Source organism: Pholcus phalangioides, unplaced genomic scaffold (genome assembly GCF_987345545.1).
Source record: "Pholcus phalangioides strain wild (caught in Gottingen) unplaced genomic scaffold, Ppha-v1.0 ptg000015l_1, whole genome shotgun sequence".
Taxonomy (NCBI): Eukaryota; Metazoa; Arthropoda; class Arachnida; order Araneae; family Pholcidae; genus Pholcus; species Pholcus phalangioides.
The window spans coordinates 19685917-19792355 of record NW_028301608.1 but is presented as its reverse complement, the minus strand read 5'-3'; the positions used below and the strand labels follow the sequence as shown (position 1 = coordinate 19792355).

Here is a 106439-nt window from a genome sequence, read left to right as displayed (position 1 = left end):
ACAGAAAGAGATGAAATAAGTAGTTTGTTTATGTGACAGGTCTGGAATTTCAGTCACGCCGAATTATGAAAATAGTTAAAAAAAATTCTAATGGATGGCGCCTCAGTCTCAGTGCGATGTTCTTTAAACAGTGGGTGATATTGTCCTACGCAAACACGTGTCAAATTCCTTTATAATAGATTCTAAATGGTCATTTTGCCTTGCAATGCGTGACAAAAGTAGTGGGGTTTGAAGCAACTTTCCTGAAATGTCTATACTTTCTTTCTTTCAAACCGAGCACAACTCAAGTCTACCGCCATCCATGGGCAATTTACTACCTAGTGAGTTAGGTAAAATAGTCAAAGTACTATAGTCAAAGTCATACTTACCGGAAGTGTAAATATGTACCTAACAGTCTGAGAGCGTATCTAGTGTTGTGTCTGATTTTTCAGTGCTGCCATCTATATTTCAGAAGTGAAGTAAGTGAAGTGTAATGATTGAATTACATTCGTGCCGTTTGTAGGTCGGTTGCTCTCTGTGGCGAGACTTTTTAAAGGAGATATCGGCTCGCATTCACGCCTCGAAGTTGGGAGCCACAGAAAACCAAATTCCTGAAATGTCTGTGTATATACAGGGCTGAAACTAGGGGGGGGGGGGGCAAGGAGGAGAAACTGCCCCAGGTGGCAGACTTTAGGGCGTGGCTAATTTTTGAGCTAACAATTGCACATTGGATAGAGCAGAGAAATCACGTTTGCCCTCTCCTCCTCAAAAAATTCCTAGTTACGGCACTGGCGTATCCGTTGCAAATGAACTACTCAAGCTGATACTAAGGACATACAATAAGTGCTGTCTCGTGGCGCACTGGAGTCGGTACCAGCTCACATCATCATCCTGACAGAATCGGTTACTTGCAATTGGATAAACTAGTATTTCATGGTCACGCTTTAGTTAAAAGTATTAGAGCAGTGACATCACACACCTGATCCGAGACTACGCCCACTGAGCAAAGGCGGCAAAAGCAACTTTAAAGGGATGAGACAGATCTTATTATATAATTCTATAGAAAATGGTTTTCAAATTGCCCCACAAAACGAGATCATGAAATAAAATGGCTGTGTCTCCATTTATTCGTGAAAATTGTGATCAATTTTGCGGACCCAGTGTGCCATGACACCTCGGCTAACGAGCGCGTAGGCTTGCAAATTTTTCGGCCAACGAAGATTTTTTTTCATGATTTCTCTGCTCGGCTGACAAACACGGATTAGGCTAACGAACACTTTCGTTGATATGGATGCACGCGCTAAACATAAAACAGCCACGTCTTGAGCTGAATTTTAGAACAATCGTCACCAGAATTACTTACTGTCATTCAAGCCCGATTAAGTAAATGAGCATCATTGACGAAATATTTAGTCGCTTTAAAAGCCTCTTATTTTAGCGTTGACTAGCCCAGATTTTTCAACGGCCTATACCCCTTAGTTCGCATTTGCTGAAAATTGGAAGGAAGCATACTTCATCGAAAAGGGTATGGCATGGCATTTCAAAAGGGAACTTTGTGATTTCTGTTTTGCCGTTTGAAGGGTTAATTCATGTCTATCTTCGAATCTTTCTTCCGATGTACCTCCACTTTTCTTGCTGAAAGTTTTTGAATCATTTCATGTAAAATGAAAGATTCAGCTAATAGAAAATGCTTTGAAAAAAAATGCAGAGCTTATGTTTTCCGAGTACGCATTCTAACTGAATAGTCTGGGCATTTTGAGAGATTATCTTCTCTGCCTAAATAAGAGACACAGAAATGAGGTGACCAAATCACAAATATGAGGACACCTGCGAACTCGAGTGGGTTGTGTATAGTGCACCAGCTATAGTGCACTAAATCTTGTGTGTGTCTTAACTTAAGCAAAAACTAAAACTGAAGCTCTGATGTGTTAGTTGTGTATATTAGTGTAAAATAAAAAGATCTTCAATATCGCATTATGTTCCTGTAAATTCGCATTTATCCTATTTTGAAACTTCATTTTTGATCAGTGTTTGTATTTTTTGAAGCATTGGTGTTTGGTGGTGGTCTAGATTATTAATTGGTGTTAAAAAAAAACTTATCTTTGAATTTTGGGCAATATCTGGAACGAATTGAACGATTTTCTATGGAAAGCTATGGGAAATCACGTTTGGGCTAAAGAAAATTTCGGTTTACGAACTTGATTCCTAAACGATTTATCTTCGTTAACCGAGGTATCACTGTATTTAAAACTCGAGGACTGCCCATAAAAAGTACCACTTGTTTCATCTTTCAATCTGTCACTGGTTTCCTAGTTATTTTGCTTCGAAGTTGAGGAATTGTATCTGAAAAATATCCCGTTGCATGTCCTACATGTATGCTGATAGTATATATTTAAATATATCAGAATTAATTAACTACGTGTACATTTCCCTTGTAACGTTATGTAAATAAACAGATGTGTAATTTGCTGAATGAACCTTAAAAATAGATTTTTGCTATTTAAATTCATGAAACCTCAGTTTTTAAAGTAAATAATTTACCTGGCTCTGGTTTCCAAAAGGTTAAGAATCACTGCCCCTAAAACATTGCTACTGCTATTTATTGCTATTTACAGCGGAACCGCCTTAGTGATTTGCTCTAGAAGTACGTGAGATACTCAAGCAGTATTAAATTGCCCTATGGCTATGGATCGGAGTACTATGAACCTGTACTCAATCTAGGAAGAGAAGAGAGCCAACACGAATCGAATTCTAATCATTTTGACTAGTATTTATTATCAAATAGCGTTTCCTCCCCGAGCTTATGCTCTTAATCAAACATATGGCAAAGGATTTATTCATCGCAATCTCTGCGCTACACTCGGAATTCTTCATCATATTTTTAGAAAATCATCTTGGAAGACTATCAATGAATAAAATATCATCTTCAAATATGTCAATAAACACAGAATTTCATTCAAAACTTGAAAAGAATTGTAAAAAAAAAAAGCTATCAAATCTATCTATTTTTCCGATGGAAAAAAAACTATCGTTGATTCATTTCATGTTTAAAATTGCATTGAATTTAGTAGGGGAGACCGGGGCTAGTTTGCATAAGGGGCAAGTTAACATACAGGTTCTCTTTTCTACCGCAGTGAGCACTAAGTGCTAGTATTGTTACTGTGAAACCACCTGAGGGTGTTGCATCATCTATTGCAACTTGGCTTCAGTGTGATGGGAGCTTTCAGAGAGGAAAGCCAACAAGTTTCCTGATTTCTTGTCAAGAAATTTTTTTTTTTTAAACTCAGAATTTTTTATTCTGTGAAGCCCATGAACGCGTTGATACGTTTCCAACAGTTGTGATGGATAGAGTTGTCAATAATGTTTTGTATTAAAGTGCTGAAATGCTTCATGAGAATTTTGTGGAAGAGTGAGGCAGCCCTCTTGTGTAACTCACGTTGGGACAAGTTGGTATCCCGCTGAGGGGCACGTTGGCATAGAACCGGAACTTTCTAAATACTACTTCTAGGAGGCTTTGATAGAACGCGTGTATTTTATACCAACTTACCGATTTGATAAAACCGCAGCAAAATTGTGCGAAAGTGCCAACCATCCAGTTCAAGTGAGTGATCAACCTACTTCCTTGGCGGACATGAAGATATGAATGATGACTTCCTTGTTCTCTTTTGGTTTTCTGTAACTTTCTTTTTACATTGGCTTCCTACTTCAAAATATTGAGTGCTTAATATGCACATCTTTTTCTCTTCCCCCCCCCCACCGCCCCAAATTTTCGTATTGAAATAAACGTTTTGTAGTTACTAACTTACGTTTATTCCTCAGATCCTATTAACTACCATGAGATGCCGACTTACTGCAGAGGTTGTGCCTACTTGCCCTACATTTGGCAGAGTTTTTAACAGTTTTCTAAACAGATTTGATAAAATAAGCATAGAATTTTAAGTGACATTTTCATCATTAATTTGTAGCCAGGTAATGCCGCTATCCACAGCATCGGTCACATTTGCTGTAAGTACTGTATTACGGGGGGAAAAAATAGAAAAATCAAAATTAAAAACTCTGCCAACTATCCCCGGTCATCATTATAATTTTAGGTTCGCAATGCATGTATAGCTTTCAACAACACAGCAAAAAAAATATAAAAAATTTCCGTGTACCGTTAATGATTACATGCTTTTATATGTTATTTTGGGTGATTCAAGCACCTTAGGAATACTTCATATTATTGCGCCACTTATGAAAGTTAATTAATTTACATAAAAATTTTCCGTTCGGAATCTCCTATGATAAGAATTTTCTTAAGCCCTTAGATAATATAATTCCTGTATTATTTATTATAAATATTTTAAATAAAATCTGATTTTTCTTTCTCAAAAAATATTTCTTACAATTTCATGTTGTCGCACCGATTTTTTTAAAAAGTATCGTAATTTAGAGAAACTTAATTTTTTTTTCTTTCTCAAAAATATCGGATTATTTTGTATTCTGTTATACAATATAACAAGAGAATCGCGTCTCAAATTTAATTTTTCTCCCCCTAAAAATACGAAGGAAAAGTGTTTTTTTTTTCCTTTCGTTTTGTGAAAATTCGGAATTTCTTTCTCGAAACATTTTCTCGTACCGTTTGATCTGAAGAATCCGAGTCATTTTCAGTGAGAAATAAAAAATATATTTTTTTTTCCTCATGACACATTCAACAAACTTCAAAATTTTACTCACCAATCAAATTGTGTTCAGGTATCATATACTGGAAAAAACGCCGGTTAAATTGCCTTCGAACTTATTTTCGTAATGGCGCGGCTGTCTGAAATTTTATCTGATCCTTATACTGCTTCGTATGCAGTGATTTCCCTGAAGATCATTTTAAATATCTTATTACTTGGTTTCATGCGTACTAGGATATTAAAAAAGCGTACCATTTTTTTAAGCTGTCAATTTATAAATTCTTTCAATAATAGTTATTTGATGAAAAGAAATCTAGAATCCCAACCTTTTGACTCGAAATAAACCGGTGATACCCATCCCTGTGTTTTGTGAGATATTTTAGAAGAAAAAATTCAGGGCAATATAGTAAGGGCTGTTTCATCTCTTTGATGTTGCGCTTGTTTATTTGGCTCAGTGAACGTGGTCTCAGACCAGGTGCGTGCTGTTGTTGAAAGACTTTTTTTTCCGTCGGATTATTTTAAATTTTAGTGGCTTAATTTTTTTACTGTTTTAAGTGAGTGATCTCTCATTTATGGTGTTGCTTTAGTGTCACTGGTATACACGGGTGGTATTTTTATAATTTTTTTGTGGTTTTTTTTTGTGTAAATAAGTGATAAACAAGTATGAGTTCTTGTGAGATTGCAACGAGCAGAGCAAGAAAATTTCTCGGAAAACAAAGATACTTGGGATTCAAGTCACTTATCGTACTTTTCCTAAAGACCGAGAGACTTGCAATGTATGGGTGTGCAAATGTAAGAGACTCAATCGAGGGAACTGTAACTACGCTTATATTTGCAGCAACCATTTTCAACCTAGTGATTACGAAGATGACTTGAAGAATCGTCTTTTCTAGGTTCATTTTAAAAAAGTTCAAAGGATTCAAAGCTCTAAGAATAATTAAAATTGTGTCTTGAGGTAGCTTTTATTGGCATCACCTCAATAAAAGTTAACTTACGCGATTCAACTGAAATTGATCCGAGAAGAATATTCTTAGTGGAAGCAAATATAATTCAGGAGCAAATGCAAAACTCCTGATTTTAAATGTTTAAATGACTGAACGAGGAAAGCCAATAACTAAAGTTATACTATTGAAAAGGAACGAAAAGATAATTTTGGAAAGAATTCAGTAAAATAGTCAGTGTTTAAACTACCGTAATTAACAAGGTAGCAAAGCGGGTGCACTCGGTTCTGCAGGGGAATAACGTCACGCGTGAAATCATCTGGTACCGACTCCAGCGCCTCATGAAACAACCCTTGTTATATGACCCTGGAAAAAATAACGTAAAATACATCCTACTTGTGTATTCATTGCGGCGTATTCGGAGCTGTAAATTTTGCTAGTTTGAAAAAAAAATTGTCATCGTAAAATCCGCATTTGGCAATTTCATTCACCTTGACAATTCATTCATGGTGAAACTCTAACGAATGGAAGAGGAATTACTGGCCACGTTTTTGTAGGGGAAAAAATGGCAATTTTTCCACTTTTATCTATGCCATTTGGAGAACTTTGAAACAGTATAATTTTTTTTTTTAATTTGTTTAAAAAACTGTGGTGGTCGAGTGGTTATAGTGCCGGACTCGTGATGCGAGGATCCGGGTTCGAACCCCACAGTGGTGGTCGGCTGAAGTTGGTTTTCTGTGGTTCCCAACTTCAAGGCGCAAATGCGAGCCGATCTCCCCGTTAAAAAGTCTCGCCACAGAGAGCAACAGTCCTACAACGGTAACTCATTCAACCATAACACTTCACTCATAGTTAGTAAAACTGGGGGCAGATGACAGCACTACACATAACAAGCATTACACAGAAACAAACTTTACGTTAGGTTGCACTACACGTACACGCACATTCCCGCATGTACCGATTCGTTGGGGGGGTTCCGCGGGGGGGGGTTGCATGTGTGGTGTAGCAGTAGTAGGTAGGGGCTCGGGGATCCATGATGTTCTTAAGTCAGCCACCTCGTTGGGCAATTTGCCTGTTGTGGCGTTGTATTTGTATTTGTATTTGTATAAAAAATGATTGTTCCTCTTCCAAGCTCTCAGCGAGAATGGTACAGATGAGACACATCTGTCTGATGTATATCACGAATTACGAAATTTTTTTTAATGTACAATACGTTTCGTAGATCCCTTGAGAAAGTCTCTCGGAAAAAGAAATTTGGATCTGGTCAACTGACCAAGAGAATACAAGGAAAGGACATTTTTGCATTTATTTTGCCTTCACTGTGGCAAGGTCGTTGCAAAAGCAGCTCTACACATACATGGATCACAGTAAATACTACGGACTGATAACGACATGAAGTACAGAAATGTTTGCAACAAGGCAGGGGGAAAAGAACACCTTCTAGTCTCTTACATAGTTTTGCAGCCTGATAACGATAACTTACGGGGGGAATAAGTTTGGTTTAGCCATGGCTTCAGAATGCGCAAAACAAAACTTTCCACTTCAATAAAAATTAATACCATTTGCCGAAGTCCCGAAAACTGTGAAATAATATTTCCTCATGTGATGATATTGGTCTGCTCCGTTCTTTGCAAAAGTGATAACAATTCCCAAGTGATAACATTATTAAGTTATAATCCGTGATTATAATAAGCTGCGTCGAGACTACTTACATAAAAATATTCTAATTCAAAAAGAAATTTAAAAAAATGTAATTCTTATATATACAAGGCTGTTGCGATGACATCAATTCAATCATCATCGATGGATGACCATCTAATAATATAGGTTAGTCTTTTTTGGCTATCGTTTCATTTATGGTTACGACAGTGCCGTCTTAAGGCATGGGCCCACCCGAGCACGGCCCGGGGGCCTCACAAAAATGGAATCTGGTTGAGATTTTCGAAAATTTGCCTGGTAGGGCCTTAGAAAAATCATTTGGCCCGGGGGCCCATGATGCTCTTCAGACGGCCCTGGGTTACGAAATTCGAAAACAGAAAAGTGTGGATACCACGACCTTTTTCCTAACGACCTTTTTCCTAACTTCGACAACAGATGGTACTGCTGTACTAAAAAAATCTCCGGCGCAATAAGTTTTCCCGACTAAAACAGAACCAGTAAACAATAACAAATACCGATCCGTCTGCCATCGCTTGTGATAAACTTATCACACAGTCTGGTCAGTTTTATTACATTGCCTACAGCAAGGCGAGAGATTTTCTTTCTCTATCCTCGGGGTTTTTCCTCTTCTTTAAGGAGCGTTTGCTTTTTTGCCAGAGATTATTTTGCTATAGGAACAGGACTGAAATTAGATGCACAGTCAGCCAAGCGAGTACGCATTTTCGCGTCCCTCGATAATGGTAAATTGAGGTTAAAGGGGGTGGGGGTGGGGGGTGAAATCCTTATCACTTCCGTGTACAAGGCATTAGATGTCGGTATTCTTAAAATGGATGTTACAGTTTTGTTCTTCCAAAGGGGTTTTCGGGCTGTCTTTTTCTTGTTATCCTCTGGGTAAGGGGCCGTTCAAGTATTACGTAAGCAAATTTTTAGAAATTTTTGACCCCTTCCCCCCCCCCTCTGTCAGCAAAATTTCGTCATCAGCTCTGCCCCTCTAAATCCTAACTCATATTTTCATAAGGGGTGGTTGATTACGTAAGCATTATCCAAACCGCCCTCCCCCTTGTCATCAAAAGTCAGCAAATCGGAAACCCCCCCTTCCCCATCGATGATGACGTAATACTTGAACGGCCCCTAAGCAGCAGGGCTGTCCTTAAGAGCATTCTGACACCTCGGGCAAAGTGATTTTTCTGAATCCCCTAAATAGCGAGACTTATTAGTTTCAAAAATTTCAAGCAGATGTCATTTTTGTGAGGCCCCGTAAACCTGAAGTGGGGGACAAAAGGGAGAATTTTCCATAACATAGGAGGACGCTTGAAATGAAATCAAAAAGGAGGACGGTTCGTACTTTGTAACCCGACTTCTAAAGGACTTTTCATTACAACTTTATAAATTACGGGACATATGCTGCCCTCTAGCCACAAAATTATAAGGCTCACGTTTTTCATTTCCATCGATAGATGACACTACATATACAGTCTGATCAGAGAAATACAAGTATAAAATCCTGACTGATTGAAATATGAATAAATTTCGAATTTGTTCTCACTAATTGAGTTTGAAATGATCAAAATTATTTTCATTTCCTCTTCAACGTCCCGTAATGTGCAGGTGATATGGTCAATAAAACTGAAAACCACCGCTTGGATATTTTGGTAATGCGTCATGGCAACATAAATGATCAGGACGACGTGTTTACGTTTCCGCGTATGTTTTTTTGTTCATTTGCAATCAGGCGCGGACGCCGACATGCGTTTTTGACTTCTTCCACTTCGAATTGTCGACGAAAATTCCCGTCAGTCGCAGGTACGTTACGCCGAGTACATCGAACCGCTATTTATTAATTATTTCCCAACTAAAAATAATGATCATTATTAAAATACACGCATCATGTCAAGTTCATGTTTTCATGAAAGCCGGAATTCACTAACAATGTAAATTTGTTAAATTTCACAAAAACAAATATCGCATTGAACCTTAGATGACATTCAAACAGTAACGATTGGATGCTGTCAACTGTGTAGTTAAGTTTTTAAAAAAAGATGACGCGGTACTTTTTGTTTATAATATACGTAACTACAGCAAAACCTCTCTTTTACGGACACCAAGGGGAAAAAAAAATTGTCCGTAAAAGAGGGGTTTGAAATGCATACTTTTGTTATACGAGGGGAAATTATTTGACCGTAAAAGTGGGATGACCGTTAAGAAGGGTTTTTTTTTACTATGGAACTATGTTAACACTATTCTGAGTTGGATCGCTTTTGAAGTTGATGTGTCAATTTGACATTTTGAATTAAATGGTGAGAATGAAAAAATATACAAACTCAACCTTATTAGTTTTATGAGAGCAGGTTTCTTGGAGTTCCAAGACGTTTGACGGTTGGTGACATTTTATCAAGAGTAGTGCCCTCTGGTAAGATTCTGAAAATGATATTCAATAGTAGCGACACCACGAAGATAAAATTATTTTAAGTTATTGCTAGTAAACTGCACATTCCTCGGTGGGAAAGCTGTAAGTCCTAGGACAAGCCCATTAAAGACTTTCTCACCCTCTTGTTATAGTAGACTTAATAGAAGTAGGTATTTCATATTGCTGCTGCGCAGCCCTGTAGGCATCACCATGGACTTACATTGGAGCATCCAGGTTTGAACCCTGGAGATGGCATAGTGGTGGTCGATGTGAATGCAAGCTGACCTCCCCGTTAAAAGTCTTCCCACAGAAAGCAGCAGACCTTTGCAACTCTACAAATATTCAAACATTACATACTCACAAAAACTTTTCAACATTAAACACTCACTTGAAATAAAGATGGCTAACTTCATACACGTGGCTGCACCTAGGGGAATGGCAGGCAGGTCTGATGTCTGACACAGGACCAGTGGATGCCCAAATTTCACCCTTGAATTTCTTCTTCAACATGACAAGGAGGTGCCAAAATGTGTGCTTGCCCCAGCTTACCAAGCATCTAAATGCAGTCCTGAGAACAACTATAGTATAGGCCTAATGCTGTAATAGCTGTAGTATAATTCCTTTTGCGGATGTGTTCACAGTTTTTTCTTTGGCGAGAATGAAGTTTAAAAACATAACGAGAAGTCGCTAAGGTGTTGAAACGGAGCCATGCTTAAGGATGTCTTTCTTGCCAAAGAAAAAATTTCTAACACATCACCAAAAAGGGGAGAAAACTATGGCTGTTAAAATGAGAAAATGACGATAAAAAACTAACAACAAAAACAATAATGTTCTCGGACTAAATAAGGGATCAAGATTAAAAATATAACATCTTAAACCAGTTACCAGATTGAAAGTAAAAAAAACCAGAACTCACACATATGCAACTATTCCTTCTGATATGTAAATACATGTTCTTTGGAATATAAATGTAAACCTGGACTTTATTTTAAATACTCTGTTATTTCGGATAATGTCTCACAAGTCATTGAAATGAGCAGAGGATGAAATAATTTGCAGGACATCACAGATTTATTTACATAGTAGGCTACAGCTTTTTTACATGTATTTACAGACTGAGAGCTGCCCCCCCCCCTCCCGATAAACCATGTTTTAGACAGCCCAAATAACCACTTGGGCAATCATTAATAAAAGATATAAACGCACGGCATCAACATTAAAAAATGCTTTTGTTGCCGCATATGCAGTCATTTTTGAGCCATTTTCAAGCAAGATTATTGAGTTTAAATGGCAGCTGCCCAATAACCACCACATATTGCATATCCAAATCACAGCTGTTTACAATATACAGGGTGATTCAGAAAGTATCATCATCTAGCACAGTCTTTCCCGAAGTGGGCAATATCACCCCTGACTGGGCAATGGAATTGTCTGGGGAGGGGCGATAGAAGCTACGGGTACAACATAGCATCTCATGTGCACGCTTAAGTTGGGGGATGATGAGAGAAAAAAAAAATTCTAAAGAAGGGGACAAAACAAAAAGCTTTGGAAACTCTGATCTATGTCTCCAATCAAATGTTGAGGAAACAACATTAAAGCATCTACACACGTCTCCAAGCAAATGAGGGGGGAGAGGCCCAATCATGTTTGAAAATGTGGTGTCTGTAATGTGTGCTTCCATAATTATGCAATTAACCAGTTGAAGAATATTGAGGCACTTTACACAACCACGACTTTCTTCTACAGAAAAACATGGCTCATACACTGCTGGCCACCCAAATTGCAACACCAAGAAAGACAAGAGATATCGCAACAATATTTATTTTGTAGATAACATGTTGGCCAAGCATCAAATGATTAAATTTATAGACTTCTGTGAAGTGTGGTTCCTGCCAAAATCAGTAGCCAGAGTAGCCGCCATTGTTGGAGATCACCGCTGCCACACGCCTCGGCATTGATTCAAAGAGACTTTGGATGTGTTCTTGGGGTACAGCAGACCAAGCAGCTTCCACGCGTTGCCAAAGTTGATCTGGTATGGCAGCTGGGGATGTAATCTGGGTCAATCGTTGAGCAACCATGTTTTCTATCGGCGAAAGATCCGGAGAGCGAGCTGGCCAGGGAAGCAATTCAATCTGGCGATTGACGAAGAACCTTTGGACAATGCGTGCCACGTATGGTCGTGCATTATCCTGTTGAGATATGGCTGTGGGCAAGCTCTGAAGGTAAGGAAGGAAACTGGCTCCAACACCTTGGAGATGTAGCGCTGGCTTTTTAAAGTACCGGCAATGCGTACTAGAGGAGTGCGAGAGTGATATCCAATACCGCCCCATACCATGATACCCGGTGCAGTACCAGTGTGGCGGTGCATAACGCAGCTGTTCAGCATCCTCTCTTCACGGTGTCTCCAGACTCGAATCCGACCATCGTGGTGTTGCAGACAGAAGCGTGACTCGTCAGTAAAGACAATTTCATTCCATTGTGCAGTCCACATCCTTCTTTCATCGCACCATTGGCGGCGGAGACGTCTGTGGTTCTGCGTCAAGGGTAGACAAAGCAATGGACGTCTTGCGGACAGACCACTCTGCTGTAAACGGCGTCGAATGGTACGCGCAGACACTGGATGATGCAGTACAGACTGAATGTGCTGTGCTATGGTTCGTGATGTGGCTGAGCGATCCGTCACTGCCATACGCACAATACACCTGTCATCACGTGAAGTGGTGCACTGAGGTGGATGCGATCGAACAAGTCGGTCCGTCGTACCCTCCTGCATCCAACGATCACATATCCGCATTACAGCTGTTTGGTTTCGTCCAACACGACTACCGATTTCCCTGAAAGATAATCCACAATCTCGGTAGGCCACTATCCTTCCTCTGTCGAACTCGGATACTTGATCAAAAGATGATCGTTGTTTTCTATGAGGCATAATTGATCGTTTTTTTGAAAAAACCACAAGAAAAGCACAATTGCCGTACTTCAAATCGTCGAAATCTCCAAGCCTTAAATAGCGCTTTGAAGTGACGCCACAGGCGCGCGTGATGTGCTTCTGTGCTGAAATTCTAATCATTTGCATATCTCACCTGCGCTAATGCGTGTTGTAAATTTCATATTATTTGCATGCTTCCTTCAGGGTGTTGCATTTACGGTGGCCAGCAGTGTATATACCAATACCAAGGCTTGATAAAACCTGTCACTAAGGTGCCATGGCAATTGAAAAGTTAACATTGCCACTTGAAACGGGGGGGGGGGGGGGTGTCCCCATAAAGTTTATGAGTACACCATTTCCGACTGATTTTGTTAGGAAAAAAATTATTGTTGCACATGACATTTCATAGGTGCCTTAATTTTTTTTTCCAATTTGTCAAGCCCTGTCGTACACTTGTAGTAAAGAGATTTTGGTTGGTTTAAGGTCTCAACCTGGGCCGCTTGTGTTCAATTAAACGAGAGACATATCCAAGAACATCAAACTCTGAGAACTTTCTAACTTAACATGATTTATTTAAACTTGAACAAAAATTATTAGTTAACCAAACATAATGTTAAAACATACTGCAGTAAAAATATTATAGCATTGATTGAAGTGTGCGGCTTTCTTATATAGTGGATGAGGGCGTGGTAATAGATGACTGGAAACGATCGCATCATCACTTTGCATATGGAATGCAGCGCCGCCACAAGATAGTACCAAGCACATCAACCTTAAAAAAATTGGGGATATGTTGTAAGATATCGTATGATAGTTTGCTGAATCCCGAATTTATATATGTTTTGGTGGTTCATGTAACAGTGAAAAGAAGTCTTATATATTCACACACACTAGAAATAAAATATGTAATGGTATTTTTTGGGATCAACACACACAAAAGATAAACCAAATTTATTATTTGTGGTTCCCGTTTTTTTCCTCTTCTCTTTTTCTAAAATTTTTTAGTGACAAATATATTTTATTTGAGTTAGCATAACCTCATTTCATTGATAAGTTAGTTTCAAAGTTTGAAAATGTATTAAAGGTAAATATTAAATCTCTAAATGTTTTTCTGTATTTTTCTAGGTGTGAATATAGGCCTTTGCTCATTATATTTGGGGTATACAGACAAGACAATTTTATCTAGTCCATTTCCTTTCCGAAGTCAGTGAATGATGGAAAATAACGCCAATTCTAATCCCCAACGTGCAACCTCAGTTGAAGATAGCGGCTCACAGACACTGTACAGTGCCACTTATGCCGATGTATTGAAGAAAGACAAAGAAGATAATATACCAGATGACAACACTACAACACAAGACTCAACTGATATAAACCTGAATAGCGAAGTAGTTTCTGACATTCAGAACGAAAACGTGTCGGATTCTGATGTTCAGGGTTCAAAGCTGAAAAGTCAATCTGAATCAAATAATGATTGCGAGACACATTCATCCACACAGTTTTCTAGTAGAAATGGTGAATCCACGTCATTGGAAGGGTATGACAGCTTGAGTTTAGTCGATGAGATCACAGTGAATTCTCGTGATAGCCTCGAAGAAGAAGTCGTGTCCGAATTAGTTGAAGATGAAGTCTTGAATGAATCTCAGTCTGGAAGTGTGAACACGAAGTTAAGTTTGAGTGGAAGCGAGCAACAGAAAAGGAAATGGATTTCCTCTTCTTCAGGTGAAATTCTTTAGATTGTTTGGATATTGCTAGCAAATATCTCTGTCAAATTTATTTCAAAATATAGTCAGCAGTGAAGTTTTTTAAAAACTCGTGGTGAAAAAATGAATTCAAGTTTCTCCCTCGAGGTAGACAAATCAGACGCCATTTTTGCCTGTTTCAGAACTTAATTTGATATTAATGGTTGACAATCGCTACATGTTTCATCTATTTTGTTAGCTCATTTTCAACTTGGGCAAGCACTGATACTCTGACCAATATTTTATCAATTGCATTTTTATTTTATTTTTTGTGTGTTTCTTACTCCTTTTTGTCAAGTTTAGGAGGTGACAACAGATTTCTAGTTTGCCTCTGTTTTTCTAGAGAGCAAGATACGAATTCTTTATGTAGGTGTAAGAGGAAGGGAGGGGCATTACTGCACCTGGTTGCAACTGAGAAATTCCAATTCTTTTTTATTTCCCCCACCCCAACTTACGATCAAACCTTCAAAGACATTTTTACATACTTTGCAACACTGATAAAAAACTAAACATGTTGAAAACGTGCTCTTCCGAAATAATAGATTTAAAAATAAAATAGATAAAGAAGAATAATAGATTTAAAAATTAAATTAATAGATAGAAAAAAAAAATAGAGAGAGAAGGACATTTAATAAAAGCACTCACCTCTTTATTTCTCCTGAATAAACCTAATTTGTGAATAAATTTACAATTCTAATTGATTTAAAAGAAAATTCAAGTGATGGTTACATTCTTCTCAATACAAAATTAGATAGATGACAACTGGTTTTGTAGGACTTGAACTAATATTTTCCAAATGTGCCACAAATGGGGAAAAAAAAGCTGGGGAAAATTTTCATTTGGCTATAAACTATTTATAAAAAATATTTAAAATTATAAAAAAGGGGAAATATGAAAATATACTTGTGCTAAAAATAAATATATTTGATTTAGCTGTCATTTTAAAAGTGAAAAAATAGGCGGGGGACAGCCAGGAGCAGTAGGTTTCCTTAAATGAAAATTTGTTCAGGAAAATTTAAAAATTCTATTGATGAAAAAATTGAAAACATAGTGACGACTTTTCAGAAGCTGGAATATAAGTACAAAGTGTGGGGAAAAAAATTATAGAGCAAGCAGTGTAAACTGTTGGGGTTGCAATTTAGGCCAATTTCGAAAGAATCAACCATATAGTAAATTTTGTGTATACTGCACCATTTTTGCTATGCATTGCCTTAGGGCTGGACAAATTACAAAAAAAGTCTAAAACAATTTTTGGGTAGCAAAAAAAATTTTGCCCGAGGAACAACGCCCAAAATAATGCTTCTTTTGGCTTTTTCAGGGCATAGTGACCCTTTTTCATGTAGGTAGGTATGCTGCTGAAATTCCAAACATTTTGTGCTGCTCTCAGCCTGCAATTTACTAACTAAACAAAGAAAATTTTAGGTGCCAGTACCAATTTTTTAGTCGTGTGGCGACCTGGTGCCTGACATAGCCTTACATACAGCTCAGGGTTTAAGCTGAATAAAAAAATTCCTTTTGCAATAAAGAGAAAATGGGGGAAAAGCTTTAGCAAAATGCAACAATACTAATGATCGATGGTTGGATGTCTACTCGTTTTGTACCTCCTGTACACAGTTTTGCGAAAGTGCTACTACTTCTTCCGCATTCTAAGATTTTCTTTCATATTTTGTGAAAAATGTGACAATAGCTTAAACCCTGATACAGCTTAGAAGCACCACTGGTCAGGACACTGCATAATTTTTGATGTTATAGCATCAATTTCACTGTTCACAGTGGAAGAGATGAAACCACAACTTAGCCATATGGTTAAACCTATGTAGGTTTGTGCTCAAAACCACCACCTTATCTCTTTCTGGTAAAAAGGTTTTTCAAAAACATTCTAGCGAGTCTTTCTTTTATATCTTGTTTGCTGTTAGACAGGTTTATCATTGCCAGACCTTCACCATAGTTAAAAACAACTTGAATCGAAATCTTCAGTTCACTTCAATGTAGGACTTGCTGGTAAAAAAGCTGATTTCAAGTGCATCTCGACATAGCACTAAAGATGTACGAGGAAATTGTTTGATTTACAAACTTTTGCTTCTGAATAAAACTGACTTTTTTTTCTTTAAAGAAGAAAGCGATAGCTTTGAAGAAGATGATGAAGCCTCAGATGGATTAGCAGATATAACTGATACCTACCCTGGAGATTGTACCAGGTGGAAACTCAGAATTCAGGATCCTGTTCTTCCAGAAACAGTCACAGTATTGAAGACAAGATATGGTGGTAAGGTTTACTTAGTCGGGACAGCACACTTCAGTATGGAGAGTCAAGAAGACGTGGCAAAAGTGAGTGGATAATTTTTCTTCACTTGCGATTTTCTTTTATTGTAGGTGATTTTAAATTCAGTGTTATTTACAGAGAAATCTGGAATTTTTTTATATATCTACAACACAGGAAAATACTATGTAACGTTACCCTCAATAAGGATACCCTCTTAATGATACTAACCTATATAAGTGTTTCTCAAACTTGTGTTATACGCAGCTCCCTTGCACTAGTCAACGATGATCTGCGGCTCCCTGGAAGAACCAAATAGGCACACATTAATATTGCCAGCTAGCCATACCTATATAACAATATTACACTCTGGTCCCTATGCACTTTTCATGGTGTTTATACAGGGCTTGACAAATCCCAAATGTAAAGTCCCCATGGGGACTAAAAAATAGATATCAGAGCCTATGCATAAAATTTTCTTTGTGCTGTTTCTAAATTGGAGTTTAAGAACAGCACAAAATGTTTGGAATTTATATCAGCTTATCTGCCAACAGTGCATTAACCAGAAATTTTTTGAGTTAAGCTGATTTTGCCTCCCTCATCTGTATGAAATTTTCGTAGTTTCCCCCAAAAATTTTTCATCTGAGGCAGTTTTTCCCTTTGCCCCCACCCCCAATTCCGATTCTGTCTGCCAACGGGAAACAGGATCACTACACTGTGGAATAGTCAAAGGAAACATTTTGGACCTATTTTTCTAGGGTAAAACACTTTTTGACTCCTGAAAAACTGTTGTGGCACCTAGATTTTCTTGCAATTTGTCAAATCTTGGTTAATATATTCCTTCAATAATGGTACACCTCTTTGGTCTCTTGAGCAGGCCTGGACTGGACAAATCCTGGTTGCCATGGCAACTAAAAAATTTATGTTGGCACCGAAAATTTTCTTTGTGTAAATACTAAATTGCAGGCTGAGAACAGCGCAAAATGTTTGGAATTTATAGCAGCATATCTGCCAATATGAAAGAGGGTCACTATGCCTTGAAAAATTTAAAAGAAGCATTATTTTGGATCTTTTTCTTTAGGTAAATTTTTTTTTTTTGCACCTAGATTTCTTTGTGATTTGTCTACCCTTGCAGTAGGCCTATTGTTATTATAGGTGTTGTGACCTGTATAAGCAGACAGCGTTAAAATTGAAAGTTCAAAATTAGAGTATAGCGCCTAAAGGCAGGTGTATGCAACACACTTAACTAGAAATTATACAAGTGAAAAATTGGACAAAGACAAAAAGAGATGAATAAAGAAAGTTAATGGATCAATGAGGAGGTCTTTCTTAAGGAGAGGGAACCCCCACAATGTCCCAAAAAGCAAAATATGTTTCATGATTATAAGTCAAAAAGGTATTGTTTTACCATTTTATTATTTTTGGGGGAACGGATGGTAAAATGATGCCCATTTTTGGCTTACCATCATCAGAAACTTTTTTTTTTTTGGGGGCAATGGGGGTGGGGTCCTTGATAAAGACCTCATTGTTCCATTAGCTCTTTCTTTATTAGTCAATGATTTTTGTCCTTGTTCCAATTTTTCACTTGTATATATTACAATTCATTATATACAATGTTTTCTGAACTGAAAAAAAAGAACTTATTAGAATTTATTATTTGCCATTCTTTAGACAATACGTGCGGCTCAACCAGATGTTGTTACTCTGGAGTTGTGTAAAAATCGAATGAACATTCTGTCACTTGATGAAGAGACTATTTTGAGGGAATCAAGAGATATGAACTTGGAGAAAGTTCGAGCTGCTATTCGTCAGGTATATATATATTTTTGGTTTTTTTTATTTCTTCATTAAAGGTAGCTGCAAGTAACATGTTTTCTTTCAATTGGTACAGCACGTGTATCTTGGTTCTATGAAATATGGGAAATCATAGCATTATTATTATTATAAATCTTGCACATAAATTATTTTCGAAAATGACTTTTTTGACAGTTTTAGATTGAGAGCATCAAACCTCACAGCTTTTTTTAAAAAAAAATTGGCAATGATCTGCTCTCTATGAAGAAAAAAATGAACCCTTTGTGTGTTATTCAACAGGATGTCTCCCATCCTGTTTCTTTTTCTTCTGTAAAGTTGGGAATTTGTTATGTATGAGGTTTTCATTATAAGGTGAGAATAATTGAAAGAATCCAATATAAAATTTTATTAATATATTTAAAAAAAATAATAAACGAATGTTTTTTTAAAATATTTTGACTCTGAAAAAAAACAGATTTTGTCAGCTATTGCGAATTTTACATACTTCGTAGTCTTACAAGATACATGTGCGGTTAAGCAGTTGTACATTACTATTTTACTGTTTATTAATTTCTCTATTAATAACAGCAGCACGTTTGAGGTAATTCTTAGAACCAATCATATTCAGAGATCAGCCTCCTGTACTCTTGCAGGCTCATATGATGTATATTAATTTTATTAAAAGGAAGGAAGGGGTGAACTTTATTGCTTTCTGTTATATGGTATCATTGATAAGCATTATAGATTATTTATGCCATTACTGTGTTATAGGTAAATCTTTGTTGTTTATGACTTGTGAAATCTATCTTTTAGAATGGATTTATGCAGGGAGTTTTGTATTTGCTGCTCCTAAACATGTCTGCCAATCTGACAAAGCAGTTAGGTATGGCTCCTGGTGGGGAATTTAGAAGAGCCTTCACTGAGGTATGCAGCTTTTTGTTGTGTAAAATTTAAAAAAAAAATCATTTTGCAGACATGGCTAATGTGTTTGAATAAAACTTATTTTCATTTTTTTTAATTTTGTATTTTTACATGACCCTTCTCATATAAGTTGGTTGAATTAATATTTTGAAAAACAATTAAGTACATCAAGTCTCTCAAACAGTCAAACTTTGTTAATGAGAAACTCAAGGGTTGGTCAAAATATTTCATGTTAACCAATCGGCATGAGAAGTTTTCAAATGAAAATAATTTTTTTTACATCGTCTCTCAGCATTAGTATGAAATTAGACAAATAAATCCCCACACACACATCAGCCAGCATGCTGGAAAACATTGAGGGAGACCAGCGTGCCAGAAAATTTGAGTCACATATTCTTGAAAATTCTTAAATATCTTTATTATAAAAATCCATCATTGAATTGGCTGAATGTATACTGTGATCCATATTAAACCTCACTTTTCCTGGCATGTGGGGAACAGACAAGACCCTGATGTTCAAAAATCTGTCCCTTGAGTTTGGCGGCATGGCCAACTAATGGGGGGAATACAATATAAAGTATTTACTCACTAATTCTTCAGATTAGGGGAAGCTTCATTACTAACCTCTTACTGGTGTGCCCATCTATTGTTCTTAAACCAGTTGAAGCTTGATATCACGGAAGTCTGCTTCTGGTTCATTATGTAATGTTTCTCAGATATTAGTTTTTACATGAGTGATGCTATCTGCTTGAATATCAGCCACCATTTTCATTGACCTTGACATAATGTAAATCTGCTTCATAATACTGTAGTTCCACTGTGCATAAAGTTTTGTAAATATGTTTTATATTTTTTCCCTTGCATTATTAGAATCTTAAGTTTTCAATATTTGATGTTTCCATTTATAGGTGATTGAAAATTTTATAGCGCTCAAAATGAAATTTGGAACAATAAAATGTTCATCTATAAAAATAAATATTTGATCAATTTTATTCTTTTATAGAGGAAGTGAAATGTTTTCTTTAAACCTTTTTCTCACTTTTACTTAGCATCATGGTTTCATATTTTCAGTTTTATAATGAATAGTTTTGGTAAATGATGTGAATCTTTCTATTTTGTTTTATCTAATTTCGACTGTGAGTTCGCTTTCCATATACACAGTATAATGATTTTCTACAGGCAAAAAAAGTTCCTGGGTGTGTTGTCCATTTAGGAGATCGTTCAATTCATATCACACTGAAACGAGCTTTGTCGATTCTTTCACTGTGGCGAAAGCTGAGGATTGCATGGTACATGCTCACGAACAAGGATCCAATCAGGTCTGTACTTCTTTTGGGAGAAAAAAAAACCATTTTTAATGTTAAGTGCTCCTGACCTCCCACATTTTTTTTAGCAAAAAAAATCATGATCAGATTCAAACTTTACTCTTTCAATTTTTTAATATAAGTTTTTAAATCGTATTCCTTCATAAAACATTGATTAAAAAAAAGTGTTGCATGATTTTATTTTCCTTTCATGAGACAATTTTGATGAAAAATATTATGATATTTATAAGTTAATGAATACAATCTTTATAATTTTGATGACATCAATTTTTTTCCTTACCCAATTCTGAATGAAGTAAGGAAGAAGTTGAAAAATGTAAACAGCGAGATCTTTTGGAGAAGACACTTGCAGAAATGACTGGAGAATTTCCTGAGCTGAGTAAAGTTTTTGTTGAAGAACGTGACCTTTACTTGGCACATTCCTTGCAGAAGGCTGCTATACCTACTGAAATGAACGTAACTCCTTCAGGTAAGTTCCAAAATCTTCCTTAACTTTCTCCTCTTTTTCAGTTCATGTTTATCCATTTAAATGACTATTTAGAATAGGGAAGGACTGTCATGACTGTGCAATTTTGCAAAATTTCTATATTTTACTGGTTAACTCAATCGAAAAATGTGAAATTTTGATAAACCTTTAACCTATTTTTGACTGCTCTTCCAATTTGTGACCTAATTGCATTATTTTTTCATATATAAAGACTAGTTACTTAAATAACATATTTGAGAAGTTTCAAAAAATTCTACTTTAATAATAATAATATATCTACTTTAATAACACTGGTCAACAAAAAAAAATTTTTTTTTTGGTGCCTGGGATTTTAGAATGGATTTTAGCTATATTTTGGTTGCTGAATCTAAATATGAAATCAGTTTTTCTCTATCAGCTCTACATTTTTAGATAATTTCACTTATCTATCAATGTTATTTTCTGTTCAATGCTTTCAAGTATGAGTGTCGTAAAATTTATACAAGGATTGGTTCTTGTATATTTGACCCATTGTCAGTCTTATTTTTATAACAATTGAATTAAAATAATATTTATGAAATAATAATAATATATTATTTTATAAATAAATACTATTACTTTAATCCAATTGTTATAAAAAGAAGACTAACGCTATTTCAAGCGGACGGCAGCAATATGTAGGATTTAACTTTCTTATGAACCGTCTGCCATCCAGTTAGTTCCAGAAAAATCCGATAGATGGAATTACCTATCCTGTATCTGAAGTTACCTTCAAAACTTCAACTGCAGTTGAGATTAGTTTGTGAGTTCGCGCAGTGCAGATGGGTCGATGTTGGTGTCGCTTGAAATGTATGTTTAGTAAAGAGTTGTTATAAAGTTAACCTATAACGTAGATTGTTGTTTTTGTGTTGTTGAATAGAAATAAAATGAGTTCAAGTAGAAGAAGCTGTGTACATCATCCTGATGTCTTTTGCTACATATGTGGAGAATACACGTTTCCGGAAAACAGAAAATCTGTTAGTGACTTTGTAAAGAGAGCTTATCTTGGATATTTTGGTGTTAGGCTTGGTGATCAGGATAAAACCTGGGCACCGCATCAGGTCTGTAAAACTTGTACAGAGCATTTACGACAGTGGACTACCGGAAAAAGGAAAAGTCTGAAATTCGGCGTACCAATGATTTGGAGAGAACCCAAAAATCACTTCGATGACTGTTATTTCTGCCTAGTAAATATTACTGGAATCAATCGAAAGAACCGTAACAAGTGGACTTATCCTGATTTAGTCTCTGCAAGGTGCCAGATTTCTCACTCAGAAGAAGTGCCAATTCCAACGTTTCACCAGCTACCAGAGCTCTGTGAAGACGAGTATTGTCCCTCTGATCAGCCTTCTGATACCACTGAAGGTGACAGTGATTATGAGGAGATATCATCAATTCCCCAATGTTTCAACCAAGATGAGCTAAATGACCTCATCAGAGATCTGAACTTGTCAAAAGAAGCTTCTGAAGTACTGGCTTCTAGGTTGAGGGATAAAAATTTACTTGAACCAGAAACCAAAATTACATTTTATCGTACAAGAGAGAAATATCTGCTACCCTTCTTCTCTCAAGAAGAAAATATTGTATTTTCTCACGACATTAGAGGTCTCCTGGGAAAAATGGGTCTTCCAGAATATTTTCCGGATGATTGGCGTCTATTTATTGACAGTTCTAAGCGAAGTTTGAAATGTGTTCTTCTACATAATGGGAACAAATATGGTTCAATACCAATTGCTCACTCAACAAAAATGAAAGAAGAATACGATACCATAGCTTTGGTTTTGAAGAACATAAAGTATCATGAACATCAATGGGTGATTTGTGTAGACTTATAAATGGTAAACTTTCTCCTTGGACAGCAAAGTGGCTACACCAAATATCCTGCTGGTCTTTAAAACGGGATTGTGCCAAAATACATTCAAGAATGTCACGGAAAAGAAGTTTCCGAAGTGTTCAGTGAGTAATTGGCTTAATTGATGACTTTTCTCTTTCTTTAAATACAATAATATTTGTATAATAGAATAAAAATTCCGTATTTAGTTTGTTTGTTTAATCCATGGATTTCATTTAAAATAGTGTAATGTATAGTTCACTAAAATGTTATATCTTCAAAACTCGAGCTGCTATTCAAAAACTAATACTATATTTGAATTCAGGGCATCAAATTCATATGAAATCACCTCAAAAAACCTTGGCACCAAAACCACTGTTGACCAGTGTAATATATAATAATACTAATGTTCTACTTTAATAGGTTTTTCTTTGTAATCAATGTTATCAAATCGTTAATCTACTTAATATCAATCAACTTAATTGAATGAATTAATTAGTAATTATGATTTCAAGAAACCTCGTGTTCCATGTAACAAAAAAAACTTGGGGGGGGGGAACTTATTTTCTTCTGTTTTTAAAAAAATTATTTGTGTTTATATTTAAAAAAAATCGAGATAAACTAAGGATATGATTTTTTTTTTTTTGGAAAGCTATAAATTATTAAATTTCTGCAGAACAAATGTTTTAAAAATACCGTGGCACATTTTTTCATTGGATCTTTTAATTTCCAAAAATGTCTATTTCATACAAAAAGTTGCTTGAAAATTATTTGAGAAAAATTTTAAACAAAGCATTGTGCAAATGCAATCTCAGTTAAAAATGGGGTAATTTATATTTTCTAATCCTTATCTATTACAACAACAAAGTATGACAGTGATAAAAAACAGAAAAAAATTATCTTGTTCTACAACACTGGATGACAAATTTTGACAAAGTTTCTGCCCAGAACAAAAATAGTAATCTTGTATGTAACTCTGTGTGCTTAGAAAGCTGTAACTCTGGATGTTGTATGCCTCTCTGAAAGACCATAAGAAAGCTGTATTTGCTACCATTCCCTCTGAAATTACACATTTAATGCAATTAAACAGGTCTAAGATGGGCATTGTAGGAGATGGAAACCTGTCTGATGGAATCAATACATAGTCTGTTCAATGATTAATGCTTTTGTTTGCACCTTTATAAAACGGAATATTATTTCAGTCTGTTGACGTTCCATTTTGTACAGGTTTCACTGTACATCTATATATACACTATCTACCAATAAGTATTTGGACACCTATGCAAATGATGATATCTGTGGTCCTGAGATGCGTCACGCCCTCCGCCGGTATATATCGTGTAGGAAACAACATCGGCATTAGTCGCATGCAAGATGCCGCGCAGTTCGGAGCTCTCTGATTTCGAGAAAGGTATAATTATCAGGTATCACAAAAATGACAGATTCTTAAGGGACATATCTAGCGAGCTGAAGTACCCAAAATCGACAGTGGCCTATGTGATTAAGAAGTGGAAGGTGAGCTGTGATTGTCGGAATTCGCCCCTAGTCGGCAGACCAACAAAACTGGGAGATGGCGACCGACGGGTGCTGTCCAGAGAAATTTGGAAGAACAGCACCCAACCGATGGCCCTCATCCGCGAGGAGTTTCAACAGGCATCCAGGAGTATTGTTTCAATGAATACCATCCGTAAGGAAGCACATCTGATTGGTTTTCATGGTCGGGCTGCTGCCCATAAGCCTTTGATCACAAAGTCCAACCGCGTTGCTCGGTTAATGTGGTGCAAAGCACATCGAAACTGGACCGTAGATCAGTGGAAACGGGTTCTTTGGAGCAACGAATCAAGGTTCACCCTCTACTGTTCGGATGGCAGGGTCTGGGTCTGGCGTCTGCCTGGAGAACGTCTCCTGCCAGAATGCATTGTGCCAACAGTCAAGTTCGGCGGAGGTGGAATTATGGTCTGGTGGTGTTTCTTCTGGTATGGACTGGGACCCTTGGTCCCCATTCATGGTAAGCTCAACGCCGATGCCTACTGCACTATTTTGGATGACAATGTGCTTCCTACGTTGTGGCAGTTTTACGGGGTGGACCCCTGTTACTTTCAGGACGACAATGCCAGCTATCATACTGCGAGGTTAACCAAGGCTTGGTATGGTGCCAATCGGGTTCATCGAATGGACCGGCCTGCCCAGAGCCCAGACCTGAACCCTATCGAGAACCTCTGGGACGAGTTGGATCGCCGAATTAAGGGGTGCCCTACCCGTCCAAAATCGGTGAAGGAACTGACATGTCTTCTCCAAGCTGAGTGGAAGAAAATACCACTAGCCGTCACACAAGGACTTGTGGAAAGTATGCCCCGGAGGGTTCACACTGTAATTGCCTCTCGTGGAGGCTCTACCAACTATTGATTTTGAATAAAGTTAGTTTTTTTTTTCTATCACAGGTGTCCAAATACTTATTGGTAGATAGTGTATAATTATTGATTTTCTGTCTGTGTGTGTGTGTGTTCTCTATACAAATCTACAATTTTAGATAGATCGTCACCAAATTTTGCATATATACCAAATGAGACCCGACTTGAACGATAGACTACTTTAAAATTTCATCAGAGCAGGGCAAGTGCCCCAAATAAGCAAAAAATTGTCAGGCAACAATGGTTTTTGGGCCTCAACAATCTCTTTCCGAACGTTTACTTTAATTACCGTGGTTCCCTAGCAATGCGTTTCAGACGTGTTTTATGCCTTTACAATGGTTTGTCACTTCTCTAATCCTGTTAGCATGTGTATAATACTGTAGTTTATGCCTTTATAATGGCTGGCCACATTTTCAATACTCCCAGTAATGAGGCATTGTGAATAAATGTCATCATCAGCATCGCTTTGAGGGTCAAGAAAAGGGTGATCTTCATAGAAATCAGTGTTTAAATTGACGATTTTACTGTAGAAATGCAAAAATTTAGCGGTGTTTTCTGTCATATCAATAATTTTAAAAATTGCATTAAATTCTCGATTTTTGAAATATTAAGTTCGCTTAAAGATATACGAATCCCAGGAGATTAAATATGAAGTAATTAGCCGGACCTACTTTTTTGAGTTGGATATTCATACAATAACAATGATTTCAACTTTTTATTTATGTCTTCTGAAGTATGAAAATTAAGGTCTTCGTATTGTCTTTTGATATTCAACTTCATAAATTGATATCGTTTAGGTTGTTTTAAAATCAATTATGGGTCTGTAAAGTACATCAAAGGAATTCCACAGCTTTAACTAAGCATTTTTGGAAGCAGAAACAGGCAGAAATAGATAACTTGAAGTTCGGGAGGAGGATCGAAATACCTAGTGCCCCTTAAAAAAGGGAAAAAAATATTTGTTTCTATGTTTCTTTAGATTTGTTTATTTCATGAAGTCGTGCAGGAAGTCGCCATATTGGTTAACTTAGACACGGTTTGCATGTCTCTCAAAGAAAGAGGGAGATATCACGTGATCCAAACAGCCTCATTGAAGAAAACCCAGGCAGTGCCGGGTATTGTAGCTAGTATATTAATTAAAAAAATACATTGAACATTGAAGGACTGGACACCCTGTTTCCTATCTCAGAGAGATATTGCGGTGTTCCTGAAGGATGGGTTGTGTTCGAAAATTTATTAATTTATGTGAAAATAACATTTTTTGTTGTTTTATTTTCTCATGTGGTGGCTCACTTTCACTTTCCATGAGATTGAATTTTTCTTTTTATCTTATTCTAAAGTTTATTTGCACAATTTTACTTAATTTCTCCATGGGAGAATGGGGCAGATGCAAGTAACTTATTTTGGTGCATTCAGTAAAAAAGTAATGTTAGTTTTGGCCATAATGTAGTAATTGCATAAGTGAAATATGCATACTGAATGCTGTACTGTATTATGTATTTGAATAGTGTTTTTTTTTTTTTCTTTTACGCATTGCAATATTGTAACAGAATGAATTTTTTTTTAAATTTCATCAGTACAATGCACTGCTTTCTGGAGAAGCTGAACTTTATGATTTTATTAAAATGTACAATATAATGTATGTTTTTCTTGGGACGAAGGAGGTGGTTATAGCAAGCGTCAACTGTGTTATAGAAACTTCACCAATGTATAGAGAGACGTTAATCTAAAAGTAAAAACACAACAAAAATACACAGATATACAAATTTATTACAGCTCAATAGTTTATTTATTGGTGTCTGACTTGTAGTTTATTTTGCATTGCACTTGTACTGGACATAAGGAGCATCAAGGTTGACCGTTTTTTTCCTGGAAACTTTGTTCTATGATCCTTACCACCTTTTCACCATACAATAATGCTAGTAAAAAAACTTTTCAACTATTAACAGGGTGATATTTCAAAAATAAAAGACAATAAAACTTTGCATGGCGATATCCATGTTCATCAGATCAAAATCATTGGGAATTGCATATTTTCATGTCGGATGCAATTCCATTGTTGTTCAACGTAATAGTTAAATCTTGGACAGAGTTATATAAAACCTCTCTGAGAAAAGTGGTTCCACCATATGATGTTGTTTGTTGCGTAGCTATTCCACCATTGCATGGATTTTCAAGTAGCCTACATGCCTTTTTAACCTACTAACGATCCTCAGGTCTGATAAAAATCTATTTGAAGACTGTCAAATTTATATAGTGTTTCAAAATTATCTAAAAAGGTTTACTGTCTTTATATAAATTATTTTTCTGTAATATAATGCAAGCAGTGCATCTCTCTCAGTGAAAGCACCATGATCTCAAAAACGCATGTGCTGTAGCGTAACACTTAGTCTAAGAAATACTTTGTTACAATTTTTGATTTCAACAAGACAAAAAAAAAAGCCTTATTATGCAACAACACATAATTCATTTTTATCGAAAATACATACCTTTAAATTAACTGTTGTCAATCGCTTGTAATCACCATACTTGTCTTACATGTTTACCTTTATATCATAAAAAGATTTAATTGTGTGAATAATTATTACTTGTACTTGTGTGTTCAGGTGTCATTGCTCCCGTTGTTGTTGGAGTGGTTGGAATTGGCCATGTTCCTGGAATAGTAGAAAAATGGGAAAAAGTTCAGGATGATGACATACCACCCATTTTATGGTATGTTTTAGCTCATGTTGATCTTATTCTAATTTGAGATTGTTTTTGAATTTTATTCTTTCACTTCTTGGTACATTTATATTCAATACAATTGAACTCCATCAGCGTTCAAAATGGTTGGTAGTTCATTGGTTCATGACCACTTATTAAACGATCAAACCACCAAGAAGAGAATTAAGATGTTCTGCAGAACCTGTAGCTGGAAATTTCCTCCCCCCACCCCATGACACATTGGCCCTGGAACTCCTGAGGGAAAATCACTGATCCTCAGTCATTTTGTTTTCTCAGCCGTTTCAATGTGGAATGATGATAAATGTTTGCTGTTGTAAAAATATTTAATAGAGTTAATTAAAATAGAGTAATAAATATTAATTAAAGTAATAATATTATATAGTATATATTAGAGTAATAATATTATTAATAGAGTAATTAAAATGTTTAATATAAATGGGTATTGTATTCCCTTTGTCTATATAAACATATTCATTGTTTATCTGGTTTCATTCCCAGCCAGATGTAATGCATTAAAAATTAGTTTCTTCTGCAAATTATTCCATCCAATCCATTGGCAGATATTAATTTTTCAAGCACACTTGAATAGTTTGAATTTTATAAATGAAACATTTGTTCAAATTTTTCTTCAATTATTATTCTGGCTAAATAGGCAATTTGCCAAACAAGGGGGGTAGAAAAAATTGACTTTGAGCAATTTGTGTGTTTGAAAAGGCAGTATGGTGAGAGATAACATAGTAAATCATTTTCGTCACCATAATAATAATTAATACAAGTATTTTTCTGTTAGAACGAAAATATCTCACATAATGAACGCAAATTTGATTTAACACCTTGTAAAATAATAATTTTAATTTGATAATTTATTTTTACCATGTTTGGGGGCAGGCAGCACAAAATCATCTCCCCAGCCAGCTGTTGGCCATCCCTTCCATAGGTGTTTGAGAAGATGAGTCTCCCCCTGCATCCTGTCATAATCTGCTGTAATACAGTGGATAAAAGTGGAATAATCATAATTGAATAAAATAATGGAGGATATGATTTTGCCCACGATATATTCAGTTCCACAGATAAAATTGTAAAGACAAACACACATGACAAGCCAGTGAAAAATTTTGTATAACTTTAGCTCATCCTTGAGCAGTACTATAAAATTTTGAAGTCCATTTATCAAACTTGGGTATGGACAGTTAAGAGTATTGTAGGGCTCAAAATATAAATTATGAAGCCTTCAAAATGTATGCTGGATGAATGCCAAGAGTAATTTAATGCTCATAAGGCCTGGAATTTAAAAATATGGTTTTGTGAATTTAGAATATGGCTAATAAAGTGCAGCATTGAATTAACTTGTAAAATCATCACATTCGCAGCTGACACTGTACTACTCTATTCAGTTGATGACAATCATTCACTAGCAGATTTAATAAACATTAATTTATTTATAATTTGTAATTGGTTTTATCAGTAAGGACTTAAATAAATATAATAAAAACTAAGTTTATGTGTATTTCTGCTCTATAACTAACATATACTTTGACAATAATCTGATATTCTGTGATAATAGTTGCCAAATATTTCTACTTGTAACTCCTTGAATCTCAAACAGGTTTCTAAGATCAAATACCTAGGTATCTATATTGATCATAACTTTAGGTCAAAAGTTCATGTAAAATATTTGTGAAACAAACTTCGTGTTACGTAATTTTATCACCTTAAAATGTGTATAGATCAGTCTTTCATATTAATGCTATAGTCGTTATTCCATTCTATACTATTATATTGTTTAGATGTCTGGGGTGGTAGCTTCATTTCAAATCTTACTTCAATAAGAAAACAAAAAAGAGCAATAAGAATTCATAACAAATACAGGGCTCCCACTCGTCTTACTTTTCCTACTTTTTGTTAAAATGTCCTGTTTTCTCAGTTTTGTCATACTTTTCCCACCAAATCCTATCAACAAAATCCTTGTAACTGATTTTAATTGAAAAGGGAAACATTGATACATTCATTGCCAAATATTATAAATGTTGTAGATTGTAATTAATGATTCTGTCAAAGCAGAAATTATATAGTTTTAAAGGGTATTTGGGGGTGGGGTGTATGGGGACAGTTGGTTTATTAATTTTTCACTTTGGCTTGAGTCAATCTTACAGTATACTGAAATAGTGCCATGAAAAAAATAAATAAAAAGTTTATTTTATTTAGATATATGATTACTGGTGGGAGGTACCCTCCTCCATCCTACAGATACCTTTCAATCTGCATAAGTGGAAGCCCTGCAAATGACTTTTCAAGTCTTCCAAGACAACTTTTTAGTCTTTGAATCTTTCTTTCCTCTATGTCAGCTTTACTTCTACAAATCTATTTTGATGCCAATTTGCTATGCCTTTAAACAGTTCTCATTCCTCAAATAAATTAGAAATATATACTCGGTACCACTGATTCACAAAACACATCTGAAGGAAGCATTTTACTTACCTCATCCCAAAATTTTGCAACTTTTTACCACTCATTATTCTTATTATTACTAATTTATCGCCCATAAAAAACACACAAAACAATGTATTTCTATCAGTGAGATTGAGAGTTTCTTATGGTTTGTTCTACATTCCTTATTCAGTTAAATTTTGAATCAATTTGATGTTATAAATTGCAACATTATACTGATTTTCATCATTGGTGTTAATCTAAAAATCATGCAATGCATATTGCCTGTAGTTGCACTCCCTCCTGAACTTTGAAATTTATTTGCATACCGACACTCACAGTAACACAATGCACACAAAATGCAAATATAAATTATTCAACCACATGATTTTAAGGAATTATTATTACTGAAGAGCCAAAAAAACTGGTGCACCGGCCTAATATCGTGTAGGTCCCCCGTGAGCCTGCAGAAGTGCCGCAACACGACGCGACATGGACTAGACTAATGTCTGAAGTAGTGCTGGAGGTAATTGACACCACGAATCCTGCAGGGCTGTCCATAAATCCGTAGGAGTAAGAGGGGGTGAAGATCTCTTCTGAACAGCACATTGCAAAGCATCCCAGATATGTTCAATAATGTTCATGTCTGGGGATTTTGGTGGCCAGCGGAAGTATCTAAAGTCAGAAGAGTGTTCCTGGAGCCACTTTGTAGCAATTCTGGACATGTGGGGTGTCGCAGGGTGCAGGGGATCAGACAGGATGCTTACGTACCTGTCACCTGTCAGAGTTGTACCTAGACGTATCGGGGGTCCCATATCACGCCAACTGCACACGCCCCATACCATCACAGAGCCTCCACCAGCTTGAACAGTCCCCTGTTGACATGTAGGGTCCATGGATTCATGAGGTTGTCTCCATACCCGTACACATCCATCAGCTCGAAGCAATTGGAACCGAGACTTGTCAAGGCATAAAGCTTCGTGTCATGCAGTCATCAAGGATACACGAGTGGGCCTTCTGCTCCGAAAGCCCATATCGATGATGTTTCGTTGAATGGTTCGCATGCTGACACTTGTTGATGGCCCAGCATTGAAGTCTGCAGCAATTTGCGGAAGGGTTGCACATCTGTCACGTTAAATGATTCTCGTCAGTCGTCGTTGGTCCCATTCTTGCATGATCTTTTTCCGGCCGCAGCGATGTCATAGATTTAATTTTTTACCAGATTCCCGATATTCACAGTACACTCGTAAAATGGTCGTACGTGAAAATCCAAATTTCATCGCTACCTCGGAGATGCTATGTCTCATCTCTCGTGTGCCGATTATAACACCACGTTCAAACTCACTTAAATCTCGATAACCTGCCATTGTAGCAGCAGTAACCGATCTAACAACTATGCCAGACACTTGTCGTGTTATATAGGTGCCGACTGCAGCGCCGTACTCTGATTGGTTCCATATCTCTTTATTTGCATACGCATGCCTGCACCAGTTTTTTTGGCTCTTCAGTTTAGTTTTTCCAGGGCAAAATAAAATTTATACATATTGGTATGCACATATACTGGGGGAAGACAACAAATCAACCACTTGTATAATATTGTTCTCAATACATTTAGGCCTATAAAGTGAGAGAAAAGTAAAATAATAAAATTATAAGTATAATCCCTTATTCAATTTTGTTTATTTTGCTGATTAGTAGTTTTTTAAATTTATGTAAGGATATTTTTCTAATTTCATTTCATCATTCAATCTATTATATTTCCTTTTACCAAAAATTACTCTGAATCATGTGAAAGTAATTGTATAGACATTTGATTTTGTTCTCATATTTACCACTACATTAATTTTTTTTTTGTTTTACTTTGTTCACTAATATATATGCCTGCTATTATAAATTTGCAATGTGTCAACCAGTACTGGTCTCTTGACCAATTGACTGATTTTTTTTTTTTTCCTAGTCAAATCTATGTAAGAAATAAAATCACTGAAGTATGTTATGATATTGGAATTAAATTAAAAGATTAGAACTTTACGGGAATGTGTTTCATGTCCAATAAATTAAAAGCATTTCAAACATGTGTTCTGTATTTCCTTCTCTAGCATTCCTGAACCATCCATGTCATCAAAGGTTATCGGCAAGTTGATTCGTTATTCTTTCTATGGTCTCGTAATCTATGGTGGCTATCGAGTTTTGCCAGACTCATTAGTTAGAAAGCCTGTCAGTGTGCTTGGTTCATACGTCACTGGTCTGCTTGATAAGAGGTGAAGATGTGTCTTTCTTTTTTTTTTTCCTGCTAAGCAAGAATAAATGAAAGCAACAGATTTTTGATGTTCAAATACTCATAAATGAAAAGAAAAAAAACCCATCTGTACTGTTTTTTTTATGTCATTGATCTGTTGGCTTGAAGAGGGGAAAATTAGTTTTGTTTTGTGTTTTTATTATTTCTTTTGAACTCTTTCTTAAAAGTTTTTTTTATGGGTTCTGTTTTTTTTTTTTTTTTTGCTATTTTGGGGCTATGAAATTAAGCTTTTACGCATGTCGAGTCAGTGTGTAGAGTAAATTTTCTGCCGTATTTGATTGTGTTCACTCAAAACATTTACATTTGTACTTATCTGTGTTATTTTGTGATACATATGAGTATATATTATACACACGTCAACTATTATATTTAATTCAAAAGCCTGTCACATCTTGATGGCTAAAGGAAATTTCGTTATTATCCTGTCATTCCAAAAGATTATTATAAGAATATTATATATAAGTTTAAATTTTTTCAGGGGAGTGTGCCATAGTGTCAATAATTTTAACGACGTGTGTAGGTAATGCTTGATTGGTGGGAATTTGTAAAATTCAAGTTTCTGGGTTATTGAATGAGATATTTTATTGTGTTTGCTATTTCCTTGCTACTAAATAAAATTAATCAAATGTTAATAGAGTGTTATTTGTGAGCTCTTTGTGCCAAGATTGTTAATAACCAGATGTTTCTGTTGTATGTTCATGCATTTCAGTGATTGCATAATTGTGACAAATATTCATACTGGTAATGTGAATGGTTTGGGGGTACGTTAAATAGTTTATTTTTGGAAACTTTAGTAAACATTAGTCGTCTGAAACAGACCCTATGAGGGATCTCATCTGATACATTTCTTTCTTGCGTGTTTACGTGATCTGCAGTTTGGACCACTTCCAACCTATTAATTATTTTATGTAACCAAAAATAATAAAATCATTAGATGAAGTCATACTTGTGTATTTCTGTATGGAAACTTGAGATAATAACATATCTTCCCTCCTTATGCTAGAAGCTTGAATGTATAAATTTTCACTTTTTTTATCAGTTCGTTGGATACCTTATTTTGCTATCTAAGTTTTGCTTGAAACACAAATGTGCATCCCTATTGAAATGCATGTTACAAAACATTTTAGAAAAATAACTTCTATAGAGTAACATGGGTGAACATTCAAACATCATTTCCCACATTTTTTTTTTCTCGAGGACCCTGCACATTCATACTTCTAGTTTGAGGGGGGACGATATAATCTACCAGAATCTTTCTGTCTGAAAAAGTAAATGAAAGTTGGGAAATTATGTTATTGGGTGTGGTTTTGAATCTCAATTTTAATCAATTTCTTAGCATTTTGAAACAGGAGAAGATTAATGTTATCTTGACATTGTCCAAAAGCAAATATCTCGAATTTCATATAAGTCTTCATTGAAAACATGTAGGAGTGTTGAGGTATAAGTCATAGCAACTTTAAAAGAATGCTGAAAAACTTTAAATTCTAACAATTTATAGGAGTTTTATAATCAAAATTGTTACATGTGTGTGTACTATAGTCATTTAGTTACATTGGCAAAGCAACAATTCAAAAATAAATAAATGCCCATATAATAGTTCTAAGCCCTTGGAACAAGGTCTTCAACGCATGAACAGTCAAGCTCTTTGGTAAAGCTGAGTGGCTATGAACTTCAATAGAATATCAAATGTGGCCCATGCTGTGCTACCTGTTGAAGGCCCTGCCCTAGAGTACATGTAATACTGCAACAATTTTTAAATGTCAAATATTGGTATTTGAATATCATTGCACCCGATTTCCTATCTGAAGATTTGTAGCTATGTTTTGTTGAATGTGAAATTGTCTTTTCTGTAGTGATATATATTAGTATGCCACTGCTCATGTAGGGTATTATTGTTGCTTACAACTTCTATTCACACTTTTCTATCTGTGCTTGATACACTTGACTTCCTGCATTGGTCATACTTTTGAAAATTCTAAACAGTTCTCCAGGGGTCTGTCCGAAGCACGTTAGGCGCTGCACTGGACAAGACTATCCTCTCCAGAGGATGTGAGTTGAGTTCGGGCCAGTGTCAGCCAGTGCCATCTTGTGGAATGCCGCAGCTGCCCCACTACCGGGAGGGTACTCTCTGCAGGGGTCTGTCCAGCCAGAATTTATGGCTGTTTTCTAGACCCTTCACAAAATTAAAATTAATGAAATCATAAATTTGGCATTTCATTTCTTTCGTGATAGATTAATTACATTATTTCGCTTCCCACAAAATTACTTATTTTCACAAAAACATGACCCTACAAAGAAAGTCTGGACTGACCCAACTTCCTTACTCATTTGCTGCCAAAAAGAAATGGTTGCTATGACTTGTGTACTAACCTTCATATGAATAGTTAATACTTCTGGTTTGTAAAAAAAAATTGAATTGCAATTCAAATGGAAATTATCTGAAAATTTAACTATTTGGAAATTTCTCTGTCGTAATTAGCAACCTGTAAATTGTTTCTTCTGAACTGTATTTGCTGTTTCAACAATGTTTTGGTTGACATCTTCCTGCATTATGTCCTTGACATTGAGCTTATATGTGAGTTTGTATTTTATTCCTTAGCAGTTATTAGCCATTGAAAAGAAAGCATTGTGAATGTTGAGTAACTCAATTTCTATGTGATGAAAGAGTTTGAAAAATAAAGATTTTTTTCCAGTTTACCTAATAGTATTTCGATTTGCCATTTGTATCTGCATCAGGCATTGATAAATTGACGTTCATATTGTTTCAGCTACAGTGGGTTCTGCTTATGATGTTCCCATTTAGAACATTTTGTCACTCATTTTCATTTAGGTCCCAACTCTCTCTAATACTCATCAAGATTTCCCGTTTTCAACATTTTGTTACTGGTTTTTTTGAAAAACAAACAGGATCCACTGTATTTGCAGCTGATAAAAGAAGTTACCCCTTTGCTATAGATGTGTCAATGTATTGGCTTCCAATGTTTGAGTTTGAAAATTAAAGGGTTATTATACATAAATTATTCTATCACCTTCACTAACATATCTCAATATTTAACCTTTTAGCACTATTTCATGTACACATTGGAATATAATCTAGATCAATAAAGTGGGATGACCAGGTGTTACAGTATTTTCAAAGTCCTCCTGTACCATACTACATGAATGAGTGATGGACTAAGTTGATTTCAAATGAAATGTATGCTGTGTATAGAGTTAAAAATATTTGGTATACTTATATTCAATCATTACACTTCACTCCTGAAATATAGATGGCAGCATTAAAAAATCAGTCACAACATTTGTATATGGTCATCCCACTTTATATATGCACTCAGACTTAAGTACACACTTCCACCACAACTCGGTAGTAAATTGCTCATGGCGATAGACCAGAGCCGTGCTCGGATTGAAAGAAAGAAAAAAAAAAAGTTAAAAGTATATTAATTTCATCAATTTTCTCATTCATTACTTATGTTTCTTAAATTTCCAGAATGCAATACTAAATACAGACAGATTAAGCTAAAAGGGTAGCAAATTGGCAAGCTGATATCCAGCGTATTGTTTCCAGACATGGTAGAGAAAGATGAATTATATACATTTATGGGAAAATAATGAGTCGTGTCATTGTGTCCACTTTCTGTTTTTGGCAAAACTGTGTGTTTAACCAATGAAGTAAAACAAAAATATAACTTGGTTTTCTTGGTGTGAATGCAAAGTAAAATGTAGGCATTCTGTAAATGCGAGTTGTTACTGTCAAACAAACTGTTTATCAGCTATTTAAAAAAATAGATGTGTTTGGTTTTTCCAGCCAACCCATCACAGTATTCTAGGATTATGTCACTCTCTGCTATCCAGTATCCATACAAAGGTTTTTAACAGGTGGCTGATTCGAAGATGCACCATGCATTTTGATTTAGGAAAGGAAGAAAATTCAACTGCTCTTGCGGGAAAATCAAACAGATGTCTTCTCTTTTGCCAGATGAGCATCTCAGCATCAGCCAGCTGTTAAAAATCTCCCATCACATTACATCTGAAACAGCAATTTAGGAAATGATCTCGTGCTGTGTTCAATTTTGCTGTAACTAGACAAATCGCACCACATTGGTCAATAATGTGTGTGTGTGTGCGACAAATGATCATCTACAGAGCAGATGCAAATCGACACTCTACTAAACCACACATGCACCTCGTAAGCATTCCTCTGAAGTACTAATGAATTGATGCTGAAAAACACACTGCAGTTGGGGTTTGACTAACTGTCACTGCCCAATTGAAACGAGCTGCCAGACCAGGAATGGACAAATCTCCAAAAATGTACATGCCCACAGTTGAGCATATAACTTAAAATAGTAGATGCCCAAATCAATATTTCACATACCCGAAAAATATCACTGGATAATCCAGTCTGAATTTACTTTAAAAAGTTCAAAAACAAATTGATTTATTTGCATAAAAATATTTAGAAAGGTAATATAATTTTTTTAAAATGAAATTCTGAAAGAAATATGAAAATTCAAAAGGAATGTGGTCATCAATTAAAGATCTAAAACTACACAAACCTATAATTTTAATTTTCCACGCTGTTGGCGTCGGAAGAATTCACGTTATAATTCACCTCACTTACATAGAATTATAACCGATTTACGGAACCGGACCTGCCCAGATCCTGATAGAAACTGGGACATAATGCAAATTCACTGATAAAAACCGGAACATTTTGAAAAAAATTTCAGAAGGCATTAATGTATGGTGTTGAATTGTAAGGGAATAGATGAAATTACCTACTGGTACTAGAAGTCTGCCTTTCAGTGTTCTCCACCCTTTTTCACATTTCAGACTGCTGAAATTAAGTGAAAATTTTCGCGAGCAACTTAAATGGGAGAAATAATTTGCAAACCAGTTATAAAAAAGAATTTGTACAAATTTTCCTGACCTATTCTGACGTGTTTCATATTCTTTGCAATCATATGTATGAAACCACTTTAAGCTATATAAGCTATATAGACCTCTGCTACTACTTTACCGCACGCCAACTCCGGTCACATATCGCCATACAGCAATTTCCAACCGGTGGAGTTAGGGGCAAATGAAGGTTCCATCCATCGGTGGTCGCCCCAGGCTCGGTAGGTAAAGAACTTGCTTCTGACGTTCTATGCCCGGTCTCGAACCCATGGGCCTTGATGGTAACCTTCATAGTGGAAGACGAGCATCTTACCACTGCGCCACCTGTTGAATAGAATCAAAACTATCTGCTATAATTCTCAAAATAAAGTGGTGGTTTGATTTAAATCGATGTGCAGTATGAAAATAAACATATATGGTATGAAATTTTTAATTTTATAATTTTCTTATTTTTATTCTACATTTAGGTATGTAAATTTAGTGCTCCAAAATACCAGTTACTGTACTTTTTTATATCTGCAAAGTAATCTACTGGCAATCATAAAAACATCAACCAGTATTTTAGTGCATTGAATTTACACCATTATGCAGCGTTAAAATGAATAATGCAGTCGAATCCCGTTATAACGAAATCCAAGAAACCGAAGAAATCACTTGGTTATAACGAAATTTCGTTATAAAGGAATTTCAGGTTGTTTGCATTGTTCCTATGTAAACTTATTTGAGGGATTAGAAAAGTGTTCGTTAAAACGAGATTTTCGCTATAATGGTATTCGTCAAAACGGGATTCGACTGTATATATAGCGTCATAGCACATTTTGTTCATTTTCATGCTGCATATCCAGTTGAAACTCACAACTAACTTTATTTAAAAATTTACTATAAATAGTTTATTTTTTATTTGATAGGTGGCAGCAGAAGTCCTATACTTTTGTAATGGAAATTTTTTTCCGATAGTTTTATGAAGAAGTGAAATGCGGCATAAACGTTAAAAATTCTAGAATCAATCGCAGAATTTTTATCCCCTTTGGACATTTCATATACTGTATAATACGGCCATGCAAAATATATAATTTTTTTTTGGAAAATATGTTTTTATGCCAAGTAAGAAACCTTTCCTCCGTAAATACCATTAAGAGATATACCTTTATATACGATATATATACGAACTATATACCGATTTCCGCATGCGTAAGTGGAGCATTTGTCAACGGTTCCCCTTAGACTCTGTTGATGGGCTGGAAGAGATATTGTAACGGGATAATGGGTTCCACGGGCTCACAGTCCCCAAAAGGGATAGAGCTGACGGGGCTCCAGCATGGAAGCCCGAGACGATTCTTATCTTTTTTTTGTTTCACGCTTTTAATGTTCTATAATGGGACCCCGTGAAAAATCTGATCGAGGCTCACCAAAGATTCACGCCTGGGGGCTCTGCTGCAGTATGGAGGGGACAGATGTTGCAGAGGTACTAATGTCCGTAAGGGAAATGGGCGATGCAGTCTGGGTTCCTCCTGCCTCCAAAGTTTGGGGGGGACCATGCAGGGCCCATAATTCGGTGAATATATTTCATTTAAATGTTGAAGCCCTCAAAATGATGGGGAAATAAACGGGAAATCTTTGATCATAGTTGCCGGGCACCCGTAATTTACGCTCTGCCCATTGATAGAACCCATAGAATCAAAAGGCGTAAGAAGTGTTTTACACCCGTGGCTCTCAACTTCAGATATGCCGAGGGGGCCACAGAGAGCTATGAGGTAAAACGAAAAAAAAAAAATCGAAATTTCAAAAAAGAATTCAAATTCATTCAAAAATTTGATTTCAAAATTGAAATCTTTACGTGAAATATGGAAGAGCAAAAGCAGTGTGAATATTTTCAGAATCAAGTAGGACTGCCCGTAGAACCAGAGCCATCTACAGGAGCAGGGCCGTATCGGGAGAATATGATGTATCGGGAGCCTGCATTGAATCCCCGACAGGGGGGAGAGCTCACCGAACTTTAGCCTATGTACTCGGAGCATGGCCCCCACATCCTGGAGCGGGGTTCCAAGGCTGGGATCTTTTGTGGGGTCCCCCCCCCCCGGTAAGACTTTTCACTGGCCTCTTCTGTATTTAATTTGTAGCGTGAAAAAAAACAAAAAATGATGAGAACTGTTCCGGGCCCTTTGTGGGGGAGGGGCATGGCTCGGAAATTAATCTCACTGATAAAATTTTTATTCACTTTATAAATTTACTAAAAAAAATTGAATGAATTGAAAGGGTCACACTCCGGTGTGGGCGTTGCCCACGAGACGAAAATATGGTCCAAAGGAGGGCCACGGGTGAAAAGAGGTTGAAGAAATACTGTTTTTTTTTAATGGAAGTTCTAAGCACTTCATACACCACAGCATTATCCAACGTTATTCTCCCGATACGTTCCAGCACTCTTCTGGTCCATTTCGGCTCCCTCCAGATGGCGATAAGAAATGGAAATCCCCCCCACCCCCACCTTTTATAAAACATTCAGAGAGATACACCACCGCTGAAAATATTTCTTCATGGAAGAAAAAAAATAATTAAAGGGAAAAAAAAAACATTTGGCCTCCCCGGCGGGGAATCGAACCCCGGTCTCCCGCGTGACAGGCGGGGATACTTACCACTATACTACCGAGGAACAGGCCATTGCCGAAACCCGGGATCGAACCAGGGACCTTTAGATCTTCAGTCTAACGCTCTCCCAACTGAGCTATTTCGGCACGACTTCCCCAGCCGTAACAGCTCCCACAACTACAAATGGCGAAATGATTTATGACCGCTCACGAGCAAGTGTGCAAGACAACTTCCTCTCTTCAGCTCCTAGGAGGCTGTGTCGTGTCGGAGAGCATCTTATATTTATTCAACAAATGAAAAAATTATATACATTCTATGGAAACAATGAATCAGAGAACATTGAGCACGATACAATCAGGATTAACAAAAGAGAAAAATGAAAAAAATACCATATATATACCAAGAAAACATTAAGCACATGCTAATTTACACTGACCGACCATGCACATTCACATCTGAATGCTATAATTGGAATGTAGAGGGTATCTACGAGGGAGGAAGGGCTGCCTCGATTGATCTTTCTTTACTCCTGAGTCTTGTGATCATGGGATGCTGGCTAGGAATTTTTCGTCTTGGTTCTGAAACGGTACATTCGGAATCGTCGGAATCGTCGTTAATTGGACGTCTGAATTCAGTTTTGCATGTTTCAAGATGTTTCACAAGTTTTATTATGCGTATGTAGTTTATAGAGAGTGATTCCACAATTCCCCTTGCTCCGTTTTACTGGCGATCCATGGGTTTTAGGGGCCGTTCAAGTATTACGTCATCATCGGGGGGGGGGGGCGGTTCCCGATTTGCTGACTTTTGATGACAAGGGAGGGAGGGGGGGGGGGTTTGGATAATGCTTAGGTCATCAACCACCCTTTATGAAAATAGGAGTTAGGATTCAGAGGGGTAGAGCTGATGACGAAATTTTGCTGACGGGGGGGGGGGGGTCAAAAATGGCTAAAATTTTTCTTACGTAATACTTGAACGGCCCCCTAGAGGCAGACTTCCAATTAGAAAAGTATACAAATAACGTGTAGCACTCAGGTACGTTATTTATATTGCAAGGGCATGGTAGGGCATTCTATGGGCGTGGTAGCCCAGATCGGTAAGATACTCGCCTAAAGTACCAAAGGATGTTTAGAGATGTTGCGAGTTTGATACCCGGTTCGTCCTTGTCATAAAACTTTCCTGACACGGGTACAACAGAAACGGCGACATGACCGCAGAAAAAAATTGCTACCGCAAGGAGTCCCCCCATCGAGAGGTTAGCGCACCAACCTCTCGATGAGTATAAAAAACAAGCCTGCCGTTCGGAATCGGCAATAAATTGTAGGTCCGTGTCTAAAATTAGCCCTCGTGTGCAGAAAATGACCGTGGTGCGACAAAAATGATGATGAAGGGGTTGTATAGTTATTGAAATGCAAAATTGGAAGTGTGCCTCAGTTATCTAGGATCAACAGTTCGCCGGTAAAATGCGGCAAGAGGAACCATGGAATCGCCCTGTATCGGGAATGTGTTCGAAAAAAATATATGTTTGGCCGAATTTTTCACATGTCCCGAGCCAAGACTAACTCTGGGGATATGCGGGTCTGGTGCACCGGGCGAGAAAGGGTATAAAAAAATTTCGCCCTTCAACTAATTCTTCAACATTACAAGGAGGGCTCCAAAATGCGTGCTTTCCCCGGTTGGCCATGTAGTGGCAGCCCCGCCCAACATCAACTATAGCATATGCGCGCGTTGCTATAGCTGGTGTTGCCCTGCCTCGGGCAATAGGCGTTGCAACTTTGGGCAATAGGCGTTGCAACTTTGGGCAATAGGCGTTGCAACTTTGGGCAATAGGCGTTGCAACTTTGGGCAATAGGCGTTGCAACTTTGGGCAATAGGCGTTGCAACTTTGGGCAATAGGCGTTGCAACTTTGGGCAATAGGCGTTGCAACTTTGGGTAATAGGCGTTACAAAATGGCGTTGCAACTTTGCTTTAGATGGCGCTCCAAAACAGATGGCACTTCTTGCACCCTTCGAAACGAAGGTGCTTCGGTATGAACGGTTTTATTTTACAACGGGGAAAAAAGTGTCATTTAAAAAATAATAATAAACGTTTTTACGTTTCTCTTCTAGTTTCTCCATAAAATTCTTCTGAAGAGTGTTATTTGATAAGATTCAAAATTTCACAAGCCAGTTTTTAAATAACTTAATGACAACTTGGGCGACAAAAATACATCAGTTAGTTTCAAGGTCAATCGCATCAAGTGCCATCACACGTATGGTAAATGGCTATTATGTAAATCTGACTTGATTAGGCTACCATATATAGATTACTTCGTCACGGAAAATCTCAATGGTAGCCATACAAACAATCCTTAATAATAACGATCGACAGCTGTAATTCGCTCGTGAAGGGAATCCGTTCATTGTTCGAATCCGTGTGAATTGCAGGAAAAAAAAAATATTCATTCAATTTAGGGATAATAGATATTCATTTCTTTGTTCTCTTCTCTTTCATGCGCAACACCTTGATATAATAATAATAATAACAAAGCATATATATATATATACACACACACCTGTAAGATTCGATCCGCTCAAATGCACAGAATTAAATCGAATCAGACAATGCAATAAAAAACACAAAGAAAGGAAAAGTTGAACACCATTAAATTTATATGAATAAGGTCAACGTTTTGAATAAGAGAATGGAGGGAAAAAACCATTTATATAAGGAGTATTCAACTTCCGACAAAATTCTCAAGTTTTCATGATTTTTTTCTTTTTAGGCGTTTTTATGGAAAAAAAAACTCTGAAAAGAAAAATCCTAACAGGAAGCCACTACAGTAATCTCTTAATCCCCTCCTTCGAAATTAAGACATACTTTGGGGTTTTCTTTTCTTTTTCGTGCGCTATATTTATGCCACAAGAAACTAGAAGTTTCACGGCAATATTTAGCTTATAATAAATTGGTGGGGGAAAAACGGCAACCGAATAATCACCATAACTCGAATACCAGTGGATTTAAATATATGAACATTACAGAGAGTAATAATTGCACGTGGAAATAATAATTTTCCGATGAAAATGATAACCTCACTGCTTCAGAAAAAGAATTGTTTAAATTATAGTGAAGGTCAAAACCTGGAAAAAGTATAAGGTCTTAATTGAAAATTATGTGCAAGAAATTTCGTTTTAATCAAGAAAGACACGTTTTTCTTCATAATAACTGTCATAAATAACTATTTATATAACTGTCTTTCAAGCTTATTAGATGACTGAAATAAGATAATGTTTGCTTTCGGGCACTGCGTACCATTTGTATACCTTTTACGAGTCAAAACACAACACAAGAGCTTTACAAGATTAAGAAAAAGACTGCTTAATGACCACTCGAGAGGTTCCACCTGGATTCAAACCAACGCCTTTTAGACTTTGAAATATGTGCAGGAGCAACATCCTGTTGAAACAAGAACTATCTGAAAGTTATGAGAATAGAAATTCTGCTGAAATTGTGTCGATATGGATATATTTCCAAAATATGGCTTTGTCATTGTATAGGTTAGTAATATTTAAAACAATCGAAGCCATCTAAAAGAAAGCATCCACATCCGAAAGATCATGCTGTTTAGTCAATTCACGCCGCTTTTCTCTGTGCTGTTTTATAAGGGAAGGTTGTACTTCTTGGTTTTGCATACTAGGCATTTGATTTCTTTAAAGTATAACGTCACTCTCCGCTATACATACGAAGGTTTTTAACAACTGGGTGTTGCACTGAAAGTGCACCCGGGCTCCAAGCAAAGATTGAGAGAACGTATTTGATTTCTTTTTATCACATTAGGCACATTTTGACGTACGCTAGGCAAGTTGTATTTCTTTTGAATTGTACAGACTTTTTCATTTAAAAATTGTGAATAATCGTCTTTTTTTGACGAACGATAAGAGAAAAAAGAGCATTCTTATATGCACGCTTTCAGTCCATGATTCTCGGGCTAATTTGTGAAACTTTAGCCAACAATCTTCAATCTTTTAATTGTTCTCGAAAGTTTTATGACGAAACATCGCAGTTTCTTTTAGTGCAAGTATTTTGCCTTTTCAATATCCAATAAATACGTTGCCTTTGGCCATCTTCACGCTTTCAGAAAAAAAAACTGACTGCGTCCGCAGCGCATGACTGATCAAAAGTCTCGGCTGTTACTTCAACTTGAGAAAAATGCAAATTTCTCTTGAATGCACAAGCTTACGAAATAAGTTTGTGCAGCGCATAATTAAATTTAATATGGAATGAATATTGTTTTCGGTTGATATCTCCTGAGGAATTTCGAAAATTTATTGAAGTGCAGCACATCTCTAGGATATATAGATTGAATATGCATACATTTGTTTCTTACTTTAATTGATTTCGCTGGTACTATTCGAGTTTATGTTAATGATTTACATTCAAAGTTGTCAGCATTTATGTATTAAACTTGGAAAAAAAAACAACTAATGTTTTAAATAGTCTTTCAATAGGTAGAGATTGAATGTCTCCAAAACAGTGCGGATTTCCGCTCTTTACCGATCAGAGCAACCGTTTATCACTACCATCTATCAAGTGCTCCAAAAGTAACAGAAAAAGTAAAAACTCAATGATTTGTAGAGCATATTCAATGCTTTTCTTTCATAGAAATGCATAGAAAAGCATAATTTTTCTTTTAAATAAGTCGATTTTTTTTAATGTTAGTATAGATACTGTATATTTGTTACTAATTTTATGACTCCCAATTTTTTGACAGTCCGAAAATTGTTTTTCAAATTTATTTTTTGCAGGTCAAAAAGTTATTTCCCATATTTATTTTTCACCGGTCCACAAATTACTTTTCCCATCTATTTATGTTTTGCCAGTCCGCAAAATTCTCTTTCCCCTCTTTATTTATATTTATCGAACAGCTAAAACCATTTTTCCTACTTATTTATTTATTGACGGCCTGCAAATTATTCCTGCTTTTCATTTATCATTTGCCGGATATGGTGGCGTTTTTTTATCTGTAGACCATTATGGTACTAATGCAATTATTTACAGTTAACGTAATTATGTCCAAGAGTATAAATAAGCTCAGCGAAAGCACAAAATTTGGACATTGGCCGGCCCAGTTTATCCGGTCAGTTCAATTTTCCGGTCACTCGACCCGCCCTTCTGCCACATTAGGCCGGATTCTACTGTACGTGCATAAAGAAATTCTAGATTCCGCAGTATAACTTGGTGACCTGCGGGCTTGATGGAGTTTTAATTTTTCCTGCAATGTGTCTGAAAAGTTGGAAACCCCTGAAGCAGAAAGAAACAGCCGCTGTGCGGTCGTGTGGGCATCGTGCTGGACTCCCGTCCAGAGAATCCAGGTTCGAACCCCGTTGACGGCACAGTGGTAGTCGGCTGAAGTTGGTTTTCTGCGGTTTCCCAGCTTCGAGGCGCTAATGCGAACCGGTCTCTCATTTGAAAAAGTCTCGCTCTAGGCAGAGAGCAGACAGACCTAAGACACTGACATATAACATGAAAATTCAAACATTTCAATCTTCACTTCAGAAAATGGAAGCCAGATGGAAGCATGAACACGAAACAAGCTCAACTCGACAACATAAATACGTTAGGGTCACGCATGCACTCAGAACACATATTCCGGCATGTGCTGATTCGTTAGAAATTCCGTAGAGAAATGTGTACGAGGTGCATATACGGTTAAGTATAGTAGTATAAAGAAACATCATCAAGTCCCGTAAAATACGGGTTCAGATATTGACCCATTCTGGTGATGCACGAATGACGCTGTTATTGTGTGATCATGTGTACATTTTGTTGTTAAATATTTTGTGTAGTAATTCGTTTGAAAAGTGTTATATTTTGTAACTCGTTTGTTTTACGGCAATTCTATTCGGTAGCTAATAATGTTTTCCTCATTTTCTTCTCAGTACTTTTTTGCGCAAAAGCTTTCTCTGTGTTGGGTGGAGTCTCTCTCTCTCTCTCTAATAAAGTACCTTAGAACCATCAGAGCAGAAAATTATAATTTTTAAAAATAAAGAAAAAAAATGGAGGAAAACCCCTTTTTTTGCGCAATGTTTTTAGTTTCTCTGGAAATTGTTCCAAAAAAAAATGTAATAACCGTTGTTGTGTCAAACCGTTATCAGTGTGTGTGTGTGTGTGTCTTCTACACAATGAAATAACCTCCACCCATTTCCGACAGCGACTGGCTTCTGAATGTTCCAGAAAATATCCGTCGTAGAACACTTTTAACATTGGCAGAGAAAATAAAACAATAATGAATCAATGTCACACAGATATTATGTAAGACTTCAAGATTTTTCTGGAATTATTGTAGTTTGTTTCTGAAGGTATGTCTTTTGAATTAAGAAAAATGATTTATATAAGAAATATATACAGGGTGCATAGGTAACAGGGCGTATGTGGCGAACCATTGATCCTAGAGGCATACCTCCAGTTGGAAAAAGTATCCAAATAATGTTTAGTACTCAGATATATTCAATTCATGTTGCAAAAGGTTGAATAGTTGTTAGAATTCAAAAAAAAAAAATATTTTTATGCCGTCCCTGTGTTCCCAAATAGAAAGTTGTTGCCCTGTCTCTCCTGGTGCCAACAAAGATAAATGGGTGAAAAGACATGGGTGGGGGGGGGGCAAGTTGGGAGAAAACAGCATTAAATGCGGGTAAAACGGTTTACCCGTATTTAAAGCTCTTTTTGTCTGTGGTTGTCCTGTACAGTACAGGGTGATTATAGTTAAAGTTCCCGTACTCTGAGAAGTTTCCCCATTAAAAAACTGCTTATCCGAATACAGCCAGGCCAGACCAGAATCAGATGTTTAAAGCCCGTGACTGGCTATCCGAATACAGCCAAATTTTTAAAAATGAGACCATGGGAGAGAGATTTATGGCATACAAGGCCGCAACAGGCAAAATGCCCAAAAGATAATAAAAAATATAATTCAATTTTCGACCACCAGGTGAGAAAGTGGAGTTTTTTATTGAATTTTTCTTTTTCCCACGGACCATACAGCGTATAGACAAAGTTTCAATGGAATACGACGTACATAGGTCGGAGTAGTGTCAGTATATAGGCTACTAACGGGTGCTACACTGGTCTGAGCAATGCCAGTATACTGAAACTACTCAGACCTATATAGCGCCCGTTCTGGTCCGGGCCGTCTTAAGAGCGCATCATGGATTATATTATTTATCATAATATAAAGGTTCGTTTAAATTCCTTTAAAACATGGTTGCTATTTCGAGGGTTTCTTAGAACATCGAAGTGGTAGTATTTGTGTATTTCTCAAAAGCAGTTATGTGTGCAGTACTGTGTACATAGTGAAAGATGAAAAGTAATCAATAGAGCCCGGATTATATGCAAATACACATGTGCATATGCATTTGCATATTTTAGCCTTTTTGAGCATTAATGCATATAAATGCATAAAATCAAAGAATTTTCAGTGTAAGTGCATATTTTGGAAGTTTTATTTAAACTCACTCATTTTTATATAATCTTTCAAATATTGTTCATAATATTTTCAAAATATTAGTTTTTTACCCGCAGGTGAAATTTAGTGAATTAATACATATTTATAAAGTATTTTACGAATATTAACCGTTTTACTCTAAGTCTATTTCTAGAGATATATCAAAGTGTTAAATTTCTTTTGTTAAATTTTTTTTTTAAATTGTCGAAATTCTTTTGTTACTGGTATTTTTGTTATTGAGCAGCTACAACAAACTAGCAATTAAAAAATGCCTGAATAAAAAATATGTAGAAGTTATTTGCATATGCGGTATATATATACACTGAAGAGCCAAAAAAACTGGTCCACCTGCCTAATATCGTGTAGGGCCCCCGCGAGCCCGCAGAAGTATCGCAACACGACGTGACATGGACTCGACTAATATCTGAAGTAGTGCTGGAGGTTATTGACACCAAGAATCCTGCAGGGCTGTCCATAAATCCGTAGGAGTAAGAGGGGGTGGAGATCTCTTCTGAACAGCACGTTGCAAGGCATCCCAGATGTGTTCAATAATGTTCATGTCTGGGGATTTAGGTGGCCAGCGGAAGTGTCTAAAGTCAGAAGAGTGTTCCTGGAGCCACTTTGTAGCAATTCTGGACGTGTGGGGTGTCGCATTGTCCTGCTGAAATTGTTCAAGTCCGTCGGAATGCACAATGGACATGAATGGGTGAGGTGGGCAGGTGATCAGACAGGATGCTTACGTACCTGTCAGAGTCGTATCTAGACGTATCAGGGGTCCCATATCACGCCAACTGCACACGCCCCATACCATCACAGAGCCTCCACCAGCTTGAACAGTCTCCTGTTGACATGTAGGGTCCATGGATTCATGAGGTTGTCTCCATGCCGTACACGTCCATCAGCTCGAAGCAATTGGAACCGAGACTCGTCAGACCAGGCAACGTGTTTCCAGTCCAATGTCGGTGTTGTCGGGCCCAGGAGAGGCGTAAAGCTGTGTGTCGTGCCAAGGATACACGAGTGGGCCTTCGGCTCCGAAAGCCCATATCGATGATGTTTCGTTGAATGGTTCGCACGCTGACACTTGTTGATGGCCCAGCATTGAAATCTGCAGCAATTTGCGGAAGGGTTGCACGTCTGTCACGCTTAATGATTCTCGTCAGTTCCGTTCTTGCATGATCTTTTTCCGGCCGCAGCGATGTCGTAGATTTAATTTTTTACCGGATTCCCGATATTCACGGTACACTCGTGAAATGGTCGTACGTGAAAATCCAAATTCCATCGCTACCTCGGAGATGCCATGTCTCATCTCTCGTGTGCCGACTATAATAACACCACGTTCAACCTCACTTAAATCTCGATAACCTGTCATTGTAGCAGCAGTAACCGATCTAACAACTATGCCAGACACTTGTTGTGTTATATAGGCGTTGCCGACCGCAGCGCCGTACTCTGATTGGTTCCATATCTCTTTATTTGCATACGCATGCCTGTACCAGTTTTTTTTTTTGGCTCTTTAGTTCATATACCGCATATGCAAATAACTTCTACATATTTTTTTCTTCTGCATATTTTAACTAACCTCATATATATATATATATGTATATATATATGAGGGGATATTTTTTTGTAAATGAAATACATACGCATGAAGAAATAGAAAAGATGCATTTTCTGGGCACATCTGTGTTTTTTTGTTTTTTTGACATGGTAATTTTTTTATGCGTATTTTATCATTTTTTGTACATATTGCGGAATTTTTAACTTATCAAGATTTTTAGTGAATATTCTGGGGTGTTTAATGCATATTTTGGCATTTTAAGTGCTTAAGTGCACATTTTGGTATTTTAAGTGCTTAAGTGCACATTTTGGTATTTTAAGTGCTTAAGTGCACATTTTGGTATTTTAAGTGCATTATTTGTATTTTAAGTGCTTAAGTGCACATTTTGGTATTTTAAGTGCTTAAGTGCACATTTTGGTATTTTAAGTGCTTAAGTGCACATTTTGGTATTTTAAGTGCATTATTTGTATTTTAAGTGCACTATTTATATTTTAAGTGCACTATTTGTATTTTAAGCGCTTAATTTTGCATTTAAGTGCATATTTGCATATTTTTAGACCATATTTTGCCACTTTTTTAGTGTATATAATTCGGGCTCTAGTTATCAAGTACAGTATCCCCATCATGACTTCCAGAAAAATGAAATTCAAATGCCGATAATTTTCAGAGTGAGAAAGAAGTCAATTCGAATTCGTGAATATAAAAATAAATCCATCGTTTCTTTTGTTCTCAGACGGGAGCCAACCTAGCCACATTTTTCACACACTACAAGGGTGACTCGACACATCCTAACAAACCAATCCGTGATGCCTGTGCACTAATTGAATGCTCCAGAAAATGGATGTAAATTCGCTCAATTACTTATAGAAACGAAAGTGAAAAAAAAACAACCAAAAACTGAAGATATATAGACATTTGGGAGAAGAGAATGTCAATCTACGCTTGACTTGAGCCGACTGACCACTTGACCGACTAAACGTGAGTTAAATTTCCTGAGAATCGGACGCCGTCCTTGAAACAAAAAACAGAAAGGAATCGCATTCTATTCAATCCATGATCGAACGAACGCTTTTCGTTTCCTCTGTTTCGTGAGGAGAAGAAAAACCTCGTTTTTTACCATAAACTAATCCACATGTTTGTTTCTCTGTAGGCCGTTCCGGTCGGCCTAATCCGACCCAAAGCAAGATGGTGGAGAAAAAAATAATAACATGTAGGCCCTCGTTTTTGAGTCTTTTATTTCACTGGACTCTTCCAGTCCCAGGTACAAAAAGGTTTCGGTTTCTTTTTCTCCGGCCGCAAAAGACGTGTTTTCTCATTTCTCTGTCTTCTTTTTTACCCTTTTTTTTCCTTGGAGAAAGTTTTCTTTCCTATTTATTTACTTCCCTCGACGTGAATAAACTTCACAACAGAGTGAACGGTTATAATAGTGATAACACTAGACAGACACACACACACCGCACACTAGACAACAACAACAACAACAAAAGCTATGATGCTGCAACGAAGAAGCAGCCAACGCAAGAGGATAACTTTAGGTGGTAAATGTGACATCACGGGGGCGGTGAGTGAGAGTTTATTTCATAAAAAAATTATCGATTAAACAATGTATATGTTATAGATCCGGTTATTATGCGTAATCGGCCGAGCCTTTTGGTGAGGTTGTAAATTTCCCTAAATTTATCACTTTTACTAGCGATTATGCGTAGGACCCAAGCGTCGTTGGTAAATTTATAAATGCTACAAAAATTATCACTGTTGCCGGTGATTATGCATAATGTCCAAGCGTCGAGTCGTCGTTGGTGAACACGATAAACCGTATTATATGATATATACTATACATGATAATTCATACATGTATTGTATCATTATATCGGGGTGTGATCTTAAAATTTGTTATCATTATATCGGGGTGTGATCTTAAAATTTGTTATCATTATATCGGGGTGTGATCTTAAAATTTGTTATCATTATATCGGGGTGTGATCTTAAAATTTGTTATCATTATATCGGGGTATTTATCAAATTTACCAACACTTGGTTATTATGCGTAATCGCCGGTAAAAGCGATATGTTTTCAGTATTTATCAAATTTACCAACGACGCTTGGGGATTATGCATAATCTCCGGTAAAAGTGACAAATTTGTGAAACTCACCAAGACGATTGGTAAGTATGCATAATAACCAATATAGTAACCGATGTATACAATTTTCCGTAACACATACATATCTTGTTTAATAGAATTGAATGGTTGTCTGGAAGAAGTTGTTAGGATACGTTACAATTTTAAAATTTTACACAAAAATGTCAAAAACTGAAGGCATCATAATCGCAGTGGAAATCACATGCTCTTTTCCGGTATGGCCCCTCCACGCCAGTGGTTCTCAAAGTGTGCGTCGCGACTCCTAGGGGCATCACCAACGTTTGTTAGGAACGTCGTGGCGTACTACCGATATTGATACGTTCCTGTTCTCAGTGCTTGAACGTGGTTCTTTTATGGATGCAGAATATCTACTGGACTTTTTATGGGAAGCCCCGGATGAACTATTACAAGGGTAATGGAACCGCGAGGCCCATGATACACATATTACATTTACACACACATACATTTACACATTACACACATATTAGATAGACGGCTTTTCTTCCTCAGCCCAAATATCAATTAAAGCTGAGATGAACTCAGAAATAAAAGTAATCTGGTCTCCGAACTCCTGACTCACCGGGTCGCGAACCCAGACTCTCTTGCTAACCGGGGCCCCTAGGGGCCATTTGCTGAAGTTAAGAGAGGCTACTAATGTCTCTACTTCAGCGCCTCGCGCTACAGTGCGTGAAATAACGAGAGCAAGGTCGCGTCTCCAGTGGTGTGGATGGAAGCATTCTTGCCCAGGAAAGAGGGCCTTGGTTCGAATCCCGGTGGAGACAAGATGAATTTTCTTTCCGAGTTCACCTCGGCATAATATCTAGGAAATATGTGTTTTCTTGATATTCGTACAAATGTAACTGATAATCTCATTGGGTGCGTATGCTCGAGCGTGCCGTGCTTTCGTGCTACTTAGTAGTATGTGTATCACAAACCTAAGTCCCAAAAGTTTGAGAAGCACTGCCTTAGGCGGTAGTTTTGGACAGTAAAACCTTCACGGCGGACTTTGTCAAATCACATTTTACAATTCTTCCATAAAAAAACAACCGTTTAGGGAAAAAAATGTGGCATATCGTCGGTGTACAAGCAAATGTCTCAAAGTCAAAAAAAGAACAAAAAACTTTTGACACACAGTGGATTACATAACTTCAATTAATTATTTCACGATGTGAACAGTTATGAACCACGAATGAGTTATCTGAACATCAGTAAACTTATTGTAGGGGAGTTAGAGCTCTGTAAAATAATTTTTACTATTTTTCATAATGACTCCAAAGTTTAAATTGACAAAATGTCAAAATTGGGCTTGGTGACTTCTGCTTAAGCACCGACGACACGCCTTTCTTCCGGTTCAAAAGTGAAAGAATACAAAAATGATATAAATAGCTTATATATACAAATATTTAAAGTCAGTGCATTTGCTGTCCCAAATTGTTTGCTCAGCAGATATTTCTGCAATCGTTGACTTTAGAAACGTACTTTCAATTATCAAATAGTTTTCAAGTGACGTACGGCCGGGATTACACTATAAAAGTTTTGCAAAAGTTCATTTACAAGACTTGAAAAACGCAACCAATAAGCACATCGGTTACATTCACTCGCATGTATCCGGTATGATTATTGATTGTTTTTTCCAAGTTTTGTAAAATATCTTTTATCAAACTTTTGTAATGTAATTCCGGCCTTACTCAATATGTCTTAAATTTTCCAAGGGTTCGTATATACATATAAAAATAAAAATAAAAAATTTTTACATAGGCCCTGGGTGCCAAATCTTCCAATTAGTGGAATGGAAATGCGGCTCTGAGAAGTCATTTACAAAAAAAATTCATATTTTTAAATGCAATATTAAATTTATAAATAGAAAATTTTAGATATTTGAATTTGAAGTTTTCAGCATTTTCCGCCAATGATTGAGGGGGGTGTGGTCCATAAGTTGCCAAAACAAAACATAGTGATTTTTATATATTTAATATCTCGCGACGAATATTGCACATTTAAAAATATGAATATTTTTTTGTAAATGATTTTTCTGAGTGGAATCTCTCTCTCTCTCTCTCTCTCTCTCTCTCTCTCTGTGTGTGTGTGTGTGTGTGTAAATTTTGAGATTTTAAGTAACTGCATGTTATTTGAAACCGTTTTTGTAATTAAAAGTATGTTTCTGAAGTCAACGGTTTCAGAGATACCTGTTGTGCAAACAATGTCGGACAGCCATTATAATAACAAAATTTGTTGATCGAGTGCAATGATGTAAAATTATTGATAGAAGCCACCTTACCAAGGATTTTAGAGCATCTCATAATTATCCTCTAGTGCAAAAACGTTATAAACCTTTCGTGTTCTACGGACCCTTCAACCTATGAGATGAGGACCACGGACCCCTTGACGGAAAAATATCAGCTCAGCATATAATTCTGTGGTGTTTGGTCAAAACATGATATCAATGGCCAAAAAATGGCTTTTTGATCTAAAAGTAAGTCTCGCTAATTATAACTAATTGTGCATTAATTGAGATAAATGCACAAATACCGTACGGCTAAACAACATGCTGATGTATGATATTTTCATTTGTATTTGTGTGTGTATGCTTTATATTTTTAATTTGGTGTTATCATGTTCTGACCACACCACAGAATTATGTAAAACTGTCAGTTAAGTGTTTTTTCATCCAAGCTCACGAATTTCCTGCGAACTTTCCAAGGACTCCTGGTTAAGAACAACTGCTCCAGTGAATTTATAGTGTAACAAATTGAAATATAAGGCAGATTTATGATTATTGCACATTAGCATACTTACGATATTTTTTTGCGTATAATAATTTCCTGCGCATTTATTACATTCTACAGACAAATTGTAATAAATGAAGAAAAAAATCTTTAGAGTGTAAAATAATTTTAGTGAAAAAATGAAAAAAATAAATAAATTAGGATCGTACGATCCCTTGGGTTAATATTGGAATGTAATATGTGTTTGTGTATTTGTGTTCTGTGTTTGTCTTGATGTGTTAATTAAATTTCAAAATTATTAAATAGATTTGTTTATTTTATTTTTTCAATTTGGAAAGAAAAACTACTTCAAGATGAAAATATTTCAGAACGGACGGAATTTTTACGGTTTTTAAAAGAAAAGTTTTCTTTAATGTCATATTGAAAATATTTTCAATTAATTTATATTTTAATTTAAAAACAGTGTACTATTAAAATAATTGTTTCAGTACTTTGGGGGGGGGGTGGTAAAGTACACTATAAAATTATTGAATTCAAGTGCAATTCCTAGTGAAAAAAAAATCAATTTAAAAAAAAAATGTAAATGTTGAAATCTCTTGCACGATATATTGTTTGATTCGCAATACCTGAAATTATCCTTCGATTTTTGTCTTATTATACTTTTCTACTGGGTTTTAATCTTTCCACATTTTTAATCATTACCAACCAGATTAGTGGTTCCCAAAGTGTGGGCCGCAGCCCACTGGGTGGGGTAGCGTTAGTGAACCATGAACCTTCACGCGTGTATCGGGGTGCCGTAGATGAGACTTTAACGGCTAATACCCCCGCCATCATCGCTCTGCCAATTGAATGCAGTAGTGCATTGAAGCCGTGGTTGGTATAAGAGAATATACAGTGATGACGCCAATTTAAGTCATCTCACACTATCTCTAAGATGACGAAAAATTTAGAAATGTGACTGGAAGTACATATTCACCCCGGGAATTACACAGCTGCAATCCAGAGAAAAAGGTGTTTCCCCTAATTCAGCGATGACTTTTATTGTGTCTTCTCTAAAGTTTAAACACACACCACATTGACCGTTATCCGGCCGAATCCTTCAACCCTTGATTTGGCAATGTTGCTCTCAAACACAAAATGACTTTCTTGTATTTTTCAAGTGAACGCGTTTTTATATTTTGTGCTCGTTTCGACATTGATGCCTCCAAGCAACTCTTAGCAATTAAGCAACTATTAGCAACTTAGCAACTCAAGCAACTTAGCAACTCAAGCAACTTAGCAACTCAAGCAACTATTCAATTTTTATTTGCGAGCTGTTCGCGGAGCTTCTATAATTACCAGCAGAAAGGCTGAAAGGTACACATTCCTCCTATTTCTTGACAAACGAAGCAAGAACGATTTTTGACACTTGCATTTTAAAGGCATTTATACCATGTGTAGGAGACTTATTGCTGTGCATTCTTCAACAATGATAGAAAAGTGAGTTGGCAAACAGTAAATGACGTTTTTAAACTATTCAAATCTATGTAAATAATATAATTACAGTGAAACTTGAAGTGCAAAATCCCATAATTTTTTAAGTATCGATGACAATTTTTTGTCATGTATTAGCATTCAGGGTAATTCGTTTGCTTAATAGATAACCCCTCAAAATTTTTCTCCCCTGGATATTACAATGCTTGCCAATTAAAGGGTTAATTTTACTCTGTTTGTATGGCCTTTTTCCATGTGTTATGTCGAGTTTTTTGTGATGCAGTTCCACTTGTGAGTGAAATTTAATTTTAAAGAATGTTTTAATTTATTTGAAAAATACTCGACGCCTTGATCGAACCACACCTATTTACGCCAATGGGTTGATTTGTTGTTAATTTTTAAAATGTGTCCACCACGTAGATCAAACCAATGTTTGTTTCTCAACCTTGTTTCAATCAATCCTTGTTTCTTAACTGGAATTCACAATAAAATTCATGTCTATGAGGGGGGGGGGGGGGTAGGGGGAGGTGCCGATGAAATTCATACCGAAGGGGGGGGGGGGATCACGCTTTAATAAAGTTTGGGAACCACTTTGACTTTTGGTGGAAGAAAAAAATCCGTATTTTAATGTGTATAAGAAACACCCGATTTTTTGGGTTTAAAATTAGGAAAAAAGTTGAAAAATATACTTCTATAATACTATTCTGCGTACAAGAAACCCCCCTCCCTCTATTCTCGGGATCCAATTTTTGTCAAAAAGAGGTTTCTTACACCAGAACCGTCTTCAAAACATCATGGGCCCCCAGGCCAAGTGACTTTTCTGAGGCCCTACTTGGAAAATTCTCGAAAATTTCAACCGGTTCCCATTTTTGTGAGGGCCCCCATTCTCTTGAAGCCCCCGGGCCGTGCCCGGGTAGGCCCATGCGTTAAGATGGCACTGCCTTTCACACGTTAAAATACAGTAGTTCTACATCTCGAATCATATTCTTAAAAATAAATTTTCCAATCAAATGTGAAATATGAATTTTAAAAATAAGTCCTTGAAATCGAGAAAATGGTGAATGGAGATTCGAAACATTAAAGGAGTCTCGCACGTTTAAACATGGTAAAAAACTATGCCTAATAGAAATATTAAAAATGCTATTTAACCATTGATTTATTTCAAGTTTTTTACACGTTTTTGATTGCATGGGCTATCCTATGTCAGTATAAATTTTTACACATCTTAAATATTTAAGTTTTTTGCAAATTTTCAAAAAATGAATTAAAAACAACTTACGCGCATGATAAAACACCATTACATCAATGTAATTGAATAAAAATCGATTCAAAATAAAAAAAACTAACTGTTCAGTTCGGGAAATGAAGCAAAAGGTTGAAATTGAATTCACTCACACACACAATCTTATTTAAAATTAAATTTTAATACTTAAATTTTAAATTTCAAATATTTTTAAATTTTAAATTTAATTTTAAATAATATTGAGTCAATGAAATATCAACCTTTTGCTTCATTTCATAAACTGAACAGTATCTTTTCTTTCGAATCAATTTTTATTCAATTACATTGATGTCATGTTATTCCACATAATGCAATAAATCATGCACGCAAGCTGTTTTCAATGTTTTTTTTTTTTAATTTACAAAAACTTAAGTATCCAAAGTATGTGACACTTTACACTGATGTAATGCTATAGGATAGCACATACAATCAATAACACGTGTAAAAAATTTGGAATAAATCAATGATTAAATAGTATTTTTAATGATATTTCTATTAGAGCATAGTTTTCACCACGTTGAAAGGATGAAAACCCTTAAAAAAGTATTTGGTTTAAGGTAAGTTGCAAGAATTTGTTTCTAATCAAATTTTTTCGAATAATAGAAACTAATCAAACTAAAACTATTCTCTATCCCCTCCCTCCAGCTTTCCTCTAGAAATAATATTAATACGTTTTATTTATTTTTGAAATTTTCAAGGAAATATCTCTGGTTATTCTCCATACAAAGTCAAAAAATAGTTAGTCTTGGCTTGTTAGACCAGGTAGAAATCGTATTACACGGATAGTATTGCATAACGATATATTCATTCAGTCAAATTATACAAATGACTTCCGGTCCATGAAACTGAAACGGATGATATACTGTATATCATGGGAGAATTTTTCAAATGTCTATCAGGAAGTACAGGAATGTTAGAGTCTAATTTATATTTATGTATTACGAAATAGATGATTGTGTTTGATAGACACAGAGAGAGAGAGAGAGAGAGAGAAAGAGTAAAAAAGCAAATTGGAAGGACTCGATCCACTTTCACTTGGACTCAATGGCTACGCTACACCAAGCAAAAAAATTATATATTTTTTACTCACGCGATGCCTTATGATATTACATTTTTTCGGGCTCATGATCGTTTCGGCAGTTTTATTGTTCCCTCAACAGCATGTCAACATTCGGTGTGTGTGCCGCAATCATTCTTGTATATACCGTATTTGTTGCGTGTGTATTTCATTTTCAGAGTCAAGGATGTATGTTTTTTTTTTGTTGAAATCTCAACTTGAATACACTAGAGATATTTTGACTTGAACTAACACGAATAGTTTTCTTGTGTGATCATGACCTCATCTAGAAAAGAAATCATAGATTTAAGATAATACATCTGTGGTCCTTATACTGCGTAGAAAGAACGTAAAGGAAATTTTCATGATTTGTGTAATATTTGCATTCAAAGCTTGTGAAATTTCTAACTGTTCCGCATTCGTAGAGGATGCTTGACGCCTCTTTTAAAGGGGGTTTCCCTCGAAAAATGTCCGAAAGGAATGAAAATTTTATGATTAATTCTAAAATTTGAACAATTGTAAAGGTGTAAACATGTCTGAAACGCATTGTTTTGGAAGCACGGTAACCAAAGTTAACATTCCAAAAGTCATTGTTGGGACCTAAGAACCATTGTGTGTGTTGCCCGGCACTTTTTTCGCCCGGAAAATTTTCGGGAATTTTTCCAGCTCTTTCAAAGACGCCTATCGTTCAAGTCGGTCGCTGTTTCGTAGATATATTATACATTTATACATATAAAAGAAAATTTTGTTGTAGATAGAACCGCTCACAACCCCGGACTGATGCAAAGCACCTTACTTCCGTTAAATTTTGTTGTATGTTTCAATTGTTTTGTTGTGTGTTTTCACACAACAAAACTATTGAAACAATTATAGATCAAAAATTTTCTACAATTTTTGACCTATCATCGATTGAAAAATGTGAATTTTGAGACTTGAGTTTCTTAACACGTGAAAAAGGAAAAAAATCAATAATTTCAATTAATGATATCTCGGTGAATTTTTTATCACTAAGGAGTAAATTTCTTTCAAAACAAAATTTTTCTCCAAAAAAAAAGTCGCAAGTTTTATTTAATAATACTGTTTTTTTTTTGTTTTTTTTTGTCGAAAGGACTTATGAAATTGTAATTTTATTTTCTCCAATTATCATTAAATCATTAATACGGATGTACCAATAACACAGTTGAATGTTTTTCTCTTTTAACCATTATATCAGCAAATTTTTATTCAATTTTTAAGGGCTGAATGTTTTTCGGTTTCTATTTTATAACAAAACTTTATAGGAATTTATTTATTTTAGGATAAATAAAGTTTTAAATTATTAATAGAAAACTTCTCACGATTTTTGAATTTGAATTATTCGGAAAATATTTATATATTCCGGAATTTTATATATCTACGAAATGTACGTGTAAAAAAAGGTGTGAAAAGGGTAAATTTTTTTACCATTTTATGGATATGTGTCAGATATTCTATATCCAGTTTATCTTGAAGAAAACAGAACCTGATTATAATATTATCTTTTTTGATAGATGCTGGTGTACTTTCAATATTATGTAAATTTATTGGACAACAGTGGATAAATCTTTTGTTTACCAGAAATATTTTATATACATAGCTTTATACACTGATAATATCAAAATTGATTAGAAATTTGTCCACCTTTAAAAGAAATGAGCATTTATCATTAACTGCGCCAGGTGTGTGCAAATATTTTTCACTTATTCATTAAGGAGCCACACTGCAATATAGCGTTTGTTATTATACCCTTTCATTGAGCGGTTCATTTTAAGAAAAGCACTCCTTTAGAATTTTCAACATGGAATTCTCATTTCAGAGAATTTCATGGGCAAATCAAACACTAGTTTTCATGTCATGAACATTTTTGATAAATTTCGAACTGAGGCGTGAAGCTAAAACGTATCGAAAAGTCCACTCAGACAAAATTTTCAAGGCAAAATCCTATGTTTCGAAAAAAGGTCTGTTTTTCTATCGTCAGTATGACGTAGACCAGGATTTCTTAATCTATGGGTCGCGACCAAAACTTGAGTCACAGGGACTTTCCAGGTGGGCCGTACAACTCCTCTAACAGCCAGGGATTATTAAGCTACGGACCCCGACCACTTGATTCGCTGGGGTTTCCGACATCGGTCGTACAAATCTACTTACAGACAGGGATTCTTGCGGCGATGGGTCACGACCCAAGCTTGATTCGAATCGGCTCCCTAGATGGGCCGTACAACTCTACTAACCACTATGTCTTGAATTATGGGTCAGGACCCGAACTTGATTCACGGGGACTTCCGAGATTCGCAAGGGTTTCTGAAAGGTCTTACGAATCTACTAACAGACACGGATTTTTAAGCTACAGGTCGCGATCCAAACTTGATTCCCAGAGCCTTCTGAGATGGGTCATAGAAATCAACTTACAACTAATGATTCTCGCGCGCGAGCTATTTTTCACAATCCAAACATCATTCGTAGGTGTTTCTGAAATGGGTCGTGAAAATCAACTTGCAGACAGGGATTCTTGGTAGGTGACGACCCAAAATTGATTTGCATCGGCATCCTAGATGAGTCGAACAAATCCACTTACACTCCTGTTATAAATGCAGTTATTGCGTCACTTCATAAATTTCTAAAAACAGTCCCCATGTGTCGCGAAATTGATCTTTTTGTTGATTTTGGGTCGCGACTGACAAAGGTTAAGAACCACTGACTTAGACTTTCAGTATCATATTCTCCCATTAAAAGACTCCCCCCTCTAAATACATTGTTTTTTAGAGTATTTTACATTTGTTGAACACGTTGAGGTTGGTAACAGTTCTCGTCCATATTAATTTGCGCCCAAGTGCTTGAAAGCAGGCATGTTCAATCTTGTGAACGCGAGTATCTCAGTTTCTGCACTCGTGAGGTCTGGATCGTCACTCCAATTAATTCATTGCATTCAAAAATGCATATCATATCATAATTGCAGTCGGAGTACCCATCTTTAACTGACATTTGCGATAAGTGTTCATCAATATAACTAATGTGCTGAATATCTTTTTGCAAATAGTTTTTACCCTATTTGTGAGTAAGTAGCATTCACTTTTGGATTTTTGGGAATAAAAAGGTGGAGAGAGAGACCAAATTGAACACAAGGAATGTGCAATTAGGTAAAAATTGGAAATACGTTTAAGCCTACGTAAGATTTGATATATTTTATATCTTAAGCGCTGGGAATGAGCGCTGCTCACTACAATGCACCGCAAAAATTTAAACACTCATGAAATTCACTCTTAAATTTAAAAGAAGCCGAGCTATTAAATAATAATGATTATCAGAGAGATACTTCTCTCTCTCTCTCTCTATCTATCTATCTCTTTTTCTCTATCTATCTAAAAATATTATTCGAACATTTGAATATTGAATACCAAAAACAGTGCTATAATTCGTAATGAAAATAATTTTTTGTGAAAAGAGTGAAATTCGTGTTTGCAAAGGTTTAGACACAATGAATTAGTTTCGAGATTGATCGTCGAAATATGCATATTTACCACTAGTGACTCATGAGATAGCATCAGTTATTTCAGATGCTGCAAGCTGATTCTGAACGGTGAACAATTCTGAAGAAGTAAACAGAATATGGAAGCTAAATCGGAAGGGTGGACTGTTTCGGAAATTGCAGTCCATTCACATCGTTTTAAAACGTCTATCTATCGCGTATTATCTGGAGATTCTGGAGATGGTATATACAGTGCCCAATACCGATAGGAAGGCAAAGCATTACAAATAAAAGGCGTGACAAAATCCAAAGAATTGGTATTTACGTAATGGATGACTGCGGCAACAATTTTAAAGCTCGTCTGGACTCCCAGTGTGAATGGATGCGATACATACGCGTATACGAGAAATAAGGTACGGTAGTATATCGAAAAATTATGAAAAAAAAAAAAACAGCTTTGTCTCAGTTTTCAATTTGTGCACGAAACACAAAGGTTACAGTGAGCTCTCGAGTGTGGCCAAAATGGCACTCAGTTATTTGCAGCGATGAGAAGAAGTAAAACCTAGATGTCCAGATGTATGAGAATAATATCTGCACGATTTGCACAAGGAACTACGGAATAATTGTAGTCGAAGACAAGGTGGTGGTTCACTGATGGTTTTGGCTGCATTCTGTTGCAATGGACAGGTATTAGTAGCCCATCGTAGAGGTCACCAAAATACTCAGCATCACATACAGACACTAGAGCATGATCTGGCGAACCTCTGGCTGGTCTTCAGGTGGAATTTCAGCAAAATAATGCGGGTAGGTCGTAGTCTTAGGTAGACCATGCATACAGCGTTCATGCAAAAAGCTTAGTGTAATGTGAAAGAAATTGAAGTTTTTGACTGGTCAGCATGTGGCTTGAAACTTCTTTAAGATTTGTGCACTATATGTAATTTTTGACGTTTCAATTAATTTTGGTTTTGACGGAGATGCCTTGTTCTCCCCCGGGGGCCCAAGTGCATACGTGTTTCTTCATGCGACAAAGTAGGTGTCACGCAGTTTCTCCAGTCTTCAGTATGTGGTCTGATCTCAAACCTATTGAGAATCTTTGAGGCATTTTGTCGAGAGGTTAATGAAAATAGCCTATATTATTCGTCCGTAGAAGAACTTAGATCTTTCTTTGAGAGTTATTTTGCATATTTTGAGACGCAAATAAAATGTAAAGCTTAATTTCTTCGGTGGAAATCGGCATAAGCTAACTTATTGAGAAGAAGGGACATCAAATCAGATTTTTCATCATTTTTACTTCGCTGAAAATTTGACTTTGTCGACGAACTTTTGCGACGATTGTTTATATACCATTTTTTTTTCATTTTGTAATTATATTCTCTATAAAGAGTGTGTAATCTAATTTTATTACTTTCAAAATAAACTACATGTTCATCCTAATAATTATAATTAGTTTGGGGTTTTGCAATTAGTAGTTTTGAGATACTGTGTTATTTCAACTAGCGTTTAAACTTTTGAGGTGCACTGTACTTAAAAATTGTAGAAGAGCTGCTTTGGATTACTCTGAAAATGTGGTTCAATTCTTGTTTATTTCCTAACAAAATTAGTTTCAAGAAACCTAACTAACATTCAACAATTCCTTTTGTATACTACGAGACAGTTATATCTCGTAGTATACAAGTTATGGTTAAATACAAAGTTATGATCACCAAATTCTCTATTGCGGAGTGATTAACGGGCACAGTGCATTAATCTCGACTCCTTTCCATCGATTATTTTTCAAGGACATATTTAAGTAATTATCCGAATCCATGGTCATTCGTCTACTACACGATGTTAATAAGGATTAAAGGAGTTGTGAATTTCAATTACTTTCACAAACGTTATTAATCTGCTCCATTAATTATCAATCAATCGGTGGTATCCACGAAGTAAATCGCCATGCTGTCATAATAACCGATCTCGGTTATCTGATGATTGCGATTCAAATGGCGTGACTTCATATAACGGTCAGGAGCACGTTATGCGGCGAATGTGTGTGAGCGTATCTGTTTCTTCTAAAAGACAAGTGAAGCATGTCTGACAAGATACAGATCAGAGAAGAAAAAAAAAAAATGTCGAAATCGCTTTCACTTTCCAATCAATAAATCTCGCCATGTTTCCCACAGGCTTATGGAGCGGAACAGGTAGAGGAAACCCCCCAAACATCGTCGCCGCCGTCATCATGTTCACATAATGGAATCTGTGACATACTTTTTGTTCTAGATTTGATGAAACCCGACTTCTCATTGCTGAAAAATGAACAATTCAATTCTTTAAGAAAAGAAGCGTGGTATTTTGTCTTCGTTTTTGTTGGTTTTTAAGCTCACCTTGAGGGCGTGATGATGGAAAGTTCTAGGCACGACATTGGCAAACACAGACAAAGGAAGCATTGTGGAATAATAGTTGTGACATGAGAAGCCGGTAGCAACAACAAAGAAAAGTATTAATCCGGCGCATGTCTTATATGCTCCGATGACTATTGGAGAAAGATAAACTTCGTTTATTTCACATAACAATCCTGATTGATGTTTTAATATAATACTTTGAGGTATTTGATATCAATCAGAGATAAATCTGAGACTACTGAAAGTGATCCTAATGGCTGTTTCGTCTGTATGAGGATTATATCAGCGTCCAAATGTCCCCAAGACAATTTCAATGAGCAGAGACACTTTCTCTTCCCATATGCATAAAATCTCATTCCACGGGAATAAATTTCGCTTTTGTATGAATTTTTAACAGAATAGAATACGATACAGTGTCTGAGTTGCGTGTTATTATCAATATAAAAGAATTAATCTTGCAATTAAAATCAAAATCGAAACCCATTCTTGAATTGATTCGCTGTATATGAACTTTGAACTTTTACTAGCATATCGGGATGCCGTATATGAGACTTTATATGAACTGTTTTTACTTGATATGAATCGTATATGAACTGTTTCATGAAAGTATCCCAACGATATGGTTTACGCTGAAATTAAAGTAAAATATAAGAAAAGTTTTGCAAATAATATACTTTATAAAATATTTTGTTAGCAAAAAAATAGAGATTTTGGGTGTGTTAGTTTACGTTAAACAGTGATTAGTAATAGTTATTGAAGTTATAATTTTTATGTGATCCCCAATCAAAACAATGTCAACTGGTAAAATTCGCACTTTGCTTTATTATGTCTGGAGTAATTTACCCTGTAAAATTTGAAGGAAATTTGTTTTTATATCCGTCATTGAATTTCTTGTTTTTTGTCTCTCTTTACGTAGTAAAATGACTAAACCGCACTAAGGTAATATGCTGAGTTTCAGTGATTTTTTCCTGTAGCTAGTTTGCGAGATTTAAGAAAACAGTTAATGGCGAAAAATTCCTCAGAACTATGTAAAAAGGAAAGAAAATAATGTAAGATAATAAATAATCTGTCTCAATGGGAAATACCAAATATAATTATTTTCAAAAGTCTTTATTTTCAGCCATATTAAAAATAGTAATTGTTGCATGACCAAATATATATATGCTATGCATTTCTCAGCTTACTTGACTTTCAATTTTCAACGAAAAACTTTTAGATTTTTTTCCTAAAATTTTTTAGTAAAATGAGATAATGGACGAAGCGAAATTCTAGAGAAAATAAACGTCATAAATGTTGTTCCTTAAATGTGAACTGAAATTGAAACATTGAAACAAAAAAATTGATAGATTTTTAATGAGTAGAGAAACAAAAATTCTGTAAAAAATTTTATTCCGGTAATGATAGCATACGGACGGGGAGGATGAGAAACTTTGATACACGATTTTTTTTAGTTTAAAAATCGTGACATCCGAGCATGCGCGGTTAATATAGACTATCTTGGGACAGAGTGGGAGCTATGTTCTGGTTTGGTGGTGGTTAATATAGCCAACATGGCCATAAAACGAACATACGAAAAATTATCAACTAAATCCAAAGAAAGCTGTATTTATCCGAGGATGATATCACTCTCCGCTATCCATACAAAGGTTTTTAACCTTCATTTGGATAGCAGAAAGTGACATCGTCCTCGGATAAGTCACCATTTGGTGGCATTGTCAGCAATTGTGAGCGTTGGCCTGAGTTAGGTCCGACCGTCCATGTATGGTCCCGTTCGGTGCACGCGAGCTACAAGGAAAGATTGAGATATTCGTTACCTCTGTAGTCTAGTGGTCTAGGGCATGGGTACGATTTCCCGCAGGGGCAGTTGAATTTTCTCTATTTCCAAAATATATCTTCGTATCAGCCAGCTGTTAAAAATCTTCGTCAACCTATATTCATCAGTAAACTTAATATCCAGTCAAATTAGATTTATGTGGTGGAAATGGCATAAACTAAGCATAAATTTCGAATTAAAATTACAAAATAGTTTAGCCTGGAAGAAAAAGGACGAAAATAAAACCTTAGTTTATTTTCTGAATTTTGAAACAATATTAGGAGCCAGCGTCATTTCCCACCCAAAACAAATAATTCACGCTCCATATTTTAGCTTGTGAAAAGCGACAAAAGTTAACAATTTCAATTACGGATATCTCGGTAAATTTTTCTTCAAATGCAGTCCTTTCGGTATAATGAAGGTGCATTCATTTTACTAATTTGAAATACAAATGCAAGTGCTTTCTTTCCTAAGAACTGTGTCTCTCGGTTCCTATCACTATCACTATCATAAGAACTGAAATTTGAGCTGTTTTAAAATTTTATTTTGCATTTACATTGTTTAATAAAATTACGGGTATATATTTACTTCATTTTTCTCATTGAATTTATTTTATTTCCTCTTTTTTCGAATATATTTAATTTTATTCCTTTTATAGTTATTTTATTCCTTTTATAGTTATTTTATTCCTTTTATAATTATTTTATTTTATTCTTTTTATAATTATTTTATTTTATTCTTTTTATAAAATTATTTAATTTAACTCCTCTTTTTTTCTTATTTTACTTTATTCTTTCTTCTTTTTCGTATTTTATTTCAGTTTAATTTGAGAATCAACACTAGAATTTTTATTCTTTCAAATATATTCTTCGTCAAAAACTTTAATAGATTTTTTTTTAACGGCAAACTGTGATCATTCAATGGTCGTACTCATCGACATACGATAAAATAAAATTAAAACACAATATAACAAAACATTTCAACCTAAGATAGAACTGGCTTCTACTATTACTTAACCGTATACAGGCACCTCTTGTTAACATTCCTCTAAGGAATTTAAATACTGGCTTCTAATAGACATTGGTTAATACAGCCGCTTATTATAATCACGGATAATGATATCATTCGGATTTTGTTATCACTTTTGCAAGGAAAGGAACGGATCAATACCTTAACAAGGAAGAATGCGGAACTTCGGATAATGTCATCAAATTTTATTCCGCCGAAAGTTTTTTCGCGCATTCTGAAGCTAATGTTTTACCGAACTTAATTTTTTTTCCCCCGTAAGTTATAGTTATCACGCTGCAAGACTATGTAGGGAACTAGAAGGTGTTCTCTCCCTTCTCCCTTGTTAACAAACATTTCCAAACATCTGGTAATCAGTCCATAGCATTCGCTGTCATCCATGTACGTGTGCAGGTCCTTTTTCAATGACCTTTCTATAGTGAAGGCACATGTATGACGAAAAAATATTCTCCTACGGTTCTTGATCAGTTTCTTTCATTTCACCAGATTCAAAATTTTTTTTCGAGACATTTTCTCAAGGGATCTATGAAACGTATAATATTATACATTAAAAAAAATATCGTAATTCGTGATATATACATTAGACCAGTGTATCTCAAAGTGTGAGTCTCGGCTCCCAGGGCCGTCGCGGTGATCTGAAGATTTTGATATTTGTGTGCCTATTTATGTTTCTTGTAGTGTGGTTCTTTTATATGATAAAACATATCCACTGAGCTATTCTGGGGATCCACAGATGAATCATGAATTTTTCAAGGCAGCCGCGGGTGGCAAAAGTTTGAGAAACACTGCATTAGACAATTCCATTCTAATGCCTCACAATGGCTGAATAAAAAATTCAAAATTTTAGCTCAAAGGGAGAAAAGAGATCCCGTTTTAGAACAGAATAACAAAAAAAAAAAAAATGGAACGATTGAACACTTTGCAACCAATTGTGTGGGAAAGGAAAAACAGTTGCCCTGTTTTACCAATACCGTTCACCATACGTCCTGCTTGGTTATACCGGAAGTATGGTCACCTTGCTTGCGAATGGGACTTTTTCCGGATATAGTCATCATTCGGTTAGTGTTACCAAAAACCCGGAGTCCCAATGTGATCACATTAAGCGGCATGGACTGTATTTTAAAAAAAAGTCATTGACCTATGTACGGTGGTCTCAAAAAATATGAAACAAATTTTTCATAACTTTGAGAACTTGAAAAATCTCTCCATGAATCTACAATAATTTGAAGTTCAAATTTTTATATCCTTGTTTTAATTTATACTCTAAAATTTTCGAATTATTTTTTACTTTTACATTGGTGAAATTAGAAAAACCTAAAGAAAAATGTACTATACAGTCGAATCCCGTTTTAACGGATACCGTTATAGCGAAAAAATCTCATTTTAACAAACACTTTTCTAATCCCCAGGATAAATTTAGATAGGAACAATGCGAAAACCTGCAATACCTTTATAACGAAATTTCTTTATAACGAAATTTCTTTATAACGAAGCGATTTCTCCGGTCTCTTGGTAATCGTTATAACGGGATTCGACTGTATAACATTTTATTTTTTTTCCTACTAACATTTAATGAAGGAAAAAGTATCAAGAGGGAAAATTGAGCAAGTGTGTATTTTCCCTTATTTGTCCACATTAATTCTGTTTTCCATTTGCTCTCAAAGAATGCCTGGTCAATAATTGTAGAATTTCTTCGAACCCGTACCCCTAAGGCACTTCAATACACGTAGTTTGATAATAATGGGTGAGGGGAAAATCAGAAACGTCCATCGCACGTGTTCTTTCTGCTAAAATGCAATATTAATAGGCGATAATCGCGGAAGTAAACTGATATCTGACAGATATAGCTTATTTCACCTTAGGGTGATTTCGAGGAGATGCTGAAATAGACGTAATTTGTAGTTTCGCGATGAGAGCAAGGGTAAGACCATTGCATGTTACCGTAATAAAAGATACCGGTTTGTGGCGAAAATGATGTGTTAATGGCTGTAATGATGATGATTTCGTGGATTCGCGAATGTTTCAAACCACATTGTGACATCATTTTGATCTTCAGTGATGTGGAGGCATTAATATAGAGCAGTGGGGTTAATTTACCGCGTCCCGGCAAATTAAACTTCCGTGAGCCGAGGACACGGTTTCGTGAAAGTTTACTTGTCCATAATGCAATATATAATCAATAAACGATCAATTACCGTATTAATTATGCTATTTATATGATTACCAATTAATATAAATAATTAGCCAATTACATTAGTTAATATCCCATGACAGTCATAGACACATTTTCCATCTTTTCTGGGCTATTACGAGCAGAGATCAATATACAGGGTGTCCTGCAAGTGCTAGCACGACCTTTATCTCATCAACCGTTTTTCGTAGAGGTGTGATTTCAATTCAAAAAAATTTTCAACAGCCGTTCAAAAATTACCCTGTACCAGTTTTGAAAGTGAAAATACAATGTGTAGCAAAACAAAAATCTAAATTTTTTTACGGTCCCCTCTGTGATCTAACTTTAAGTTAGAAAGTTGTAGCCCCTGTATGCCGAAAAAAAAAACCATGTTTCCAAGTACAATATTCACAAAAAAACAGCGTTAAATGTGAAAAACCGTTTTATCAGCATTTAACGCTGTTCTTTCACAAATTTCCTCCGTTTTTCGGAGAGACAGGGCAACAACTTTCTAACTGGAAGATAGAGCACAGAGGGGGCCGTATAAAAATTTAGATATTTTTATTTTACTTCACACTGTAGTTTCACTCTCAAAACTGGTACAGGGTAATTTTTGAACGGCTGTTGAGCATTTTTTGAATTGGAACCATACCTCTAAGAAAACGCGGTTGATGTGATAAAGGCCGTGTTAGAACTTACAGGACACCTTGTATAACGGGATGTTTTATCAGTTACTGCAGCAAGCATCCTCATTAGAAAATTTGATTGATCACGTATCAATTGAAAACTCTTATTTAGTGCTGCAGAATATTATCAATGCTCATAGTTTTCATGTACAACACACGCTGATTTTTAAGACTGATGACTAAAACACGCATATCGCTACATACACAATGCTGTAGGTGCACCAAAGTCCGGCACAACTCACCTTTTACAATTAGAACGGTAACGCCCGTGTGGCGTAGTGAAAAGATGCTCGTCTACCACCGTGACAGTTGCCGTCATGTCCGATCCCGGGGAAGAATATAGATAAGATATTTTCCCTAACGAGTTTGGGCTGGCCATCGATAGATGGCACCCTCATTTCAAACTCGTTATGTCAGTAAATTGTGTATAGCGACGTGGCGGGAGTTGGTTAGTGGTGAAGAACTTAGAACGGTAAGTAAATTGCCTGAATAACGATAGACGGGGGTTGTGAATGGTTAAAAGAAAGATTATGCTTTACCTGGTTGAAAATAATTCCGTTGAATGCATTTGCTCATTTCGTCATATCATGGTCATTTTACGTCCTATTCTGATAAGTAAATTAGGCTGGGTTTTTTTTTTTTTCAAATTTAGATTCAGTGCTATTGGTTACAATCAGTAACACAAATTCATCCATGCGTAATTAATAAAACCCATTTCTGTTAACCTGTGTTCGGTTGCGCCAACATTTACTATTTCAGGTGACTTTGAGTTATCTAGATTCAGGATTGTTATAGTTTTAATTTTGGCAACTATTTGTCTCTTGAGAAATGATTAATTGTAAATGCTGTATGAAAATGTGAAGTAATGAATAAAATATTTAAAAAAAATTAATTCATTGCTTCTACTTTGGGATGCAACTGGGGTCACCGATTTGGGAATTCTCATTGATGATCAGCTTAGGTTTTCTGAACATTGTTCAGCCGTTGGTCAAAGAAACTAGTGATCGGTTTCATTCTTAAAAAGGTCCCTTCGCGTTCTCTTAAAGTCATTCCTCCGCTTTTCCGAGGCGTAGTTCGTCCTGGACTGGAGTATGCTGTGAGGTTTTGGAGACCATACCTACAGAGGGACATAGACTTGGTTGAAGGGAGTGCAGAGAAGAGGTACGCGTACTCTTATTGGCACACAAGCTTGAGCTATGGAAAAAGACGAAATGAGTGGCTTTATAATTTTGGAACAGGTTTTGATTCCATTATTCGATCTATATATTTTTTCTGTCATGAGAAATGCAGAAATATGTTATATTATTATAATTTTAACCCTGTGCACAGTTACATTGGAAGAACGCAGGTGCCTGGGGGATATGATCGAAGTGTTTAAATTTTTCAACGGGATGAATACGATGGGCCACATGGATTATTAATACACCTTGAATCAACTGCTTCGACAAGAGGACACCAGCATCGTTTAGTATGGAGAGGAGCAATTCCAGATATTGTGGCGTCGCAGAAAAAAGTTTTTCCTCTAATAAAATAGTTTTCCAAACTTTTTGTTCCATATATCACCCCTCTCCTTCAGAATTTTTTTTCTCTCATCGCCCCCCCCCCCTAACTCAAGTGATAACATAGGATCTTATGTTATACCCGTAGCTTCTATCTTCCCCCCCCCCGGAACCATTCTATCGCCCACTTTGGGAAACACTGCTGTAATAGCATTGTTAATAGCTTATATATACACTGCTCAAAACAATTAGGGGAGCACATGGTTTTAACAAAATTACGCAAACATGTATACCGATAAGTAACATAAAATAAATCATCCGTAATTTAAAGCCTAGCAGGAAACGGAAGAAGAAAACTTCATATGCAAATCAAAGTTCATGACGTCAAAAACAGAAAAAACGTCAAAACGTCCAGAAAAAGGAGATAAGGGCAGAAATCGGGATGTTGCAGAAACGTCTGTTTTACTGCCGTAACTGTGAAATTCGATTGCGCAGTATTTGTTTTTTTGAGACAAGGTGACTTGAGGATGTCTCAACAAGGTGATTTACCGGAGTCCATGGCATGTTTTAGGCAGACTGGAATCCGGGCAAACACAACGTAGTGTCGCGGACGCTGTTGGAGTCGCCAGAAGTGTTGTTGCAAGGCTGTGGAATCGATTCCAAGAAACAGGAAATGTTAGACGTCGACCAGGGCAAGGTCGGCCACGCGCCACTACAGCAACTGATGACCGGTATGTACGGTTAACAGCCCGTCGAAACAGAACAGAGAATGCTACGCAGCTGCAAAGACGGTTGCTCTTGGCAACAGGACGAAGGGTGTCCAGCCAAACAGTACGTAATCGGCTTCATGAGGGAGGGCTCTGTGCACGTAGGCCAATGGTCTGCATTCCGTTGACCCCACGCCACCGTGCGGCCCGAAGAAGATGGGCTGCTGAACATCGAGATTGGGAGAAACATGATTGGAGCCAAGTGCTGTTTACAGACGAGTCCCGATTCAGTCTGGAGTGTGACACCCGACGTGTTCTGGTATGGAGGGACAGGGGCACTCGAAACAACCCCGCATTCGTTCGCGAAAGGTCACAATACAGACGAGCTGGTTGGATGGTATGGTGTGGAATCAGCATAGGCGGACGTACGGACCTGCATATCATTCGGAATGGCACTTTGACGGCCCGAAGGTATGCGGACGAGATACTGCGACCTCATGTCATCCCTTACGCTGGAGCCATTGGAGATTCCTTTGTTTTCCAGGATGATAATGCCCGACCGCATAGAGCTCGTCTGGTGGAGAACATGCTTGAAGCTGAAACAATACAGCGTATGGAATGGCCAGCGTGCTCTCCTGACCTGAATCCAATCGAGCCTGTTTGGGACATGCTCGGACGACGCATTGCTGCGCGACCAACGCCGTCTGTTACTGTCCGAGACTTGCAGATTGCACTTCTTGATGAGTGGAACAGTATTCCCCAAAGTCTGATCGATAACCTCATCGCATCCATGGCAAACAGGTGTGCAGCAGTCTTAGCTGTTCGAGGAGACCACACATCCTATTAAAACTCATGCATCATGTCTAAACAGTACTTTTTTTTATCGTTTACATGTAACCAAATTGTTGCCCTAAATCATCTTTTCATGTTTTTTCCATATTTTCAAAGAATTAAAGCTTAATTCCAAATTTTTTTACGTCTTTTTTCTGTATTGCGCATTGATACGCGTGTACTATCCATTGTATGCCAATACGTGGCTGTCTCGCACGGTTTTCTTCACTTTTTTTGCTTGCTCCCCTAATTGTTTTGAGCAGTGTATATACCTTGAGGTTTCATCGACTCAATCTCTTATTTAAAATTAAATTTTAAATTCAAATTAAATTTTTTGAAGTTTGAAATTTAATTTTAAATAAGATTGAGTCAATGAAAGCTCAATCTTTTGCTTCATTTCATGAACTGCACAGTTTCCTTTATATTTTGAATCAATCTTCATTCAGTTACATTGATCTATTGCTATTTTATCATGCTGTTTTTGTTGCATTTTTTTTAGAAATAATTTATAAAAAATTAAGTATTAGATGTATGTAAAACTTCATACTGACATAGATAGTATATACTATCAAAAATATGTGTAAAAAATTTTAAATAAATCAATCAGTAATTTTATTGACTGTAAATTATATATCCCGATCTAATTAGCCGTCGACTACACTCGTTGCACTGCTATCCTTGGTGTAGATTCATCCGCAAAGTTATAATTCCACTATTTCTTAATGTTGTCAGCCAAAGCGGTTGTGCTTTGTGGATAAGGACAAAAGAATTCCTTTCTTTCTAGAGAATCTCTGTTCGATAGGGATAGAATGTTCATTTAAAAAAAATGAAATAATCTTCTTTAATTGGTTATGAAGGGGATTTCACTAAAGTGGGAACTCGAAATCGCAATTGGTTTACGTTCTTACAGAAAGTAAAAGTGTCTCAAATCATTGCCCTCGACTAACGCTAACGTTGACATCAAATTCCATTTTACCTCGGGGCATGTTTACCAAAAAAATCACAAAAAAATAACATTCAGAAAAAACCAAAAAATAGCTGCAGCAGCTCTATTTTCTTTTCCCCATTACTTTAAACACGTCACATTCTTAATATTGCATCATTAAATACCAGAATTTTTAGCCATTCGAGCATGAAAATACTTCAAAGAAACGATGCAAAAAAAGAAAAACAGTAATAATATTTGAAAAGTAATGTATTTTAATCCAAAAATGACAGCTTCTTAAAAATTTAAAGACAACGAGAAAATAAAGGAAGATCTGAGGTAATCTAATAAGAAATGCAATCTTATTTTTCCTGATCCTATATTCATAGGATTTTCTTAAATTATCTAATCCTTCGAATATAGAAGTCGATCAACATTTTTTTTTTTTGTGAGTAACAGAATGTTCGCAGGCCGGTGCTCTGTTTAAAGACGCACAAACAGAGCACTGGCATAAGAAGAGAGATGACTCTTTCGCCACAACGTCTGAAGCTGACCCTCGCACTTATTTATCCCTTTCAGATCCGAGCATTCTTCTTTTTTTAAATTTTCAAAATGTTTTTACGCATTTGATACTTAAAAAATACATTAAAAACATGAATGTCAGCAAATATTTATTTCTTTTATTCCATTTTTTATTCAAGTTTTGATTTATTTATTTTTGTGAAGAAATAATTCACTTTGTTCAATATTTTTCAGTCAAGATGACGCAGGATATATTTATGTTTACATGCAATGTATTCTAGAATTTTATTGCTAAATTTTATGTAATAAATGACTTTTTCCAGAGGCACTTTCTCCCCTGCAAACAATCTCATTAAAAAAACTCCGAAAGTTCAACTTTATGTGCTGCCCTCTGATGAAATGCCCCAAAGCTTACCATAATTCTAACGCAAAACTTACACAATCCTTCAAGTCAGAGATTAACTCTTTGAGGTCAAAAAAAAAATTCTACTATAAAGAAAAAGCGACCCACACATTTGTGGCACCAAAGGGTAAACTATCTCTACGGTCCTTCACCGAAATCCAGGTCTGAAAGGGATATTCAACGTAAAAAAACTGTGACAATTTTTCTTTGACAAAGGACAACTGGAGTTGAATACGTAACGGGCTCCATCATCTTCAATAGCCCAGGGCCCATCAAACCTAAATACGGCCTTGGGCCACGCATACACTCGGAACATTCATTCCGGTACGTATCAATTTATTAGAAATTCCTCAGAGAAATGTTTACGACATTCGTGTATCGGTTACGTAGTAGTCCTCGTCATCTTTCTGTTTTACCACACCTAATACGTATTTATAATGCCGATTTTTCTGGTTTTAGGCGTTTTTAATGCTGATATTTTTATGCCTGGCATCGAGTTTCGGTCCAGTACATTCGAGTGGATCGCAAGGAACCAGTACGAAGGTCCAAAAGAAACAACTTGATCCAGATACTTTGCGAGTCCTTAGCGGGATCCTGGACTCTCTGGACACGTTCACGAATCATCGTCTTAAAGACTTGGAGAAAATCAGACTTGCGGATAAAAACGCTACGACGATTACAAGGTGAAAATTATCACGATAATGATTGCAATCAATTATCTTATTTTTTGCTGTGTTTGTAACAGAATGAGTGATAAAGAGCTTCATTTTAATTTTGCGTTTTGGCAGGCAATCGAAAGATCTGAAACCTTTCGAAGGAGCAACGAGAACTTCCAACATCACGGACAGTATAAGAGCACTGAAGGAAGGGATAATGTCTCATCGTCCCATGAAGAAGACCTTCGGATACAAGGTCACTGTTTATACGTCTCCTATCGAGAAAGATGGTAAAGGTACGAATCATAAGATCATAACTTTCTTGAAAACAAAAATCACATTATACAAAGCAGTGCTCTGCACTTGACTATAAAGCAGTGATATTCAAACCGTTAATTTGCGAGCACCCCGCTGCTCATTGTAGCACTAAATAATGCTCGGAGTCTCGTAAGATATTAGTCATACACCTCTTTGAAGTGGTATTCAAGAATTAACATTAGAGGTTGTTCGAGTTCGAGCATACGTCCATGTGGCTATATAGGTGCTTTTACTCTTGATCAGATGATAGGCATCAGGGTTTTCGTTGCAAAAGAGAATAACTATAGTTTAACTCGCTTAAAGTATATAAAACTGATCTGTTGCAAGTAAAAAGAATATAAGAAACAAACAGCTGGATCGATAACGAAACGGGATTTTACCGTTGTTTCCAAAAATCGAGAATTTAATGGGGGCTTTAGCTGGACCAGCCTGCATACAAATTTTTGTGGTTCTCTCATGATATCATTGTAAATCAAGATCACTTACTGGGTAGGGCAAAAGTAACGGTAGTTGTCATCTGTATGGAAAGACGAGAAGTTACTTTGCTCCCACTTGTTACTGTATACCTGACTATTTTCAGCATCAATTATCTAAATAAATAGTGTCTTTGAAGAAAGATTTATGGAGTCAGTGGGTACTTGCTTATCCTTCATAGTGGAAATTACGAGATATCTCGCCTGTTTAAAACCCTCCTACTCCGGCAATGGCAAGTCCAGATACTTTGTAACTTCCTTTCTCTTAAGAGAGAGAACATCTTTACCCCTTCCCCCAATCTGCCAAACTAACTGCTACTGGGTCAGCTTTTGCTCACATTCTGATAAGAGGAGATAGACGTTGTTCGTAGGATACCTTTTTCTTTTTCTTTAGGGTACTGAAGTTAGGGTAGGGAATACGCACACAGTATAAAAAAAGACGAGTATTTCTCTTCCTCGATTTATTGTTCCTGGAGATGGATTGGAAAGCACTATCACCTGCACAAAATCGGAAAAAAAATATTTTGCTTTCATGCAAATTCTTCCTTTCTAATAGTAAATAATCCTGCCTGATATAATCACAAAAGGCAACAACGCAGAAGGAAAAGGCGCTGAAAAATACGAAAATCCTAATGCATTTTGGCACACTATGGTTGCCATCTTCAGAAGAAAAAAAACCAATATCAGGCTGACCGGGGTTCCCACTTGAGTTGGTTACCAAATCTTAACACTTGGTTACTCAGTGGGAAAAATACGTCTTTTCAAGTCAGACATCGTGGTCAGAGTACAGACTTTCTTTTAAGAAACTTACAAAAAACACACACTCAACACAATAACTCTCTAGCTCTTGCTTAGAAGACGCTGATTTGCCAAGTGATGCGGAGGATAGACGCGCTTTTCTCTGCGAGTCCGCCCTCGTGTGAGACAAATTGCCTCAAGGCCTCATTTTGCCATGAAAGATCTATAAATGTCCAAAATTCACATCAGAAAACTAACAAAGGACCAAACACGCGCTTTCAAATACTCGCACACATTATTATTAACACTTCATGTGACTACCAAGAAAAAGAAAATGAAACAAATTGCGTTTCTTTCCACGCTCGAGAGCACCACAAGATTGTTTTCTTGCCACGCGACACAGTTTAAAATTTAAACGCTCGGATTTTGCAAATTTCCAGGAAATTTAACTATTATAATTAATCTTACCGAATGAGACGCCCCCTCTCGTCAGATAAGAAACAAATTTTTCTTTCGAGTGTTTAAAAAAAAATGCCCTGGAAAGATAATTGTTTTTTTTTTTATATTTTGAATTGTTTGTATTCTATTATTATGATTATCATTATTATTTCCATTACTCTAGTTACAAACTAAAAGAAATATATCTTCAGGACTTCCTTAAATTCCGTTTTGTTTTTTATTGCATTTTTTTTGTACTTGTATTTGTCATTGACGTATTAAGTTCACGCGAGCGTTAAGCTTGGACGACATTTGAATTCAGCAGTGCGTTCAGCGTTTTATGCCGAGGTAAATATGTGACAGAGATTTCGGATTCAACACCGGAAGGTTTTTAGTTCCATGGCATTCCGACTGTCACGCGCGCCCGAACGATCACTTTTAAGCCCCTTTTCTTTCTTCTTCTGAATGTACAAGGTGATTATAATTAAAGTTACGATTTCAAAATCTCAAATAAGAACGGACAGTTATGGGTTGAAATTTTTGCGTGACTTGGAAAAAATTACAGGGTATCCTATGAATTCGTATAGAGTTTAAAAACTCATAAAAGATGAAGGAAATGGTACTTTTAAATGCGGTAAGCGCGAGAAAGTTATTCTCACGAAAGGGGAATTTTTTTTTTTGGTACAGAAAAAAAAAATGTTCAAATTTTTGTCGACAGAGGGTGCTGTATTAAAGAAAATCAGAGAATTTTGCTCCCGAACCCTTCTCCAATTCCTTCTGAGTCCGAAACGTTCGTAAAGATTCGGCCGACTATTCATGGCTGAGGTAAAACAATTTCAACAGTAGCGCTTTATTCACCTATGTCATCACCAAAATGAAAATCAAGCGCCAGTAATAGTGAAATTCCGAAATGAGCTGTCAATCGTACATCCTGCACTTTATAACGGAGCAGGACGTTTGGACGCAGCTCATTGGACGGGGAACACTAGACTGGTTCCGTTTGGACACCGGACAATTTATTTATTTAATGTGTATTCTTTAAAAATTACTCGCATGAAAAACATAGCTGTAATCGGCCTGGTTCATTAATTGCGTCTTATTTATTTGATGTTCATTCTAAATGTATGAATAACAAAATGGATGTAAAAAAACAATAAAATATGAGTAAAATAAAATATTTCATATCACGTGACCAATACTACTCATCACATTAACATATCAACATCCATCCACAAAAACCTTTACCACGTGACCAATTCAAACCTGAATACTTTTTTGGCCCAAAGATCAAAATCCGATTCCTATCGCCTTCACCGGAATCAGTAATCAAGAATTTTTCAAAGATCTTTGGTGGATGCTCGCAGTCTTGATAATCATCTGGTATTACGATGGAAGCACAATCGGTTTGCTGCACTGGTGCCGTAACTCCAGGTGTTTAACTTGAATGCGAGCACGTGCGACCACAGATAGCTTTTGGAGTGATTCTGACTTGGGAAGTTCTTGAGTATCAACAGAGCTTTTTTTAAAGTTGTTATTGTACGAGCAACCCCACAACCCCTGCAGCATCGCTGTATGTTCGGAAACTATCTGCAAAAGAGAAATTATTACCGGTATCTCTTCCTCTCTCGGCATTTGTTGCCATTCCCAAGCCTTCTAGAACTTTCGTTAGCAAATATATCTATCAAACCAATAGAGATGACCGACATGGGCAAAAATTTGTTTGTTGCGCTTCGATAATACTGTTTCGGTCATGTTTGAATGAGCAATGAAAACACGTGTTACAATGAGCGATTCTTGTAATGCTTCTGCCTTCCTCCTCGCGTCGAAACAGTTCGCGGACTGCTAGCGTTAAAACCACGGCGTCCAAACGGCACAACTCCAAGTGTCTCGCGTCCACGTACCGACTTTACAGGATTCTGATCTACATATTTCCAGTGAATCACTTTCGTACAGTGCCCTCTGTCGACGGAAATTCGAGCTAATATTTTTTTTTCCTGTACCAAAAGGAATTTCCTCCGTGAGAAAAAAAAAAAAACTTTCTCCCAAACCCCGAGAGAACTCAAATATTATACTCAATACTTGTACCTTCAATTTTTATGAATTTTTAAACTGTTTGCAAATTTATGGGAACTCTATTACTTCGAAACCGCTGTGGTGGTCGAGTGGTTATAGTGACGGACTCGCGATGCGAGGATCCGGGTTTGAACCCCACAGTGGCGGTCGGCTGAAGTTGGTTTTCTGTGGTTCCCAACTTCAAGGCGCAAATGCGAGCCGATCTCCCCGTTAAAAAGTCTCGCCACAGAGAGCAACAGTCCTACAACGATAAATCATTCAATCATAACACTTCACTCATAGTTAGAAAAACTCATGGCAGATGGCAGCACTACACATCACAAGCATTACACAGAAACAAAACTTTACGTCAGGTCGCACTACACGTACACGCACAGTCCCGCATGTACCGATTCATTGGGGGTTCGGGGGGGGGATCTATGAGGTTCTTAAGTCAGCCACCTCGTTGGGCAATTTGCCTGTTGTGGCGTTGTACTTGTACTTCGAAAGTAATAGAATTTTATTAGGCGAAGACAAAATAATTAGACTAAAAATTACCGCTGGGAAAGGAACATTTGTGTTTACGGAGTGGAAAGCAACACAAAAATAATAAAAATTTACGATTGTTGCTAACAATATTCAACGTGATTCCCCTAGTGTTCTAATACAGGTAGAAATATCTAAATACCTTCAATTAAATACCATCTTTATCTCCTTCTATCATCATGCAATAACGGCGCACGCAAAGGGAGGGTTTTGGGGTTCTAACCCCCTCCCCCGAGCCAAGATTATAGTGTTATTTTACAGGAAAAACGTAAACCCCCCCTCCCAGAGGGAAAAAAGATCTGAAACCCCCCTCGAGAAAATTCTGCGTACGCCTATGGGCGCGAATGTTTCCGTTCAGATATTTTTGAAATTTTGAAATAGTTATTATTTTTACCGTGATAATATACAGTCGAATCTCGTTTTAACGACCACGTTTCTAATCCCTTCAGATAAGTTTACATAGAAACAATGAAAAAGTCTGGAATATTTTTATAACGAAATTTCGTTATAACGAAGTGATTTTTCCGGTCTCTTGGAGTTCATTAACAACGGGAGATTCGACTATATATATGTCTCTCCCCCCCCCCCCCCCACTAGTGAAGTGATTCTCAAACTTTCGGCTCCGATGACTCTCTCTTGCCTTAGTTAGCTATTTACTCGCGGCTCCTCTGTCCTAATCATCATTAACTACTTGTTTCTTTTGCCCTGTCTATCGCTATCGTTTTTCCAGCTGCCTTACTCAGCCTTCGTTTCCGAATGGTTTTAGCCAGAAAACCGTTTACCATTGGTATTACTAGGTCGTCGTTTACAAGTTGCAAAGCTGTAAAGCTAAACCTTACTGAGCCGGTTTCTAAATGTTCTTACTTGACCATGGTTTACAAGCTGTCTAACTCAATCATCTTTTGTTAATGGCCATACTTAGCCATCGTTTATCAGCTAACTTACTTAGCCATAGCTTATCAATGGCCTAACTTGGCCATTGTCTGTCAAAAAGAATTAATGAATGAAATGGTCGCAGCCATCGTTCACCACTCAGCCATAGTTTATAATTGGTCGTCTATTTAGCCATCATTTACCAGCTGCCTTATTTGCAGCCTTCCACTTCTTCGTGGCATAGTGATTGAATGGATTTTGCAATCACTTAAACCAGTGACTCCCAACGTGGGCGTTAAAGCCCCCTTGGGGGCGATGGAAAGTCCCAGGGGGCGACAGAAGCTACGGGTATAACATAGGATCCTATGGGTTAGATTGCGTTGGGGGCGATGGGAGAAAAAAATTTCTGAAGAAGGGGGCGATGGGACAAAAAAAGGTTGGGAAACTGTGACTTAAACGAACGCATCCATCATTCACCACAGTCGCTTGAATCAAAACGAGCAGGCAGACCTGCAACATGATACTTATATAACATGAAAAAAACCAAGCAGTTAACATTTTCAGTTCAGAATATGGAAGGCAGGTGACAGCACCAACAAGAACACGAAACAAACGCATCTCTGGCAACATACTGTAAATACGTTTGCGGCCACACATAAATTCAGCTCACTCATTCCGGCATGTGCCGATTCGTTAGGAAATTCCGCAGAGGAATGTTTACGAGTCGCATGGACGGTTAAGTCGTAGTAGTATTCACTTGAATCACGCAGTTACTCATCAGACACGGCTTTGAAATCAACTATTTCATTGTGATATTGCAGCTTAATAGCAAAGCGTGCGGATGCAGTACCGCCACCTTTTGGTCAACCCGTCAAACATTGAATTGTCGTCAGTTGCGTGAGTCTTTCGTAAAAACCCATATTATTGACATAATACGCGAAATGAATGCGATATTCCAGTTCTTTTGTTTCCATCAGATGGGAAGCCCGTCTTGGTGACGCAATACGTTGGAGGAGACCTCGTGAAAGACGAACCCAGTTCCAAGGCTCCCGATACAGTTTCGCCGAGGCACGATGACCTGCAGGAATCGGCAAACCACCCCAGAAGGGACATCATCAGAACCAGCGGCAGGTAATGATACTCTATTGATTCCAATTTTATATAATTGTAGATCGGGGTGCAAGTGTCCACGCGACAGATATTCAGTATTTCTTCTGCTGTGCGGGGTGCATAACAAACGAGGAGAGTATGGCATTTTACTGCCTAACCATTGATACTAGAAGCATACTTCCAATTAGAGAAAGTTTTTAAATAACGTGATGTACTCATATGTCATTCATGTTCCAAAGGGTTGTATGCGGTATATGAAAATAAAAATCAACTTTTTATACAGTCCCCGTGCGTCACAAATCCCAGTTGGAAAGTTGTTGCCCCATTTGAAAAACGGAGGAAAGTTGGGGAAGAACAGCGTTAAATGTAGAGAAACCGTTTTAACCGCATTTAACGGTGCTTTTGTTTCCCCCGAATTTAATCCGTTTTTTGAATCGGAATATCTCAGCGAATATTGTACTTAGAAACTCGAAAACCACTTTAGAACCACTTGGAAACGTGGAATTTTTTTTTTGCTGTCATCTGGAGAGACAGGGCAACAACTTTTTAATTGAATTTTCGGACACACAGTGACTGTATAAAAAGTTAACTTTTTTATTTTAACAACTGTACAACTTCTTGAAACATGAATTACATGCCTGATTACAACACGTTATTTGGAAACTTTTTTTAATTTAGAAGTGTGCCTTTAGGATCAACGGTTCGCCAGTAAAATGCCATACCCCTCCCATTAGCCGTGTACCCTGTATATACAGTATTTGGGGTGGCTTATGACCCGTATATTTCGTTGAACCATTTCCATATTTCTAGTCGTTCCAACTTTTATAAAGTTAAGTTACTAGGCTTGTTTGAATTTTTATCTCATACTGAAATCAAGAATCGAGATTACAGTACTTTCATAATTTATAAATTATATTAATTATTGGATAAGTATAAGCAAAATTATATAATTTTGATTATAATCATTATATGCATCTTACATGTTTTTCAAATACATACGGGTTATTTTGGTAAATTTCATTTCAATACCTTGTGACTTTCGTAGCCCTTTATCCTCCACAACTGGCGATTTTTCAGCAATTTTATCGATTGTTGACTACTTACCTTTTTGACAATTTTTTCGGTGATAATATTGGTGACGTCTTACATGGATTACGATTTCATGTAGTTTTATGAAGGAAATATGGTCAGCCTTTTGTTACGGATACTTTTCTACCAGAACAACATTCCGGGCCGGATATAATTACTTGCAGGCCACATTTGGGCCCGCGCAGGAGGTTGTGCACCTCGGCTGTGTCGTACGTATATAGCGGTAGACCATGATAGGTCCAGTATGGATGAAAATTTTCTGCGGTTCCCAACTTCGAGACTCGAATGCTAGCCGATCTCCCCATTAAAAAGTCTCACCGCAGAGAGCAAAAGGCCTACAACGCTACAATTATTCATTCATTACACTTCACTCACTATAAGTTGAGAAAAAACTCATAGTTTAAAAAATTGATTGCAGATGGCAGCACTAAACATAATAAGCATTACACAGAAACAAACTTTATGGAAGGTTCACTACACACACACGTATTCCAACATGTAACAATTCGTTAAGTTCCGCAGATGAATATGGACGAGGTGCATGTCTGGTGTAATTCTTTCAGTACTTTCAACAATGAATTGACCACTTTTGGTGATAATTGCTGATATTCCTCTTTTTCCTCGAGGCAGGGCCGGATTAACCATTAATCAAAATAAACACGTGCTTAGGGCATCAAAAGAAAAGGGGCACCACAAAAAATGATGAAATAGTACTTTTTTTTTAATTTAAAATTTTTCCCCCAGCATCAACTATCCGGTAGAAAGTCCTAAAACCTTTAAGTGCATTCGATTGTAAAGTTGAAGACCTTTATCGAAAGGTTCACCAGGGCTGTAACTAATTGAGTGTGGAGAGGGGGAGGGATCTGGTGCCTAGGGTCTGAACCAAGAAGGGTGCTGAGTTTACTATATTTTCGTTAAAAATTGTGGGGAGGGTACTTCGAGTTCTGGGTGAATCATCATTTTTCTGAGGTGACCATCATCATTTCTGCTCAGGGAGTTTCAGAAAGAACTCATTAAGTTTAAAATGACAACTTGGAAACATTGATCAATGGAAAGATGAAACAAGCAGCGTATATACTCGTGTATGCCGAGTATATACGTATGCCTCCGTATATGCCGAGTTTTTTTTGTTGAAAATGTTGTTCCTTAATTTGGGAAGGGGGTCGGCTTACACACGCGAGTCAGTTTTTAAGGAGGAAAATCCCCTTACTTAAACTTCACCAAATCATATACTAGCTACATACATGGCATCCGCAGAGCTAGCTTGAAGATCCGCAATGTCATTGGACCACTTTAGTAGTGACGCCAACGAGTAGAGTCGTTTTAGAAGCTATAGATATTACTAATGACTAGTGATTTTATTTAGCAATGTTCGAAATCCCCCCCCCCCACACACACACACAGAACTGTTGATTTTACAGCCTTCAGATGTGATCATCAACAAGCATTTTAAAGATTATTTAAGGAATTTATGGAGTGAATGAAGTTGAGTTGCAAAGATGAAGAAAATACAAAAAAGTGGTGCATTAACGAAATCCTTACATTTCCCAGAACATGGCCCAGTCTGTCCCCGAAGAGGATATAAGCGGTAAAGTCCCGCTGAAGAAGCATTTTCCCAGTGTGCCAGTGGGTTCACGAATCACAGAATTCTGTTTCCATCATCAAAATCATCATCATCAAATTGTATCATACAATTGTATAAGTAACGCGATGGTCGGGACTGAAGATGACGTAAATATGCGAATTTTTTTCTTTCTAAAATACCCTGATTTTTGAGGGTCGGCAGTTAATTGATTTTGATGGTCCTGAAGGGGGGGAGGGGGAGTCGTACCGGTAGTTCGTTTAATGGGCAGGCCTGGAATTTTCAAATACGCTAGTTTGTGAACGGAGAATAATACAGGAAAACATCCCTGCATTTTCCCTACTAGCACTAAACCACACACGCACCTCGTCCCCCTCTGCGGAATTTCTAATGAATTGGTACATGTTGTAATGTGCGTGTACATGTTGTGAACCTAACGTGAGGTCTGTTTCACTGAGTAATTCGCAGTGCTACCATCAGCCATCAGTTTTTATAGCTATGAGTGAAGTAGCTTTTTATAGCTATAAGTGCAATGATTGAATAATTGTACCGTTGGTCAATTTGTCGCGGGACAATTCGTCGCATTCAATTTGTCGCAGCGTCAATTCGTCGTGCTACAAACTCGTCGCGGTACAAATTTGTCGCAGACTCATTTCGTCGCGACAAATTTGAATTTCTTTAAAATTCATATGTTTGTTGTGATCTTATAAATAGGGTAGTTGCTTTAGGCGTAAAAAATGGATCTAATTTTTTTTTCTCATTTATTGGAAATGTTCCCCCTTCCCATCTGTTTTAATTTTTAACAAATGAAGGAAAGTATTCATTGAAGTCATCGAGGGACATTGGAACGTACACTAAGATAATAAATTGGGATCCAATAAATTTTGAAAATTTAATTTCCACCGTATAGGCCCCACTTTCTGCAGGGATTTCCTTTTCTTTCATCGAGGAAGTTGGGGAATGCAATGTGCCCACCCCCCCCCCCACCCCCTCCAGCACGATTTCCACAATTCGCTATTAAATGTATCCATGCAGAGAATATATCTTTAAGGAATTTTTTATGACAATGTATCTAAGTTTTATGTGTAACAGCTGCGAAAAGTATTATTTTCAAATTATTTTTTTGCAATGCAGTGTACATTTCAAATCACTTTGTATTATCACATCGAAATAATATTCAAACACTCCGACCATAGCCACCAGAACTGGGGGCTGATGCCATTTGAACCCCCCCCCCCAACTCCAATAACTCATGAATATACAATGCAATGCACCATTTCGCCGCCAGAGTACAGGTTTGAGTCCTTCATAAACGGAATGAATGACGATTTTCAGCCCCCCCCCCCCCCAGTACCTAAAGCTTAGACGCTAATGAAAACTATGTGAAAATATTCAAACAAGCCAGCCAAAGATATGCGACTGATTATAAACATAAGATTAATGGTTATATTACATCTATGCGACTGACCCATAGTCATCTTTCTTATTGGTGATTACATTGCCTTTGTCGGTGCTCATCCTGTGGGCATTATGAAAACTTCATCGAATCGTCATTCATAAGCACTGTACATTTCCACCCTTGATCTGTGCCCAACTCCCTTCGCTGTGAGAAATAAAAATCCCAACAAAAGCGGGAAGTGCGGCTTATACGGTGAAAATTAAATATTAATTTAATTGAATTATTAATTAATTAAATATTTCAGGTTCTCATGGAGATACTGTAATGGTAAATGTTGGTGACTTTCGAAGGGGGGTGGGGAGAAGCTCTCTAGCCCATGGGGCAGATAGAAATTTACCATTAAAGATAGGCTCGCTGTAATTTGGGGAATATCATGCGAACCGAAATTTTTCCACGTGATATTGAAATTTTTTCACAGCAAAAATCAATTATTTAACATTTCAAATTTTTATAACTGAAATTTTCAAATATAATTAAACTTTCATATGCAGTTAAATTTTTAAATGTAATTGATATTGTAATTTTTATTTTGATGACCTTTCTACATTGACAGAAATTAATTATTTTCAGTTAACTGCGTATACACTTTTGTTCATGTGTTTATTTCACGTGTCAGACAAGGTCGCGTGGAACATGTACAGTGAAGAATCGACGGTTCGACGAATTGATTCTGCGCTGTAATATATAAATTGACGTCACGACGAATTGACACGGCGCAAACTTGTACAGCTACGAAGTGGAGCTGCGACAAATTTGTACCGCGACGAATTGACACTGCGACAAACTTGTACCGCGACGAATTGGCACTGCGATGAATTTGTACCGCGACAAATTGAGGCGCGACAAGTTCAGTGCGACAAATTGACCGGCTACGGCAGGTAAGTTGCTCTCTGCGCATTTTCTCTACCGCAATGGATGCATATATCTCAGAAATGAATTGTTCAAGCTAAGAAGGGAGTTTGAGAACTCCTGCTGTAAACAATGGCTAGGAAATTGTTCCCACAGAAGTCGTGAAATAAAATAACTGTGGTGCCATCTATTACCCTAAACTCTGATTAATTTTTCAAACCGTTGTATTTAGATGTCACTTCAAATTTGGATGCCCCCTCCCCCCAGTGTCAACGGTGGAGTCGACTGATCTAATGTATATATGAATTGACATCATCATCATCGTTCCTTTCCCCCCCCCCAGACTTCCAAGTCTAACTCCGCCTATGTGTTGATATTGTTTAGTCATTTGATCCAGAAGTGCTTATTATGGGAATGACCAGATTGACTTAATTTTCTCCTCCTCAGTGCACCATATCCGGTGGTTCACGAAGAAGACGAAGCCGGGGCCGAGCACCTTGAAGATACCATAGAATCGTCTGCCAAGGGCGGCCTAGATCACGAAAGAAAGACTGCGCATCAGCATTCTTCTGAGAAAGGTCACAAGAAGACCCTGAGCGAGAAGTCGAAAATCGAGAAGGGACACGATCGCCAGACCCACAAGGAGAACCAGGGCGAGCACCACAAGGAAACGGATAAAGAATCTCATAGGCAAGACCTCCATACCCATGACAAGGGTGGTGCGACTCAACAGGGCATCAAGGAACGCACCGAGATCGAGTACTACGAGAGAGGCAAGTACACATCATGATGATCACTTGTAAATGTGATAACCGTTGGGATTTATAACTAATATGCATATTTACAGCCCATAAATCTGCCTAGAGAACGATAAACTAGATCAGTGGGTGACCAAATGAGTCTCAGCCGGGGGGACACAGAGAGTGTCTGAGTGACCTAGAGATCAAGTATAGTCCGCCGACCACGAGATGAATTTTCGCTGCGTCATGTCACGTCACGTCGGATGATTTTATTCAATTTTTTTTTTTTGGTAAAACGATTGCACATCGTGAAAAGTTCATCAGTGACTGAGCTTTCATGATTGGCATGTCCTTCTAGGATAAAATAGAATCGTTTGACGTGCCGTAGCCAAATCTTATCTCGTGGTAACTGACTGTCGGTATATTGACCCAGGGTGTGAAACCAGGTCAGTGAGAGCTTTAACTGAAGTAGCTATACGGCAATATTAATCTGTGAAGTATTTCTGATCTTGCTTTACTACACACAAATAACAACTGTTACAATTTCTAAAGAAACTTGATAATTTAACTAATATTAATACTTATAAAATATTATTTAATGTTGTAAAACAAACGTTTGTTTTCATGCAGTGCATTCATCAAAAACCGGTGATCAATTTAAATCGAAGTATTAATAACAGTTTTATTTCATAGGTGGCGGAAGGGATTCTACTTCATTGATACGTGTCATCTGTGATACAGGGTGATTCTAAATTCATGGGACAAACTTTAAGAGGATAGATAGATAGAACAACTCACAACCGCTGATGCGAAGCACCTTACTTCCGTTACCTCAAAAGAGGCAGAGTTGTGTCGGAAAAGTTAGCAAAGATTTATAGAACACTCTTCTGACTTTAGATACTTCCGCTGGCCACCTAAATCCCCAGACATGAACATTATTGAACATATCTGGGATGCCTTGCAACGTGCTGTTCAAAAGAGATCTCCACCCCCTCTTACTCCTACGGATTCATGGTGTCAATTACCTCAAGCACTACTTCAGACATTAGTCGCGTCCATGCCACGTCGTGTTGCGGCACTTCTGCGGGCTCGCGGGGCCCCTACACGATATTAGGCAGATGTATCAGTTTTTTCGGCTCTTCAGTGTACTTTTTTTTTTTCACTCACTCGTATATGCATACATACCGTATTTCGTTTCTGAATGAGTGGCAGCACTTTACATTGAAAAGTCTTAAAAGTGATAAAAGTTTTCCATAGATGGCGGCACCACAAAATGATAGTTAACAAATTGAGGATTTCTCTCTTAAAAACATGAGTTTGGGGACGTTTCCCAAAGATGGCAGCACAATTTTTTAACAATTTAAGCAGGCGAGATATTTGAAAGTTAAGAAGAGGCTGCAACCTCAAGTACTAGGTTTTGTTTAGGGTTATCTGGTTCAGAAACTGAAAAAGGAGGATGGCTGCGTGCGCACCTTCAATGGCGTCACTTTCCTCAATTTTTACAACAGATGGCGATGCTTGTCGTCCCAAAAAAAGAAAAAAAAAAACACCACTGCAATAATTTTACTCTAATTAAAAACAGAACTGGAATATATGTGTGTGTGCTATGGAAATTTGATAAATCCGATTATTATACATAATCACCGGCTATTTTGCATAGTTACGAACCATTTTTGTTAATTTAATCAGTTTTGTTTTTCAAATTTACCGGTGATTATTTGTTGGTAATTATGGTAAATCGTCTCAATAAACTATTTAAATTTACAGGAAATTTGGCTCAAATTTCAGTCTAGGATGATGGATTCGATCTGTTATGTTGCTTATGTTTAAAACTGTCGATAAATGTGCAGAAAGCCAACATTAGAATTAACAACCTTATCGAAACATAGCTGATATCGTTACTGGGAAACAAGTCGTGCACTCTGCTTCCCGGGGCAAGAAGCATTTTGGCACCCACGTGCAATGTAGAAGAAGCAGTTAAAGGGTGCATTCGGCACTTCCTTCCGTCCAGCGCCCGGGACACAAGACCAGCCTGCCCCTTTCCCCTCCCCCCCCCCCCCCCCAGTTGCGGCCCTGAATGATATGCTCACTATAATTTATTATTTCTTTACAGAGCAAATCAAACGTAACAAACATCTTTGGTAATTCAACTAAAAAATCCACTGTTTATCTTTTACGTAAGATCAAACACACAGATATCATAAATCATCATTACATTATTTAAATTTGCAGGAAATTTCTCTCAAATTTCGGTCTAGGATGATCGTCTCGATCTATGATGTTGCTTATAATGAAAAATGTTGATAAATGTGGAGAAGGCTAATATTGCAATGCTGATAATAATTTATACGTTTATTATTCTCATGTACGCTTATTTTCATTCACCGCATTTTAACGTGTATAAGAGACCCTTTTCGCCAAAAATTGGGTCCCAAAAATAGGGTATAGTATTTTAGATATGTTTTAAACATCTTTTAAGTTTTAAGCCAAAAAAAATCGAGAGGGGTTAATCCTTATACACGTTAAAACACGGTAATTTAGCTTTTATGGCAAAAAATATGTGTAGTTTCTCCCGTATTACGTACGGGAGAAATTGATATAAGTGGTTGATATGTTCGCATGATTTCTTCCATAGTTATCACACTTCTTACTCAATCGGGAATTATTCGTAATTAACGGTAAAAGTTACAAATGTAGAAAAATGTATCAAACTTACCGAACCGATTGGCGGCTAAGCTTAATTGAGGTTGTTTAATGTTACCGTCCATTAGTTAATTTTTCCCCTTCAGAATTTCAGACCAGTAGGAAAGTAGAGTAGAATGATGACGGCGGCCATAAATCCATGCAATAGCCTTGGACTTGAAACGTCTCGGAATTTTGATATAAGCCTATATGTCTAGCATAGACATTATGAATTGGAGCATAAAGAAAAAAAGTTTCGCTTTTAATGAATTGTGCCTCCTTCTGATCAGTTTTATTACCTCGCCTGGAGCAAGGAGGAGGTTTTCTTTAAATGCTCTTTACTTTTTTGGAAAAAGTTTTTTTACCCTTTGGGAGTTGCCAGAGGAATCAGCAGCATTGTGTTCGCATCCTATTTCCTTTATTTCTGAATAGAATAGGTACCCGCCTCCCCCACCTCAGTGCACTTCTTCCAGAGCTGTTTTTTTAACTGTCTCTGTCATGTTCTCCTGGGTCAAGCTGAGCCATGGTTAGAATAGCCTCTGCCCTGTTTGGAGGCAACTTGAATTATTCTGGGAATTTCAAGGGCATTGGTCAAAGAGTGTAAAAAGTCTGGGGAGGGAAAACACATGCACATCCAAACACTCGTGCCAATGAAGAGATATATGTTTCAGATGAAAAAAAAAAATCCCCTTAAAAAAAAGAAAGTGATTCCGGAAACCTGAAAAGAAGGACAAAAGGACGAATTTTCTCTGAAACGTCGGAGGACGCTTGAAATGACACCCTAGTTTTGTAAGGTTTACCTCACTCGAAAACTGAGAAAGGATGACGCCTACACTTTCATCCTTATAGTAACCTCACTTTTCACAATAGAGTCACAACCGGCCACAACAATAATTTTTCCCCAACTAAAGTAAAATTCTGGGAATTTCGGCGTCTAATGGTCAATGCGTGCGAGGAAAAACAATACAAAAACACTAATATATCAATGAAGAGGTGTGTATATATATTCCAAAGCGAAAAAAAAACAATTTTCACAAAAAGAAGAAAAAGTAATACTAATAATTCCGGAAACCTGAAAACAGGAAGACAAAAGGGCGAATTTTCCGAAACGCGGGGGGAGGCTTGAAATGACATCAGAAAAGGAGTGCATGCCCTCCTAAAGGTAAACCTATTCTTTGGCTCCCATACTCAACTGGAAGTGTTAGCTTACATGTGTTTGCATGCAAACATCTCCTGGTGTAGGTCTCCTATGGACACTAGGCCCTGGGTTCTAAAAATACTCACATTTTTCCCAAAAAATTTTCCTAAATAACTTGAAACATTTATTACCCACATGTGATTTTTTTTTCCCAAAACTCTCTGCAGCCCCCTTAACCACCTTTTAGGGCTCCCATTCATTCGATTTTTCCCCGTGGTCCCCTTCAGAATATTCCACTACCTCAAGGGAGGGGCATATGACCCCAGGTTGAGGACCACTGGTTTATGCTGTTCTTTTTAAACTTTTCTTCGATTTTTCAATTCAAATATCTCAGCGACTATTGTACTTAAAAACGTGCACTTCTTTTTTTTTCTTTTTTTGTGGGTCTTCCTTTCTTTCTGGAACTGTATTGCAGCTCAGTCGAGTGATCTGGGACACTTATGTGACCTGAAAATCATGGCGCGGGTAACTGAAATGTTCTGAGACTGTACACAAAGTGGTGCCCGAGTGGCATGGTGGTAAGATGTTCGTCTACCATCGTGAATGTTGTTGTCAGGGTTACGGGTTCGAACCCAAGGGAGGTTATAGATAAGATATTTTCCCTAACGTACTCGAGGCGACCACCGATAGACCGGTTCACCGATGACCGCCTTCACTTCCAACCCATCTCACTAATGGCAGTAAATTGCAATATAGCGATATGGCCAGAGTTGGTGTTTGGTGAAGTAGTAGTGTACACAAAGTGATCTGTGAATGGATCACGAATTGCTTTAGTGCTCTGGAACTGTGCCGCGGTGATCTAAAAATGGTATGATGGATACTTCAGTGTGTGGAACTATGCCACGGGTCACTCAAGTGATCTGTAAATATGTCATGGATCACTGAAGTGACCTGAGAATGTGTCGCGGGCCACTTGAGTGATGCGAAACTGCACCGCGGGTATCTTAAGTGATCAGTGGTGCATTTACAGAGGGGGGTCAAGCCCCAGGACGGCAAGTTCGAAGGTGTGGGAAATTGGAGAGGTGAGCAATGAGTGGTTCCAGAATTTTTATACCCACCTCACATGTGTTACCACGAATTCGCCTCCACAGCAAGGAATTAGATCAGAGAATGACCAAACGAGTGACCTATAGAGAGTTTCAAAGAATACGAGTGGATAAAAGAGTGCACAGGCATGTAAGTGATCTAGAGCGTGTATAAGCATGTGGATGACCACAAAAGTGATCTGGAGGTTGTGGACCTAGAGCATGTGTGAGCATGACAGTGATGAAAAGAGTGAACAATTGTGTGTGAATGAATTACCAAAGGAGTAACCTAGAGACTGGGCAAGCATTGGATTGGAATGACCAGAAGAGTGTACAGGAATGCTAGTGCCAAAAACAATTTACAAATACGTGAATGACCAAACGAGTGACCTAACGTTTGCGTGAACATGTGAGTGACAAAAAAAGTAAGAGAGAGAGGTGTATTTGTAATCCCGTATATATATATATATATATAGGGTACATGATAAATCATACTATTACTGTATGATATTCAATACATGATAATTCAAACATGTATCGTATCATTATATCCGGGTACGATTGCAAAATTTATTATCATTATATCGGGTTTCGACTATATTCATCGCACATACTAGACTCAATTCGAATTTTTTTCATATTTATCAAATTCGCCAATTACACTTGGGAAGTGATGAAAAGAGTGATGTGAATTATGTATCATCACAGATAGATAAAGGCGATGAAATTTCAAGTATTAGTATAGAACCGAGCACGCCCATGCTCTGTCGCTTTTGCGATATAAGCTCATTGATCGTGAGATCGTGGGCGTGCCGGAAAAAACTCAAACCGGCAAGCCGGCCGGGACCAACATCCCGTCAACCCCCAAGCAGCACAACCACACTCCCACACCCAAACCCCCAATCCCAGAGCACATCACCGCTCGACAAAATTTCAAGTATTTATTAAACTTACCAAAGACACCTGGTTATTATGTATAATCACCGGTAAAAGGGATAACTTTATAAAGCATTCAACAAATTTACCAACGACACTGGGGTATTATGCACATTCACAGAATTATTACCTCAACAGTATTTTGCAAAAAAATAACAAATAGGAAAGATACCGGGAATACGGAGGGTCAATTGTACATGACAATTCATACATCTATTGTATCTTTATATCGGGGAACGATTTTATTACATCGGGGGTCCTGTATCATCAGTTTTTTTTTCATAATTATCAAATTTACCAAAGACGCTTGTAAATTATGCATATTCGCCGGTAAAAGTGATTATCACGTAACATACATAGTCATACCCATTGTAACACCCCCGATTTAGCGCCAACCCCGATTAGCACTAAAATTATTCAGTGAACAAATCTTTCGTACTTATACATAGGGGAGAACTACACGTTAATTTGTGGTTCGATATAACGCCAAATTCATTATGGCGCCCGAAATCTGCGAGACAAACGGTGGCGTTACATCGGGGTTCTACTGTACTTGGGAATTAATCATTCCATTTCCAAACGCAATTCTTACGTTCAACGACAAGCATCAAAATGAAGAAATCAAAATCTTAATTTTATTCGACTCGACAAATCATCTGAAATCAACTTCAATAATGGCGGACGTATGTTATTAATTACTACGAGATCAGTCTCAACGGGAAATTTCCACAAACTAATTTGGTACAAATTTTTCTCCACAACTAAATCGTGTTTTTGTCCGATCGAAAACAGGCGTAGGGGGAGGGGGGCGCAGGAGATCCAATCACATGGCCGGTACGGCGGGCTTCTTCTTCTTGGCGGCCGTCTTCTTCTTCTTGCTGGCTTTCTTCTTGGCATAGACTTAAGATATAAATAGACCGCGCACGCTATTCATAAAACTTGTCGAACGTGAAGAAAAGATGAGCAGTATTGTCGGGGAAAGAACAGGTTCTGCGCTATTACATTTGGCGCGTTTTCGCAGAAGCTAGGATGTTGCTGTAACGAAATTTGACTCAATTCGATCAAGTTGATGAAAACTTTCCTTCATTTTTTCAATGAATTTCACTCATTTTTATGTGAAATATTTAGGGAGTATCAGATTTGAAAAAATAAATTCTATAAAATAAACAAATATTGGAAAACGGAATTTTTTTATTTTCCATTAAGGGATAATTCTTAGTAATTTCTTAACACATGGGTTTTTAAATTTTAATTGAATATATAATATTTGAAGGAAGTGAATATAAACAGTATAAATTTCATGAAATAAATTTTTTTGGCACAGTTTTTAATAGCTTTCTAAATATCTATACACACACAGGAAACAAAATATTGTATACAACAAATATATAATGTTTATGTTACTGTAAATTTGATAAATCCGTAGTGCGCGTTATCTTCAGAAATTATGCATAATAGTTGGTAAATATATGCATAATTACCAATATTTTTAGTAAGTTTGATGAATTTCGTAGCATTTATCACTTTTTACGAATGAATCGAATAATTCTCAAAATGAAGTTACTAAGTTTAATGAATATGGAAAAAATTCATGCTGAAATATCACTTTACTTCAACAACTTAGTTCTGTCCGTATGAGATGCGTGCACTACACATATTTCGCCATAAAAATTAAATTAATAATAAATGCGAAGATAGAGAGAGATTTTTTTTCATCGGCTTAGTTGATGTTGGCTTTTGCTGTATTTATCAGCATATGCAAACATAACCGTTACGAAGAGGGGTAAAAATACTATTATTTTTAGAGGTTGTTATGCATTTTTATGCGAAAAAGCAATTGTCTAGAGGGGGGGGGGGAAGTTTTCCTCACATTCTATTTAAATAGAATATTTTTCATAAATTTCTCCTTCTGAAAAGCATATTTTCTTCCAAGTTGAGCAAAACTCGAATGAACTCACTAGCTCGCCAAATCTCGCCAAATCTTGCGGAGACGTATATTTCAGTTAAAACTTCATAAAACTCACAATTTCAATCATTTATTGCCAAAAATTCTATTAAAACATTTAATAATGATTCATGACATTTGAATTTTACCAAAACTTGGAACTTTAATTGAATTAAATCCAAAATGGAGTCGTTAAAAACTGAGACTACGTCAGAAATCCATTGCATCGTCAATTTAATATTCCAATTTTTAATTTATAAGAAGAGGAATAAGCAAAAAAGTATTCCCTTGTGAAAGGATATTGGTCCCCCTTTCCTAAACCGCTCAGAACATCCGAAAGCTGCGCAAGTGTTGGCCATTCTAATCAAAAATAAGGCAGCGCGTGTAGATCGTCATACGAGTAGCCATAAGGAAAGCATTGGCAGCGAGATTCCCTGACCAGCCTTTCGACCGGAGTCACGTGACTCCGGATCTTTGCTTCACATTGTAACCCCTCGCGCGCACTCTATAGTATTATTACTCTGTGCTTCTTGGCCTTGGTCTTCTTCTTGGACTTCTTAGCGGAAGCCTTCTTCTTTTTCTTGGCTGCAGAAGCCTTCGCCTTGGCCTGGGCCTTCGCCAGGGCATTTACAGCAGCAGCAGGTTTAGCGACTGGTTTCATGATCATCAGGGTCGGAGCGACGAGGATGTTGTTGGTACCTTGGGGCTGGGCTTCTCCGGACGACGAGGAGTTTTGGATGATCTTCGGGTCCATGATATCGTGCATCACTGCGTGGCGCTCCATTCCTTGAAGGTGAGAATGACTTGATTGGAAGAGGTTTTTTGCTCTCAAGCTTCTGATGAAGACACTCTGACGCTATTGAATAGAATGAGACGGATTTTTGGAGCGTCTGTTGAAACAGAATGACTCGGAGAGATCGAGATCACGTTCTCACGTTAGTACGCAATTTGAGGCTCTTTCAGCCTTTTCAATGGACGCTATTGGTCCCCCCCCCCCCCAATGATGATTTTTAATGAAAATTCGGCATATTGATTCCTCGGGATCGGAAATTTCGCCTCTGGTATGTTTCGTCCCCGGTGCTTTTCGCCCTTGGAAATTTTTCCCCTGACATTTCGCTTGCCCTGACCGCATAAGTGACCAAGTGATTGGGTGAGTGACCGTACGAGTGATCAAGTAGTTTGGTGATTGATCGCACGAGTGACCAAGTGGTTGGGTGGTACAAGGGGCCATATAAGTGAGTGAGTGACCGTATGAGTAACCAAAAGAGTAACCGTGTAAGTAAGTGATTGTGAGTGACTGAGTAAATGACCATATAAATTATCAAGTGAGTGACCATGTGAGTGATTGTGAATGATTGTATGGTTGAGTAAATGGCCATGTGAATGATCGAGTGACCAAGTGAGTGACCGTGTGAGTAATTGTGAATGATTGTATGATTGAGTAAATGGCCATATGAATGATCGATTGACCAAGTGAATGACCACCACTCATACAGTCACACATTTGGTCATTTGTATGGTCACTAATCCATTCACTTGGTCACTCATATAGCCACATATGATCACTCATACGGTTACTCACTTGGTCACTCCTAATGTTATAGCAATATTCACTAACATGTTTGAAATCAAAAATCAGAGAAAAGTTATGAAACAACAACGCTCCTTTCTCCTCATTCGAGATGTCCTTTTCTAATTTTTCTCTGATTTTAGAATTCGAATATCTCAGCGAATAGTCCTCCTACAAGGAAAGGGTCCAAAGGTGTCATCCTCAAAATATTATGCAAAAATGAAAGTACATTCATCTCATCCGGATACACATGAAAACAAAAAATTAGCGGCGGAATGCAATTATTAAAACCGCAAAAAATTATTAAAAATGACAACCGTTGGCTACTCATCACCTCTCACGCTTCTTGGCGATACTCTAAGACTGTAGGTTTGCGGGATTTCAAAATTCATTCTTGGCCTCTATTGGCGTTCAGATATTAATTTATTTTGAGTGACCCATGATCATTCCGCCAGTAATTTTTATATTGTTTGTGTATATTTTAACGAGTAGAATCAGTGATATTTTATTCGAAAATTTTTGAGGATGACATCTTTGGACCCTTTCCTTGTTAGAAACGTGGAGTTTTATTTTTCTGTTTGCCTCAAGAGATACAGGGCAACAACTTTATAATTGGAAGTTAATACAAGGGACCGTATAAAAATTTAGATTTTTTTTTATTTTGCTATATACTGTATTTTCACTCTCAAAACTGGTACAGGGTGATTTTTGAACGCCTTTTGAGCATTTTTTAAATTGAAGTCATACCTCTACGACGGACATAATATTAAAAAATGCGGACATAATATAATGTCTATTTTTTTTATTGCAGAACACTTCTTGGACACCGAGTTCGACAAAGACAAGGGCGGACATGCCAAGAGCAGTGGTGTAAAGGAGCACGAAAGTCACAACGACCACGATTCACACGAGCGTAAGAGAGAGCACGAAGTCACCGATAGGAATTCCCACGAGCAAGGATCCTCGGCCTCGTCAGGTTCAGCCAAAAAGCACGTCGAGTCGGCGGTTCGGCCATCGTCGCAGAAATATTACACGCCACCGTACGGGGGCCATTATTCCAGTGCCAAAATAGACGGCGGTTTCGGTGGCAGGCACGAGTCCTCTACGGCCGAAAAACACAAGGACGGGTCCTCGCACTCCCAAAGGAACGTCGCCGAGTCGAAGGCACACAAGGAGCACCAGAGTGAGAAAGATAGACACAGTCACGAGGACGAGAGTGCTCACCACGACAAGGACAAGGGCAGGAGGAAAGAAGGATACAGGGAACGAGGGTACAAAATCACTGCCGAGAGAGAATATTTCTTGAATGGTGAGTGGAACGTTCGTCATCCATTTCATGAGTTTAGTTTAATCATGATTTCCACATCCTTAGTAGAACCCCCTAGGCAGGGCCACAACTAGAAACGAAAATATACTCTGTCACACAGGTTCATTATCCATTTTGGTGTCATCCCTTCCCCCGTTATTTTGAACGGGACTGAAGTTTTTGAAAAGAGAAAATTTGGCACCCTTCGTGATCCAGCGCCCGGGGCACCAGATCACCATGCCCTTTAAACCCCGCCGTTGCCACATTGGTGAACGACTGAAGTTGGTTTTCTGTGTTTCCAACTGCGAGCCGATCTCTCCGTTAGAAAGTCTCACCGCAGAGAGCAACAGGCCTACAACAATACAATTATTCAATCAAGACACCCATAGTTTGAAAAATTTATGGCAGATGGCAGCACTCTAGCAAGCACTCCACAGAGACAAGCTTCACATTATGTTAACAACACATATACACATTTCCCAGCAAGGCCCAGGTTTTCGACCTCCTGTTAAAATCTCTTCATTGAGACAGAGCGGCGGACCATGATCTGGTTAGGAGATCACCCTGCCCTCTACTAGTTGCGGCTGCGACCCTGTCTGCAAAGGCTGGGCTCTTTGGCGTGCCGCCTGGCAAGGTTTACCCCGGACATCATCTTTATAGTTAATTTATAGTGTGGAAAAAAACAAAAATTGTTAGAATCATCCCGAGCTGAAGCCCTGTCAGCCCCCAACTCCAGTGTTTGTGTCGAGCGGGGAAGTCATGAGCGTGATTATGGGCCGCATCTTGTTAATCATCTTAAAATCAGTGTTTATAAATGTTTCGTGTTTCCAGTACCTTCTACAAATGAGTAGGAGGTTTTGCACTCCTAGAAATGCGTGAAACGCGTACGCGGGGGGGGGGGATAGGAGACCTGTGGCCCTTCAAGACAGGCACGAACATTAATGGCAAGAAAAAAATTTAAAATATTCTAGCACAAAAGAACCCTCATTTGCTATTTTAATCAAATTGTGATCATTCAAAATTCTTTTTTAAGGTCATTAATCCATCCAATGCTTCTGACGTAATATTACGTCGGACGTTCCATGGAACAAATACAAAACACCATTCTTTCGCTTGCCAGGTGTGTCCGCCGCTTTGAGATAAGAATTTTAGATTTGGGTGAAAGTAACTTTTTTTGTGTGAGTAGAACAAACATGGTTTTTTTCACCGAAATCTTCTTTTCCTTTTTCTTCTACGAGGATGATGTCACTCTCCGCTATCCATACGGTTTTCTAGAAGCTGGCTGATGCGAAGATATATTTAGGAAAGAGATAAAATTCAACTTCCCCCGTTGCGGAGAATCGAACCCACGTCCTTTCACTTTCCGGGTGAACGCACTAGATTCAAAGGCAACGAATCTCTCAATCTTTCCTTGGACCTTGTGTACACTGAACGGGACCGTACATGGACAGTCGGACCTAACTCACTCGGAAAGTGGAAGGACGTGGGTTCGGTTCCCCGCAACTTCTTATAGATAGCTGAGAGTGACAATATCATCTGATAAGTCGCCATCTGGTGGCAGTGTCGGGAATTGTGAGCTTTGGCCTCAGTTATGTCCGACCGTCCATGTACGGTCACGCGTTCAGTGCACATGAGCTCCAAGGAAAGATTGGGAGATTCGTTGCCTTTGAGTCTAGTGCGTTCACCCGAAAACTGAAAGGACATGGGTTCGATTCCCCGCAAGAGCAGTTTAATTTTATCTCTTTCCTAAATATATGTTCGCATCAGCCTAGCTGTTAAAAAGACTTTCCTTCTATGCTTGTCTTTGCATGAGGGGATGTACGCTAGTCTCCGAGATGTGTACAACTCTTTTACGCACATGGGTCACGACCCAAACTTGATTCGCAGGGGCTTCTTAAATGGGTCGTTCGAATTCACCTTCACTCTGTTATAAATACGCTTATTGTGTCACTGGTTTTACTAATTTTAAAGAACAAGCAGTCACCGGGGGTTCTCTCCGCAGAGAGCAGGCAGGCCTACAACACGATACTGATAATTAAAGCATTTCCATCTTTACTTCAGAAAATAGAAGCCAGATGGTAGCATGAACACGAAACAAGAGCAACTCGACAACATAAATACGTTAGGGCCAAGCATACACTCAGAACACTCATTCCGGTATGTGCCGATTCGTTAGAAATTCCGTAGAGGAATGTGTACGAGGTGCATGTTCGGTAAAGTAGTAGTCACAGTGGGTCACGAAGCTGCTCTTGTTGTTGATTCTGGGCCGCAACAGAAAAGGTCAAGAACCGTTTGTATATCACTAGATGCTGCTATCTATCTTCGAGTTATCAGATCACGGAAAAACATGTGCCCCAATTTAATTTTTTCGAATCTGAAAACACAAAAACTGATTCAGATAACAAATATTTATGCGTTTTTTGTCATTTCCTTTATTTCACGCAGATGCTCATCACGACACTGGCACATCAGCTCATAAGAGTGGAGAGAAGAGCCGAGACAGAGAAGGTGCCCGTCAAGGATCTAAAGAAGGCGAAAGGGACCGTGGATTCGTGAAAGAACACAAGAGCCACGACTCACACGACGCTGCCTACGACGCCAAAGATCGTAAATTCGAAGATGGCGAGAGACATTCCGAAGGATATGACAAGGCGTCTGCAGCGTCTTCATCCGCATCCGCAGAGAAGAAGCACCACGAAAATGCGCCATCATCCAAAGTCGTGTACCACCAAGAAGGACCGCCAGTCATCCGCCAGCCACCGATACCAGTCTATCCTCACCCGATCGCTTACGATTCATCGGACGACAAAGCCAGGCCAGCAGTTGCATACCCACCTCCAAACCAAAGAATCCCTGTCGAACCACACACCAGAGGACGCAAAATAATTTCGTCTAGCGAAAGTGGTGAAATCCCACCGCAAGTAAAGGATGAGGACGAGGAAGGGTACGTCGGGTACGCAGGGTATCGGCCGAAATCTGGTAATCACCCGATCCTTAAGAACATAAGGAACTCCATCCGTCAAGAAGTCAAAGAACCGCCGCCATCTTACTCCAGAGAGACTCCAGTGAAAACCCCAGATATTACTGCTGCTGCAGAAAAAGACAAATACGGCAAGAAGCCGGAACCGGAAATCACACAATACGGTACCCACCTCGGTAATCACCCTGAGGAAGCTGAACCACTGGATGACTACGGGTACCCGGAGGATACGCGCAATCCCAAAGGAAATATTCCAATTTATATCGAACAGAAACATAAGCCAATCCAAACCCATCAGAAACATTCGCCCAAGTTGTACATCGTGCAGACGCAAAGACCTCAGCCAGCCGCAAACGTAGACCACAGGTTCCACGGCAACAACAACAACAACAGTCCACCTCGGCCACAGCACGAAAGGGTAATTTTCCAAGGCCCTAAGCAGTATCGCCAGCAAGACTATATCCTGAAGAGGCCCCCAGCGCGGGACCCGAAACCAGTAAATAACTATCCGAGACGAGAATACGACGGAGGAGTGTCTTATCCATCAGCCAACGTGCAACAGAACGTGCCTCTGGTCAGTGCGCTGGGGATACTGCTACCAAAACTCCCCGAGCAGCCGAACCCTGCTCTGTACATGCCACAGGACAATCCCGCTCCTCAGACGAACAACAAATACAGCCCGGTCGTGATTTTATCCAGAGGCCCTCAAGTTGATGACCACGCTCTGGATGTCTGGTACACTAGGCAGGATAACTAAACAAAGATATACAGTCGAATCCCGTTATAATGAACTCCAAGAGACCGGAGAAATCACTTCGTTATAACGAAATTTCGTTATAAAGGAATCCAAGGTTTTGCATTTTATTCCTTTGTAAACTTTTCTGGAGGATTAGAACAGCGTTCGTTAAAACGAGATTTTCGCTATAACGGTATTCGTTGAAACGAGATTCGACTGTAAAATTGCGTTACTAGTGATTAAAACTAGAGATAGTCCTCCAAGGACAAGAACGGGAATGGATACGTCATGTCACGTGACATAGGATGATTCTATTCTTTCTTAATTGACATAACGGTCTTGAAAAATCGGTTGAATCACTACGCATCAAATCATGCACGACTGGCGTCTTTAGCGCTGTGTTTTGGCTTCCTATAGAACTGGTTTTGACGCTGAAACAGAACGGAACAGACGGCACGATGTAACTACTTGGCGACAAAAAACCGATTTGTCTCAGTAATCCCGGAATTCTTTGTTCACAACCAGAAAAAATCCTCTTTCAAAAGGTCGTTTCAAGGGTCTTTCTTCTTTTTGGTGGACTATATGTACAATTATTGTTAATGCATTGGATTGAAAACGCCATCAAGAGAACCTTATACAGTATCATAATCAAAATAAAGAAGAAATTTCCAGGATAAGTTTCAGATCTTGAAAGTCGAGCTAATCGAACCCCGTGCCAAGAGCTCTTTTTAGTAAATTGATGGTGTAGAAATAATAAGGTATCCCGAGATACAGCCCTGTCCGCTGGGTCAATGGATTTCATTACCATTATTCAACGAAAAAACATACTTCATTTCAAATTAATGGGGGGAAATGATAGCTGTATTGCTAAATATAGTAAATAGGGTTGTCGGACGTTCGGTGCTGGGTAATTTATAAAAAATGTTGCGTCATCTGTTGATGATAGAGAGATGAGCTTATTCCACAAAATTTCATGATTAATGAGTGTTAGTTGGTGCTGTTACCTACATTATTAAGTCATGGTCTATGAGAAATGTGTGGTCCGTATTTTGAATTTCTAAATCCGGCAACTCCTTGTCTTTCATACAGTCTGGTCTTTCTGTTCATTGACGAGAATGGGATGTTCTGGCAGAACACGAATGACTGATTATTTATTACTAATTAAAATTATCAGATCGGACTGATAATTTGGAACACGTTGAAAAGTTTTTCGAATAATAATTAATGAAATGTCTTGTTGGAGAAACTTTTCCTTTGCTTTGTCATGTAAATATTTATTGTACGAAATCGTATCTGTGTGTGTGTTTCGACTAATAAATTGTTTCTTCATGCATATGTACTATGTTGAATTTATTTAACGCATGAAATTTCATAAATTATTATTTTTCGAATTGTTGGGAGCGGACTACAGCAAGTGCAAAATATTAAATACCTTAAAAAAAGCAGCTACTAAATTAGGAAACTCAAAAATGAGAGAACTCACGCTTGTGCTACCTTATAGAAATGACTGACATTTGTTCACAATAGGTAGAGTCGCTCTTCATGGAGAACGTTAATAACTTTTCAATAAAAACAGAGCTGTATTATCTTTCAAACCCGTGCATTCATTTTTATTTATTTTTTTTGAATTTTCAAAATGTTTTTGCATTTTTCATACTCAAAAAATGAATTGAAAACATAAATATCATCAAATCATTATTTTTTCCAAAATTTTAATTTCTTTTTCCTGAAGAATTCAAATTTCAACTTCAAATTTTTTCGGCCGAGATGATGCGGGGGTGGGGGGGGGGGTATATCCATCTTCACACATGATTTCTTTCCAAAATTTTATAGCTAAATTTTACGTGATAAATCACACTTTTTCCGGAGGCACTTCCTCTCTCTCTTGGATGCCATCTTAAAAGCCCCCTGAAAGTTCAACTTCAAGTGCTGCCCTCTGATGAAAGCCCCCAAAGTACACATTCACCATTTCTAACTCAAAACTTACTCAATCCTTGAAGTCACGGCTCAACTCTAAAGTCGAAAGAAAATATTCTATAGTGAAAAAAAGCGACCTATACATTTGTTGCACCAGGGTCTGAAAGGATTAAGCTATTTCTATTTCTTTTCCCGGCTTTTAACCAAGATTCTGAAACTACGAAATGAGAACATTTATACCCGTGCACTCCAACATTTGTTTTCCAACCAAAAGAAAGCCGCTTTTAATGTGTATATGTTACTGCCAAAACCCGAAGTGCGGTCGATTCGCGATGGAGCCGACCACTTCGCGAATTGGCCAAGAGTTTTTGGCAATGTCTGAATCGCAAAAACGATTCGGACTTTGGCCGGCCATTCCGCGAAGTTACCGGAGATCCCTAGCCAAAGCTCGGGATGCCATCTGCTAGCCAAAGCTGCTGATGTAAGAGCAAATCTATTTTTTTTAATCGCCAACGTATGATAAATGTCTGCATTAGTCAGTTCTATTATCTCCATGTAACGAGGGGGGGGGGGAAGTGAAATTTGAGAGAAAAATTATAAAAATAATTATATATCCCTTAACATACTAAGCTTTTTTATCAACGTTGTTTACTAAGCTGGGGTCCTTCAAGAACCCCAATTTTTTTTCTTTTATTAATCAATTTTTTTTCGGTATATTACTTAAATTAGGTTTTTTAGATTTCTGAAAGTATATTTCAGTGATACAAGCACTTTTAGAATTAAATATGTTATTTATTTCGACAGTACGTTGTAGACAGTAAAAAGTTAATATAAAACTAGTTGTATATGTCATCGTTAAGAATCATGTAGTGCTGCAGCCCTTAGCACAGGTCACAGTTGTGCAGGTCTTTCTGTGAGTTTCGCATACGAAACACTTGCATTTACTGCAGACAATATTTACTTTCCTGTCTATGTTTCTGGGGCAATAAGCACATCTTCCTTTCTTCTGGATCTTATGCCGCTGTGATGTTGATGATGCGCATTTAACTGTGGCGTTGCCCGTAACATTTACTCCCACAGCTTCAATGGCTCTGACAACAGGAAGATGGAGACCATTTGGATTGTTTGCTCTCCGATGAATGTTTGGCAGTGTAAGTTCCTCACCAATTTCCAATAGAAATCTATATCTGCGATTTTTCAAGCCTCTGTTCCAGTCTATGTTTTTCGACATCCAAATGATGAAAGCATTTAGGGCTCCAATATCAAGAATGTTCATGAAAAGTCTCAGAGGCCATCTTGAGGTACGTCTGGCACACGTATATTCTCTTATCAACTTGTCTGCATTGTCTACCCCGCCTTTGGTACGGTTATATTCAAGTATCATGTTGGGCTTCTTATGACTTTCATAGGATACTGAATCATCAATAAATTGAGTGGAAAGGACACGAACTGTTTTGTTTTTCTTTGGGACGTAGCTGACCACTGCTACTCCTTCTGAGAAGATAAATATTGATGAAAGAAGGTCTCTATATTTTGCAGTTTCTATCATTACAGGAATATCTAGCTTTTTTACTCTCAGTGTTCCTGTCATAGTAACATTTTTCTGCAGCAAAAATTCTGCAGTTTGCACAGACGTGAAAAAATTGTCAGTAGTCACACCTCTTCCAGATCCAAAAAATGGTTTTGTCAAGTCACGTACTACGCGGTGTGCTAAGTTTTTTTCTGGCAGGTTTCCTGGAAGCTTTCCAGTGTAGACTTGCATATTGTATAAATATGAAGTCTTCACGTCCGCAGCTGCCCAGACTTTGATCCCATATTTTGCTGGTTTAGATTTCATGTACTGCCTAATTGGACTAATGCAACTAGTTGTTCATCTATTGTAATATATTCAAATGGTTCGAAAAGCTTCTTGCAGTTTTCTACAAATGAATCCCAAACATCACGAATAGCTGCAAGTTTATCATTTGAATTTCGTTGGTCACGTGTCGATTTATCGTCAAACCTGATAAACTGAAGGATGTGCACAAATCTGTCCCGTGGCATAGCAGCAGTAAAAACTGCACGACGAATTTTTTCATCTGTTGTCCACATTTCAGAAATGCTTTCTTTTCGGCACCGAAGAGCACCAGCAATCAGTAACACACCAAAAAACGCTCTTATTTCCACAGGATCTACATCTAACCAAATTCTCATTCTGTTCAGAGAAGCATTCACGTTGAAGTTATCAACAACATGTGACGCTGCTTCAGCATTCGTGAAGGTGCATATAGTATCTACAATTTGGTCATCAAGGAACATGTTGAACACTTCGGACATGTTAGTTGCAAAATTAGTTGCTCTCGGTGGACCAGGACACCTTCTGACAATGTTATGTTTGCGACGACGAGTCACGGGAAGGACTGAACTTGTCCACTTTCTTCCTGATTTTGCAACTAATTCATCTCCATTAGAATCAGCATCCGAATTGTCGCTAGCAATGTCACTTTCTTCAGAATTCACTTCAACGTTGTCTTCAGATTCTGACTCATCTTCTTGTGGAATGAATTCTTCATCAGAGTCGCTCAAAATGTCTTCCGTGCCACTGAGGTCACACTCTTCTAGCAAGTGAACAATATCATCATCGGAAAGTTGTCGGCGAGACATTTTTCAAAATTTCCAATCAGCTTGTTTACGTTCAGTCGGCGTGTAGGGTAACAGTACACAAAATAACCATCCTGGTCGGCTTTGACTTTAGAAAACAAACACGTTGCCACTCAAACCA

General features: G+C 37.4%; 2 protein-coding genes and 2 non-coding genes across 5 annotated transcripts; 2 read left to right on the top strand and 2 right to left on the bottom strand.

Moving 5' to 3' along the window:
* The first annotated feature begins 8916 nt into the window (after nucleotides 1-8916).
* LOC149075631 (traB domain-containing protein) lies at nucleotides 8917-35509 on the top strand. 2 transcript variants are annotated; one of them, XM_089243118.1, is made up of 9 exons: nucleotides 8917-9043; nucleotides 13702-14298; nucleotides 16435-16646; nucleotides 18250-18390; nucleotides 19186-19296; nucleotides 20473-20612; nucleotides 20915-21087; nucleotides 27969-28074; nucleotides 32613-35509. In XM_089243118.1, exons 2-9 carry the CDS (start codon nucleotides 13788-13790, stop codon nucleotides 32776-32778), a joined length of 1560 nt encoding a protein of 519 aa, XP_089099244.1. In that variant the 5' UTR covers nucleotides 8917-9043; nucleotides 13702-13787; the 3' UTR covers nucleotides 32779-35509. The 2 variants fall into 2 exon arrangements, with proteins under 2 accessions (XP_089099244.1, XP_089099242.1); XM_089243116.1 differs by having other exon boundaries at nucleotides 16432-16646.
* Nucleotides 35510-40292: 4783 nt separating this feature from the next.
* TRNAD-GUC (transfer RNA aspartic acid (anticodon GUC)) lies at nucleotides 40293-40364 on the bottom strand. Its single transcript has one exon. It is a non-coding gene; the product is annotated as a tRNA-Asp (tRNA).
* A 9-nt stretch (nucleotides 40365-40373) lies between these two features.
* Nucleotides 40374-40446, bottom strand: TRNAF-GAA (transfer RNA phenylalanine (anticodon GAA)). Its single transcript has one exon. It is a non-coding gene; the product is annotated as a tRNA-Phe (tRNA).
* A 10307-nt stretch (nucleotides 40447-50753) lies between these two features.
* On the top strand, nucleotides 50754-103094 carry LOC149075628 (uncharacterized). Its single transcript, XM_089243115.1, has 7 exons — nucleotides 50754-50894; nucleotides 74920-75143; nucleotides 75249-75412; nucleotides 81532-81685; nucleotides 87091-87416; nucleotides 97551-98048; nucleotides 100491-103094. The coding sequence occupies exons 1-7, from the start codon at nucleotides 50823-50825 to the stop codon at nucleotides 101780-101782; spliced, it is 2730 nt and encodes a 909-aa protein (XP_089099241.1). The 5' UTR covers nucleotides 50754-50822; the 3' UTR covers nucleotides 101783-103094.
* Nucleotides 103095-106439: the final 3345 nt, after the last annotated feature.

Bases quoted from the DNA above. Each gene is read 5' to 3' on its own strand.
- LOC149075628 (XM_089243115.1), top strand. From the start codon at position 50,823: ATGATGCTGCAACGAAGAAGCAGCCAACGCAAGAGGATAACTTTAGGT. The intron at 50,895-74,919 runs GTGAGTGAGAGT...TTCTGGTTTTAG, and splicing joins AATGTGACATCACGGGGGCG to GCGTTTTTAATGCTGATATT. The intron at 75,144-75,248 runs GTGAAAATTATC...GCGTTTTGGCAG, and splicing joins AACGCTACGACGATTACAAG to GCAATCGAAAGATCTGAAAC.
- LOC149075631 (XM_089243116.1), top strand. From the start codon at position 13,788: ATGATGGAAAATAACGCCAATTCTAATCCCCAACGTGCAACCTCAGTT. The intron at 16,647-18,249 runs GTGAGTGGATAA...GCCATTCTTTAG, and splicing joins GTCAAGAAGACGTGGCAAAA to ACAATACGTGCGGCTCAACC. The intron at 18,391-19,185 runs GTATATATATAT...TCTATCTTTTAG, and splicing joins TTCGAGCTGCTATTCGTCAG to AATGGATTTATGCAGGGAGT.